General features: G+C 38.1%; 1 protein-coding gene across 10 annotated transcripts; it reads right to left on the bottom strand.

Annotated features, from left to right (window-relative positions):
* Positions 1–52,313: 52,313 nt before the first annotated feature.
* IL13RA2 (interleukin 13 receptor subunit alpha 2) lies at positions 52,314–122,261 on the bottom strand. 10 transcript variants are annotated; one of them, XM_082716403.1, is made up of 11 exons: positions 122,243–122,261; positions 76,478–76,609; positions 72,580–72,703; positions 70,115–70,266; positions 68,376–68,529; positions 67,280–67,400; positions 64,364–64,548; positions 63,046–63,221; positions 61,339–61,483; positions 53,276–53,391; positions 52,314–52,460 (listed from the first exon to the last, which is right to left on the bottom strand). In XM_082716403.1, the coding sequence occupies exons 3-11, from the start codon at positions 72,668–72,670 to the stop codon at positions 52,410–52,412; spliced, it is 1,191 nt and encodes a 396-aa protein (XP_082572529.1). In that variant the 5' UTR covers positions 72,671–72,703; positions 76,478–76,609; positions 122,243–122,261; the 3' UTR covers positions 52,314–52,409. The 10 variants fall into 10 exon arrangements, with proteins under 10 accessions (XP_082572529.1, XP_082572533.1, XP_082572527.1 ...); XM_082716407.1 differs by lacking the exon at positions 122,243–122,261 and adding an exon at positions 98,931–99,142 and having other exon boundaries at positions 63,076–63,221; XM_082716401.1 differs by lacking the exon at positions 122,243–122,261 and adding an exon at positions 98,931–99,066.
* Between the last annotated feature and the right edge of the window lie 21,918 nt (positions 122,262–144,179).

The following is a 144,179-nucleotide window of genomic DNA, read 5'->3' as shown; positions in this document are numbered from 1 at the left end:
AATAAAAATCTCAAATGAAAACAAGTCAAATACTAACATGAAATAAACTTTGATTATTATACAACTTTATATTTAGAGATTGTCAGTTGAAAGTCATACATTGCTGACACCCAGTGGTAATCAGATATAAAACAAGCTTGGTTTATGTGATTTTCATTTCCAACTACATTGAATGGTTTTACTATCTTTATATTTTATTTTTATATACATAATACTTACATAAAAATTGAAAAGTAAAGAAATTTCAAAGAATATTTTAACTAGCATATCAAAAAATTAAAATTCTATTCCTTTTTTTTTTTAAGATTTTATTTATTTATTTGACAGAGAGAGACACAGCGAGAGAGGGAACACAAGCCGGGGGTGCCACAGAGGGGAAAGGGAGCTGAGCACGGAGCCTGACAAGTGGTTTGATCCCAGAACCCTGGATCATGACCTGAGCCAAAGACAGATGTTTAACAAGTGAACCACCCAGGCCCCCCAAAAATTCTATTCTTTTTTTTTTTTAATTCTATTCTTTTAAGGAAATTTTAAACATAACTGACGTCTTAACAAGTGTTTTAGGAGTATCCAAACACATAGCCTAGGTCTTTCCTCTAGCACAGGACAAGTCATATCCATGTATTAAAACTATGAGGAAGCAAATAAAAAAGCAAAAGAAAAGTTTTCAAGAGAAAACTGATAATGTTTTGTATTTCTCTAGTGCATTAATCTTTGCAAAACATTTTAAATGCTTTATATAATATCTCAGTGCAACATAAGAAGCTTTTCTGATAAGCTAATATGAGAGCATTAAATAACAGAATTAATAGTCCCTTCGAATATTCTCACGTCTTAATTGCTTAGCTCATAAAAGCACACAGCCACCATCATCATGCTTCTTGCCTCTTTTTTTTTTTTTTTTTTAATTTATTTAGTCAGAGAGAGAGAGCGAGAGCGAGCACAGGCAGACAGAGTGGCAGGCAGAGTCAGAGGGAGAAGCAGGCTCCCCGTGGAGCAAGGAGCCCGATGTGGGACTCGATCCCAGGACGCCGGGATCATGACCTGAGCTGAAGGCAGCTGCTTAACCAACTGAGCCACCCAGGCGTCCCGCTTCTTGCCTCTTATCCAAGGTTTGAACAAAGTCTATTGCTGTGTTTAATGTCAAGGTGGCAGCCACTCTTGGAATTTGTCAATTGAAAAACAAAACCACTTTCAAAGATGTCTGGAAGAAATGGGTATTTGAATTTTACATAGCCAAAGGAAGGGAGAACTTGCCCTTTGATGTTGTAGCTTTAAGTGGATCTCATAGTGATCATGGGCCATCATATCATGGTCTGACATAAATTTGTTATTAAAAGAAAAATTTTAAGTATGGGAAGTTTAAAAAATACTATAAGCCATGGTATGTCATTCCCTTAAATTGATATTTTGGTCCAAAAAATATAGGAATGAAATAAATCATTGTCTAAAGGAAAATCCTTCTTAAGAAATGACATTTGGCAATTATACTATTTTATTTTTCCTACCTTTCACAGACAGGTGAAAACATGATCAAGTATCAGTAATCAGGAAACTGACCTCTAGAACACATTGTTAAATCTTGCCCTTTGTCACTATTTGGAAAATGCAGCTTCCACGTGAGAGGTTGTTTAATTCACAAAAGTATGTACTTTAGGGAAAGGGATTAGAATTCTATGGAAATTCTGATATATGTATATACAAAATTCTTCATTAGTTACAAAGAAATACACAAATAAGGAAATACTTAGCACACCTATATGTCAAGAATTATTTGAGTTATATTATCTCACTAAATCCTCACAATCATATGAAATAAGTACTAATTACCCCCATATCATCGTTGAGAGAACTGAGGCACAAGACGTTTAAGTGACACTCCTGAGGTAATACAGCTGGCAAAAAGAGAAGAAAGTATTTGACTACAAGAAGTATAAATCCAGAACCTAAGCTGTTAATCAAAATGTTATGTAACTTTGGATTTGAATAGTTGTTTACCTTGTTTTCATAGAGAAGAGACAACAAATAGAAAAAAATTAAATCAATTCTGATTGGATACTGCTAGTCTGAGTAGGCTACATTTGGACTTTCCATCAAAGAGCAAAAGGCCTAATCTCTAGTGACCTTAAAAGTGGTATCAAAGGAGTTACAATAGAATTGTTGTTTCTCCTTCTTCATTCCAGAGGAGACTAGGTCTGATATAAATTAAGTCATTTTCGTGGCACAGCAAAAACTTATCTCCCATTCTCACCCAACCAATCCTTCTCCCTTGCTTGGATCTATAAAAGAGCACCTACGTGGTGTAAGCATTGGGCTATTGATTTTTGGACAAAACAAAAAAGTTAAGACATATCTGGTCTCTCAACAAATATAGACCAAGAGAAAAAATGCACTATGGTTTTGAAGACTGGCTCCTCACTGAAATCACTTAAAAGTCTTTTTAAAAAATGTATATATCTGCAAGTCCCATCACAGATTTGCTCCACCAGAAACTCTCAGAGTGTAGCCCAGGGATATGTATATTTTAAAAAGCCCCCACGTGATTCTACCTACATCCAGATTTGAAACCTCTGCTTTAGAGCATAGGATACCTTTGTAGTGACTGGAGGATTTTTGCCTGTCAGTTACAACTTTTCTTTTCTAAATACTGTGTGGGGTTCCAAAACTTTTTTTTCAAAAGCATTACCTATTACTATACCAAGAAGCTGAGAATGTAAAAGGCAGGATAGAGCTAGGTCATGCAAAGCCCTGGATGTTGTGCTAGGAAAGATGAATATTATTTTCTTTTTCTTTTTTTAAGATTTTATTTATTTATTTCATGAGAGAGAGAGATCACAAGGAGGCAGAGAGGTAGGCAGAGGGGGAGCAGAAAGCAGACTCCCCACTGAGCAGAGAGCCCTGCATGGGGCTCGATCACAGGATCCTGAGATCATGACCTGAGCTGAAGGCAGAGGCCTAACCCACTGAGCTACCCAGGCGCCCCAATGAATATTATTTTCTAAATTAGTGGTTCCCAAATCTTACTGCAAGTTGGTTCTATTGAAAATGGAATTTTATAAAAAATAATTTACAAAATGTACTAATTCATTATTTCCAGGAACAGAACATGGGCATTTGTAATTTTTTTCTATTTTATTTTATTTTATTTTATTTTATTTTATTTTATTTTATTTTATTTTTTTCAGTATTCCAAGATTCATTGTTTATGCACCACACCCAGTGTTCCATGCAATACGTGCCCTCCATATTACCCACCACCAGGCTCACCCAACCCTCCACCTCCCTCCCCTCCAAAACCCTCAGTTTGTATCATTAAAAAGTATTTGCAGAGATTATGAATCAATGATCCACAGAGCGGAATTTTGGATCCACTGCGTGTAAACCTGAGCTACAACACTCTACCAGGAGAATGCAGACTTGGACACAATTCAAACTTAAGTGGTTCTGTCCTGGCTTATAATAATAATAGTCGTAATTTAATAATAACGGCTAACATATGTTGAATACAAAGTATGAGTAAAACATAAGACAACGCAATTTACATGCATTAACTCATATAATATTTGCAACAAATCAGTGAGGCAGATAATACATTTAGTTTCATTTTCTTGAAGGACAAAAAATGAGAGGCAGATAGATGAAATCATTCTAGCACATTCACAAAATTAGTAAGGGGCAGATTCAAGATGTCAAGCCAATATCTCCCAAACTTCCTTTCCCAAAAAAATCCTTTTATTTCATATAATTATGTTTCATATAATATCCACTAATTATCATAACACCTATTAACTAGGATACTATGAAGGGAAATTGGGAAACACTGAGGTTTTGCCTTTCTGGGCAGATGATGCATAATCAAAAGGGAGGAGAAATATATGCTAAAAGTGAATAAAAGTGAGACACCAGAAGTTCATGGAGATGCCTGGGTGGCTCAGTCAGTTAAGCATCTCCCTTCAGCTCGGGCCATGATGTCAGGGTCCTGGGATGGAGCCCCACATTGATTGGGCTCCCTGCTCAGCAGGAAGCCTGCTTCTGCCCCCTTCCCCCTGTTCATGCACTCTCTCCCTCTCTCTCTGTCTTGAATAAATAAAATCTTAAAAAACAAAAACAAAAAGTTTTTGTTAGTAGTAGATAGGGGCTTTGCTTATAAGTTTGCAGAGATTAGAGACAACAGATCCAGAGATGATGTGATAAAGATGAGTATTGATCATCAGCGTGGCAGGTGATAGTTGGTCACTATTGAGAGCTAAAGGAGGGAGGAGGCCTATAGATCATGAATGGTAATAGAATAATCTCATAGTAGATGAATTCAGTAGAATTTGAGTATTTATTAAATTCTTTTTTTTTTAAAGATTTTATTTATTTATTTAGTTGACAGAGAGAGATCACAAATAGGCAGAGAGGCAGGCAGAGAGAAAGGAAGGGAAGCAGGCTCCCTGTTGAGCAGAGAGCCTGATGTGGGGCTCGATCCCAGGACCCTGAGATCATGACCTGAGCCGAAGGCAGAGGCTTTAACCCACTGAGCCACCCAGGCGCCCTGAGTATTTATTAAATTCTTAAGGGAAAACTTACCTTCCTTACCATAGAATGTTACTCTTTCCACAGACTGAATATATTAGAAAAATGAAGTTACACAGTGTGGTATAATAGACAAGAGCATGAATTCTGGAGCCAGATTTCTTGCGTTCACATTACATAATAGCTATATGCATGACTCTGAGCAAATTACTTAATCTCCGTATGCCTCCATATGCTCTTTGGTAAAATAAAAATGACCATTATTACTTGCTTCTTAGGGTACTTGTGTCACTTAAATGAGGTAATACAAGTATGCTTTTTAGACTAGTCCTGTGGTTGCAAATGGCAAGATATATCTATCTATCTATCTATATATATATATATATATACCAACATGTGATGAATCCTTAAGAAAATAACCTGGAAACTTTTTTTTCTCAAAGATTTTTATTTATTTATTTGACAGACAGACAGAGATCACAAGTAGGCAGAGAGGCAGGCAGACGGAGAGAGGGGGAAGCAGGCTCCCCGATGAGCAGAGAGCCCCATGCGGGGCTCAGTCCCAGGACCCTGAGATCATGACCTGAGCCGAAGGCAGAGGCCTAACCCACTGAGCAACCCAGGCTTCCCCCTGGAAACTTTTTATTAGGTGGATAGAATGGAAGAAGACCATACAGAGAGACCAGTTAAAAAGTTTATAATAGCCCAGGAGATGAGAGCTAATATTGCATTTTGGCAATAGAAAGAAGGATGGGGAAGATAAAGTGGATAAAAATGCTAGAAGTTTTGTCACCTGTGAAATGTTGGGATCAAGAGAGGAAGGAGCCAGAGATGAGAGATATGAGCCCAGTGGCTGATGTATGATCATACCAGTAAGAGAAACTGTAAGTCAAAAGACAGAACTCAAATGAGGCAGAAGAAAATTTGTTTTTAAGGACCCCTGTTTGCAGTGTGAGTAGATACAGAGTGGGCAGTTTCAGATGCAGCATGGGTTCTTAGAAGAGGGAATGAGACTGGAAATTTTTATTTCTTAGACAACAATGCAGAAGTGACTGTAAGTGTACACAAAGAAAAGAAGATAAGAAAGACAAAAATAAAACTTTGAGGAATACCCAAATTCAGAAAATGGGAGAAGAAAGGAGGGCCAGTGAAAGAAACGCATTACAAATGGTCAAAATAGATTATAGTTATACTTTTCTAACTCAACTCCCAGCCTCCAGTCTGTGCTTCATATGCGTCTTCTACACGAACTACTAGAGTGATGTTTTCAGTATTGGAATCCAACCACGTCATCCTTCAATTTAACATAGTTCAGAGAACTTTATCATCAGGCAATTTTGCATCCTAAGCTACCGTTGAGAGTGTAGTAAAAACACCACAGAGATATGTGATTGCAGTCTCCAAAGGGGAGAAGAGAGAGACTGACATAAACAAAATATTGGTAGAGATAATTGAAGACAATTTCCCCAAACTCAACAAACACAAAAAGCTAGAGATTCAAGAAAACCTACAAACTTCAGGCAGGATAGATAATACCCATACTATTCCTATGCATATTAGAGTAAAACTTCTAAAAAGCAAAAATGAAGAAAAAACTAAAAGCAACCAGATTTTTTAATTTTTTTAAATATTATTTTCTTCTTCTACAAAGCAACAAATATGAGTGATGCCTGGTTTCTTTTAAATCTTTTATTTAAATTTCAGTTAGTTAATTTGTAATGTAGTATTAGTTTGAGGCGTACAATATAGTGATTCAGCACTCGCATACAATCAACACCGTGTGCTCATCACAAGTGCCTCCTTAATCCCCATCACCTATTTTCCCCCATCCCCTCACCCACCTTCCCTCTGGTAAGCGTCACATTGTGCTCTACAGTTAAGAGCATACTTCTCAGGGGCACCTGGGTGGCTCAGTGGGTTAAGACTCTGCCTTTGGCTCAGGTCATGATCCCAGGGTTCTGGGATCAAGCCCCACATTGAGCTCTCCACCCCATAGGGAGCCAGCACCCTCCCATCTCTACCTGCCTTTCTGGCTACTTACCTATCTCTGTCTGTCAAGTAAATAAATTTTTTGAAAAAAGGGGAGGGGTCTGTTTTTCATTTGTCTTTCTCTTTTTTCCTTTGCTCATTTGTTTTAATTTCTTAAATTCCACATATGAATGAAACCATAAAATATTTCTCTTTATCTAACTGACTTATTCTGCTTAGCATAATACTTCTAGCTCCATCCATGTCATTGCAAATGGAAAGATTTCATTCTTTTTAAGGGCAGAGTAATATTCCTTGTTGGCCTGGTTCCATAATTTAGCTATTGTAGATAAAGCTGCTATAAACATTAGGGTGCATGCATCCCTTTGAATTAGTATTTTTGTATTCTTCAGATGTATACCTAGTAGTGCAAATGTTGGATTGTAGGGTAGTTCTATTCTTAACTTTTCGAGGAACCTCCATACTGTTTTCCTGAGTGGCTGCCCCTGTTTGTATTCCCACCGACAGTGCAAGAGAGTTCCCCTTTTGCCACAGCTTCACCAGCACCTGTTGTTTCTTGTGTTGTTGATTCTGGCCATTCTGACAGGTGTGAGGTGATATGCCATTATAGTTTTGATTTACATTTCTCTGACGATCAGTGGTGTTGAGCATCTTTTCGTGTGCCTGCTGGCCATCTGGATGTCTTCTTTGGAAAAATGTCTATTCATGGCTTCTGCCCATTTTAACTGGATTATTTAATTGGTTTTGGGGGTGTTGAGTTGCATAAGTTCTTTCTAGATTGTCGATACTAGCCCTTTATCAGATATGTGATTGGCCAATATCGTCTCCCATTGTGAAGGTTGCCTTTTAGTTTTATTGATTGTTTCCTTTGCTGTGCAGAAGTTTTTCATTTTCATGAGTTCCCAACAGTTTATCTGCTTTTGTTTCCCCTGCCTCAGGCTTCATATCTAGAAAGACATCACCATGGCCCATGTCAAAGAGGTTACTGCCTGTGTTCTTCCTCTAGGATTCTGGTCATTTCAGATCTCCCATTGAGGTCTTTCAGCCATTTTGAATTTATTTTTGTGTATGGTGTAAGAAAGTGGTCCAGTTTTTCCTTTTGCATGTTGCATGTCCAGATTTCCCAACATCATATGTTGATTGAGGACACTGTCTTTTTGTCCATTGGATATTCCTTCCTGCTTTGTCAAAGATTTATTGATCATACAGTTGTGGGCTCATCTCTGGGTTTTCTATTCTGTTCCACTGGTCTCTGTGTCTATTTTTATGCCAGCAACATACTGTTTGGAGCACTATAGCTTTGTAATGTAACTTGAAGCCCAGAATTGTGATGCCTCCAGCTTTTTCTTTTTCAAGGTTGCTCTGGCTATTCAGGGTCTTTTGTGGTTCCGTGCAAATTTTAGGATTGTTTGTTCTAGTTCTGTGAAAAATGTTGTTGGTGTTTTGATAGGGATTTCATTAAATGTGTAGGTTGCTTTGAGTAGTATAGAGATGTTAACAATATTTTTTCTTTCGATCCATAGGGATGGAATAGTTTTCCATTTCTTTGTGTCGCCTTCAGTTTCTTTCATCAGTGTTTTATAGTATTTATATAGTATATATCATCAGTATTTTATAAAGACCTATTTATAGGTCTTTAACCTCTTTGGTTAGGTTTATTCTTAGTTATCTTATTTTTCAGTGCAGTTATACATGGGATTGATTCCTTAATTTGGCTTTCTGCCTGCTTCATTATTGGTGTAAAGAAATGAAACAAATTTCTGTACATTGAGTTTGTATCCTGCGACCTTACTGAATTCATGTACTAGTTTTAGTAGTTTTTTTTTTTTTTTTTGTAGAATCTTTCACTTTTTTTATATAGGCTAACAATGTCATCTGCAAATAGTGAAAATTTTACTTCTTTGCTGATTTGGGTGCAGTTTTTTTTTCTTTTTGTTTTTTGATTGTTGTGGCTAGCATATGCAGTACTATGTTAAATAAAGTGATGAGAATGGACATCCCTGTCTTGTTCCTGACTGTAGGGAAAAAATCATTTTTTTTCCCCATTGAGGATGATATTAGTTGTGAGTTTTTCATATATGGACTTTATCGTGTTGAGGTATGGTCCCTCTAAGTTTACTTTGGTGAAGGTTTTCATAATGAATAGATGTTGTACTTTGTTGAATGCTTCTTCCGCATCTATTGAAATGATCATATATTTCTTATTTTTTCTTTTATAATTGTAGTGTATCATATTAATTTTGCAAATATTGAACCACACTTGCAACCCCAGGATAAATCTCACTTGATAGGGGTGAATGATTTTTAAAAACATATTAGATTCAATTTGCTAGTTTCTTATTGAGAATTTTTGCCTTTATGTTCATTAGGGATATTGGCCTGTAATTCTCTTTCTCAGTAAAGCTTTATCTGGTTTTTGTATCAGAGTCATGCTGACCACATAGAATGAATTTATGAATTTGGAAGTTTTCCTTTTTTTTTTTTTTTAGAATAGTTTGGGAAGAACAGATGTTAAGTCTTCTGTAAATGTTTGGTAGAATTTGCTTGTGAAACCATCTGGCCCTGAACTTTTGTTTCTTGGGAGTTTTATTATTACTGATTCAATTTCTTTGCTGGTTATCAGTCTATTCCAGTTTTCTATTTCTTTTTTTTCAGTTTTGGTAGTTTATATGTTTCTAGGAATTTATCTGTTTCTCCCAGATTCTCCAATTTGTTGGCATATAATTTTTCATAATATTCTCTTATAATTGTTTGTATTTCTGTAGGGTGGGTTGTTATTTCCCCTTTCTCATTTGTGATTTTATTTATTTGAGTCTTTTCTCTTTCCTTTTTGACTAGGTTGGCTAAAGGTTTATCAATTTTATTATTTTTTTCCAAAGAATGAACCCTTCTTTTCATTAAACTATGCTATATATATATTTTTTTGGTTTCTATATCATTTATTTCTGCTCTAATCTTTATTATCTTCTTTCTTCTGCTGGCTCTAAGCTTTATTTGTTGTTCTTTTACTAGCTCCTTTAGGTGTAAGATTAGGTTGTTTGTTTGAGATTTTCTTGCTTCTTGAGGTAGGCCTGTATTGCTATATGAAAAGAGACTTTTTTAATGAAAAGGGAAAATCAGAAAATATTGGCATAATTTCAAGTTAGTAAAAAATAAAATGACCAGACTATAGATGTCTACATAATAAAAATACCCACTAAAAAGGAAAGACATCTTTAGACCAAAAAAAAGAAAAAAACCAAAAATTGAGAAAATTGCCAACAGCAGTCACATGGTTGAAGAATTAGTAAAGGATGATATTCCAACAGAAACAAAATGAGAACAAATTTGAAGATGAGGAAAAAACAAAGACCGGCAAAAGGATAAATATGTGACCACCCAAAACTTAATACTGATTATTACTAATAATAATGTATTGAGTAGTTTAAAAATGCAAAGTTAATATTCATAAAAAAGATAATATATAAGATAAAAAAAAAGGGTAAATGGAGTTCAAAAATGTTATGGTATTAAATTGTCTAAGAAAGGTAAAAGTACTAATTTATAGTACTTTAATACCAGGAATACACATTAAAGTGGCACCTGGGGGGCTCAGTTGGTTAAGTGTCTGCCTTCGGCTCGGGTCATGATCCCAGGGTCCTGGGATCGAGCCCCACATTGAGCTCCCTGCTCTGTGGGAGGCCTGCTTCTCCCTCTCACACTTCCCTGCTTGTGTTCCCTCTCTTTCTGTCTCTCTGTCAAATAAATAAATAAATTCATTTTCTAAAAAAAGAATATAAGATTTTTATGGTAGCTACTATGAATATTACAGGAATATTTTAGTATAGGTGCAGACCCACCTGTGGCACAGGAAAGGACCCTAAAAATAAACAGCCACTTCCTTGTCAGCTGCCTTCTACTGGCCTGTGCCAGAGTCTTTGCCACTTCAGGCCCACCCAAACACCAAAGATCTTACTGCACCCTTGAGAACCAATGAGTGCTTCAAGTGGGGGTGATGTAGCCATGGGAGCGCCCTGGTCACGGAAGCTGTGGCAGAGGTGATTTTATCTCGGATAGAAGTTTCCAGTTTGTTTCCTCACCCTTCCAGGCATTTGTTATTGTTGTGGTGAGTCTGGTCATCTTGGCAAGGGTTTTGATCTTCAGGATGATGCCTGCTGTAGCTGTGGTAGAGGTGGGCACAGGGCCAAGGGCTGCTAGGAGCCCAAGAGAGAGTAAGAGCAATGCCACAACAACTTGGCAAACCAGGCCCTCTGACTCGTGATTGTGCCATGTGGATGAGCAACAGTGCTCTTCTTGTGGAGAATTTGAACACATTCAGAAAGACTGCACCAGAGCAAAGTGCTATGGGTGGGGTGAAACTGGTCACATGGCCATCAACTGCCGCAAGACCAGTGAAGTCAACTGTTCCTGCTCCGGCGAGTCAGGGTATCCTGCACGGGAATGCACAATTGAAGCCATAGCTTAATTATTTTCCTTTGTTACCCTCCTTTTTTCCTGATTGACGGTTGTATTATTTTCTGTGAATCTTCCTCACTTGCCAAAGGTTGGCAGATAGAGGCTACTCCCAGGCCAGTGAGCTTCACTTGCCATGTAAAAGGAGGAAAGGGGTGGGGAAAAAAAATATCAACTTTCTGCATTTAACTAAAAAGTAGTTTATGTCAAGTTTGGTAGAGGTGTTATATATAAAGCTTTGTTAAAGAACCCCCTTTTTGGAACGCCTGGGTGGCTCAGTTTTTAAGCGTCTGCCTTTGGCTCAGGTCATGATCCTGGGGTCCTGGCATGGAGCCTTGCATTGGGCTCCCTGCTCATGGGAAACTTGCTTCTCCCTCTCCCACTCCCCCTGCTTGTGCTCCCTCTCTCCCTGTGTCTCTCTCTGTCAAATAAATAAATAAAATATTTTTTCAAAAAAACAACCCCCTTTTCATGCCACTGTCAGGGATTGTTGAATAAGAAGAGCTGGGTTAAACCGGTAAGCCTGTTCTGGGTTTCTTGGATATGTTCTCATGTAGGAGATGAAACCAATTCTAAAAGTATCTATGAGGGACGCCTGGGTGGCTCAGTTGGTGAAGCAACTGCCTTCAGCTCGGGTGATCATCCCAGTGTCATGGGATCGAGTCCCACATCAGGCTCCTTGCTCTGCAGAGAGCCTGCTTCTCCCTCTGACTCTGCCTGCCACTCTGTCTGCCTGTGCTCGCTCTCGCTCGCTCACTCTCTGTCAAATAAATAAATAAATAAAATCTTTAAAAAAAAAAATTTTTAAAAAGTATCTATGAGTTTTCATAACTAACTTTAATTTTAGCATAGTGATTGCCTTCAATTGTCTGACCTCAGAAGCTATTAATTAACATCAAATAACATCTGTATTGGGCCCTACATAAAACATACAGTTGAGCGGGAATAAACAAAATAAAAGACCAATGTGTGTTAATGACTCTGCAAGAAAAATCGGGATAAAGGCCTAAACAGGAAAAACTTCATCACAACCTTGATGTTAGATATATATAAGGTGACGGCAAAGGTTTAGAACAAATTTTTTCAAAGACTCTATCTAAAACCCAGAGTAAACATCCATGCTCAGAGATAGCATAATTTGGAGTTATTCAGGAATTGCAGAGAAATGCATTTCACAGAAATCAAGATGTTATTTTTGTGTACTTACATCACTTAGACAACTGATTCATTTGCTGTAATCAGTTTTTAAAAGTCAGATGGGAAAAGCAATTGAAGTCCTAGAAAATAGAAATGTAATTTTAAACTATCCAATAAAGCTGGAGGAAGGGGGTGAGTTGGACTAAAGTTCTTGTTGTTTGTTTCAAATTTTCATTAACGTACATAGGGCAAAATGCCATATTAAAGAGGGGAATGTGGAGGACTAAAAGAAAAGACTATTTAAGCATAAAGTTAATATAAATAACTATAATAAAAATAATACAAAAGAAGGTGGGAAAGAAAGGAGGACATGCAATTGTGGCACAAAGAGAAAACAAATAACAAGGTATCAAATTTAAGCTAAAATATATTAATAAATATATCCCACAAAAATGGATTAAATGCTACAATTAAAAGATAATTATTTCCAAAAACTACACGTTGTTTTCTGAAAAAAACATTTTAAATGGAAAGGTAAAAGTAAAAAGGTGGAATCCAATCTAGCAGGCAGACAGTAAATAAAAGAATGCTGCTATAACTAAACTACTATCACAAAAAGTAGATATTAAGGTAAAAGTCATCATTAGATATAAAAAGTTACATCTCATAATAAAAACATTTAACTCACTCATTAACATAGTAACAAAAATTCGAAATTAGAAAAACAAATAAATAATCTAAGTTTAATCCAGGAATACAAGGTTGGTTTAACATGAGAAATCAATCAATGTAATTCACTACATTAATAGAACAAAGGAGAAAAAAATTATCTCAATAGAAGCAGTAAAAGTACCTAAGATCTGATTAATATTTATGGTGAAGGGGTGCCTGGGTGGCTCAGTGGGTTAAGCCTCTGCCTTCGGCTCAGGTCATGATCTCAGGGTCCTGGGATCGAGCCCCACATCAGGCTCTCTGCTCTGCGGGGAGCCTGCTTCCTCTTCTCTGCCTGCCTCTCTGCCTACTTGTGATCTCTGTCTGTCAAATAAATAAATAAAATCTTTAAAAAAATATATTTATGGTGAAAACTGTTAGAAAACTAGAAATAGAAGGGAATACACTTAATCTGATAAATGGTCTCTACAAAAAAAATACTATCACAAACAAAAAACTTAGGGACAAATTTTTTTGAAATTTTCCTTCTGAGGTTGGGAAAGACCAAAAACCTCCACAATCTCTACTTACAGTCAACATTGTACTAGAAGTCCTAGCTAGTTCAATAAGGCAAGAAATATATATAACAGATGCAAGAATTTTAAAGGGAGAAATAAAACTGATGTTACTTTCAAAAACATGATTATGTTTTCAGAAAATTCAAACAATATTCAAATAAAGTATATGAGTTAAGTGAATTTAGCAAAAATAGAGGTGTCTTAATTGTCTCCTATTCAGTGTGTTGATAAGAACGAATTCCTGTTCTAGGATAATGGGGCTGGCAAACACATGAAAACACTGCACAGAAGAATCAAAAGAGTTTATTAGTCTATATACTCACAGCCCACGTGAGGGGGATATTACGCACCACACAGGAACAGAGTGAATAGCCAAGATCTCTAGGATGCCTTGTAGCAAGAGGATGGAGTGACCTTGGTTTCTGGGGAAGAATGTATTTGGCTTATTTGAATAATTCTGTGGGCCATCAGGTAACTGAAGCTCATGCCTTCATGATAAGCAGAAACTATGTCTGGTCCCCTTGATAAGGAGGATATTTTAGTTAGAAGACTTTATCGACAGAGGCAGAATGGGGAAGAGAACTTAGCATTAGTTAGTGCATTAGAGGTCCTTCCAGTTTTACCAGAAGTCAAGGTAGCACATAATATTTGGTCTTAATTTTAGGCCTTATACCCCAGCTGTATACAAAAATCAATATATTTAAAATGCATTTTTATATGAAGATATATATATATATCTTCATCTTTGCTCTTGGTGTGTGTGTGTGTGTATATATATATATATATATATATAGAGAGAGAGAGAGAGAGAGAGAGAGAGTCATCAAATGTTAATACATTCCTATTAATAAATCTAATGAACAAAAGAAAGAATTCTACACAGAAAACTATAAAATATTTTGAAAAGAAATAAAAAAAAATAAACCTAAATAAATGTAGTCTCATACTGTGTTAATGAATTAGAAGACTCAGTATTGTAATGATTGCACTTCTCCCCTAAAGTTAATATAGATATTCAGTACAATCTCAATAAACATCCCAGAAAGCTTTTGGTAGAAATTGGCAGATTCATAGCAAAATATATAATGGGCCAATAATACCCAGATAATTTTGTGAAAGAAATAGAACAAAGCCAGAGGACTTACACAACCAGATACCAAAACTCATAAAACTACAGTAAATAAGATCGTGTGGTATTGCACAAGGATAGCAAAATAGACCAGTAGAACAAAAGAGTCCAAAATAGATTCATAATTATTCAATCACATAAATTATAACAATGATGCTTCTGGAAAAAAAGTGAGGAAAATATTTTGTTTTTCAATAAATGGCATTAAATAAATTGAATAGCCACAGGAGGAAGAGAAAAAAAAAAGGCTTCATTAGACATACAGATTAATTGTAGGTAGACTGCAGGTCTAATATAAACATTTAAAAAAGAAAACTTATAGAGAGGATAACATTTAAAATATCTTGGTCACCTTGGAGTAAGAAAAATTCTCTTAAACAGGATATAAAGATTAACCATAAAGGGAGTGAGTGACTAACCACATCAAAATTAAGGACATCTGTTTGTTGATGTCACAACAGACTAAAAAAGCAAAGTCATGGAATGGTAAAAGATAATTTGTGAGACATAATCAGGAAAACACTCATATCCAAAAGTCATAAAGAATTAATAAAATTCAAGAAGAAATGACAGACAACCCAGTAATATTAGGCCTAAGGCTTCAACAGGCATTTAGTAAAACAGTATAGCCAAAAATTATATTGAAAAGGCCTCAGCCTCATTACTAATAATGGAAGTGGGGTGCCTGGGTGGCTCAGTGGGTTGAGCCTCTGCCTTCGGCTCATGTCATGGTCTTAGGGTCCTGGAATCGAGCCCCGCATCAGGCTCCCTGCTCGGTGGGGAGACTGCTCTCCCCCTCTCTCTGCCTACCTCTCTGCCTACTTGTGATCTCTCTCAATGTGTCAAATAAATAAATAAAATCTTTAAAAAAAAAACTAATAATGGAAGTGCAAAATTTTTAAAAAGGACATACAATTGCATAAACATCAAAATAGGAAGAATTATAAAAACTGAAAGTGTCAACTGTGGGTGTTTATGTAGAGTAACTAAAATTCATATATTGCTCACAGGATTTTTTGTAAGATTTTATTTATTTATTATTTGAGAGAGAGAGAATGAGAGTAAGAGAGCACGAGAGGAGAGAGGCCATTGGGAAAAGCAGACTCCCTGTCAAGCAGGGAGCCCGATATGAGACTCCATCATGAGACTCCAGGATCATGACCTGAACAGAAGGCAGTTGCCCAACCTAGAGCCACTTAGGCCCCCCTGTACTCAGGACTGATAATGTTACAAACACTTTGGAAGAAAAAGACTATATGTTTTCATAAAATATTTACCATGTTACACAAAGACTACTCCCAGATATTTATTTAGGAGAAAAAAATACATATCACCACACACATAATTGCATATGAATTTCTGTTTATATCCACTTTATCTATAATAGCCAAATTCGGGAAACAACTCAAATGTCTACTAATTGATGAATGGATAAACAAACTGTACATGCAAACAATGGAAGAGTACTCAAAAATAAAAAGGAATAAAATATTTATAAATAGTACTACATGGATGAATCTCAAAACCATTACACTAAGTGAAAGAGACCAAAGGTAAAAGACTACATGCTCAGTGACTTTATTAAGATGACATTATGGAAAAGATAAAACTATAGGGACAGGAAACAATGGGTGGATGCCAAAGGTTAGTGGTAGAGAAAGGAGTTTGAGTACAAATGGTCATGAGGAAAATTCTTGTGGTCATGAAAATATTTCATATCTTAACTGTGATGGAATTTACATGAGTGGAAAAATTTTCAAGTGTTAGCTAAATGTACACTGTAAATGGATGCATTTTATTCTATGTGAACTAAAATAAAGTTTATTTTTAAACAAACAAAAAGTGCTAAAGAAGATAAAACTAGTTTATTTTATACTATGCTTTATTTTTAAAATTTTTATTAATTTTTTTTTATTTCAATTCCAGTACAGGTAACATACAATGTTGTGTTAGCTTCAGATGTACACTATAGTGATTCAACAATTCTATATATTACTCAGTGCTCATCATGGTAACATTAACATTGATGGTAATCCTCTTCACCTATTTCACCCATTCCCCCACACCCCTCTTCTCTGGTAATCATCAGCTTTGTTTTGCTTTTTCTCTATAAAAAAACAGAGTCTGTTTCTTGGTTTGTCTCTCTCATTTTTCTTTGCTTATTTGTTCTGTTTCTTAAATTTCACATATGAGTGAAATCATATGGTGTTTTTCTGTCTCTGACTGACTTATTTTGCTTAGCATATGCTCTTTAGTTTTATCCATGTTGTTGCAGACAGCAAGATTTCATTCTTTTTTACGGCTGAATAATATTCCTGTGTGTGTGTGTGTGTGTGTGTGTGTCCGCGCACGCGCGTGTGTGTGTGTGCAATATATTCTCTTTATCCATTCATCTTTCAATGGAATGGGCTGCTTCCACATCTTGGCTATTGTATATAAAGCTGCAATAAATATAGGTGTACATATATTCCTCTGAATTAGTATTTTTGTATTATTTGGGTAAATACCCAGTAGTGCAATTGCTGGGTCATAGGGTAGTTCTGTTTTTAACTTTTTGAGGATCCTCCATACTGTTTTCCAGAGTGGCTGCACCAACTTACATTTATGCTAACAGTAAAAACTAGTTTATTTTTAAGCAAACAAAAACTGCTAGAGAAGATAAAACTAAAAAAAATTTATCTCAAATGCTATTTAGTTAACAATGAAGCATCCACTTTAAGTAAATAAAAATGTATCTTCAAAGAGAACAAAGATCATCATACCTGTTCATCAAAGACATAATTAAGATTTTAAAAGACATAGATACAATGTATGAGAAAATAGCTGCAAAATATAATTGTCAGGGTGACCTAACAAAAAATTCTCCAAATTTCAAAACAATTTGAAAACTTGCAAAAATTATTAGAATGAATATTTTTAGAACTCTGCAAATTAACTACAGGCTTGCAGCAATCCAAGAGAATTTATTCAAGAAATCTTGATAAAAACAATGAGTTTTGGTGTTTATTGACTTGCACTATTCTTCTCCCCCTCTCTCAACCTTGATACCCTAGAAAACTAATAGCTAGCAATCATGGTGGAAATCAGCAGCCTGTCAGCCAACACAGAGGCAGAACAAGATTAGAGGTTCTTCATAACCTCATTCTCACAGATGTGTAATTACTTTACATAACTGGTAGTTCCCCAGAACACCAAGTCTCAGACTATCTTCATTTGACTTGACTCAAAGCTCGCTTAATTAAAGAAGCCTTTATTTACCCCAGGGAATTTTGATGAAATCCCTTAGAGGTAGTTCTTTGAATTTCAGGCTTTCTGAAGAGGTGGATAAGAGTTGGGGCAAATGAGAGACTAATCAAAAACCTGAAAAGGAAAAGCAGGAGAAAGAGAGATCTATAGCGGATTTGAAAAGCTTTGACATAGCCCTATAAATCCAGAATGCCACTAGCATGTATAAAACCATGGACACACCCAGAGACCTACACTCTCTGTCTGCTTGACCTCAAAGCTCTACATAAGCAATAAGTAAAGGCTCAGGTACAGTTGTCAGTTACCTGGCTAAGTGTTGTAGGTATATCCCAACACACATACACACACAAAACCTTTCAGCAAATATTAGGAGACTGTGCTTGGTTCTAGGTGTTTGAAGAAATCTCTATTGATTTATCAGCTTATGAGGAAGCTAAGTGAACTGAGATTTCAGTGGCTATACACAACAAAGAACAAAAACTTTACAGAATTAACTGTGTTACATAACTAAGAAATGATCAGCAATGATATTGAAGTCACAACTAAAACAAACACTAGGCAGGGGCAAGAATCTGATTTCCAGAGCTAATACATTATATTAATTAAAATGTATAATTTTGAAAAAAAGTATGAGATATGTTAAGAAAAAGGAAAGTATAGCACATATACAGGAAGAGAAGAAATCATAGCAACTATCCCTGAGGAAGCTAAACATTGAACTTACTAGACAAAAACTTTAACTCAGCTATTTTAAGTATGACCAAAGAATGAAGGAAAACCGTGTTTTAAAAACTAAAGAAAAAGTATGAGAATATTGTCCCATCAGATATTATCAATAATGAGACAGAGATTATTTTTAAAAAGCATCAAAAGAAATTCAGGAGTTGAAAAACACAATAACTGGAATGAGAAATTCACTAAAAGGGCTCAACAACAGATTTGAGCTGTCAAAAGCAAGAATCAGTGAACTTCAAGAAGAAAGTAGGAGGACTCACACTTCCTGATTTTGAAACTTGCTGTAAACCTACGCAAATCAAGATAATGTGCTCCTGGCATAATGACAGACATAGAGATTCATGGAACAGAATTGGAAGTACAGGAAAAAAACTTTACATTGAAGGTCAACTGAATTTCAATAAAGGAGTCAAAATAATGCAATGGAGGGGCACCTGGGTGGCTCAGTGGGTTAAAGCCTCTCCCTTCAGCTCAGGTCATGATCTTAGGGAGCCGGCTTCCCCTTCTCTCTCTCTCTATGTCTGCCTCTCTGCATGCCTGTGATCTCTGTCTGTCAAATAAATAAATAAAAATCTTTTTAAAAGAAATAATAATGCAATGGGGAAAGAATAGTCTTGTCAACAAATGGATGACAACATGCGAAAAATGAAGCCAAACCAGAGTATATAAAAATTAATTCAGAATTAACCATAGATGTAAAAGTAAAAGTTAAAATTATAAAATGTTAGTAGAAAATACTAGACTGGAACTTTGTGACCTTAGATGTGACATGAAAATTATAAGTGATGACTTATGTTTTGACTTCATCAAGATAGTCAAGATGACAAGATAACCCATAAAAGGGGGGAGAATTTACAAATCATATACCTTGTAAGTTTTTGTTTGAACACCTATTTCCAATTCTCTTGGGAATATACAAATATATAAGAAACACTTATAACTCCATCACAAAATGATAAATAACTCAATTTTAAAATCAGCAAAAGTGTCAAATGGACATTTCTCTAAAGAAGATATAAAAATGGCCAGCAAGTGCGTGAAGAAATGTTCAAAATCATTAGCCATTAAGAAAATGCAAATCTAAAGTACAATGAAATACCACTTCACAACCACTAAGATGGTTAGACTCAAAAGGACAAATAATAACAATTATTGCTGAGAATGCGGAGAAATTAAAACTCTCAAACATTTCAGGAGGAATGTAAAGTGGTGCAGTAACTTTGGATAAGAGTTTGGCAGTTCCTCAGAAAGGTCATAACATTACCATATGACTGAGCAATTCTACTCCCAAGTATATAACTAGGAGAACTGATAACGGGCCTTCAAACAAAAACGTGCTGATGAATGTTCATAACCTCATTATTCATAATAAAGAAATAATGGAGGGGTGCTTGGGTGGCTCAGTTGGTTAAGCATTTGATCATAGTCGGCTCAGGTCATGATCCCAGGGTCCTGGGATCGAGCCCCACATCAGGCTCCCTGTTCAGCAGGGAGCCTTCTCCCTCTCCTGCTCCCCCTGCTTGTGCTCTCCTTCTCTCGCCCCCTCTCCTTCTCTCTCTCTCTCTCTCTCTCTCTATCTCTCTCCACCTCTTAAATAAATAAAATCTTTAAAAAAAAAATAGTGGAAACAACATAAACACCCATGGACTGAAGAACGGATAAACAAAATGTGGTATATTCATACAATGGAATACTACGTGGCCATAAAAAGGAATGAAATGTTGATTCATGCCACAATACAATAAACCCTGAAAACGTTATACGAAGTAATGGAAGCCAGATACAGAAAGCTACTTATTAGATGACTCCATTTATATGAAATGTCTGTAATAAGCAAATATATAGAGACAGAATATGGACTAATGTTTGCCTGGGGCTGATAGAAGGGTTGGAGAAAGAATGGGGAGTGACTGCTAATAGGTACAAGGTTATTTTTGGAGTGATGAAAATGTTCTAAAATTAGATTGCATGATGGTTACACACAGCATAACTAAACGAAGAAACATTGAATTATACACTTTAAAGGGGTGTACTTAAGTACTGAATAAATTATATCTTAAAATAACTTAAGTGTTTGACATATTTAAAACTGTTTTAAAATAATTAGAGAAGTGTATATCTATAGAAACAGCATAGACTTAAAATCTAAAGGAGTAGTGTGAATAACTTTATGCCAAAATCTTGACCTTCTTAGTTGAGTGTTTAATTAGCAAGAAAAATATAACCCACTAAAACTGACTAATGATGATATAGAAAGACTGAATAATTCACAATTTCTAAAGATTTAAAATAGTAGTTTAAGTTCTTCTCACAAATTAAATGCTAATCTTAGATGATTTATGGGTGTCATACCTTTTCAAGTGAGAATGAATTATTCAAATATTATTTGAAATCTTCCAGAGATCAGAAGATAAACAACACAGTGTTGATTTATTTTTATTTTAAATTAACAGTATGAGTAAAGGAATTTATAAAAAAAAAAAAAATCTTACCCATAAATCATAAATACAATGATTTTTTTAAAAGGTTTTATTTATTCATTTAACAGAGAGAGAGAGAGGGCAAGTAGGGGGAGTGGCAGGCAGAGGGAGAGGGAAAAGCAGGTTTTGCACTGAGCAAGAAATCCAATGTGGAGCTCAATCCCAGGACCCTGGGATTATGACTTGAGCTGAAGGCAGACACTTAACTGACTGAGCAAATCAGGGGCCCTGATACAAAGATTCTTTAAAAAGCAAACAAAAACCAGTAATATGTAAAAATAATAATACTTTATTAATGTTACATTGATCTCAGGAAAAGAATTACATAAACGTATTTCAACTTTTTAATATGTTAAAAGAGCAAATATATATAACAATCTCAAAAGATAAAATTTGGGGGGGCACCTGGGTGACTCAGCTGGTTTAGCCTCTGACTCTGGGTTTCAGCTCAGGTCATGATCTCAGGGTCCTGGGATTGAGCCCCATGTTGGGTTCCATGCTTAGCAAGTTTGCTTCAGGATTTTCTGTCCATCTCACTCTGCCCCTACCCACTTGCATTCTCTCTCTCTCAAATAAGTGAGTAAATCTTTTTTTAAAAAGATGAGTTTTTTTGAAAAATTCAAAATAAAATAATTAAATCTTATGAATGATGAATAATATGAAATTTTGCTAACCTGTTAAAGGGTATCAACTGAAAAATATAGCAAATATCATTCTTTATTTAAGATTTTATTTATTTATTTGTCAGAGAGAGAGAGAGAGAGAGAGTGTGTGTGTGTGTAGAGCAGGAGGAGCAGCAGGCAAAAGGAGAAGGAGACTCCCTGCTGAGCAAGGAGCCCAATGCAGGACTCGATTCCAGAATGCTGAGATCATGACCTGAGCTGAAGGCAGATGCTTAGCTGATTGAGCCACCCAGGCATCCTAGTAAATATTGTTCTTAATAGATGCTAGAAGCACTTCACTTAAAATCAAGAAAAAATTTATTACACTTCCATTTAATAATGTACTATAGTTAACTAGATGGAACAGAAAGGCAAGAGCAAGAAACAAAAGGTATGAGTTTAAGAAAGAGAAAGTAATACTGCTGGCACCTACTATGCAAATCCTCATGAGGAAAGATGTCTGTGTCCATGAGTCACCAATGGAAGACTAACACCAAAAACTGTACTCTATGTGAATGACAAACTACTATTGATTTAAGACACTGATATTTAAAAAAAAAAAGACACTGATATTTATGGGTGTATTTGTCAAAGAGAAGTTTTACCTTAATAGATATATCCATAGAAGATATTATTTATAGAGAAAAATACAAAGAATCTACAACTTACTAGAAATAATAATCATTTAGCAAAGTTGGTGAATGTAAAAATCAATGTACAAAAATCAATTTTATATACCAGCAACAAACAGAAAATATAAATTTTAAAACTCCTTTCAATAGCAAAATATTAAGGTACATAGGAATAAAGCTAATAAAGTTATGAAAGGTATCTACATATAGAAAATTATTAATGTGATTGAAAAATAATCAAGAAGATCCAAGCAAATAAAACATATCTGCTTGTGGATGGAAGTCTTGACATTATAAATATGTCAAGTCTACCGAAATTCATATATAGATTCAACAATATTCTAATAAAAACCCCAACAGAGTTTTTCCGGGAACTTGACAAGCTGATTCTAAAATTTATATGTAACAGAAAAAAGCCAAGAATAACTAAGACCGTCCTGAAGAGGAACAAAGAGGAAGTGAGGGAGTAGGAGGAAGAGAAAAATGGAGGAAGGAGGGGAGGACAAGGCTGGGACATAGGGATGAAAACTTGCCCTCGCAGATCTCAAGGCTGATTGCGATGCTATAGAAATACAGTGTGGTGTTGCCACAGACAACAACCAATGCAACAGAGTAGGGAGATCAGAAATACTCATTCACATATGGAAATAATGTCTGTTAGAGTTCAATGTAAATCATCGGGAAAGGAAAGATGGTTCAATAATATGTACTGAGAGAAACTGGTTGTCTGGTTAGAAAAAATGAGGTTGGGGGTTTATATTACGTTATAAACATTAATTTAGGAAGGATTAAAACCTTAAATGTGAAAAAGAAAACATTAAAACTTCTGAAAGAAAATATAAAAAATAATTATAAGACCTTAGAATAGGAAATCATTTCTTAAGCAAGAGAACATAAGGTCTAACTGTGGAAACATTCCCATAGCACTGATTCCTTATTTCCAAAATTCTATTGTCTAATTTTACATAGGATCATAACTGCTTATTTTATTGTCTGCTCTTTTGAACTGATAACTACTTGAGGATAGGGACTAAATCCTATTAATTTTATCTTCCCCCTCACCCAGGTATGTGTTAGTTGTACCTCTATGATGCAAGAGAGAAGAGAATTTTAGGAAAGATGTTTTACTTTTTTTTCTTCTTAAGATTTTATTTATTTATTTGTCAGAGAGAGAGAGAGAGAGAGCACAAGCAGGCAGAGAGGCAGGCAGAGGCAGAGAGAGAAGCCAGCTCCTTGCTGAGCAAGGAGTCCAATGCGGGACTTGATCCCAGGACTCTGCGATCATGACCTGAGCCGAAGGCAGTGGTTAACTGACTGAGCCACCCAGGTGTCCCAAGATGTTTTACTTTCCTCTTGATTTGGCACTCCAGTGGTTTCCCTTCCCTAACAATTGCACAAGTTTTGTTCTTTTTTTCCTCTGTCAGATACATAAGTGACACACATTTATAACTTCATCCTCCTTACCCAAGTCATATTTCCATTACCTAGTCTTAATCATCTACTTATTTGTATATTTTTGGTTCATTATCCCTTTCTTCATGTTCTGAATTTCTGGGCTTTCAAAGGGAACAATTAAGTGAAGAATAAAGCCCTATTAATAACAAGAGAAAAATCTATAGGAGAACTTTCCAGGTATTATTTGTTCGGTTCTAAATTGGATCTCTGGAGGCTAACCTTCAAAAAAGAGATTTTAAGGGTGCAACTAACAGTTCAGAATGAGAGGACTATGCCACCGCAGACCAGTCTTAGATCTGGAAGAGACCTTCCCATGGTTAGGCAGGTCTAATACCCCTTGCAACGTGAGAATTTCTTCTTTCACATTCCTGGCATGTTTCATGAATTAACTCAGCTGTAATCCTTCAATATAATTCTCATGACAAGAAGTTCACTGTTTTAGAGGAAAATCTGTTCCATTTTGTTTTGTCCTAACTAGTTACACTAAATCTAGAAAAGGGAAACAGCCCTCAGGCAATAAGAGTTTGTGCGTATTGTCAAAATTTCCATATTTCCGTAGGTGGTTTCCCAAGATATTTTCTCCAGAAAGTTTTTCAACATGACCTCCTGGATTGCATAACTAGTGACACAGAATGCCCCAAAGCCTCTTGTATATAGAAAAGCAACTAGTTGAAGCTAGTCACCATCTTCTATATTTTGCATTCCAGAAATGTTGAGTCATTTGAAAAGGCAGAAGAAATTGAACCATGAAAATTATACACCAGCAGCTTCATAGGGTGTGTCAATATTCATATTATCCATGAATCAGAGATGAATGCTTAAGTTTGCTTTGGAAAAGAAACTAAACAAGACCTAGAGGCTGATTGTCAAAGAATTTCATTAAAGCATCAAAATAAGTCCAGAATAGGAAAGACCACAAAAGATCATTTTTCCATCTGTATTACACAGAACACAAGTTCTACAAAAGATTCTGAATCAGAAGGATTTCATGGTTAAAATATGTAAAAAACAAAACAAAACAGAAACTTTAGACTGAAGTCCCCGCTAGAAGATTCTAAAAGACATTAGCATGTTATAGGATCTTGATGGGGGGGGGCTGTTTGTTTAATTTAGTGTGTCTCAAATACATCTAACAATGGGCCCCTGGGTGGCTCAGTGGGTTGAGGCCTCTGCCTTTTAGCTCCGGTTGTGATCCCAGGGTCCTGGGACCTAGCCCCGCATTGGGTTCTCTGCTCAGCAGGGAACCTGCTTCCTCCTCTCTCTCTGCCTGCTTCTCTGCCTACTTGTGATCTCTGTCTGTCAAATAAATAAATAAAACCTTAAAAAAAAAATATATATATATATATATATATAACAACAACTAAACTTTTTTTAGTAACACCCAATACAATAATAGTGCACTTCAAATGTACTCCAAGAAATACTAACCCAGTTAATTTTTCTTCTATTTTATTTTATTTTTTTAAAGATTTTATTTATTTATTTGACAGAGATCACAAGTAGGCAGAGGGGCAGGCAGAGATAGAGGGAGAAGCAGGCTCCCCGCTGAGCAGAGATCCTGATATGGGGCTCAATCCCAGGACCCTGAGATCATGACCTGAGCTGAAGGCAGAGGCTTTAACCCACTGAGCCACCCAGGCTCCCCTCCATTTTAAAGATAATAGAGGAAAGACCCAGAAAAGATTGCAATATGCTCAAGTCAACAAAACTACTTAGTTGCAGAGCCAGGACTAACAATTCACATATCATGGCAGCTTACAAGTCTGGAACATTCCTTGCTCTGCCTTCAGCGTCTCCAAATCCCTGAAGAAGGATAACATTACAAACATAACCACAGATTGGTTTCTTTGCATCCTACTTCATACCATCTGTAAGGAAAATTTTATTACTTATCACAGTGGTTTTTTAACCAGATGAGCAGGGTGCTAAGGGAGATCAGGAAGGGGTGTTGACAGAATTTGTAGAGCAAGGAGAGGTATATTTTTAAAGTTTATTAAATGATAAAGTATACTTTTTTATTTAGAAAGAAATAATTCCTAATAACATTTCATTTTTTTAAAGATTCATTTATTTATTTAAGAGAAAGAGGGAGAGAGCATTTGCAAGCAGTGGGAGGGGCAGAGGAAGAGAGAGAAATCCTCAAGGAGACCCCCAATGAGTGGGGAGGCCAAATTGGGGCTCAATTCCAGGACCATGAGACCATGACCAGAACTGAAATCAAGAGTCCAAAGCTTAACCCAGTGAGCCACCCAGGCACCCCAAAGTTTTACATTTTAAATTACAAAGAGAATATGACATCAATGTTTACCTAAAGTACATATGGATTTTAAAAGTTTGAAAAACTAAAGTGGGGTGCCTGGGTTACTCAATCGGTAAAGCATCTACCTTCAGCTCAGGTCATGATCTTGGGGTCCTGGGATCAATCCTCATGTGGGGCTCCCTGCTCAGCATGAAGTCTGTTTCTCCCTCTGCCCTTCCCCTTACTCGTGTTCACTCTCTCTCTCTCTCTCAAATAAATTTAAAAAAATAATAACAAAAAAAAAAAAGAATTAAAAAACAGAACATAACCTTTTCTTGTATTAGACTGGGGGACATTTAGTCCCACAATGAACAAATAGTAGTCATCTAGTCAAGCTAAAGCAGGAGTGGTTGAAGCGTGTTTCAGGCAAAGATGGTACTAAATTTTAAGGACTAGAGGCACAAGAAATGGTGCCATGACTAAGGGACTGCCAATGGTTTAGTATGGCTGAAATAGAGAACAGGCAGTAGAAGGAGGAGGAAGAACCAAGGGAGTAGGGTGGTGACGAAGAGCCTGCACTCAGAGAAAAGCAATGTAGTAAAGAGCTAATGAGGAGCCAGATGATAAATGTTCTTGTATCCCATGCAATGGAACTGATCTTTATCATGACAGCAATAGTAACAAGTTCAAAGGTTTAAGCAGGATAATTTGTATAATCAGATTTGTATTATAGAAAAATCATTCAAAGGACAAGTCCACACTCTATCACAGAAGGAAGTTTATACTGTTCTCAAATTGTTCTGGTGCTTAATTTCCATTTTCTTAACCAATGCAGACTTTGTTCTGAGAGCTGAATGATTAATCTACAGGGTTTAAAGAGAAATTCTGAAAATTGAAATCATCCAGAGTTTATAGGGAAACAGTCCACTCACCAAAAGGGCACAGCTGACTCATAAGTAGTAACACAAATTGTCCAAGTCAGTAAGTATGTCAGTTGAGGTCACCAAGAATATAGTTCACAAGGAAATCCACACTTGATATTTCCATAACAGATTCAATGAAAACACTATGTTTAAGTTGTGTTAAAATTTATGATATTCTCACTGAAATAAATGAAAATTTTGAACTTTATTTCATAATTTATTCTAACTCATTATTGTTTCAGAATCAATTTTCCACCAGGAAACTGTCTCAACTACCCTTATCTCAAGAACTACATTAAAGAAGCTCTTTACCACAATTTTGAAGGTCTTATAATACCTTTAATACAGTGATTCTCATGGTTAGTCTACCTGAACCAGCATTCATTTTACAAGAAATTATTTCAGTGATAGTGGCCGACTATATTAGAGCCCTTGTCCCACTTAACTGTCATTGGACCTACATAATTCCAATGTCATACAACTATTATCTGGTGCCTTAAATTCTTTGTTGTCTTCAATTCCTCCTTAGAAGCACAAATAATAATTATAATAGAAGCATAAATAGTAATAGAAACAAAAATGATACTAATAATGCAGTACTTTCTATATCCCAGGTACTGTGCTAGAAACTACATGCATTATCTCATACACATACAAAATCCCATGAGTTAGATACTGTCAGTATCCCAATTTGACAGATGAGTAAACTAATCCTTAGAAAGATTAAGTAAACTGGCCCTGGTCAGACAGCTTGTGATCAAAATCAGAATTCAAATCCAGGTCTGTATGAGTGCAAAACCTAACTCAAATCAGCATTTTCTAATATATCTAGTTCCCTGTTATATAGCACTTACTATACACTTGGAACTGTGCCAGTCAATGTATAAACATTACATCATTTAACCTTCAAACAAATCTATCAAAAAGTAACATCTATATTTTATAGATGAAGAAATCAAACCTCAAAATATTTAATTGTCAATGGTTATACAGATAGAAAGAAGCAGAGGATTCAGATCAAGACTTATCTGATTCTTCTTTTTTCAATAAAGATTTCATTTATTTGATGGGGGGGGAGACTACAAGCAGGGGTAGCAGCAGGCAGAGGGAGAGGGAGAAGCAGACTCCCCACTAACCAGGTAGCCCCATGGGGGGCTGGATCCCAGGACCCTAGGATCATGACCTGAGCCAAAGACAGGCACTTAACCAACTGAGTCACCCAGGTGCCCCTAGATTTGTCTGATTCTTAAATTTGTGTGTTTAACCACAGTCTATACCATTAGAACATGATAACATAAACCAGTAGTTCCCTATTCCCCATGGAACACCATGGCTCCGAGGTTTCAAAAGAAGACAGCCATTCATGGCTTCTAAGGTAGAGGTCTATTGCTTCAAGTTCTTTTCCACTAACACCTTTGCAGAGATTGGTTGATGGTCGTCTGAGAGCTGAGGGACTGGAACTCCAGAATGACCCTGGGATCAGCACAGCTGTGAAGACCTGGCATAGAGTCAAGCAGGGAAATCTAGGGAATAAAGATCATATTGGAAGCACAGGATCTTTTTTTCCCCTCTTTCCTCCTGCTGTGGTTCAAGTCTCTGATTCCAAGAATACAGGAAAAAGGGGGGGGGGATTATTCTAAAGAAAACAGCTGCAACATCAAGTTCATCACCTCCTAATATCTCAGTCAACTTCAGGCTCCAGGCCATGAAAGCCTGCCCGAGGCTAATCTTGTGGATTATAAAGTCACATTTCCTCTGTTTTGCCCAGAAGCAAGGGGAATGGGCCTCCATGAAATCAAATGCCCTTTACTCTGCTGCAAGATACTCACAGTCATGAAGATCAAATAAATACAAATACAATGTTTCCTGAATATATTCCATGGAGCATGTAAGACACTCTTTGAAAAAAGTTCCACGGACAATTAAGTGTTGGAAATGCTGCAATAAGCTCTGTGTCTCAAAGATAGAGTGACCTATAATTAATCACCCAAACTAGGGCACGTCTGAGTGCCAAAGAGGATGTTGCTAATAATTACACTGAGACAGCAGGCACATACTGGAAATGTACTGGGTAAATTGAGACCTATGGTTAGTCTGCTAGTTACCCCAGAACTTTCCAAATGAGTTTGGCCACAGAACCTCTTTTCCCCCTTGCAACACCTGCAAACCTCATGAGAGACCAGTTCGGGGAACACTAAACTTAGAGGTCTTAAGAAAGTCTGCTTGAAATGCAATTGACCCAATGCTTCCCAATCATTTCTTGACAATGCCCACCTTGGAAGGAAGTGTTAATATATTTGCAGTATAAAAAGGGACACGAAAGAGGCTCCTTATAGCTAGGAAAAGGACTGGCCAGGTAAGTGGGGGAATTTGAAGGGATTACTACCTCAGCACTCTTGTAATCCTCTGACACATACAGAAATCAGGCCTAGGGATTGAGTCCTGGGATTGAGTCCTGCATCAGGCTCCTTGCTCTGGGGGAGCCTCCTTCTCTCTCCGCCTCTGCCTGCCACTCTGCCCACTTGTGCACTCTCTCTCTCTCTCTATCTCTCTCTCTCTGATAAATAAATAAGATCTTTTTTAAAAAATTAAAACAAAAGTAGAAATCAGGCATATAGTTCATGAAGCTCTGAATAAACTAAAACACACTCACAAATGACCTGTGTGTTTCTCTTTCTTGAAGACCAATTGCAGATGATTATGTTAAAAGAAGGCAGTGAAGAAGTTACACACACACACACACACACACACACACACAAAAACTTGTTCTTCTAGCCTCCTGGCCTATTTTGTTGCTTAGGATTTGGGTCAGTGTCAAAAATCTTGAAAATTATGGGAAATGCAACAAATCTCTTGACTGACTCAATCTATCCATCAAGACACTGGAAAAAAAAAAACACCACTTCCATAGAAAAACAGAAACTGTATTAGGTATTTCAACATGAATTCTAACATAAGGAATTGGGAAAAGAGGCAATAAAAGATTGAGAAAGCAAAAAGGGAGCATTAAAGCAACACAATGCCTGGGTCGGGCCTCAGATTTCTGAGGAGGAGGCAACTGCCTAAATGATTCTGGCACATCAAAGATACACAGTGAGGCTGATTCTGGAGTTCTTTTTATTTTTAAGATTTTATTTAGTCATTTGACAGACAGATCACAAGAAGGCAGAGAGGCAGGCAGAGAGAGGGGGGGAAGCAGGCTCCCCGCTGAGCGGAGAGCCCGATGCGGGGCTCGATCCCAGGACCCTGGGACCATGACCTGAGTTGAAGGCAGAGGCTTTAACCCAATTAGCCACCCAGGCACCCTGATTCTGGAGTTCTAAAAGAAGGGAAGACCTTGTCTATCCACACTTTCCTGACCAATTGACCAGCTACAGATGATTCTAGTCACTCAGTTGTGGAAGCATTTGAAAGGCAGAAGATTCTGCATTTTCAGGTCCTGGATTTATAGCCAGTTCCAGCAGATAATCCCTACCTGAGACCCTTGCCCCTGAATTGAGGCTGGGCCTCTCAGGTAGATCTTGATAAATCTGGGTTTAAACTTGGCTCAGTAACCCCACAGAAAACACGTTAGAGGGGGGATTCAATTTCAGTGGGAATTTGAAACACTAAAGCCTTATAAAGTTGCTTTGAAAATTTCAGTGAAGAAGAGGGAGGCAAAGGTGGAGGGGGGAAGCTGAGGAGGAGAATTTAAAGGGAAAAAAATATAAGAAGTGTTTGCACATTTTCTATTCCGGAGGGAAAAGAAGTCATTTAAAAAGTGTTGTGAGGGATGCCTGGGTGGCTCAGTGGGTTAAAGCCTCTGCCTTCGGCTCAAGTCATGATCTCAGGGTCCTGGGATGGAGCCCCGCATCGGGCTCCCTGCTCAGCGGGGGGCCTGCTTCCCTTCCTCTCTCTCTTCCTGCATCTATGCCTATTTGGGATCTGTCTGTCAAATAAATAAAATCTTAAAAAAAAAAAAAAGTGTTGTGAGCAAAGAAATGGTGTTTAAACATTAAGCTTCTGCCATACACTTTTACACTGTGTTATTCATTTCATGGTGAACATTTCCCCCTATTCAACTCTTCAGTTGAAATTCAGAAGCCATGTATTTGACAGGTAGCCCCCTAAAATTTATTCCAGACGTCACACTTTGTTTACCTTCCTTAAAGCCACTGTGAAAGGTGGAAGAGTAAAAGAATTCCCTACATTCTGGCCAAGGAGGACACTTTGTAGTGCTCCAGTGAGTCAGAGACTACAGTGGACCCCCAGATTAAAGGTTATGGTCTGCTGCAATTGCACGACTGGGTATTTACCCCAAAGATACAGATGTCATGAAAAGAAGGGTCATCTGTACCCCAATGTTCATAGCAGCAATGGCCACAGTCACCAAACTGTGGAAAGAACCAAGATGCCCTTCAACAGACAAATGGATAAAGAAGATATGGTCCTTGGGACGCCTGGGTGGCTCAGTTGGTTAAGCAGCTGCCTTCGGCTCAGGTCATGATCCCAGCGTCCTGGGATCGAGTCCCACATCGGGCTCCTTGCTCGGCAGGGAGTCTGCTTCTCCCTCTGCCTGCCATTCTGTCTGCCTGTGTTCACGCGCTCTCTCTCTCTGACAAATAAATTAAAAAAAAAAAACAAAAATATATGGTCCAGGGGTGCCTGGGTGGCTCAGTGGGTTAAAGCCTCTGCCTTCAGCCCAGGTCACTATCCCAGCATCCTGGGATTGAGCCCCACATTGGGCTCTCTGCTCAGCGGGGAGCTTGCTTCCTCCTCTCTCTCTGCCTGCTTGCCATCTCTGTCTGCCATATAAATAAATAAATAAATCTTAAAAAAAAAAAAAGATATGGTCTATATATACAATGCAGTATTCCACCTCCATCAGAAAGGATGAATACCCAACTTTTGTATCAATCAATGTGGATGGGACTGGAGGAGATTATGCCGAGTGAAATAAGTCAAGCAGAGAAAATTAATTATCGTATGGTTTCACTTACTTGTGGAGCATAACAAAGAGCATGGAGGAGGACATGGGGAGATGGAGAGGAGAAGTGAGTTGGGGAAATCGGAGGGGGAGATGAACCACTGGAGACTGTGGACTCTGAGATACAAACTGAGGGTTTGGGAGGGGAGAGGGGTGGGGGGCTGGGTGAGCCTGGTGGTGGGTATTAAAGGAGGGCACGTATTGCATGGAGCACTGGGTGTGGTGCATAAACAATGAATTCTGGAACACTGAAAAATAAAATAAAATAAAAATAAATAAATGAAAAAAATTATAAACTGATAAAAGCATTTAAAACTAAAATATTTAGAGATGTAGTCTATTTTAACGGTTAAGATCACAGGTATTTGGACGTTATAGAGCAGGGGTTAAATCTTGGCTCCTTCACTTCCTAGCTATTGACCTTGAACGCATTTCTTAACTTCTCTGAACCTTGTTATCAGAACCTTTATTTGTGGACTAGTATAATCTGTATGTTGGCAATATCCACAGACAACATCTCCTTTTGCCCCCGTACCAACTGTGAAACAGGACTCAGAAATTCCTTTTTTTTTTTTTTTTTTTAAGATTTTATTTATTTGACAGACAGAGATCACAAGTAGGCAGAGAGGCAGGCAGGGGGGGGGGGGAAGCAGGCTCCCTGCTGAGCAGAGAGCCCTATGCGGGACTCGATCCCAGGACTCTGGGATCATGACCTGAGCCAAAGGCAGAGGCTTTAACCCATTGAGCCATCCAGGCGCCCCTAGGACTCAGAAATTCTTTGCATTCTACATAAAGAAGCCCTTTTCGTCATACTGAAGATTTCAGAGGCAAATTGGAGTAGGTTCACAAAACAATGTATTTTTCTTCAAAAATCCTCATTTGTTAAATCTTTCCAGTGGTCCTTTCCTATGCTCTCTTCTGTTATGCTTAGCCGCCCAGCTTTAGTTTCTCCATTCCAGCAACATTATTCTTTTTTTTCTTATCCTTAGGAGATTACATTATCTCTGTCTAGGGACTTCCAAACGCAAAAACCTATTTAACAAACCAAGAACCCTCTGGTTGTTAGTAGCGCCCCTCCTTAAAGAGCAGAAAAAAATGAAAAATAACACTTTTTGTTGTCCTAGATGGATAAAATTACAATATAACAGCGATAAAACAACAATGTAATATAATATGATTATTAATATTAGTGTAAAAAATTAGTGTAAAAATATTTTTTGAAAAACACTCACAAACTCAAAACTCAAATCCTGTGTCTCGAAGGAAGGTCCACTTTACGTGGGCATATCTGTTCCCTTTTTCCCTTGGATATTCATAATGCAACAGTCCTCCAGTAGTAAATTGGCTCAGATACTCTTGAAAAGCTATATTCTGGGTGGAAGGATGTCATTTTACATCTTTTGAGAGAAATGAAAACAAACAAGGTTTATTGAGCTCTTACTTTGTGATCAGTGAAGTGCTACAAACTATGGTCATTTAATCCTAAAGAAAATGCTATGAAGTTGTATTATTCCCCCAAGTGGAATCTTGGTCTTGGAGATGTTAATTAATCCTAAGTTTATCTCTTGGTTTGGATAAAGCACCACAAAACCCACCCTAGTCACAAGTATCTCACCACAACCAAATCTCTTAATCTAGAGGGAAAAAAGGGAAGAAAAACAAAAACAAAAAACACTTTCTCCACACGACAGTATGTGATCACTCTTTCAAAATACTTTGAAATCTAAAGACTTTGTAAGGTGATTTGTTTCTCTGCCAATAACTTTGCTTTGTCATAAGCACTTTATCACTATTGGACTCTCAAAAGTAAATAAAAATATTCTTCCTATTCTCTTTGCCTCCCCTAATCCTTGTTGCTTTACATCCAGGGAGAACAGAAGGGCTGCATGCCTGAGCTCCTTCTGGCCAGGAGTGCACATCTATTAACAAAAACTATGTCTTTATCTCAGCCAGATTTCTTATCCTTCACCACTTTTCTCTCCAACTACTCCCTCAAGACAAGAAATCACAGGATCTCTGGCCCTGAGCTATGGCTGCTCAGGGACTTCTAATTCTCCACTTCGCTTTTTATTTTATTTTTTTAATTTTTAAATTTCTTAAGTAGGCTCCACACTGAGCATGGAACCCAATGCAGGGCTTGAACTCACGACCTCAAGATGCTCTACAGCTGAGCCACCCAAGCCCCACACACCACGCCCCAACCCAGCCGACTTCTCTTTTTAAACTAGCATGTAGAAGGGGGCCTGGAGATGGTTGCCTTCAAACTAGCACTCAGATCATGTGCTCAGCACCAGCACATCCCCTTCTCAGCCTGGGACCATCCCTTTAACAAAGCTCCAACGAGAAGAAGAAACTATGGGTTTGAAGTGGGAAGGAGGGAGAAGTTGGATTTTGAACAGGTCGACTTTGAGGTGATTGTGAAACAGTTGAGTAGACATTAGATGCAAGATGTAAGGCTCAGGTCAGAAATCTGGGTCGAAGACCCAGAAAAGGAGGTGGTACCCAAAGCCAAGAGAATGGGTAAAGTTATGCAAGGAGAAAATGAAGGAAAAAGGAAAAGAATGGAGAGGAAAGAGAGAATGTTCAGAATAGAAATGTGGGGCCTGGGGCGCCTGGGTGGCTCAGTGGGTTAAAGCCTCTGCCTTCAGCTCGGGTCATGGTCCCAGGGTTCTGGGATCGAGCCCCACATTGGGCTCTCTGCTCGACGGGGAGCCTGCTTCCTCCTCTCTCTCTCTGCCTATCTCCTCTGCCTACTTATAATCTGTCTGTCAAATAAATAAATAAAAATCTTTAAAAAAAAAAAAGAAAGAAAGAAAAGAAATGTGGGGCCTGACTACATGGTAGTGACAGGGGCGCGAGAGGAAGACTTTCTAGAGAAGTGAGCAAAGCACAGACTGCACATCATTCTATCCCACTCAGTCCACAATCCCATCAGCAGTTGGCTGCGGAGCACTTGAAACAGGCGTAAACATTCCACTGTCAGTATTGTCTTATTTACTGGCTGTCCTCTTACTTCTTCTTCTTCTTCTTCTTTTTTTTTTTTAAAAGATTTTATTTATTTATTTGACAGACAGATCACAAGTAGGCAGAGAGGCAGGCAGAGAGAGAGGAGGAAGCAGGCTCCCGCTGAGCAGAGAGCCCGACGCCGCTCGATCCCAGGACTCTGGGATCATGACATGAGCCGAAAACAGAGGCTTTAACCCACTGAGCCACCCAGGCGCCCCTGTCATCTTACTTCTAAACGTTTTTTTCCCCACCCTTAAAGACTCTGAAGGACACCTTGTTTTTCATTCAGCATCAGATTGACTCACAGAATTTGGTTACGTAGACAGTAATCAAATCTAAACATCCATGAACCCAAGACACACAAATGCCGTCCTTTAATGCCTCTCTCCCCCGAGCGATATCCCAGTCCTTGGAGTTAGCTTCACCTCACTTTTCAGGCAGGCAGAAAATACCACTGATATTTTGAACACGGCTCAAACTGTTTTCTCTCGGAATACTCTCCTGGGAGATTAAATATCTATTTACATGTGGAATGTAAAAAAGCTGAACTTGGGGTGCCTGGGTGGCTCAGTCTGTTAACTTTCACTCAGGCTGTGATCCTGAGGTCCTGGGATCGAGCCCCACATCAGGCTCCCTGCTCAGTGAGGAGCCTGCTTCTCCCTCTCGCTCTCCCCCTTCCCCCACTCATGTTCTCTCTCTCTCTCTCTGTGTGTGTCTCTCTCCCTCCCTCATCCTGCTCCTTCTCTCTCTCAAATAAATAAATAAATAATCTTGTGCGGTTTTTTAATAAAATAAAAAAGCTGAACTCATAGATTCGCAGAGGAGAATGGTGGTTGCCAGGGGCTCAGGCAGGCTTAGCTGGGATGGGAAGGCGGGGGAAACGGAGAGATGTTGGTCAAAGGGTGCAAACTTCTAGTTATGAGGTGACTACATTCTGGGAATCTAATGTACTGTAAGGTGGTTATAGTTTTTAAAAAGAAATTATATGACATGATGGAGGTGGTGATAATCTAATGCTAATATTACAGTGTTAATCAATTTGCAATATATAAGTGCATCAAATCAACACATTGTACACCTCAAACTTAGACAAATGTACATGTCAATTATATCTTAATAAAGCTAGAAAAAAAAAGCATTGTGATTAAAAAAAAAGAGGTTTCTCAAATTTAGAAAATGCTGAATGCTATGATGTAAGAGTCACGATGCATAGTAAAATAAAGGCTCTACCTAGTCTTCCATTTAAAAAACATAGATTAACCTTTGCTTAACCCCAAATTTCCCCAACTGTTTGATTCCAGAATCCTTTTTCCATGGAACACTTACTAATATCCAGTGGACGAAAGTTCCACAGAGCACATGTAGGTGTTTTGTTAATTCAAAGAATCTTTTTTAACACAAGCCACTGTAAAGTTTTTCCGGCGAGATAAACACAACACCAGGCAAAGTGGGTGCAAGGCAAGATTTATTAAAAACACTCTCTGGCGAAGTTTTAGGGCTCCGGAGAAGGGGAGCCAGGAAAGTTGCTCCTGGAGAAGGTGGGCACCCTCGGGTAAGGTTCCACAACTCTGGAAAGCAGAGTGGCGGAAGTCGCGCCCAAGGCGGGGAGAAGGGGGCTTTTAAGGGGCCTCAAGGGGAGTTCAGGGGTCTTTTGGCAAGTTTCCCTTATTTGGATATTTCGTCTGCTCCTCGGGGTCCCATTGGTCCACGGGAGCCCGGGGCGGGAGGGTTTTCAGATTCCTGCTTGGGTCTTTGTTCTCCTGTCTGAGCTCAGGTTTTGTGGTGGGGACTTTCGCCATCTTAAGTAGCCCTTTCTGCCAGCCCAACAGCCACAAAATACATTTTAAAATGAGGGAAATTGATCTGCACTTAAAAATGTTCTAATTTTCGTGGAAATCCTATATAGTATATCCCCCTTCAGTCATGTTGTTTCACACATTTGTGATATAGTTAGGTTATTTAATTAAACTCTGCATTCCATTCCTGATGCCCTAAATGATTTTTTTAAACATTTGCATACGTTAATGTTCACTGTTTGTGCCATAAAGTTCCATAGGTCTTGACAAATGTATAGTGTCATATATTGACCATACCAACATCATACAGAACAGTTCATTGCCCTAAAAAAATTCTCTAGGCTGCACGTATTCAAATCTCAACTCTTCCCTGTGATCCCCTAACAACCACTGATATTTTTACTCCATAGTTTTACCTTTTTTAGAATGTCATATAATTAATTACACAGTGTATAGCTCTTTCAAGACTAGCTTATCTCATTTAGCAATATGCATTCAAATTTCATCCATATCTTTTCATGGTTTGATAGCTCATTTATTTTTACTACAGAATAACATTCCATTATATTGATGTATCACAGGTATTTTAGGATAAACTAACTCCAGTATGCTTTTTTTAATATTTAATTTTATTTATTTGGTTTTTAGTTAACTATTAAAGGACACCTTGTTTGTTTCCAGGTATGTGTGAATCTGTGATTATGAATAAAGTTTCTATAAAATTTATGTGCACGTTTTTGTGGGAGTGTAAGCTTTCAAATCAGTTAGTTAAATACTTAGGAGCATGATTGATAGATCATATGGTAAGAAGGGGGTAGGGGAAAAACAGCACTGACATAAGTAACTTTGGAAACAAGTGGAATCTGTAACACTAAAGGCAAAAGAAAAAAGCATTGTACTATCGATGATGCTCTTTATCATGGAGGTACAGGTTAATAATCCTTATACCACTATACATGTATACTTAAATTGAACAATTAATTAAATAGATAGCAGATGGGAGACAGGTTTCTCATTGTTGCAGTGGGAGGTTATAGATGTGTAACAGGAGAAGACTAGAACAATTTATTTGTGTTGCAGTGGAATACTGTTGGTTATATCAGTATAAATTCACATTTAACTTTTATAAATACAGATGGTCACATATGGAAATATTTATACATGTGTGTATATACACTAATATAATATGGGTATATGATATGATTATAAGATATGAGTAGCAATAAGCACATAGTTTGCCCAGATCTTGGTTTCTAATACCAATTTCCAATAAAAAGACCAGGCTTTTTGGAGAAATTACTCATTCTAGGGCTCAGAGAGGGAAAATAGAAGATGGGCCTAGAGGATCTTATAATGCTAAAGAGTAAGGAAGTGTTAAAACATAAAAGCTTCACAATGATGGAGGTATGTCAAAGGGAGACAGGAAAGAGCTCCAAATTGGCCAAAGCTATAAAAATATGAGCAATAAAATAAATACAATAGTATTGGATTAAAACCCAAAGTATAAGGATGCCTGGGTGGCTCAGATGGTTAAGTGTCTGCCTTCAGCTAAGGTCATGATCTCCAAGTCCTGTGATTGAGCTCCATATTGGGCTCTTGACTCAGTGGGGAATCTGCTTCTCCCTCTCCCTTTGCCTCTCCCTCCTGCTCATGCTCTCTTTCTCTCTCACTCTGTCTTAAATGAATAAACAAAATCTTTATAAATAAATATAAATAAACAAATAAATAAATAAAATCCAAAGTATAAAAGAAGTATCCATGGGGTGCCTAGGTGGTACTGTTGGCTGAATATCCAACTCCTGGTTTTAGCTCAGGTCATGATCTTGGGGTTGTGGGCTTGAGTCCCAAGTTGGGCTCTGTACTCAGTGCAGAAGTAGGCTTGAGATTCTCTCTCCCTCTCATTGCCCTTTCCACTTGAGTTCTCTCTCTCTCTAAAATAAATGAATAAATCTAAATTTTTAAAAATTAAAAATATAAGAGTATCCATGAGTCTATACTGATATTAATAAATGATTAAATAAATAAATAAATAAATGGGGAAAATAGATTAGTCTTCCATGCAAGAGAATTCCACATAATTTATGTAAATAATTCTGCTTTCAAGGAGGTGGGGTATAACTCTCTATTCCTTAAGTGTGAGCTATACATTGTGACTTCTTCCAAATAATAATAGAGAGAAAAAGAGTAATTTTACAGTAGAATAACTTGGCAAACACTACCTCAGCCAGGTGGTCAAGGTCAAGAACAATAGGGACAGATTATGTTGATAATATATACCTTTGATATAAATGTGATAAAAATGGCACTTAACTTCTGTTGTCTTCCTCATCAAAAACTCAGCCTCAATCTAGTCATGAGAAAAATATCCCCAGCTGAGGGAAATTTTATGAAATATCTGGCTAATATTCCTCGAAACTGTCAAGGTCATCAAAAGTTTGAGAAATTGTCACAGCCAGAGGAGTCTAAGGAGACATGAGTACTAAATGCCATGTGGTATCCTGGTTGGGTTCCTAGAACAGAAAAAGGGCCTTAGGTAAAAACCTAAGGAAATCTAAATGAAGTATGGACTTTAGTTAATAATAATATGTATGAGGGGCCCCTAGGTGGCTCAGTCAGTTGATTTTAGTTCAGATCATTTGTGATCTCAGGGTCATGAGATTGAGCCCTACATCAGGCTTCATGTTGGGCATGGAGCCTGCTTAAGAGTCTCTCTTTCTCTCCCACCCCACCCCCACTCTCTCTCTCTCTCTCTCAAAATAATAATAATAATAATAATAATAAATAATGTGTGTGATAGATTGGGACTCCCTGTAGTACCTTCACATTTTTTTTTGTAAATCACAAACTGAAATTTTTTAAGTTTATTTTTTAAAAAGTAAAATGATGGATGTAATATTAGCATTATTTGTTGATGACATTGTTGTATATATGGAGACCCCAGAAAAAATCACTATATACTTTAAAAGACTTGAGCAAGATGGCTAGATAAAAATAATATATAAAACAAACAGTGTTGTTATGTAGTAACAACCAGTTGCATTTATAATGGAAGAAAGATACCATTTACAATAGTTATAAACAGATAACTTAGTAATAAATTTAACAGGACTACTTCCTGTGTGCCACACTGTTGGTCATGGACTACACACTGGATCTGCACCTGGGATATCAGTGAGGAGCAGTAGACCCCAGGGTGCTTCCCTGGCTCTGCTACGATGCCCTGGTGTGCCTTGCACTGGAGAACTTGGAAGATGGGGGCGAAATAGAAGCTCAACTTCTCTCATGAATACAACTAGATAACTATTAAATTGCCCTAAATACCTCAGAAGTTGCCCTGAAGGCTGGCAGAACAAACTCCACAACTTAAGGTAGAGAAGAGGCCACATAGTAGAAGGTAGAAAGTGCAGAAATGCAGTTTGGGAGAGAAACATTGTGTCTACTGAAGTTGGGAAGGAACCCCAGTTGTGGAGAAGGGAGAGTGACAGACGAGCATAGAGGGGAGCACGTGGGGAAAATGAATCCTCAAACCAACTGGCATGGAAAGTGAGAAAGTCCAAATTTTGTAACCAGTGGGGCTTAGAGCCTGAAATTTTAAAGGTCAGCAGGCTTGGATGTAGTAGAGCCTGGGGGGCATTGTGCTGCTCTTGGAGAGAAGGCAGGCAAATGCCCTGGGGTCATACAGTGTGGAAACAGAAATCTGAAGAATACATTAGGCACACAGTGGGGAGGTTATTTGCTCCTGTGATAACACATTTGGGAGAGACAGCATTCATGGAGAAACCCCTCCAGGGATAAAGGAATTGGCAGCAACATTTCCTTCCCAACCCCTCAGCATAAGTACAGGGCCACCCATGGGAAGCAGCCAAGCACCAAAACTTGCTACCCAACTTGCTTACTCCAAGCACTATCCCCCATGCTCCAGTGGAACCATCCCACTCAGCTATGCTTCCCTCAGTGCAGAGGGCCTCTGCCCCCAGAAGACCAAGGCCATTACCCTCAAGAAAAGGAGACATATCTAACTTTTCTAACATAAAGACACAGGCACATTGACTTAGACCAAATGAGAAGACAGGAAAATTTATCCCAAATGAAAGTACAGGAAAAGGCCATGGCCAGAGATTTAAGTAAAACATATATAAGTAATATGCCTTATAAAGAATTTAAGGTAATGATCATAAAGATACTCACTGGACTTGAGAAAAGAGTGGAGGACATGAGGGAGACTCTTAACACAGAGATAAAGACTAACATAGCAGAGATAAAGGGCTCAATAAATGAAATAAGAAACACCCATGATGGAATGAAAAGGATGGAAGAAGCAGAGGAACAAATTAATGACCTAGGAGATAGAGTAACAGAAAGTTATCAAGCTAACAAAAAGAGAGAAAAAAATACGCAAAACTAGAATAGACTTAGAAAACTCAATGACCATCAAACATAATATTTGTATAGGAGTGCTGGAAGAGAAAGAACAGGGGACAGAAAATTTATTTGAAAAAATAATGCTGAAAAGTTCCCTAATCTGGGGCAGGAAACAAATATTCAGATCCAGGAGGCACAGAGAACTCCCATCAAAATCAATAAAAACAGATGCACACAAAGACATATTGTAACTAAATTGGCAAAATATAGGGGTAACTGGGTGGCTCTGTCAAACATTTGCTTTCAGCTCAGGTCATGATCCCAGGGTCCTGGGATAGAGTCCCACATCGGGCTCTCTGCTCCACAGGAAGCTTGTTCTCCCTCTCCCACTCCCCCTGCTTGTTTACCCTCTCTCGCTGTGTGTCTCTCTGTCAAATAAACAAATAAAATCTTTAGAAAAAATTGGCAAAAAAAAAAAAAATCCATCAGCAGTAATCTGGGAAAATTGTTTAAGCACTTTTGAAAATAATATTTAGACATTTGCTACAGTAAAAAAAAGGGGGGGGTAAAAAAAATTGGCAAAATATAGTGATAAAGAAAACATTTTAAAAGTAGTAAGACAAAAGAAGACAATAACTTACAAGGGAAAACCCATAAGATTACCAGGCAGTTTTTCAGCAAAAATTTTCTAAACCAGAAGGGAGTGGCATTATATATATATTCCAAGTGATAAATGGAGAAAAATTTGTAGCAAAAATATTCTATCCATTCATTCAGAATAGGAGAGATAAAGTGTTTCCTAGACAAACAGAAACTAAAGGCAGTTCATGACCACTAAACCAGCCCTGCAATAAATCTTAAAGAGGACTCTGTCTGGAAAGGAGAGAACAAAAGTGATGACAGTTTAAAGGTAAGAAATACAAAAGCAGTTAAAAGGAATATTTCTGTAAAAAGTTCGGGAACTCACAAAATAAAGGATAAGAAATATAAAAACACATAGCTAAAATGTTGGGAGGAAAGGAGTAAAGAATGAGTTCAAACTTCAATGACCATCAACTTAATATACATTGCTATATGCAGAACAGGTTATATACAAACCTAATGGTAACCATATATCAAAAACTACTAATAAATATGCAAAGAATAAAGAGAAAGAAATCCAACTACATTACTAAAAAAAAAAAAAAAAATCAACAAACATTGGGGGAAAGACAAGAAAGGATCAGAGAAAATCTTCAAAAACAACCACAAAATAAAGAGTAAGTTGACAATAAATATATATCAATAATTATTTTGAATGTAAATAGACTAAACTCTCCAATCAAAAGACAAACGGTGTCAGAATGGATTAAAAAACAAGACCCATCTATATACAGCCTACAAGTGATTCATTTTGGACCTAAAGACAGGAGCAGATTTAAAATGAAGGGATAGAGAAACATCTACCATGCAGATAGATGTCAAGAGAAAACCAGAATAGCAATATTTATATCAGAAAAAAATAGGACTTTAATGCAAAAACTAAGAGACAAAGAAGGACACTATAATAACAATGGACATAACACAACACGAAGATATAACAATTGTACATTTCTTTGCAACTAACATAGGGGCACTCAAATACATAAAACGGTTAATAACAAACATAAATGAACTGATAAGAAGACAATAGTAGAGGACTTTAACACCCCACTTACATCAATGGACAGATCATCTAAACAGAAAATCAACAAGGAAAAAATGGCTTTGAATGGAACACTGAAACAGATAGATTTTATATATTCAGAGCGTCCCATCCTAAAACTACAGAGTACACATTCTTTTCAAGTTCACAAAGAACATTCTCTGGAACTGATCACATATTAACCCACAAAAAAACCCTCAACAAATTCAAGAAGATGGATGCCATGTATCTCTTCTGACAACAACACTATGAAACTAGAAATCAACCAAAAGAAAAACATCTGGAAAGATCACAAAAACATGGAGGTTAAATAACATGTTACTACACCATAACTGTGTCAACCAGGAAATCAAAGGAAAAATTAAAAAGTACATAGAAACAAGCAAAAATGAATACACAACAGTCCAAAATCTTTGGAATGCAGCAAAAGCAGTTCTAAGAGGGAAGTTTATAGCAATAAAGGCCTACCTCAAGAAAGAAAAATAATCTCAAATAAACAACCTAACCTTGCATATACTGGAGCTAGAAAAAGAACAATAAACAAAATCCAAACCCAGCAAAAGGAAAGGAAACAAAAACCAATTAGAGCAGAAATAAATGATATAAAAACTAAAAGCAAAAATATAAGAAAACAACACAACTGACCACTGAGGGACACCTGGGTGGCTCAGTCAGTGAACCCTCTGACTTTTGCTCAGATCATGATCCTGGGGTCTTGGGATGGGGACCTGGGATGGAGTCCTGCATCATGCTCCCTGATCAGTGCAGAGCCCACTTCTCCCTCTGCTTGTTGCTCCCCTTCCTTGTACTCTCTTTTTCTCTCTCTGACAAATAAATAAATAAATAAATAAATAAATAAATAAATAAATAAAATCTTTAAAAAAAAAAAAAAAGAGGGGTGCCTGTGTTGCTTAGATGGTTAAGCATCTGCCTTTGGCTCAGGTCATGATCTCCAGGTTCTGCATCAGGATCACAGGTCAGCAAGGAGTCTGCTTCTCTCTCACCCTGTGCCTCTCCGCCTCTTTGTGCTCTCTCTCTCTCTCTCTCACTCTCTGTCAAATAAATAAATAAATAAATCTTTAAAAAAAAAAAAAAGAATTGCTCTCTGAAACTAGGAGCTCATTCTTTGAAAAAAAAATGGCAAAATTGACAAACCTCTAGTCAGACTTATCAAAAAGAAAAGATAAGGATCCTAATAAATCACAAATGAGAGAGGCAAAATAACAGCCCACATTACAGAAATACAAATAACTATAAGACAATATTATGGAAAAACTATATGCCAACTAATTGGACAACCTGTAAGAAATTGATGTATTCCTAGAAACATAAACTAACAAACTGAAACAGGGAGAAATAGAAAACTTGAACAGACTGATAACCAGCAAAGAAATTAAATCAGTTATCAAAAAACTCCCAACATGGGGCACCTGGGTGGCTCAGTGGGTTAAAGCCTCTGCCTTTGGCTCAGGCCATGATCCCAGGGTCCTGGGATCGAGCCCCGCATCAGGCTCTCCGCTCAGCAGGGAGCCTGCCTGCCCCCTCTCTCTCTGCCTGCCTCTCTGCCTACTTGGGATCTCTGTCAAATAAATAAATAAAATCTTAAAAACAAAAAACAAAAAAAACTCCCAACAAACAAAAGCCCAGGGCCAGATGGCTTCACAGATGAGTTCTACCAACATTTAAAGAAGATTTAATATCTATTCTTCTCAAACTATTACCAAAAATAGAAGAGGAAGGAAAACCCAAATTCATTCTATGAGGCCAGCATGACACTGATACCAAAACTAGATAAAGACTCCACTGGAAAAGAGAACTATAGACCAATATCCCTGATAAACATAGATGCAAACATCCTCAACAAAATACTAGCAAACCGAATCCAAAAGTCCATTAAAAAAATCATTCACCACAATGAAGTGTGGTTTATTCTTGGGTTGCCAGAGTGATTCAATATTCACAAATCAGTCAATGAGACACATCATATCAGTAAGAGAAGCCATATGATCATTTCAGTAGATGCACAAAAAGCACTTAACAAAGTACAACATCCGTTCATGATAAAAAAGCCTCAAATAAGTAGGTTGATAGGGAACATACCTCAACATAATAAAGGCCATATATGAAAAACCTACAGCTAACATCATCCTTAATGGGGAAAAGACCTCCATAAGGTCAGGGACAAGACAAGGATATTTACTCTCCCCACTTTTATTCAGCATAGTACTGATGGTCCTAGCCTTAGCAGTCAGACAACAAAAAGAGAAAAAAGGCATCCAAATCAGCAGGGAAGAAGTCAAAACTTCACTATTTGCAGACAACATGATACTATATATAAAAAACCCAAAGGACTCCACAAAAAATTTGCTACAACTGATACACAAATTCAGTAAATTTGCAGGATAAAAGATCAACATACAGAAATCTGTTGCATTTCTATACAGCAATAATGAGGCAGCAAAAGGAGAGAGGATGGAACCAATCCCATTTACAACTGCACCAAAGCAATAAGATATCTAGGAATAAGTCTAACCAAAGAGGTAAAAGATCTGTGCTCTGAAAACTATAAAATACTGATGAAAGAAATTGCAGATGACACAAAGAAATGGAAAGACATTCTATGCTCATGGATTGGGAGAACAAATATTGTTCTACTATATTGTCTATACTACCCAAAGCAATAATGCAATCCCTATGAAGTTACCATCAGCATTTTACACAGAAGGAGAACAATCTTAAAATTTGTATGGAACCACAAAATTCCCTGAATAGCCAGAGGATTGTTGAAAAAGAAAACCAAAGCCAGAGGCATCACAATTCTGGTCTTCAAGTTATATCACAAACCTGTAGTGAGAAGGAGAAAGAAGAGAGAGAGAGAGATAAATCAAGAAACACACTCTTAACTCTATAGAACAAACTGATGGTTACCAGAGGGAGGGTTGTGGGGGAGGAGATGGATTAAATTGATGATGGAGATTAAGGAGTGCACTTGTCATGATGAGCATAGAGTGATGCACGGAATTGTCAGAACACTATATTGTACAACTTTCTGGGAAAAGTTGAAAAATTTTTGTCTGTCAACTTTCAAACTTGAAAAATTATTTTTCTATACCCCATAATTCACATATAAGTTCCCTACTGAAATTTCTTTTATCTTTGATTGTCAATGTCCACTTTCGCTACAAAATTCAAGTCAAGCACCCCCTTCCCCTTTCCCCTCTTTCTTGCTGAGCAGCTGGGATAGATCTAGGTAGGCTTCCATGATGTAGAGGAGTGGAACCGTGGTGTTCCAGAGCTGAGATGTCTGAGGTGAAGGGGGGTGAAGAGGATATCCATGCAGTCAGATTAACCTAGTATCGGGTGTCAGAACTCAGAGAGAGAAGATGGGATCCACAAATGTGGAGGGCAGTGTAGTATGAGATGTCAGAGTCTGATTAGTATAAATAGCATGTCCATGCTAGGACCTGTCCTGACATTGGCAGTCAGTGCCTAAGTGGAATTAAAAGGCATCAGTAGGGGTGCCTGGGTGGCTCAGTGGGTTAAAGCCTCTGCCTTCAGCTAGGGTCATGATCTCAGGGTCCTGGGATGGAGCCCCACATCGGGCTCTCTGATCAGCAGGGAGCCTGCTTCCCTTCTTCTCTCTCTGCCTGCCTCTCTGCCTACTTGTGATCTCTTTGTCTGTCAAATAAATAAAATAATTTTAAAAAATAAAATAAAAAAATAAAAGGCTTCATACAGGGAAGCAGCTCAGTATCCAAACAGGAGGCAGGCCTGGTGTATAGAATCATAGTCTGAGTAGAGGAAGAAATTCACAATGTGGCAGGTTGGCATGGAAAGTCAGAAGTCAAGCAAGACAAGGAGCACATGCATGCATGGGGTGGGGCTACCCTATGTGGGCAGTCAGAGATTGATTGGAGTAAGGAAGGTATCTGCACATGGCAGAGTCCAATGAGAAGAGGTGGAAAATAATAAGTACATATATCTCTTATATATTGGGTTCTATATTCCATTTTCCACTGACTGGAACTGGGACTTCTTGGAGACACAGTTAATTTCATGGCTAGGGCAGGAATAGTACAAGATGGGCCCAGAATATTTGTATCAAAAGCATGAAATTGCTCAAAGAATGATGGGGATGTGTCAAAAGGACAGAGAAGCCAGCTTAAAAAGTTCCCATTGCCCAAGACATCTGTAACAATGTTAACACAAAAATAAATAATAGTGATGGATTATAATTCAGTGAATAAAAGAAGAAATCATTAATTTAACAGATACAGATTAGTTAACAAGTCTAAAGTTTAATGAGGAATAGAATATTTACATTCTTTAAAATACAAAATACTTAATCGGGGCGCCTGGGTGGCTCAGTGGGTTAAAGCCTCTGCCTTCAGCTCAGGTCATGATCTCAGGGTCCTGGGATCAAGCCCCGCATCGGGCTCTCTGTTCGGCAGGGAGCCTGCTTCCTCCTCTCTCTCTGCCTGCTCTCTGCCTACTGGTGATCTCTGTCTGTCAAATAAATAAATTTTTTAAAAATATAAAAAAAATACTTAATAATTACAAGGTGGAGAAAGAGTAACTTTACAGGGTAAAACTTGATAGCAACCACTTTAATGAAGTTAACGAAGTGAATATCATTAATAATGATACACATTGAAATCATGCACTACCTGATAACATGCAATGAGATGAACACAACATTGCTTCTGTGACGTTTCTGTCGAAGATGTGTGACATGAATCTAATTATGAGGAAACACTCAGTGAACCAAAATTGAAGAGATTCCTACAAAATAACTGCCTTCTGGTTTTGGCATCCAGGTAATACTGGGCTCAGAGAATGAGTTGGGCAATGTTTCTTCCCCATCTACAGTTAGAATGAGTTTGGGGAGAATGGACATGAATTCTTGTTTAAATATTTGGTAGAATTCACCGGTGAGGCCATCTGGGCCTAGGCTGTTGTATGGGGAGTTTAAAAGTCACTAATTCTATCTCTTAGGTCTTTTATTTCCTCTTGAGTCAATTTCAGTCATTTGTGTCTTTCTAGGAAATTGTCCATTTCATCTAAGTTTTTTACTTTGTGGCATGATACTCCCTTATACACATTTTTATTTCTCTAAGGATGGTAGTAATTTTTCATTTCTAATTTTAATAATATGAATCTTCGCTCTCCCTTTTATCAATATAGCTAAAGGTTTGTCAACTTATTGATTTTTTTCAAATAACCGTGTTTTGGTTTCTTGATTATCTCTGTTTTTCTATTCTCTATTTCATTTATTTTGCTCTAATTTTTATTACATACTATCTTCGGCTTACTTTGGGTTGAGTTTGCTCTTCTTTTCCAATCTCTTCAGTGAAAGATTACATTATTGATTTTTTTTCTTCCTTTTTAATATATGAATTTGTAGCTATAACTTTCCTGCTAAACACTGTTTTGGCTAGATCCCATAAGTTAGGTGTGTTGTGTTCTTTTTTTTTTTTTTTTTTTTCAGTCTTATCAATGTATTTTCTATATTCCCTTGTGATTTTTCCTTGACCCACTGCTTTTTTAGGAGTGTGTTATTTAATTTCCACATATTTGTCTTTTTCTAAATATTTATTTTTATTATTCTCTAATTTCATTACATTGTAGTCAAAGAACATACTTCAAATTATTTAGAGCCTTTAAAATTTGTTTAGTTTAGTTTTTTTTTTTTTTAAGATTTTATTTATTTGACAGATAGAGATCACAAGTAGGCAGAGAGGCAGGCAGATAGAGAGTGAGAAGGAAGCAGGCTCCCTGCTGAGCAGAGAGCCCGATGTGGGACTCGATCCCAGGACCCCGAGATCATGACCTGAGCCTAAGGCAGCGGCTTAACCCACTGAGCCACCCAGGCGCCCTGTTTAGTTTTGTTTTATGTCCTAGCATATGGTTTATCTTGGATAATGTTCCATATACTCTTAAGAAGAATGTGTATGTTGATGCCGTTGGATAAATTGTTCTATAGATGTGTTAGACCTAGCAGGTTTATATTATGTTCAAGTTCTCTGTTTCCTAGTTGATCATCTGCCTACTTGTTCCATCATTGGAAGTGAGTTGTTGGGGCACCTTAGTGGCTCAGTCTGTTAAGTGTCTGCCTTTGGCTAAGGTCATGATATCAGGGTCCTGGAATCAAGCCCCACATTGGACTCTGTGCTGAGCAGGGAGTCTGCTTCTTTCTCTCCCCCTGCTTGTGCTTTCTCTCTCAAATAAATAAAATCTTTTTAAAAAAATAGAGTCATTGAAGTAGAGCTATTATTACTGAGTTTGGGCTCCCTTCTCAGTGGGGAGCTTGCTTCTCCCTCTGCCACTCTCCCTGCTTGTGTTCCCTCTCTCGCTGTCTCTCAGTCAAATAAATAAAATATTTGAAATAAATTCATTCATTCATTCATTCATTCATTCCAGTATCAAAATGTCTGCTTTTTGTACAGATTAACTCAGGTTTATTGTTATTAATATGACTGGTTTTACAACCATCATTTTACTTTATGTTTTTCCTGTGATTCATGTTATTTTCTCATTCTTTCTCTCTGTATTATCTTCATTTGAAGTGATTATTTTTAATGTAGTATTTCAGTTATTTTAATAATTGTTTATTATTTTTAAAATTTATTTTCTTGGTTACCCTAGGGCTTTCAGTATACATCTTAATTCTCAGATCTATTTCAAATTTATACCAACTTAAGGGCAGTGAGATAGGGAAATGTTACTTCTATGTAGCTCTAGCCTCCTCTGCCTTTTTGTATGATGTTTGCTTATCAGCAAAATCTGCATTTTTTAAAGATATTGATTTTTGTTAGAGAGAGAGTATACACACATGGGGAGGGGAGTAGACTCTCTGCTGAGCAGGGATTTTCCCATGCAGGGCTCAATCCCAGAACCCTAGGATCATGATCTGAGCTGAAGGTAGATGCTTAATAGACTGAGCCATCCAGGTGCCACAGATCTGTATTTTTTGACAGCATCCATAAGCAAACTTTTCTAGTCTCTTTCAAACAAAGTCAACCCCTTTAAGAGAGAGCTACCAAGCTCTGTTCTTACCGCTTGACTCTCGCCATATGTGAAACTCTTTGCTACTGCTCCAGAGATGGGGCAGGAATATTTACCCTTACAGTATCACCCTTGAGAAGCAAGATTCTGGGCTGGGGGGCAGGAGGGGAACAGACATCTCTGATCTTCTTGGTTTGTCCCTTCCAGCATAGAACCTTAGTCCTACATGGAAGCTGGGGTGAAGATTACTGGAACCCAGTATTCTCGGCTTGCTGCGCCTGTGAATGGGAGGTAGGTGAAGGGAGGGAGCCTCAAAAGTCCTTTGCCAAGAACAGAGCTTCTGCAACACAGAACTGGGAAGGACAAGTAATGCTGGTGACCAACACCATCTGGGAAGAAATCATAGTCATAAACGGATATGGATGTTTTTATGGTATAGCTTGAGCAGTGTAATCAGAACTGATGGATTATATAATTAAGAGGGCACAGTGAAGAATAAAATATGGGGTTCCTTCTTCAAAACTCATTAGGAATTTCAAGACGGTGACAGCAGATCATTAAATCATGTCTGAAGCTCTTCCAAGGCCCCAAGCATAGGTACCTGTGTAATTACATAGGACATATAGTCATGAAGTCATCCTCACTCCTTTTTGCCCTAGAGTAGGATCCTGGAGAACTCCTGCTATTTAAAGTTTATTAAAGGTGTTTCTTGGGGCACCTGGGTGGTTCAGTGGGTTAAGCCTCTGCCTTCGGCTCAGGGTCCTGGGATTGAGCCCTGCATCGGGCTCTTTGCTCAGCGGAGAGCCTGCTTCCCCCGCTCTCTCTCTCTGCCTGCCTCTCTGCCTACTTGTGATCTCTGTCAAATAAGTAAATAAAATCTTTTTTTAAAAAAGAAAAAGGTGTTTCTGGGAGGTCCTAGGGGAGAGGCTTCTAAGTGAGGGGATAGGGCAGCCCTAGGTGACAGAAGTCAGATGGGAGAGAGGGGCGATGTGACTTAGGGGGCTATCTATATATCAAACATTTGGGAAATTTTTGGTATCTTAAAACTCTATCATAATGCAAAAAATAAATAAATAAAAAGGACTTGAAAAAATTCAATTTCAGAAAATTTGGAGTCACATTATTGAAAGGTTAGTAAACCTATAGAGTTAGTAGGCCAGGAGTTCCAGGGATCCTTCTGCAAAGACCTTTTGTCTTTTTGTCCAGATTTGTTGTCATTTTGTTGTCCTATCCAGTTTATTAGGGCAATTTTGGTAGGGACTTGTAGGTTTATGGCAGGAATGCCAGCAATCTTTTGATTAGTAGAACTAGTTATGCAGCTCTCAAGAGAGGAATTGAAATACTTGTTCCCCGAGACCCACTCATGTGGCTGACTTCCATTTCTGTCTAGGCTTGACATTTTCCCCTCCACATTCCTCTTTCTTCCCCAACACCTCTCAACTCTTCAAAAACATCTTTAGCAAGACCTGGTTTGATAGTTAATTTGCTAATCATATATATTGCTATAGGACTTTTAATGTTTAACAAGAATAGGCCTTAGGAAGGTGGTAGTGCATCTGTCATTGATTACAAGTGACAGTAGAGAGTGGTATTCTGGTTTACACCTCGGTTTACCTCTTCTTCCCCTTTTAGAGATAAATGGTCACTACCAATAATAGTCAAAGCTGTGGTTATCCTGCTGATGGGTTTATCTCTCCATTATACTGTTTTAATCAATTTCATTCTAAAATGCTCCTATATATCAGTGCTTTTCAAATTGAATGTGCAAATGAATCACCTGGGGATGTTCTTAAAATACAGATTGCTAATTAAGAAGTTTTGGGTTAAGGTCTGAGATTCTGCATTTCTAATAAGCTCCCAAGAAATCCCTACTCTATTGGTCTGTGGACCACAAGGAAAAAACACTCTGAATTATATTAAAAGAAATTTGTCCAAACTAAAACTTGGCTCTTGACTGTAATCTATAGGTCATTATTCCCTAAGTTTTAAAGCAACTCTCTACACTTAGGTTGCCATGTTCTCTCCCAGAAGTTAATTGTCAATTAGTCTGAAAGTTATATTTACTTTTAAAAGGCTTCTTAGTAATTTCAAGGCTTCTGCCTTTTGGTTCCTGAACTTAAAAATAAATAAATAAATAAATAATCACACCATCAGAAAGTAGGAGATGCGGCCTGCCAACTAGTACAGGAAACTCCCAAGCTTTTACTACATATTTGTGACATCTGGATTTTTCAAATATGATCTCTCTACTCATTTCATTATTTTCAGCCTTCCTATGCATTCATTTCTTCCACCTTTTTCCACAAAATATAAAGCACATATTTAGACTATCAATGTACTGAAAACTTCTTATTTCTTATTAATCCTCTCCACAGGTTAATTTTAAAGCCAAACGACTTTACTTATGGTGACTACATTCATCCCAAGTATTATTTTTTTTTTAATGAGAATCTCATTTTCCAAAATTCAACAATATTTCTGGCTTAGTGCAAATTATAAAATCACACTGTTTTATTAACACATCAGTGATTAGAATCTGACCCAACCCTTGACTTCTCTATGTGTAGTACTCTGACTATGCATTAATGAGGAGAAAACTTAATAGAATCCAGAAAATGTACTACTAGTTGAAGGTTTGAGTATTCTAAAGTCTACTTAAATACAACAATGCTTTTAAAACAAGATTTATTCAATATTTGGTGAAAAGCTTCAGTTTAATAAGACTCATATTTAACATTTGGTCATAAGACTGAAAGTTAATGAGTCAAAAAAATGTCTCCTGATGAGAAAAGACTTCTTTTTTTGCCTGAAAGATCTGAAATTAAAAAAAGAGCTCCATTATTAACAAATAATCAGTAATAACACAAACTATTTCAACTCAGATTAGTAACTCAGAGAAATAGATTTTAAAAAAGCGTTCAGCAGAGAAATACAGTGAAACATTTCATGCACATTCAAATTTCCCTTTATCTTTAAAAGACTTGGCATTAAGATATTTTTCTACAAATCACAGTTTCTCCTTAAAGCCCACCAATCTTTATTGACCTTCATTTTCTGAAATTGTGTAACATTTGTACAGCTTAAATAGGAACTATCTAAAAACAGCTCACAGTACAGATTATTACTTTTTATGGATTCTATCTCCCCAACTAGAGTATATAAACTCTTGGAGGGCAGACACTATCTTTTTCAATTTGGGGGATATTTGCCTGTGACATACTAGTAATATATTTCTAATATAATTAGTAATTACTAGTATAATTAGTAAGTTATATTACTAATATATATATATATTCAGTTTAAGTCACTCTTTCTTTCCTCCCAATCCTGCTTTTCTCCTGTAACTCTTTCCTTATATTGTTCCCTAAACTAGAGGTGAATAGTGTTTCATATTCCAAAACATTATTCCTATATTTCAACAAAAGTAAATCCACCTCCAAATTTAGCTTTATAGGATTAATTTTTTAAATTATTGTATTTTCTGAAGACATCATCATAATCCATACAACATCAGTTGTATATCCACAGTTTATAGGAAAAATTATAAAAACATAGGTCTATCAATTCTAAACACAGAACATTTATTTGTTAGCTACTATCTCAGACTAAACATTATGTTATACAACTTACCGTTTTCAGTAAAGCCCTTTGATTATACAAAAGCAGACAAGTTATTAACAAAACGAACAGTGAGATAAAAGCAAATGGTATCAAGAAAAATACTACGGTTTCCTTCCATTTGTCACCTAGGATTAAACAGTTAAAAAAAAAAAAGGAAAGGTTAGATGTTTACAATTTTTTTATAACTTTCATCTTTTTTTTTTTTGAAGATTTTATTTAATTATTTGACAGACAGAGATCACAAGTAGGCAGAGAGGCAGGCAGAGAGAGAGAGGAGGAAGCAGGCTCCCCGCGGAGCAGAGAGCCCGATGCGGGGCTCGATCCCAGGACCCTGGGATCATGACCTGAGCCGAAGGCAGAGGCTTTAACCCACTGAGCCACCCAGGCACCCTACAATTATTTTTGAAGCTAAATTAGTTTGTAAGTAAGCCAGTAACTGGTGAAGAACTGAGTTAAACTTGGAAGCCTCTGCCATATTTGCTAGTGCATAGGTACCACGGTTTTGTTTGAGTATAGCATACCTTCCATTTGTGCAATTTGTATATAGAACAATTACTTGACTAAACGTCCCATCTCTTCATTGCACTTGGAAAAACAACTCCCTAAAGCTCAATTCTTGTTTTCCGATATGATTTCATTTAAAATTTTACCTTGTGAAATTTCATACCAAAATGATGAAATATTAGCTAAGTGATTAGAAAAACAGGTCTTGTGTATCTCTTAACTCTTACTAAGTCAAAGTTTTATATCACCTAATGCTATAGTGAGCAAAATCTGGTAACAGGGAGCAGAATACATAACCAGAAAATACACCACCTTGGCAAGGGGATTATTTTGAGCTGAAGGCAATCAAGACTCAGCAGACGCAGGGTGCCTGGGTGGCTCAATTCTTAAGCTTCTGCCTTTGGCTCAGGTCGTGATCCCAACATCCTAGGACTGAGCCCTGAATCAGGCTCCCTGCTCAGAGGGAAGCCTGCTTCTCCCTGTCTCACTCCCTCCCCATGCTTGTGTTCCCTCTCTCTATATATACATAAATAAAATCTTTAAAAAAAAAAAAAAAGACTCAGCAGACTCAAGAAAAATGTTTACCTCTCCCTTAACCACATAAAAGAATTTTTATTTATTTATTTATTTATTTATTTATTTAATGATTTTATTTATTCTCAGCCTGGTCTGAGAGCAAGCTATTACCAGAAACAACTTTCATTTGAATGACCTATCTGTATGGCAGGGGAATCATGTAATTACAGTAGCATCCCACCACCATCAACATCCTTATCCATGGGGGCGTCTGGGTGGCTAAATGGGTTAAAGCCTCTGCCTTCGGCTCAGGTCATGATCTCAAGGTCCTGGGATGGAGCCCCACATCAGGGTCTCTGCTCAGTGGGGAGCCTGCTTGCCTCCTCTCTCTGCCTGCCTCTCTGCCTACTTGTGATTTCTCTCTGTCAAATAAATAAATTCTTCTAATAAATAAATAAATAAACAAACAAAACCAAAAAAAACCCATCTTTTTCCATGGTTTTGCTTTCTATGGTTTCAGTTACGAGTGGTCAACTGCAGTCCAGAAGCAGATGATCCTCCTTCTGATGTATAATCAGATCAACAGTAGCCTAATGCTATGTCATAATGCCTACAGTATTGCCTCACTTCATCTCATCACTTAGACGTTTTATCATCTCACATCATCACAAGAAGGGAAGATTGAGTATAAGGTATTTTTAAAGACCACATTCAGGGGCGCCTGGGTGTCTCAGTGGGTTAAAGCCTCTGCCTTCGGCTCAGGTCATGGTCCCAGGGTCCTGGGATCCAGCCTAAAATCGGGCTCTCTGCTCAGCAGGGAGCCTGCTTCCCCCCAACCCCCTCTGCCTGCCTCTCTGCCTACTTGTGATCTCTGTCTGTCAAATAAATAAATAAAATCTTAAAAAAAAAAAAAAGAAAGACCACATTCACATAGCTTTTATCACAGTATATTGTTATAACTGTTCTATTTTATTAGCTATTGCTGTTAAATCTCTTTCTGTGCCTACTCCTAAATTAAACTTTACCATAGATTATATAGGAAAAAACAGTTTATAGAGGGTTCAGTACTCTCCATGGTGTTAGGCATCCATTAGGGGTCTTGGAACATATCCCCTGTGGGGCTATCCCCCTCTTCCTATTGTCCTGTGAATTACCCTTCTCCTACTTTGAAAAGCCAGGTCCCAGTCCCATTCCTTAGCTCATGATGGCATATAAGCCTCAACTGCCCTAATTGTCCTTGGGTCTCACATTTCCATGGGGCCCCTGTACTTATGAAATTAACTTTTTTTATTGTTAATCTATCTTATATCAGTTTAATTATTAGAGAAGCCAAAGAACCTAGAAGACTAGAAGGAACATTTTTCCTCCAGAACAGTTAGTGTATTCGGCAGGATAAATTTTAACTGGCTGGCAAGAATTCTTACTATGTGAGTCTCCTAGATCTCTGCCTATAGAGTCTCATGAAAGCAAGAGTGGTGAGAGTCCTTTTCTTTTCTAAATGTAGATTAACAGGAGAAAATATTTATGGAACAAGTTCCTTGGGTGCAGTACGTCTGGTAAAGATTTGGTATTAGTACTTTTGTTTTCTATTAATCCTTTGCCTTGGTTTCTTTTTGTCACTTTCTACAACTTGAGAGCTTGGCTTTATGACCAGTGAGAATATTCTGCCAACCAAAGGGTACATGTACCAGTGTGCATTTGGCAGAGAGCTGAACAGGCTGTGGATCTGAGCAGACGGAGTTAGGCCTGGGTCCAATGTAAAAACAGAACTTGGGCTAAACTAGTCTAGACCTAGGTTTCTTGGTCTGACTCTGCCAGCTGTCAGGGGAATTTTGTCTTAAGGGGTCTCAGTTCATAAGGGGCCTTTGTTATCTCAATTTTTGTTGTCTCGTTGTGATAATAAAGGTCTTTGTTCTCTTAGACTGAATCCTGTGAGGGCTGTATCTGGTGTACTCTCCTTTGCGATATCTTTTGTGTCCATAGAGAGGCTTACTGATTTGAGTCACTATTGAGATTAATAGATCTTACTTATCAATGGCCAGAAAATGGATCTTTTGAATTAGATTTCTAGATTGAAGCTTTTAGGGAGCACTCATCCTATTGACAGCTGTGGAAAAACTAAATTTTTTTCCACAGGTGCCTGGGTGGCTCAGTTGTTGAGTATCTGCCTTCGCCTCGGGTTGTGGTCCCAGAGTCCTGGGATCAAGCCCTGCATCGGGCGCCTTGCTTGCTTCTCCCTCTCCCCCTGCTTGTGTTCTCTCCCACTCTCTCTGTCAAATAAATAAATAAAATCTTTTAAAAATAAAAATGGAACACAAAGGAATATAATATGGCAAGCCTTAGGGGCTCCCTTAACAAAATGGAAGAACAAAGATTAGAAAAAAATTAAAGTCTACATCCAATGTAAATTCTCCTTTTCAAAATCTGGCTCCATCTGCCTAGTTCAGCTTCCCCTTTCCTCTAACATTTACAGAGAATACTCTTGCCTGATCTCCAGGTCCAGGGTATATGGGTTACTTGTGTAAATACTGAAAGCTAGGAAGTGATTTTAGCAGAAGCACCCAATAAGGGTGGTGGAACTCATTTTGCTATCCTTTATAATTCCTACTTTCCAGGGCTCTTTAATCAGGCTCTACCAGCTTCAGGTCTTCCCATATGAAGTCCTTTTCAGGTATATCTTGGACCCTCACTGTGAAGAATTCATGTCCCAGGGACAGCAGCTATTCTTTTAAATTATAAAGCCCCTTTACTTTCGCTTTCAGATCATACAAATTTAGAGAGGAGTTGGAAAGATTAGTGGCCATTCAACACCCCTACTCACAAGGACCTTATTAGATGCTAACGGGTGTTCTTCCTACCGGTATATTGCAGTTAAGAGACAAATCATATGGGTCCCTGAGAAAACTTTCCTCCGCCACCCTCCCCCCCCCAAAATATGACCAGAATTGCTCTTAGGCCCTCCTACAAATGATCAGCTGACAGCCAATGTTCAGGGGCAGATAGAAGCAACAGGAGATGCTTCCCTCCAACTCTGGAACAAGGGTGAATTGGTCCAAGTTTAAATTGTACACTCAGAAAGAAGGCCTTTGCTTAAAAGGTTTGCTTAAAAGTTTTGCTTAGAAGTTTTATACAGACTTTACAAAGGCCCTATGCAAATTCTTCAACATCAACTCAAATGTCCTCATATTCATCCTTCCCTGAAGGAAGGTTCCCGTATGGGCCCCTCCCAGAGTTGATGAGACCCTAGGGGATTTTCTCATAAACTGCTATGTTATTCCCTTAAACAGCCAAGGGAAGCTAACACTAAAATTAATTAAAAACTTTGCCAAATTCTGGAGTCTACAAAGGGCATCTTGGGAAAACTGGTAGAAGCCAGCAAAGGGTGAGAATTCTTATCAGAGTCAGCTCTCACAAATCTCTGCATAGTGCTCAAGAGAAGAAAATAAAATTTAATATTGTCCCTTCCTTTTCAAATCCAGACCCACTGGTTATTGATCCTGTCTCTCCCAGAGATAGCTAGCTATATGCCTTCTTGCTTGTCTCGTTTGTGTGTCCTACAAATCAGGCTTGGATTCCTGCTGCCTGGGACATGCAGGTGCTTGATTCCTTCCTAGGGCTATCTTTAGGAGTGACTCTGGATCTTCGGAAGGTAATATCCTTTACATCCTCCTTGGGGCCCCTCTTACACCAAGTGGGGATTGTTAAGTACTGCCAGAAAAACTGTTTGTCCCAGCTGAAAATTCACAAGATAGTCTAAAGGATTCTTTAGCAGTTCTATGGTCACAAGTTGGTCAGACACTGAAAGCTGATACACAGAGCCTGAAAGAATTTTTTTTTTTTTAGGCTTCCTTCCCTAAACCGAAAGGAAATTATGCACCCAGAAAGAAAAACCTTCTGAAGCCTTTGTAAAAGGATTTACTAAAACATTCCAAAGATCCGTGGTATAAAAAAGCAAATTGAAGATAAGGTACTTTAATAGGAGGATCAACCTCTTATGTCATTTAGGGTGCAATCCAGTTGTTGGAGAAAATAAGAATAATTGTCCTTATCTTACAAATCTTTACAGAATGAGAAATGCAGCTGTAGAAGTAGTTTAAAGTTCACTTCTTCCTTTTTATCCCTCCCTAAACCTCCCCTGTTTATTTCTAAAGGCTTGTTAAGTATTGTAACAATTCTGGCCTTAGGAAACTAAAGTCCTTGTTGGAGGAACAAGCATTCTTTCCCTCTGTCTTTGGTAAGTGCTTTTATCTAGGTTATCTCTTTAAAGTACAAACTTCAGGGAGGTAATTCTTACCAGAAGAACTCAAAAATAAAAAGGTCATTTGAAACTTAGATGAATGCTTCTCACAAATACTAATTTGTATTATTGTACCTGATTCAATGGCAGTATTTTTTAAATGGAAGCTATAAGTTTTCTGTCTGTATATTTCTAGTTATTTATTTTTTAACATTTTATTTGAAACAGAGAGAGTGAGCATGCATACACAAACGTGCGTGCACACACACACACACGTGCACACATGCAGGGGGGAAGGGCAGAGGGAAAGGGATAAGTAGACTCCCTGCTGAGCTTGGAGCCCTGCTGGGGCTTGAGCCTTGCTGGGGCTTGAGGTTATGACCTGAGCAGAAGTCAGAAGCTTAACCAACTGAGACACCCAGGCGCCCATTTGTGTGTGTTTATATATACATGTATTGTAAGATATTTTTCTGCCTATGGATAGTACTGTCAAAATTAATTTGTAAAAAAATTCTATTTAACCAACTTAAAGAAAATTAAACATTTATATAAACAATTCTCAGAAATATAATAAGAAACTAACCCAAATGAGTTTCAGGTTTACATGATCTGGGAAAATACTGGGTATTAAAACTACTTTAAGTTTGTTGGTTTAATTAAAACAGGTATGTCTTTCAAGTTACCAGGATTAAACATAATTCTTTTTTTCTACCAAGGCTTATTAAAGGTCAAAAGAGTTCATGTTATCTCTTACAAAACTTGTCAGCATGAAAAAATAGTTTGAGATGACGGTTGACTTTGTTTCATGTCTTATCAAGTTTTTGTGAGTAATATAAACATAATTGAGAACAATTAGATAGATGTTTATGAAATAAGAGTTTTTAGGTGAATTTTTTTGTTTCCCCAACTCTTTTTGGTAACATAAAACCTTAAAAGTTTTGGTAAGTTAGGGGCACCTGGGTAGCTCAGTGGGTTAAAGCCTCTGCCTTTGGCTCAGGTCATGATCTTAGGGTCCTGGGATGGAGCCCTGGCATCGCATCGGGCTCTCTGCTCAGCAGGGAGCCTGCTTCATCCTTCCTCTCTCTCTGCCTACCTGTGATCTCTGTCTGTCAAATAAATAAACAAAGCCTTTAAAAAAAAAAAAAAGTTTTAGTAAGTTAAATGAAGGATAGCTCTAAATATCCATAATATAGTAATAAACAAAGATCATTTTGGGGGCACCTGGGTGCCTCAGTCCTTAAGTGTCTGCTTTCAGCACAGGTCATGATCCAGAATCCTGGGATCGAGCCCCTCATCCGGCCCTGCATCAGCCCCACATATGGCTCCCCACTCAGTGGGGAGTCTACTTCTCCCTCTGCCCCTTCCCCAATTCACTCTCTCTCTCTCTCTCTCTGTCTCTCTCGCAAATAAATAAAATCTTTTTTTTTTTAAAGAAAAAAGACATTTTTATTTTATTTATTTATTTATTTAAAATTTTATTTATTCATTTGACAGACAGAGATCACAAGTAGGCAGAGAGGCAGGCAGAGAGAGAGGAAGGGATCTCTTTGATCCCTGCCAAGCAGAGAGCCTGTTGTGGGGCTGGATCCCAGGAACCCAAGTTCATGACCTGAACAGAAGGCAGAGGCTTTAACCCACTGAGCCATCAGGTGCCCCGAAAAAAAGACATTTTTAAATAAGATAAAATACTAAAACATTAATTGCTGAACATAGGTTTATCTATTTTTTCTTCCTATTGCTAAAGGAAAAAGATAACAGGCTCAAAATGGAGTCCCTTGTGCTAAGCTCCACACCAGAAAACTAAGACTTAAAATCTAACTTAATTACAGTTTCAGCATTGTGCCAGGGACATGACCTTTATCAAGTGTCTGGAATTACCTGATCAGTACTAGTGAGATAATCTGCCTGGTGGACCTCTGACCCCTTTCATCCCATAAAGGAAAGTGACCTTTCCTAAAATAATCCATAATTTTCCCCCTTCTGCCTATAAAACCTTCCATTTCATACAGCTCCTCAGAGCTCCTTCCTATTTGCAAAATGGGATGTTGCACAATTTATAAATCTTACATAAAGCAAATCAGATCTTCAAATTTACACAGTTGAATTTTGTTTTTTAAACACTATTACAAAGAAACTACGATATTGGGGTCTGTCGGTAAGCATGTCTTGTGTTATAGTGAAAGACTATATTGTGAAGAAACATATGTTTCTAGAAATTATGAAATGTATTCATAAATTTTCCAATCTAAAGCATGTTGGCAAAATATACAATTCACAATTGCTTTAGTTTCACTATAAATTAAATTTCTAAGGATTAAGAATTCTAATTAATACATATAATTAAAGCTGCTAGAAATAATAAGGAAAACACATCTGTATGCAAGGATAGTACGATATGCATGTTTGGTAAGAGAGGTTATGAGGAATGGAGATGCATTTTTTGTTGAGGAAAAAGAAAGTAGTTTTATCCTAAAATCAAACTGGTTGTTTCAGAAGGAGAATGAAGATAATAAAAGACAAATTATATAGAAAATTAGGAAGAAAGAAAGAGAGTCATACCTTGTGTTCTTAAGTTGGACTAAAATAGAATTCATTTATTACAGGGGATATAAAATTAAACTTTAAAATCAGTAATGCACTTTCATAAAACTGTAGCTTAATTTTCTTTTCTATAAATCTATGTTTGAGGTGCTTGCTAATTTATCTATTTATAGACTATATGCAAGAGCATTTTTATTTCCATTATTACAAAACACATTGAAAGAAAATATATTTGTTACCAAATAGCTATTCAGTTACTGCTCTTATCTCTTACCTTTCCAGCATTGTTCATCACTCCACTCACTCCAGAGTCCATCATCTGAGCAATACATATTTATTTTACTTCTTACCAAAAAGCACAATTTTTTACTTTCATTTGATGTTCTGGTGATTTGAATCTCATTTTCAACTGTGGTAGTCTGAAAGCCAAGTAAAAAATAAGATGCTATTATTTGATCTAATTGCAGCTAGATAGATCTCATTTATTTGACTTGTCATTTTGGTAGCAGATTTTATTACATGAAATATACATATCAAATGACAAGAAAGCTATATACCAAATCTTTTTTTTTTTTAATTTTATTTATTTGACAGAGATCACAAGTAGACAGAGAGAGAGGAAGGGAAACAGGCTCCCTGCTGAGCAGAGAGCCCAACGTGGGGCTTGATCCTGGGATCAACCCTGGGATTATGACCTGAGCCGAAGGCAGAGGCTTTGATCCACTGAACCACCCAGGCACCCCCATATATCAAATCTTCACAGCGATTATCTCTCTGCATGGTGGGGTTTTTTTTATTATTTTTCTTCCCTTCCTTATCTGTATTATAAAATTTTTCTATACTAATAATGGATCACCTGTAGTAAAGGCATGTGGGACAGAGCAAAATGTCTACATAGCTTTATTGTTTATGATAACCAGTATTTGGAGTAGTGTCAAATTTCGCAGATTACATAAACTGGAATATGCTACAGATACTGAGTTAGCAAAAGGAGCCATCATGTGAATGTTATTTCTATGGAAACTACAGAGTTCATACACATAAAGTCTTTTTTTTTTTCCTCTCTCTCTCTCTCTCTCTCCTTATTTTGGCTAACTGCCATAAAAGCTACATAACAGTGCTCAGGGCTTAGCATGAAACTTCTTCAGATATGAGAATACACAAGGCTAGATGTTCTCAAAGGGAAAAAAAAAAATCAATGAAGAAATTGCTTGAGTTTTGCATTTCAAAGAACTGAACAGTATCTCTCATCCAAAATAACAGCTTCTATTTTATTGTATCTTTTCTTGGGAACCGGCATAACATAGTGGACTGGGACTAGCTGAATAATTTGTAAGTCAATTCATTTTCTTGGGACTTGTAAATCAATTCAACTCCCAGTTTTCTTCTTATCCGTAGGTGAAATTAATTGATTAGAACTAATGGCTCACCTATGCGTCTCCACCACTTTCTAAGTTGGAAATCAATGAATAAAATTAACTTATAACAATGTAGGGCTAAAGGCATCATCACACTGTTGTTACTGGGGGGTAATGAGTTTTGCAATCATTGTCTCCTTCCTCTGTCAGCCCCTCTCCTGCATTACCAGCAATTCAAGTAGCCCTGTCAGAGTCTAATTCTGACATGATGCTTGTTCCTCAAGAAGTGGTTTTATTGTGCTGTTTTCCTTTTCACCAAAGCCCTCATCATAACCCATCTCATACCTGCACTTGGCAACTTTAATTTATTGGCACAATATTAGAAACAACTGATTACATTATCTCTAAAGTCCTAACGTAGCTTTAAAATTTCTATGACTGATTATCCTTTCAGACTACAAGCAAGCATCTTTCTTTTGTCCCCTACATTATATTGTTTTCTGGAAATTATACTAAGATACATGTCATATTCTATTCCTTATATGGATAGCAACTGATTTTGGTTCTCGTATTTGCTTATTTTATTAAGTCTATATTTAAAAAAAATTAAAAACTATGTTTACGTTTTTTCCAAACAAATGCAATGTTCGTACCACCCAGGTAGTGTCATCTTCGGTGAATTCAATTTCATAAATAAAACATTTGGCTGGGATGGGTCCTTTAGGCATGCTCCATCTCAGGTTAACTTCCTCTGAATTCTCCACAGTAAGACTAAGGTACTCTGGTGGCAAAGGTTTAACTGAAAAGCGAAAGGAAGTCATTTCAACATGGAAGTCATTAAGTTTAGCAGTAGCTCTTATCAAAAGCTAGGGACACCTAGTAAGAGAAATCTCTAACATAAATCGGATGGGTCAAGACTAATCTCTACAATGTGAATTAAAATCAAAGTTGCTTGGCAACCAAGATTAGTTTATTGAGAAACTTGGTTATTTTGGAAACTAAATTTTGGTAAATCACATATTGACAAATATTTAAACCCAAAAGAAAACTTAGAAGATCCAAATCATTACAGTCATTTTTCCATTTGGTAGCATTAGGAACAGCTGCCACAACAATTACCACTACTATTTTTATCAATAGCTAACTCTCATTTAGACCTTATGATGTGTCAGGCACTGAACCAGGGATATCACATCATAAACTCACTCATGGCGGTGTCTACATGGCTTAGTCGCTTAAGCGTCTGTCTTCAGCTCAGGTCATGATCCCAGGGTCCTGAAATCGAGCCCCTCTTTGGGCTCCCTGCTCAACAAGGGAGTCTGTTTCTCCTTCTTCCCTCCCCCCATCAATCTGCAATGCTCTCTCTTGGTCGCTCTCCTCTCAAATAAAATCTTAAAAAAAAAAAAAAACCTCACTCATGTCTCACAATAAGCCTATGAAGTGTCCTCTATCATCCTCATTTTACTGATAAGGAAATTGAAACAGACTTTAAAATTTGCCCAAAGTTATACAGCTATAAACTGGTAAATCTAAGATTCAGATCCAGGTATGGCTGACTCTAAAACCTGACATTATTGTAACACTAGAACTAAGAACTCCAACTCAGAATATCTAACCATTTGTGCATTGAGATGTGGGAATAAGGGATTCTATAATTACTCCATTATTAACTCTAGACCAAAATACTTTACAGCAGACCAATGCTTTGAAGCTAGGGAATAAATTGTAAATTCTAAATAAAAATTAAAAAAAAAATTCTTGCTGAGATTCCTTATTCCTATACTTTTATATTTAATAAGAGCTTCTTCATATACTCTCTTGGCCCTCATTTCTTAGGCTTTGCATTTCCATAACTTTTTCTATATCTTTGTCTCCATCTCTTCTCTTCCATGTGATTGTAAATGGCTTAAACTAGAAACATTTTGAAGTTGTTTAACTCACCTATATTTTGAAGCTGAAAAATAAAATAGCTGGGTTGGATAGGATGGGATTCTGATGATCCATTAACACAGATATAGAAATCTTTATAGTCTGATGACTCCAAATGGGGAAACCTGCAACCTGTATTTTTTCCATTAGCCTTGATGTAATCGGGGCACTGTATTGCGTGCTTCAAGCCCTCAAACCTGTAAAAAGAGGTATTGTAAGAATTGTGCTTCCCAATATCTTAAAGTATCATGGTATTCATTTTTCAATTATTTTAAGATACCAAGTGAATAAAAAAATCATTTAATAACATCCAATATTTATTGGGCACCAACTCTGTGCCAAATCCTATGCTATGTGCTAGAGATATAATAATAAAGAAAGCATATTTGATAATTTCATGGAGATTACAATCTGATGGGAGTCTTTACAAAATATCAAGGATAAGGCAAGGATTCTTACTCATGTATTGAAGTGATATTAACTTGCCCACAGGATTTGTGAATCAAAGAGTAAGATTTCTATTTTAAAAAAACCTAGGGTTTAAATATATAATGCTGGGTGATGTTGTCCTTTTAATATTGTACTGGAGAACTTATATTAGAAGAAAGCACATCTAAAAAGCAGACTTACAAAATACTGCTATGTTTAATAAAATGAATGATAGTCCTCTGAAGATACCATACACATCAAGAGCTAAGCCTCAGAAAAGCCAACAGAGGGGTCAAAAAGAAAAAGAGCTGTCTGGCAAATATGTAATTTCCCATTCTCTTTGACAAGAAATGTTGCCATATCACTCACTGAAAGTTAACCTCTTTCCAGTATTAAAGCTAATGGGAATTAGGGTGGATTTCCCTACTGATTTTCAAAACACAAATGTCTGGTTTATTTTCCTAAATTATATTTTGCAATGCAAAAGCAGCCAAAATCCCTCTTGAAATTAGGCCAAGCTAGTAGCTGACCAGGTGCTGATACAAATGGCCAGACTTTACTGAATTCACTTTTTGCCAAGTAGTCAGGTTGTTTCCATTGTTTGTTTTGTTTTTTATCCCAAGTTGTTATGTATTTGCATGAGGGGGGTGATAACAGAATTTTATGATAGTGAAAATCACTTTATTTTTTAACACAATAGCTGCCAGCAGCTAGAGAGAGGGAAGAAAATACAAGCATTCTATAATATATTAGCTTTAATTTCCCTTTTCAAGTAGTCAAGTATTTACTTTGGGCAGATTTTGCAAAGTTACAGTCTCTTGGTTAGTTCACCTAATTTTGTTTGGGAGACTTGAGTTTTAGGCTTGACTTTACCCAGATTTACTATGTGCCAGCGTGAAGCCTCATGGCAACCTTATTTTCCAGTTTCTAAGATGTCAATATTTACCCCTCACTACTAAGATGAGGATAAAGCTATGTCATATATGAACTACAATGTATAAAAGGGTATACTTTCAGCCTTTTTATCTAGAACAGTGCCTGGCATTTTATAATTGCTTAAAATTTGTTGAATTAATGAACAAATAAATTAGACTGTAGAGATTGACCCAGCCAATTCCAGATGAAGAAACCCCAGAAAGGAAAATGGCTTGCCCAAGACCACCAAACTCAATGATGCCAGAGCAGGCGTTAGAACCTAGTTCTCAGTATTCTCAATAGCTTATGGCTTATCAGTTATGTCTTATGATTTGTCTAAAAAAAAAAGCCATGGGTCTGAAACACAAAGAGTAACACTTTGTCCTCTCTTGCTTTTTAACGTTATTTAATAAATGCATAAATTCTGATACATATTTATCAATGTACCAATACTCTCATTTAATGAATATTTTGTGATGATCTATGATAGGCATAGCACAGCACAGATAGTGAAAAGAAATGTAAGAAACAGTTCGTGCCCACTAATCACTTAAAAATTTAAGGGACCAGACAAAGCACACATATATGACAAAAATTTAAATGTCATTCGGACAAGGAATTAAGAGCTAAAATAAGTAATAGTTCGGAGAAAAACTGAACAGAAGTTGATGTGATCAGTAAAGAGTTAATGAAACTGAATACCAGATGGGCCTAAAAGATGGGTGATGGGTAAGGGTTAGGGAGAAAGCCAGAGGGCATTCCAGATAGTAATGCACACAAAGGCATAAAGAATCATAACAGAGGTGAGAAAGAAAATGTAGAGATGGGTCTAAATGGAGTGGAACACTCACACCAGAGATAGTAGAAGGTAATGTTGGAAGAGCAGTGATAAAGTGAGGCAGACATTTGAATGCCAGACAAGATTTTTATCCTGGAGCAATGAAGAGCCACTGGAAGGTTTTGATATATGAAAATAGCAATATAGAAAGATAAATCTGGCTACACTGTGCAGAATGAATAGGAAGGGAAGAGCCTGGAAGCAGAGACCATCATTTGGGAAACTATGGGAGTCATCCAGTTGCGGAACAGAGGTGAGCCTACAGTAGAGTTCTTACAGTAGAGATGGGAAGTGAAGAACAGATGTGCAACCTTGAAAAGCAGTGTCAGAATGCAGTGAACAATGTTATCATGAAACAATGAAGGAATGAAGGAGATAGAAGATTCAGATGGCTCTAAGTGTAAAGCCTCAGTGATAGTTAAAAAAGGGAAATCAGGAAAAGGATTCAGCATTAATAGGTACCTGCCAAAACTTTTTAGGTTATAATCCTATATATCTAAAGGATACAAAATTTAATCCAGTACAGGAACAGTGTTGCATTCCTGTATCACCCCATAGAGTGACTTCCAGTAGATACAGCCTAAACCTACTTATCCCCCCTTGAAAACCCCAAATAATTGTAAGCAACCTTCATCATAAATGCAACTCCGAAAAATAATAAATTCAATTTAGTAAAAATAGTTATTCATACTATAATATTTACAGATACTTTCTTAATATGGAATTCTTATTATAAAAATACTTACCAGTAAAACAATTGGTAATTGGTAACCAAATGGGCACTCACACCAGGTTTCCAAGAACAGAGTAAATGTTGCCAGTTGTAATATACACAGTCCATTTCCCGAACTTTGGTATCCTCGTTTCCTAAAGAATGAATGAACTATCAATGCCTGAGAGGCATGGTTATGAGTAATTTGGGAAATCACTATGCAATTTAATTCATTTCTTTTGATCTCTCTATTTCATTTAGCAATCAATATATAATCAGGAATATTCTAAAAGGAAATTATTAGAAGTCACTTCACTGTAATGGGGCATGTAAAAATCAAAAAACTTTTGAGGGCTCATTTAATGGTACTAGTATAAGCATATGAAAAGGTACTAAATGAATAATTCTAGGATGCAGGGTGCCTGGGTGGCTCAGTTAGTTGGGCAACTGTCTTCAGCTCAGGTCATGAGCCCAGGGTCCTGGAATTGAACCCTGCATCAGGCTCCCTACTCAGCGAGGGCCTGCTTCTCCCTCTCTCTCTGTCTGCTGCTCCCCTTGCCTGTGCTCTCCCACTCTCTATTTCTGTCAAACAAATAAAAAATCTTTAAAAATAAAAAAAAATTAAAAATAAAAATTATTCTAGGATGCTCTGAGCAGTTGAGCAAATACTCACATACGTATTTACTAATATGACCTCAAAACTGGGAACTATAGGAGCACCTGGGTGGCTCAGTGGGTTAAAGCCTCTGCCTTCATCTCAGGTCACGATCCCAGGGTCCTGGGATCAAACCCCACATCGGGCTCTCTGCTCAGCGGGGAGCCTGCTTCCCTTCCTCTTTTTCTGCCTGCCTCTCTGCCTGGTTGTGATCTCTGTCTGTCAAATAAATAAAATCTTTAAACAAACAAAAAAAAACCTGGGAACTATATTAACTATATTAAGATGCAGGTTTTGCCAAATTTGTTTGCTGATTTAAAGGATTCAAAATGGCCAGTCATCCACTCCTAAGAAGAATTCTATCTGCTGCCACACTTTCATTTATACATACAATCTAGTAAATAAGGGTTAAGGGCCTTATGCCCTGTATGGGTTGTTCTGACAGTATTAAATATGAAAAGAGCTTTATTTTAACCTCTTGGTGATGTCCAATAAGTAGCTTCTGACCATGAACTTCGAACTTCCAATCCATTTGTGCATTGTGCTGGCACAAGTGTGTGTATCTTTGCTTCAACACCTTTGTTAAGATCAAACCCATCTTTGTAATATAGATTCTTGGTAATGACGGTCTGTTTGATAAGAAGATGAGACAAAGTCAAACTTACAGTGACAGCATCATGAGCCACATTATTGGGGCTAAGAAGTCACCCTGGAGTGATACCAATATCTAAGAAATTCCTAATGATTATCAGATACAATGTCCTAGATATTTCTAGGCAGGCTCATTTCTGCATATTGTATCGTTTGAGAATCTTAACATCTTATACAGAATAAACCCAGGGGTGCCTGCCTGGTCTAATGGGTAGAGCATGGGACTCTTGATCTTAGGGTTGTGAGTTCAAGCCCCATGCTGGGTGTAGAACTTATTTAAAAACAAACAATGACAACAAACGAAACAAAACCAAAATAACCCCCAAAAAATCTGGAAAAGAAAAGAGTCTCTATGCAAGATCTTGAGCTATAACAAACTTGAAATCAAGAGATAATTTTCAGATACCATATGCCTATTACATGACAAATGTTTCTAATCACATTTCAAGTATCATTTGAACTCTTCAGGAACCATATACAGTAAAACCTGGGAGGCAACTGGAGAAAGGCAGACAAACTATGAGCTCCCAGAGGACTACAATCATGTCATTTATCCTTGTATTCTTGATACCTAGCCAAGTGCCTGGCACAAAATGTTGCTCAATAAATGTACTTGAATTGTCTCTTGAAACTACCTATGAATTGAGGAAGCTAACAGTATGCCTCATACAACAGAAATCTTTGAACATGCTTGACTATGTCCTTAATAAGTCAATAAAGTTTCACTGAACACTTACTATAATATATGCAAAGAACTATGCTTTGTTCTGGGGTCAAGTGCAAAGATAAATAAGGCTTAATTCCTACAAAGAAAAAGCTTACGGTCCAATAGCCTATATAAGACTCTTATACAGGTATTTACGTAACCATAAAATACAGTAAAATGTGTAAGTATTCTTCAAGGCTATATTCCATGTAATCAATTTTTTTTTTCCTACACTTCAAATGGTAGTCTTAATACTGGGTGTGGTAAAAATAGATGTGGCAGGATACTCAGGCGATAGCAGCAGGCATGGCAGCTTATTATTTCTTTTTTTTTTTTTCTTTTAAAGATTTTATTTGTTTATTTGACAGACAGAGACCACAAGTAGACAGAGAGGCAGGCAGAGAGAGAGAGAGGGAAGCAGGCTCCCCGCTGAGCAGAGAGCCCGATGCAGGACTCGATCCCAGGACCCTGGGATCATGACCTGAGCCGAAGGCAGCGGCTTAACCCACTGAGCCACCCAGGTGCCCCAGCTTATTATTTCTTAACAATAACTATTGAGAGGGTGCCTGGGTGGCTCAGTCGGTTAAGTGTTTGCCTTTGGCTCAGGTCATGATCCCAGGGTCTTGGGGTGGAGCCCCACACCGGGGTCCCTCTTCAAAGGGGAGCCTGCTTCTACCTCTGCCTCTGCTGCCATTCTGCCTACTTGTGTTCTTTCTCTCAGTCAAATAAACAAATCTTTAAAAAATAATAATAATAATAGCTATTGAGATACAGGATTCAGAGTGGACACTGACATCAAAAATTAAAAGAAAGTTCCTAATAATCACAACAAGTTTGCATGTGCTTGCTTTACTTACCTTCCAATATTTGCTACCAATGTTTCGGTATTTTAATTCATACTCTATTGGGCAGTCTTTCAAATTATCCAGAAACAGTGGAGGTTGCCATTGCAAAGACAGATAACCTAAATATCCAGGGTCCACTATCTCAAAATCCTCAGGAGGATTAACTGAAATAAAATCAATAAAATATTTTTACTTTTTTTCCTGTATCTTATGACAAAATTTGCTAAATCTAGATCACTTCCATATGTCCACCAGGTGGTGAATAGATAAATAAACTGTAGTACATCTATACAATGGAATATTATTCAGCCATAAGAATGAAGTACTGATCGACGCTACAACATCCAAAGGCCCTGAAAACTTTAAGCTAATTTGAAATAAATCAATCACAAAAGATCACATAAGACCAATTTATATGAAATATTCATAATAGGCAAATCCGTAGAGACAAAAGTCAATTAGTGGTAGCCAGGAGCTGGAGGAAAGGAAAAATAACACATGACTACTGTATAAATATTTGATTTCCTTGGGGAAGGGGATATAAATATTCTGGAATTGAGTAGCTGGGGTTGTTAAACAAGTATATTGTGAAGATACTACAGACCACTCAACAGTACACTTTTTTTTTTTTTAAAGATTTTATTTATTTATTTGACAGACAGAGATCCCAAGTAGGCAGAGAGGCAGGCAGAGAGAGAGGAAGGGAAGCAGGCTCCCTGGGGCTCGATCCCAGGACCCTGGGATCGTGGCCTGAGCCAAAGGCAGAGGCTTTAACCCACTGAGCCACCCAGGCGCCCAACAGTACACTTTAAAAGTCTGTGTTTTATGTTATGGAAATCATATCAATAAAGCTGTTAAAAAGTCTAGATTAGGGGCACCTGGGTGGCTCAGTGGGTTAAACCTCTGCCTTCGGCTCGGGTCATGATCTCAGGGTCCTGGGATGGAGCCCCGCATCAGGCTGTCTGCTCAGAGGGGAGCCTGCTTCCCCCTCTCTCTCTGACTGCCTCTCTGCCTGCTTGTGATCTCTGTCTGTCAAATAGATAAATAAAATCTTTAAAAAAAAAAAAGTCTAGATTACTGCTATATGCAAATATGACTTTGCCTTACCTAGCTACTAAGTTTTCACAGAAGCAGGCAGTTGAACATGGAGTTATCTCTGTGGTTATATAGACCAGAATTTGGCCTAAGATGGGAACACTTTATTACATAAATCTCTCTAATACCAAGAACCAATCAGTATTAATTCAGTGTTTACTATATGCATATAACACAAAAGGGATAGGAAATGTAAAATATGACTACTATGGCTTAATGCCTTAAGGATTAGAACAAGCAGATCTTGTCATTCCATTCTGGTCAACTGAATTCTCCAACTAAAGTTCATTACTATCCCAGGGAAAGCCAGGGCCACTCTTCCGAAGGACTTAAGAAAAAGTGTGAGGCAGCTGAGGAGAGTAAAAAGCCCATTTTATTTGTCGGGAGGAGCAGTGGACGGCAATGGCTGCCCCAACTGGTGGTTTAAAAAGCAAATGAACAAGTAATTCTATAGATTTTCTCACTAGCAAATCTAATAGTACTATAGTACTGCCCTCATGTTGCCTTTCTGCTCATAATTTCCTTTCATTTTTGCCCATTTGTTCATTTTAATGCCTCTCATGATACATATTGAGGTGAAGAAAAGAATCTACAAAAAGATTGTAATTTGCGGTACAAATTATGATTTGACATGGGACCCCCACCAGGTACCAATAAAGAATGTCTCTATTGAGGATAAAATGACAACCCTATTGTTTCAATTCTTATACTTACAAATCTTTGTGAAATGAATTGTTCTGATTACCTTCTGCAATAAGGAAAATTCAGTAGACATGATTTAATAATTCTGTAATTATGTTTAAATTTTACTTTTTAAAAAATTTTTATTTTTTTTAATTTCTTTTCAGCGTTCCAGAATTCATTGTTTAGGCACCACACCCGGTGCTCCATGCAATATGTGCCCTCCACAATACCCACCACCAGGCTCACCCAACCTCCCACCCTTTGCCCCTCCAAAACCCTCAGTTAGTTCCTTAGAGTCCACAGTCTCTCATGATTCATCTCCCCCTCCAATTTCCCCCAACTCCCTTTAAATCTCTGCATATTTTTCCGTATTTATCTAATTATCTCAAAGATTAAGGACCACAAATAAGTTTCCAGTTAGTTGAGTATTAGGCAATGAGATTTCAGATAATTAACCTATTAGAAGACTATATGAAAAGGTCTGGAAAGTGTCTTTTAGCTTGACTTTTATCCTGCAAAATGTTTGTTACCATTAGTTACCTTAAACATGAGGCTGGCTAGTAAGAACATATCATTTGTGTATGGACTTCCTAAAATATTTCCAGTAATAATCTATCTACTTGTTATGCACTTCTACAGGGTAGGTTGAAAAGACAGTTAATATCCTAAAGTTTAAAAGTACTCCATTATTGGTTTACCTTTTATCTCAGCATTTGAAGGCACAGAGACAAACGTTGTGCAAATAAGCAGGGTACAGAAGTGTCTCACATCCAAATGAGCGAAAGGCATTTCTCCAAGATTAAATACCTTGAGATTTCCACTCTAAGAAGGAAAAATACATTTTAACTTTGTTACTTCAAATAACTAAGACTAAATGTGATTAAAAACACATTTGATAACTCTGTGTGCCTTCAACTAGGAATTAGGAAAACTGTGCCCCTTTGAACCATGGAAACAGAAAAAATCAGGTTTGGAACCAATAACCTAGAAAGGGAGGATTCTAGGCTCTTTTTTCCCTAACAGTTAAAAAAAAAAAAAGCAAAACAAACATATAAACATATAACTGCTTGTATCCCTTCATATCGGCCCCCCAACATAGACTTTTCCATACATCACATGCTCTGGCCAGGATAGGATAACTTCAAATAACCTTCAGCCTGAAGACTGAGTCAGACCCACCAGAGGGTCCTTATTGGATCACAGTGGGCGTTATGACATCATTAATCTCCATAGCAACCCTCTCCCCTAGCAACAAGATACATACACTGATACATATACTCTTTTCTGAGATTAAAAAGCATTTGAAAGTTATCTGATTACCAAGAAAGCACAGAACCTACACCAAAGCCTCAGACTTTTTTTGCTCCATAAGTATTAAACCACCATCCTCTACTCTCTATCTGTTTCTGTTTGCTGTATCAGCAAATAGCATTCTCATCTTCCCAGTTGCCCAAACCAGAAACCTGGGAGTTCAACTTCTCCCTCTCCCATACAACCTCTCCCATTATCACTACCCCTTCCAAGATGAGGAACTTATCATTAGGATTTCATTATCCAGTCTTTCTTGTCTCCAAACCATCCTCCATACCACATACAGCCAGAATGACCTCTCTAAAAAGCAAATCTCACTTTTCACCTGTTTCTTAAAACAACACTTCACTGTCATAGAATACAACTTAATAGTCTTTACATTCTTGAAGAATATTGGTTGTATGACCGAAATTTAAAGGATTCATGTCTCCACATAACGACTTAATCAAAACCTACTCTTCTTTCAAAGAAAAATCACTACTCCCAATTTTATACTTTTCCTTGAGTCTATACTCCTGGAACCAACAATTTCACAGGAAGTTAAGGAGTAAAGGTCACTATACCAATATTTAGTGATTACCTTTCTTTTCTCTTACATAAATTCATTAAGCAGGGGAGACCCTCTCTCCCTGTACCACCCTCTTCAACCTACCTGGACCGTCTGTAACATTCTAATGTTGCTAGGTTTCAATTATTATCACACAGGACCTTGAGATCAAACTATTAAAGCCAGCCATGTATTTTGGAGGCTATGTTAGCCCAGCCTCATTTATATGTTGGGAAGTAAAACTCAGACTTGCCCAAGATTACACAGCAAGTTAGTAACAGAGCTGGAAGTAAGACAGAAACATGATCTCCCTAACTCAGTGTACTTCCACCCTATGCTGGATCCCACGCGTTTGAGGGTTATGAAACCTTCCTCTGGGACTCCAGCATTTAAGTCTTCCTTCAATTAGCTAGCCAGGCTGAGACCACACCATGCTCTTGTTTTTCTATGTCTCATAAAATCATAAAAGAATAATATTTCTCTTACTAATGTTGGGTTCGTGGTCAAAGGAGCGAGACTGATACAAAGCGAAGGTCAAGCCAAGCTTTATTTTGCGCCAAGAATCGAGAAACTGACTGGCCAGGGCCATCTCTTGCAAAGAGGAGACCTCTCTCTGCCTTATAGGCTAGCTTTTAAGGGCAAAGGCCATGTGGTTGGGCTTGGCCACGCACAGGTGGCCAATGAGATTGTAACACACAGAGAAAGCTGCACAGTCATGCTAGGTCACACATGGGTGGCCAATTGAATTACAATTTACCCTAGTACATATTTGACCTAGCCTATCACTTTGGTCAGAATTAGCGCCCAAAAGGTGTCCAGAGGGCAGGGCCCATACTCCTTGGTAGCTAAGGAGACAGTATGCTCCCCACTGATCAGATACCTCCACCTGGCCTGACCCGCCCTTGTATTTGGGCTTTGTTACCTAGGACTGGTTTCTGGGACTTGTTTTTAAGTAAGTTCCCGGGGGGCGGGCACGGGGTCAGTTTAAGTTTTACTGCATAAACAACAAAATCATTGTTTAACCAGATGGAGCTGCTCTGACTAAGTAGGCTTACACTAAGATCGAATAAATCTCCCTCGATTCCTCCCTGCCAACATGCAAACCCATTGCTGTCCTCTAAAGCATCTGTAAGTAGTAGGTAGGCCTGTCAACAGATCTTCCACAGAGCTGCTCTCATGGATTGAGATGAACACTCTGGTTACATTCTCATCTAAGGCAGCACATAGGTCTGACAAAGAGAAATCCCTTCCTATTCCTAATAAGAACAAATCCAATCAGAGCTCCCTTAAACTGCTCCCAGAAAGATCTTGAAGTTCTCTCTTCTTTATCAATCTGTCCTTATATATTTTCATAGACCTGTTTCATGTGCAGCACAAATGGTGAGAGTTAAAAATCCTTTGTTTCTGCTCCTTTTATAAGTTACTGAAATTTGATTTCGGCTACCAAATCGCATATTTCCTACATCAGCCCAACACATTTAAGCAAAGATAGGAAATGGAATAGTCACTTCCTGAGTCAACTTTTCTATAAACCTATGAAAGGAGTCCCCTGAATTTCAATGCACTTAGGGCCCCACCTAGACTTTCACACACAAATGAATGTGAAGACAACTCTTTCCTTGGTTTCCGGGTTACAAGATTGCCACTTGAGCAATGAGGTGCTTTACGTACTATGTGGTTACCAGGAAAGACAGGATTTTTCACAAGAGGGGAAAGAACCTGAAGGCAAAGGGAAAATAGGGGATGGAAACACAGACATACAAAATTTAAAACAGTTTCTGGTAAATTCTCCACCCCAGCCCACAGTTAACAACCACTGTTAACAACAAACCCCATCTGGTCTTAACTCCTTATTTTTAAAAATGAGGACATACCAAGAGAGGTAGATGAACTGTAGACTCGCACAACTTACTGTTGTGTACCGGAGGTAGGACTGAAAACCAGATCTCATGATCCCTTTCCACCGACTAAACAATAAATTTTCTTGTTATAAGGAGTCTGTGCTGAGCCCATTTTACCAGAAGCCTCCCCTAACCTTGTTCAGCCTACCGTCACCACCCAAACCCCCAAACCATCAACCCAGCACACAGTTTTACCAGCATGACCTTTCTGGCAGAATAATAATTGAGAAAGCATTTACTGAGCCCCCCCCCTTTTTTTTTTTTTTTTGCCAGATGCATTTCCAGGTAAATCTTGTCCAGGATACAATGTATAAGTGACAGATCATAATATCCATAATAAAAGCAATCCTCCTACTATTTATTCAGCATTCACTGCATTCCAGGCACTACTCTGTGCTAAGCACCACACATACATTATATCATATGATACATAGTCAGCCTTGGATGCACATAGTATTTTCACGCCCATTTTAAAGACCAGAAGCTGAGTCACAGAGAAATTAAACAACTTCCTGTAAGTCACACGGACCATAAATAATGAAGCTTGGTTTGAATCCAGACAGTTTAGTACCAGAGTCCTTGATGACAACCACTAGGCTAGACATTTTCCACTGTTAAGATTAATGTGGAGGGCAGCTTCCAGTTTCTACCCATTCAGTTTCACACAACACTATTGCTTAAACAGTTTCCCGCTGAGAATCTCCTTTGGAATGGCAAGCCAAAACTATTTCCTGTTTTCAGCTTCACTTCCCCACCTCTTCAAAGCCATGCTACATAATGCTCTAGGAGTTGGGCGAAGATAATCCTTGCATGACTGGAGAAACTCCAGGTACTTACCAATAATACGGTTTCTCAAGAAATGAATTATCATAGGCAATTATCACAGGTCCTTCTTTTTTTCTCTTCTTCACTTCAGAGACATTAATTAAAATCTCTAACACTTCCCTTCCTGTCTGATGAACAAGCACACTGGAAAAAAAAAAAAAGATAGTGTTCCTGAAATAGCCAGCATGTCTATGGCCATACCACCCTGAACGCGCCCGATCTCGTCTGAAATAGCCAGCAGGCCAGGATATGGATTCTGCAATACACAAGACAGGGAGGTTATGGGTGGGGCTAAAAGCATCTAAAACAAATTTAGAATTACAGCAGGGAATGTAAAAGCTGACAGGACTAATTAATCTTTGGATAAACAAACAGATATATAGCTGAGGAACTTGTTAAAACAAAAGGCACAATGGTCTAAGTATCAACTGGGATTTCAGCACTGCCTCAACCACTAATGTTCCTGGAAGCAAATTATAATTCAATTCCCATTTATACAATAGAGGTAATGACACCGGCCTGGCAGATTCGTGCTGAAGACTAAAGGAAACAATGTATGTGAAAGGACTATAATTAAATTATTATATTAATTAATTATTATATTAATTAATTAATAATTATTATATTAACTTAAATTGCTCTGTATGCTTAGGAGGAGTTTGCTTCTGAGCACCTTACTACTAATCACAATTTTGAAAATAACTTGCTGAAATAATTTTGAAAATACACATTTGCTCCTACTAATTCAGGAAAATTGATCCATCCACAGTTGATAAGTAGACAGTTATCAACCTCCAACTTCCACTACCCTTATTGATCATCAGTTGCCTCTACTGATACTTGTCTTAATAACAAAAGCTTCACACATTCTCTTATCTTTTACAATTTACAAAGAACTGCTTAAATTATTCTAACAAATCCACAGGTGTATAAGGTTGGTATTACATATTTACAGTCAGTAACATTGCAGCTTAGAGAAGAGATATGACTGGCACAAGATCCCACAGCTGATACAATCTTTATGGAAAGGCAAGGTAAAAGAAGTAAGGGACAGAAATGTTGCAAGCCTAAGAATGCAGTCACTTACAGAATATGGCTTTATGGAAAAGTTCCATTTCTGCCTTGACAAAGAAATACAAAAAGACTATTCCATACTATCTGAAATGACCACAGCTTCTTGTTTCATTTATAAAGGCAGTGAGCAAGTTCCAGAGACAAATAATAATGGAGTTTTGTAATGCCACTAAAGTGATCTCTAAAAAAAACACATAAAGTATGGCCATGTCATTTATGTTGCCATTAGACTGAGAAACCAGTGTTACAAAATTTGAGAATTTCCATTCACATTATTTAAGGTATCTAAAAAAATCAGCCAAAGCAGTAAGTAAGAATAGGGCTTGGAGAAAAAGAAAATGGGAAAATGGGAAGTACAGCTTAAGGAGAGAAAAATAGAAAAGTGGGGTGATGGTAAAGGCTTAAATCTCATCTGCGGACAAAACAATTTATGTGGTCTTAAGTGAGAAGGCACACCGACTAGGAGATCTGGGCTCTAGTACCAACTTTATCAGGGGATTTAGAAAATAATAATAACAGGAACTAGAGTTCTTTGAACTCTCACCAGGTGTCAAGCTCTGTGCCAGATGCTTGATCTGTGATGAGGCAACAGAAGGCTCCGGAAGAGAAAAGCGTAAACTGACACCCTGCAGTCACTCCAGGGTGGGACAGGTGTGACATTCTTCCAGGAATCTCCCAACTATCTTAAGGTTAATACCTTGCCAGAGGTAAAAACAACCTTAGCTTGATAATAGCCAGGCCTCCAGTATCCTGAGGTTCTTCTTTAACATATAAATATCCTTTTGTAACCTCTTTTTCCTTACTTCTCCCAACTCCAGAGTATCAAATCAGCCACCCCTCAAGATCCTGCAGCAGCTCTTTCTGCCCAGGGATCCTGTCCCCATGCTTTAATAAAACACCTTTTTGCACCAAAGACCTCCCAAGAATTCTTCCTTGGTCATTGCCTCCAGACTTAACTCCACTGAACCTCACCTATATTTCTAAAACCACATCAATATGGATTAGCTCACTTAGGTCTCACAAACATTGATAGTTACTGTATTATTATCCCAATATTACAAATGAGTCATTTGAGGCTCAGAAAAGTTAAAGTATTCAAGGTCATATAATTTAAGCAAGAGAAGATGTGTATGCCTGATTCTTAAAGACTGTGTTCCTTTTAACATATAATGCCTTTCAACTAATCTCACTTTAGTGAAGCTAAATTTCCTTTCAAACAAGTTCTCCCTGGGATATCATTCTGTTTCATTAGTTAATCTGCTGTGTATCCATGCATGGTTTCAGGATGTCACTCAAAAGTACTAGCTTCCCAAATAACTGACCTCCTTTCCAGGAGACCACCCGACATGCACAAAAGTCTAGTTACAGCTTCTGGCCTATGGCCATGACTCAGCATTATAATCAGCACCTCTGGAACCTGCCAGATCCTGAGGCCTGACTATGTGGATCAATCAGCATATGAACTAGTGGTGAGTCAAATTCAATTTAATTTCAGTGGAGTAATTCGTAAAGAATGCTAAAGATGACTGTGTACTTTCAAACACACACACACACACACACACACACAACTTTGAATCAGGCAGATTCCTCATACTTGCCACTAGTCAAGTGTAAGTCACCTCCCACAAAAATACACAAAAACTTTAGGCACATGCTGAATGATAAAAATCATTGTAGAGCATTGAAATACAGGTAGGATCTCTTTTCAACACATACCACTTTAACAACCGGTTATCTATAATATGATTATATCTGTGCCCTTGACAACATTACATTCTAACACTGTATACAAAAAAAATCCTTTCTGTAGATGACACCCTGAGTTCATCCAGCAAACAAGTTTCCAAAAGCATGCACAAAGCCAGTGAATTCAGTTTTGAGCTACAATAGCCACTGCCAGTTTTACAGTGTTAATTCATGAAGCAGTTTGCACATTTCAGAATCAGTCCCTAATCTGAGACGATCAGAACATTATTAGTTTATAACCCCACCCCACTTTTATAACCCTTTAAGAAAAGCCCCCACTTCATCCACTTCCTAGAGCAGGTCAAATTGTTATTATGAAATATACCTTACACTCTATTCAAAGTGAAGTCGCAGCTGTAAAGCAATGCAGCATCTTGAAAGGCACCACTTCTCTGGAGCTGGCAAAACAATCTCTTTTGTTCAACACCCTTCTCCCCACTACCAGATGCTCCCAAATACTTGTCAGCAAGCAAACACTGTGTACTCAAAACATTAATTTCGCGTTACTTCGCGTAACAACTTCAAAAGTAAATAATACAGTGTGCCCCACCCCCTCCAATTAAGTAAAAACAGAATACAAAATGTACCACACCAGGGTTTGTTTTGTTTTGTTTTTTAAGACTTTACTTATTTATTTGACAGAGAGCACAATCAGGGGGAGAGGCAGGCAGAGGAAGAGGGAGAAGCAGAGTCCCTACTGAGCAAGGAGCCAGGTGCACCAGATCCCAGGACCCTGGGATCATGACCTGAGCCAAAGACTGACAAGACTGACAAAGCTTAACAGACTGAGCCACCCAGGAGTCCCACCACAGCAGGGTTTATATGACTTCAAGGTTATTCTACCAGTATATTTCTTCATGTCCATGAGGTATAAACTGCAAATACACGAAAATATGGTATTATATCATATATAATACCATCAATTACAGTAAAGAACGCTAAGAAAAACATATGAATATTTCTATCATGTATTCATTATTTAATAATTAGTTTTGAAAGCCTACTACATGCCAGGCCTTCTTCCAGGCATGAGGGATATAACAGTGTATAAGACCAAAAAAACCTGCATCTCATAAAGATAGGCAGGCTGTAGACCATAGTAATGAGTTTCTCATTTATTTTAGTAAAATGGGAGACAACTGGGCAGTTGTGAGTATAGTGACACCATGTGTGGAAGGAAAGGGTAGAAGCAATAATACAGGCTAAAGCTGATGGTGATGGGGATCAAGTTGATGGCAGTGGAGATGCTGATAGGATCTACTGATGGATTAAGTACAGACCATCAGAGGATGATGTCTCTATTTTTGTTGTGGGCAACTGGGTAATTATTTATGTAGCTTGGGGATGATGGACAAGGGATCAGCTTTGTATGTTTCAATTTAAGCTGCCTAACTAAACATCCAAGGGAGGAAGATGAATAGTTGGATAGTTGCCTCTGTTAGGGGAAAGAGCAGAGATACAGATAAATATTTGACAGTCACCCATATATAGACAGTATTTAAAGACACAGGAACAACTGAAGTCCCCAAGGGTATAAAAGAAATGAAATAAAGAGGACCAAGAACTGAGATCTGAGACCCTCCAATATATTGAGGTCAAAGAAATGAGGATGTACCAACAAGGGAGACTAAGGAGAGGCCAGGGAGATAAGAGGAAAATCTAGAGCTTGTAATGCCCTAGAAACCAAGTAAAGAAAATATTTCTAAGAGTGATAGTGAAAGACCCTTCCCCCCAGTTGTTAACTAATTAACTGCTCTTTTGCCTTTCTGTAACCGCTTGGCTTTTAGGGTGTGACACTTGTCTCCTGTTTGAACAAGATACCTTCTCCTAATAGTCGAGGCATGGTCACGTAGGTCACGTAGACAGGGGGCTGCATAGTCAGGTAAGCAGGATGTCTTTCTGCTGAGTAATAAGGTCAAACTTCCCCTCTTTGTTTCCCCTTCCCGCCTTTCTCTTCGCGCGAGGGGGTCTTCCAAAGCCACTCCGCTAACACCAAGTATGCCTTTTTTCAAATGTTCAAATTGTCAGCCAATCGGCCCCATCCCATCCGGGACTTGTTTGTACCTGTCTGTAAAAATCCCGCACCACCCCAGCCAGGTGTGCTCAGCTAGCAGGAGCTGCTGACCACCCGCAGGCGCCTGCGTAACAATAAAGAACCTCTTGCTGATTGCATCCAGTGGCAGTGTTGGATTCTTGGGTAAGGGGATCCGCGGGTCTTTCAATAGATAATGTCAAAAGTTGCTGATTGGACAAGATGAGACCTGAAAAAAATCTAATGGATTTGGCAAATAGGAAATAGTTGGTGACACTGATAAGGGAACAGGTGGAATATCCAGAGCAAAACTCAGTTGTAAGTGGGTTCAGGAAAGAATGGATGAGCCAATGGAGACAATGAGTACAGTTAACTCTGCTAAAAGTTTGCTATAAAGGAACATGGGTCCCTTTAGGGAGATCATAGGTGCTCCCGCTAGGAGGCAATCACACATTTCTTTCCTCTTAAAAACATAAATGGAGAACATCTCACATGAAGGTTTGATCCTACTTTTTCCTGGATTTTTTTTTTTTTTTAAGATTTACTTATTTATATGAGAGAGAGAGCACTTCCAGAGGATAGGGCAGAGGGAGAGAGAATCCTTTTTTCTTTTTTTTTTTTTCCTTTTTTTTTTTTTCCTTTTTTTTTTTTAAGATTTATTTATTTTCGGGGCACCTGGGTGGCTCAGTGGGTTAAAACCTCTGCCTTCGGCTCAGGTCATGATCCCAGGGTCCTGGGATTGAGTCCCGCATCGGGCTCTCTGCTCAGCAGGGAACCTGCTTCCTCCTCTCTTTGCCTGCCTCTCTGCCTACTTGCGATCTCCGTCTGCCAAATAAATAAATAAAATCTTAAAAAAAAAAAAAAGATGTATTTATTTTATTTCAGAGAGAGAGCATGTGTGCACGAGCCGGGGGAATGAGCAGAGGGAGAAGGGAAGCAGACTTCCCGCTGAGTGGGGACCCTAAGGCTGGGCTCAAACTCTGGACCCTGAGATCACAACCTAAGAAGGATCCAAGAGTAGGACACTCAACCAACTGAGCCATCCAGGTGCCCTGAGGAAGAAAGAACCCTTAAGCAGACTACATGCTAAGTGTGGAGCCCAACTTGGGGCTCAACCTCACAACCCCGAGATTACAACCCGAGCCAAAACCAAGAGTCAGACACACAACTTGCTGCACCACCCAAGTGTGCTTCCTTGGATTTTTGTCATACCTGTTCAGGAATGGCAGGTGTTCTTATTTGAGGGATGCAGGCCAGAGTAGTTTAGAATCGTAATATGAGAGGGTATCATACCAAGGCAGAACATTTTTTCTAGGGCGACTAGAACCTAACAAAATTTAGTTTCATCAGTGATTACTTTAACAAATAGTTTCCATCTGCTCAAATTATTTTGCAAAGCTATCTCCAACTTCTTGCATTTCTAATGAAATAATATTTTTTTAAAAGTACCATTTCTCCAGACTATAGAACATCTTTACTTTCTATGAGAAATAAGAGATTTCATTTTTTTTCCTTCTAAATTTGTCTTTTGCAGCAAAAGTCATCAGAAACAATTTTATTTTTATAAGGCACATACAAAATTCAGCTGTTAGTCTAGAAAGATAATTGAAGATCTGAACTGAGAAATATCAGAGATTCTGGTTCCTGTCCCGATTTCAAAGTGCAAAATAGGAACATATAGTCTTTATCATATGTTGAAAACTTTGAAACTGAGGGATCAAACAATACAACTGGACATACTCCCAGAGTTCCAGTAAGTGCATCTCTCTAGGCTAGAGGATTTGTATTCTGGTTTACAGAATATCTGAGACTCAGACCATGGATGGTAGCTAATCCATCATTTCAGGCTCTTGCTCTTTGCTTCTTCTCCCTCATGCCCCTCTGCCACCTGCTCCCACTTTCTTTTCTCTTCTGATTCTATTTTTTTCCCTCTTTTCCTTTTTTTTTTTTTAAGGATTTTATTTATTTGTTTGACAGACAGAGATCACAAGTAGGCAGAGAGGCAGGCAGAGAGAGGGGGAAGCAGGCTCCCCACTGAGCAGAGAGCCAGATGCAAGGCTCGATCCCAGGAACCCAGGATCATGACCTGAGCCAAAGGCAGAGCCTTTAACTCACTGAGCCACCCAGGAGCCCCCCTCTTTTCCTTTGTCTGACTGATGTTTCTCTTTTCCATTAAGTAGAAATTAATATATTTTTGGATCACTAGCTGTCCTCATTTTTAAAACACTGGAGCATTCTCTCTTCTCAATGCATTTTCTTTGGCTTCAGAATAATCACTTGATCACTTGAAGATTAAACCAGTTATTTATTTATTGATTGATTGATTGATCGATATTTTTTTTTTAAGATTTTATTTTTTTACTTGACAGAGAGATCATTAGTAGGCAGAGAAGCAGGAAGAGAGAGGGGGAAGCAGGCTCCCCACCGAGCAGAGATCCCGATGTGGGGCTCGATCCCAAGACCCGGAGATCATGACCAGAGCCAAAGGCAGAGGCCTAACCCACTGAGCCACTCAGGCGTCCCAGTTTTGTTTTGTTTTTTAATTACCATATAATGTACTATTTATTTCAGGGGCACAGGTCTGTGATTAATCAGTCTTACACATTTCACAGCACTTACCATAGCACATACCCTCCACAATGTCCATCGTCCAGCCACGCTATCCCTCCCACCACCCCATCCCCTCCAGCAACCTTCAAAAGATTAAACCAATTTTGTAACCTTGTAAGCTTACTTTTTAAAAGTGCTTGTGATAGAGGAGCCTGGGTGTCTTTGTCAGTTGAGCATCTGATTCTTAGTTTCATGATCAGGTTTCATGACCTGACATGATCAGGTCATGATCTCGGTTGTGAAATTGAGCCCAGCGTCAATCTCTGTGCTCAGCAGAGAGTCTGCTTCAGATTCTCTCTCCCTCTCTCTTTGCCACCCCCCCAAAATAAATAAATCTTTTTTAGAAAAGTACTTTTCTAAAGTGACCCAAAAAAGAGTTATTTTTTTACTTGTATGTTGACAGAGATTTCTTGCTCTTCAGTTGACTTACTGCCCTTCATAAAAATGCATTCCCATCTTTAAGAGAACTGGTTTTTATAATCATATCTGCTTAAAGGTTCAAAATCCACTTCATAATCCTAAGTGATAGGTCTGCCTACCTACCCAGTTTCTCACTGTTTTTGATAGCTGCTTTTGAGCTTCAGTGAGACAATATTTCCTAAGTGACTTTAGAGCCCTCTCATCAAAATGCAACCTCAAAATTTCTATTTTTTCAGCCTGACCTTTGACTGTTGTATTGGTGCTGACATAGTCATAGGCATCCATCCATATCTTCATTTCACAGACATTTCCTGAGTATCCATTTTGCACTCAAGGCTACAGATATGAAAACAAGCAAGATATAGTGTTCCCTACCCTAAAGTCTACTCAAGGAGCATTTAAAATTAAAAAAAAAAAAAATTACTACACATCTATTAGAATGGCCCAAATCTGGAACACTGACAACAGACGAGAAAGAGGATGTGGAGCAACAGGAATGACCATTCATTGCTGGTGGTAATGCCAAGTAGTACACCCACTTTGGAAGATAGTTGGGTGATTTCTTAAAAGCTAAACACATTCTTACTATACCATCCAGCAAACAAACTGATTGGTATTTACCCAAAGAAGTCAAAAACTTAGGTCTACACAAAAATCAGAGCATAGATCTTTCTAGCTGTTTTATTTTAATTACTAAAATTTAGAAGCAACCCAAGATGTCTTTCCAGTAGGTGAACAGATAAAGAAACTATGGTATATCCAGACAATAGAATATTATTTAGTGCTAAGAAGAAATGAGTTATCAAGCCATGAAAAGACATGGAAGAACCTTAAGTGCCTATTACTTAGTGAAAGAAACCAATCTGAAAAGGCTGCATACTATGTGATTCCACTTATATGACATCCTGGAAAAGCCAAAAGTATGAAGACCATAAGAAGATCAATGGTTTCTAGGGATTGAGGTGATGAAGAGGGATGAATAGGTAGAGCAAAGGATATTTAGGGCAGCAAAAACACTCTATGTGATACTATAATAGTGTATACATGCCATTATACATTTGTTCAAATACATAGAATGTACAATCATCAAGAGTAAACCTTTAATGTAAGCTATGGACTTTGAGTGATAAGGACAGGTCAACATAGGCTCATCAATTGTAACAAATGAACCACTGTCATGTGGGATATTGAAAATGGGAAGGCTATGCATGTGTGGGAGCAGCGGGCATATGAGAAATTTCTATACCTTCCTTTTTATTTTCCTATGAACCTAAAATTGCTCTAAAATTAATCTTTTAAAAATAAATTCTATAAACTTAGAGTTAAATAAATTATAATTCAAGCAAAATTAATAAAGTGTGAGCCTTCTCTCAGGCTACTGGTAGAAATACAAATTGGTATAATCATTTTTGGAGGGGGTGCAGCTAACATTACTGTTTCATAATATTCATCTTCTTCAGTAGTAACGGAGTCCCCAAGGTTTAGCAGGAAACATGGCCACACAAAATGAAGACTACATTTCTGAACATCTTCTCAGTTACATGTGACATGTACTGAAGTTCTGGCCCAAGACATATAAATGGAAGTGTCATCTCCAATCTCTGGGTCACATCTTTTTTTTTTTTTTTTTAATTTAAATTCAATTTAGTAGGGTGCCTTGGTGGCTCAGTCGGTTAAGTGGCTGCTTTTGGCTCAGGTCATGATCCCAGAGTCCTGGGATCAAGCTCCATATTGGGCTCCCTGGGAGCCCATTTCTCCCTCTCCTATTCACTTGTGTTCTCTCATGCTATCTCTGTTGCTATCTCTGTCTCTTTCTTTTTCAAATAAATAAATAAATTCTTTAATAATTAATTAAATAATTAATTAGTTCAATTTAGTTAACATATACTGTATTATTAGTTTCAGGGGTAGAATTTAGTGAGTCATCAGTTACATACAATACCCAGTGCTCATTCCATCAAGTGCCCTCTTTAATGCCCATCATTCAGTTACCCCATCCCCCCTGCCACCACCTCTCTAGGTCTTACCTTTAAAAAGAATGAATGTTTTCTCCTCTTCCCCTTTCTTCCTTTCTCTATCCTGCTGCTTTGAATATGGTTTTGGTAGGGACGCCTGAGTGGCTCAGTTGGTAAAGTGTCTGACTTTGGCTCAGGTCATGATCTCAGGATCCGGGGACCGAGCCCCAATGTCAGTGTCAGGCTCTGCACTCAGTGGGGAGTCTGCTTCGACCTCTGCCCCTCCCCCTGTTCATTCCCTCTCTCTCTCAAATAAATACATAAAATCTTTAAAAAATATATTTTTAAAAAAGAATATGATCTTGGTAGTGAGCCACCTCAGATCAAGTAGATGAGGGAATCACCCTAGGTGTGGTAGAACAACGAGTTTGGGGTAGCCCCCCGCTCTTAATCTGATGCAATAAAGCTGCATATTCTTCCTGCAGCCTTAGATTAGCCAACTCAAGACATTCAGGTGAGAGCAAAATAAACTACTTTCTTATTTAAGCAGAACCTATAACCTAATTAGAGGAGTATTTAGCATTGTGTATTAAAATACTTTAAAAGTTCATAACCTTTCAAGCACAGATTTCCATGAAATGAAAGATGTTTGCACTTACATAGTCCAACCCCTCGTTTTCTACATAGCCTGAGTCAAAAGCTCATTCTTGTAAAGGGCCACATTTAAACTCTGTAGCACTTTCTTTGGCAAAAACCTGCAACCAGATACCTAGGGCTGGGGAGGGTGGGGACATACTTGAACCACCCCACTTGTGAATATAATCACAAAATGCTGAAGTAGAAGCTTTTTACAATGACCAAAAAAACATTTCTTGCCTCCCCCCTCTGAGGCCTTTTAAGTCCTTATAGCAACAGACAAGAGGATACAGGTGCTGGAGGACTCTATGGCCCTCTGGAGGTTCTGCTAGTAATAACTGCTCTTGTGAACCACAGCACTTCCTCCCAACACCAGCTGCTGCCGTGGTGTTCTGAGATGTTGTGGTGATGCACTTACATATCTTTAATCAGACCTAATTTCTCCTTTTCCAGATATTGACAGTTCACCCCACATGCTTTGGCTATTATCAGGATACCCTGGAGTTCAAGTTTCCTCTCAATAAATCAGTACTGATTCCATCAAAAATGTACATTGTTCTTCCTGCAAAAGTGCTAGACAAAGCAAATGGCTGATTCCATTATTAGTGATTAGTCACTGCTGGATGAGCAAAGTCAAACACGCCTAGGGGAAAGAACACTACTTGTAATAGAATTACAACTTTAGAACGCGGTTTTGTCTTCCTTTACTTTAACATCCATGGGAAAGTTAGAATGACGAATACCTCCTACCCCCTAACTCCACTTCATTCCTTAGAAGTGGGTGGGGTGCTCCTCAGGAGTTCCTAGGCCCATCCCAGTCTATTGATACTTACTACCAAAACACAACAAGATATGTGTAGAAATTAGTTTCCACCATCTATCACCCTGGCTTAAAAATAAACGAGAAAACAGAGGCCAGAGAAATCAAACGATTTTCCCATAATCTCATTTCATTCTAGCTTAGGTCTTTAAGTACTGCCACTCTGTTTATTTTTGTTTTGCAAAGACTTGACTATTTTTTCCCAAATTCATCCATCAGATTTGGTCTTGTTTCCCTTCTTTATGTCATCTAGATTGGCTTCCCTACCCCAAAATAAATTTGCCTCTCTGCTTTTGTATCATAACTTCCTAACAAAATCCCAAACCTAAATGAATTTAACTCTCAAGTCCCCCCTGTGCCTCTCACTGAGCAGGTAAGTGCTGATGGAACAAGTCCCACGCTCGGTTATTCCATGATAAAATCCTAACATTCCATTTTATATAAATCCACCCTACTACTCAAAAACATTATTATATGTCTCTGTTCAACTTCTTTTTTTTAATTAACATATTATGTAGGGGCACCTGGGTGGCTCAGTCCTTAGGTGTCTGGCTTCGGCTCAGGTCATGATCTCAGGGTCCTAATATCAAGCGCTACCTGCATCAGGCTCCCTGCTCAGTGGGGAGTCTGCTTCTCCCTCTCCCTCCTCCCCTGCTTGTGTTTCTTCTCTCACTGTCTCTTTCAAATAAATAAACAAAATCATATATATATATATATATATATATATATATATATATATGGTATATTATTTACCCCAGGGATACAGGTCTGTGAACCATCAGGCTTACACATTTCATAGCACCCATCATAGCACATATTTCCCCCAATGTCCATAACCCAGCTACCCTATCCGTACCCCCCACCCCCCAGCAACTCTCAGTTTGTTTCCTGAGATTAAGAGTCTTTTATGGTTTGTCTCCCTCCCAATCCCGTCTTGTTCTATTTTTTCCTTCCCTACCCCCCACAACACGCCACTTTGGCTCTCAAATTCCTCATATCAAGGAGATCATATGATAATTGTATTTCTCTGATTGGCTTATTTTGCTCAGCATAATACCCTCTAGTTCCATCCACATTGTTGCAAATAGCAAGGTTTTGTTTCTTTTGATGGCTGCATAGTATTCCATTATATATATATGTATACCACTTCTTCTTTATCCATTCATTTGATGACGGACATCTAGGTTCTGTCCATAGTTTGGCTATTGTGGACATTGCTGCTATAAACATTCAGGTGCATGTGCCCCTTTGGATCACTACATTTGTAACTTTATGGTAAATACCCAGTAGTGCGATTGCTGGGTCATAGGTAGCTCTATTTTTTTTTTTTTAAGATTTTATTTATTTATTTGACAGAGATCACAAGTAGGCAGAGAGATAGGCAGAGACAGAGGCGGAAGCAGGCTCCCTGCTGAGCAGAGAGCCCGACATGGGGCTCGATCCCAGGACCCTGAGACCATGACCCGAGCCAAAGGCAGTGACTTAACCCACTGAGTCACCTAGGCGTCCCAGAGTAGCTCTATTTTTAATTTTTTAAAGAATCTCCATACTGTTTTCCAGAGTGGCTGTACCAGCTTGCATTTCCACCAATAGTGGAAGAGGGTTCCCCTTTCTCCACATCCTCACCAATATCTGTTGTTTCCTGACTTGTTAATTTTAGCCATTTTGACTGGTGTGAAAAGCCTTTTTCTAATATCTTCAATCCTTTCCTACCCTCTCTTCCTTAGCATATGACCTTACCTCTTTAAAAACAAAATTAAGTCATCAGATGGAAATTCCTTCAATTTCCTGAATCCATATCTTCCCCACATCCTCCCTTCCTTCCCTCCTACTATAATAAAGGAAGTATATTTTCTACTATTGAAGATAAAATACCTCCTGTGTGTTTTGAATTCCTACCCTGCTCAGATTATCAGAAACCTTCAATTTAATTTTTTCCTTCTCTTTAATATCTTCAACATACATAAGATATACATATATATCGATATAGCCAGATACATCCCATTAGCATTCAAACATGCTCATCTCTCCCAAGGCTTAAAAAACATAAACTACCTTGCCCACATATTTGCTTTCAGCTACTGCTCCAGTACTTCTTTATAACCAAGCTTCAAGAAAGAGTTGTCTATATTTACTATATTCTCCACATGCCCCCACTCACTCTTTATCACATCATTTTCTTCTAGTTTTTTCCTTCATCCCACAAGTCCATGACTCTCTTAAAACAGGTCTCACCAGAATAACCTTAACCTTGACCAGAATAACCAATGACCTTCATATTGCTGAATCAATATTTTTCATTCCAATCTTGTTTCTCTCTTAACAACATTCACCTGTTTACCACCAACCTTAAAACACTATTCCTTTGGCTTTTCTGACAACAGCTTCCCAGTTTTCCTTCTATCTCTCTGGCTATTCATTTTACTTCATTTTTAGGCTTACCCCTTATACATCAGAATTCTTTGGTCCTCATTTCTTCTGACCCTATGTTCTCCCTAGATAATTTTATCTGTTCCTACACCTTCCATTACCATCACTATGACAATGACTTTCAAACGTATATTTCTCATCCAAACTAGTGCTCTAAGCCCCAGACTTATATATCTAATTGTTTTCTTAAGATCTTCACTTGGAAGTCTCAAACACACCTCAAATGCAAAATGCCAAAAACCAAAATCATGATCTTCCATCTGAAAATGGGTCTTATTGCCAGAGATGTAGTTTCAAGGTATAGTAGTTCCATCTTACTAGTTATCAGTGGTGTCCATTCCACAGTACAAGCCAGAAACCAGGCACCCTAGACACCTGACATTACATCTCCCATGTCCAATCCATAATCAAATTCATTTCAGTTTTCAAATATCCCTTGAAACTACTTATATCCATCTATACCCCTCCAATACTAGTCCAAATCAAATCACCATCATAATTTGCCTGGACTTAAAATAATAATTTCTTAAAAAAAAAAAAAACAAAAACAATCTGGGGGCAACTGTGTGGCTCAGGCTAAAAGAGTCTGCTTTCAGCTCAGGTCATGATCCCAGGGTCCTGGATTGGGCCCCACACTAGGCTCCCTGCTCAGTGGGAAGAGGCCTGCTTCTCCCTCTCCTACTCCTCCTGCTTGTGTTCCTTCTCTCGCTGTGTCTCTCTCTGTCAAATAAATAAATAAAATCTAAAAAAAAAAAAAATCTGTATTCAATTTTTAATCATCACCAATGGGCACTAGCAATCATTTTTTTTTTTTTTTAAATAATGTCTGCACCTAATACGGGGCTTGAACTCATGATCAAGAGTCACATGCTCTTCCGGCCAGCGGCCCCTATAATAGCTTCTTAATACATTTCCTTGAATTTACTCTGGTCCCTGTAATTTCTACCGTCAGGGTACCTGTCTTTTGTTCTCCAAGAGCAAATCTGATTATACAACTGCCCTGTTAAAAATTCTCCATGGCTTCCTCTTTATCTTGGGACACTTGATTTTCAAGGTCCTAAACATTGTGGCATCTGACTAATTCTACAGACATTTCTTATACACTCTCCTATTTTGTGCTCTGCGTTCTCACCACAGGGCTTATGCACATGTTGCTCCATCTGGCTGAAAAAAATCATCTCGTATGGTTAATCATAAGGCCCATGAGAGTAAGAACTGCTTTTGCTTTTACATCACCATAATGCCTATTACCTAGTAGACAATAAGTTTTTGGTTAATAAATGAATGCACTGATACGGTTTTAAGGCTTTAAACTAGTTATCTCCAAAGGTCCTCTTATTTTGGAAAGCTGACAGACTCCTGATCCAAAATAAATTTACCAGAGCTCTGTTATGGTACCTTGATACTTCTACAACATGAGTCACCAAAGGATTCTTCTCAATAATATTTTTGAGCTATGCAAATAACAAACCAGTACTTGTAGAAGAACAGCATGTATATCTTCCCTAGAACAGTGATAAATTCCACTTACGCAGATGACCTTAAAATATCCAGATAATCCTTCCATACATGATTTCAAAACTGATAGATAATGTAACAGTTTTGAAATAGTTTTTTTCTGTTTCACAGAACATGAATACACATGGGAACTATGAATACTCAAAATATTAATGGAACTTATCATCACTTTCTTTTCCTCTATTTCCAGTACCAAACAGTAGTGTGACTTCTCAAGCAGTGCCCTAAAATAGAAACATAGGAGTCATCCTAGATTCCTTTTTCTCATTTATCTTCAATCACCATTTCATACACACATATACGCACAATATAAAGATTCCATTCTCTAACCCTTAGAGACCTCTAAAGACCTTAGAGGGCCATCCATAATCACTTCATCTTCACTGACACGACCCTAATCTTAGCTCTTAACATCTCTTGACTGATCAATTGCAATAACCTTTTGATGCATTTCCGTCTTCTAACAGGACAGATTCATGTCATTTTCCATGCTGTAGTCAGTGTGACCTTTTCAAAACACAAATATGTCCATTCAAACTCCTTCACTAACTTCACATTGCCCTACAGAATAATTTATAATAATAGCTCAAAATTCAATTGTGCTCATATTGTGCCAGCGCTTCTGAAAATGTTTTCCTATATTAATTCACTTAATCCTCATCACAGCGTTATGAGACAGGTACTGATGTCATCACATTTTACCAATAAGGGAACTGAGGCACAGAAACACTAAAAGATTATTGCAGGGTCTCAGGGCTGGTAAGAGATGGGGCCAGATTCAGAGCCAGGCAAGTGTCATTCCCAAATTGGTGCCCTAACCTCTATGCTGTATTGCCCCTCATAAAATGAAGAATAAACTCTTTAGCATGGCAGCCAATACTTTTCATTACCTGGCCCTTACCAGCACTTTCAGTCTCATTTCCTACATGTAGATCTTCAAAAGTAGGGTCTTATTTTATCTCTAAACTTTTGTCTATACATGTCTCCCGAGACTAATTTTGTTTTATCTAGCCTAGTCATGGATTACTCCTAGTCACTGAGATTTAGCTCAGGTAGCAACACTTCCCTCTCTATGCTTTCTGAGTACACCTTCTCCCAGACTAAACTGTGAATTATGTCTGCACTGTCTATTGAAATATTAGGTAATGAAATTCCACAACACATTGAAAGGCACTTGCAATTTAACGAAGAGACGAGACTCATAAACAGACAAGTATACGGCAACATTTTGAGATAATTATTTGTATTTTACTCAAAGCTTTTTTTCTTCTCCCTCTGTTTTCAAGAAGATAACCAGTCTTTTTTTAATTTTCCTTACCTCACCCAAGGGGTTTCCTCTTCCCCTGTTGCCAAGACTAAAAGCAAAAATTGTGCACACAGACTTACCCTCCTAGCTTTTGTATTGCCAAAAATCAAGCTCATAGGAGAAATTATGCTTAGGAATGCCAATGCAAGTCTTAAGAAGACAAATGAAATTCCTTTTAGGGTACTCAGGAGGGAAAGGAACAAATACTTTTTCTTTTTAAAGACTTTATTTATTTATTTGACAGAGAGCATGAGAGAGCACAAGCAGGGAGAACAGTAGGCAAGGCAGGCAGAGGGAGAAGTAGGCTTCCTGCTGAGGGAGCCTGATGTGGGGCTTGGTCCAGGACCCTGGGATCATAACCTGAGCCAAAGGCAAAAGCTTAACCATCTGAGACACCCAGGCACCCCAGAAAGAACAAATACTTTAGAAAAAAAGAAGTCAAGGACCTGGCAGAGAGAACAGCTCAGCATTCAATGGTAGCAGCCTATAAAGGGGCAAACCTGAAAGGACCATCCTTGGTTGAGACAAAATAGTATCTCAGAGACTGTATCAGAGAATTGACAGAAGGTAAAGATCAGTGACCAAAAGGGCCTCTCTAGTATTTTGGTGTTGCCTAAGGCCTCAGAATATTTGCATAACATGGTAGGAGGATCAAGTATTAACTGAAATTGCATATCTTACTTTCTTGGCGGAACGCTGAATACAGGGTAGCTTAAAGAACATATTAAAATGTGAAATTTCTTGGATACCAAAGTTGCAGACTAACTTCATACTACCTTCAGTTATAATAAGGTGTGGTAAATTCTAAGACAGAGACAAGCACTTAGAAGCACAGAGGACAGGTCCGGGGAGATGGAAATGGTCAAGTAAGAATCCTCAGAGAAGTAGTACCTAAACTATCTCATATATATGGAGTACATTTTTGCAGGGGCAGGGAATATGAGGGAAGGATTCCTCCTCAATGGAAACTGATTAGGCAAAAGCAGAGAAGTGAGAAAGCTTAATGAATTCAAACATCTACAAGTGGTTTGATTTGGTTGCAGTGTAAGATGTACTTAGGCATGCTATCTGAGCCATGTTAAAAAACTCTGACTTAGGGACGCCTGGGTGGCTCAGTTGGTTAAGCAGCTGCCTTTGGCTCAGGTCATGATCCCAGTGTCCTGGGACCGAGTCCCACATCGGGCTCCTTGCTCTGCAGGGAGTCTGCTTCTCCCTCTGCCTCTGCCTGCCTCTCTGTCTGCCTATGCTCGCTCTCGCTCGCTCTCTCTCTGACAAATAAATAAATAAAATCTTTTTTAAAAAATAAAGACTCTGACTTAGTACTGATGCTAATAACTGGTATTGACAGGAAACAGTACTGAGGAAAACTACTGAAGTAGAAGATTTCAAGGAAAAGGTATTAAAACCTCAGATGCCAACAGGGATGGCATGGGGGAAAGTAAGACAAAACTGCAATGGTTCTGTTGTACTTGGAAATAAGTAAGGAATGCCTGGGTAGCTGAATGGGTTAAGCATCTGCCTTTGTCTTAGGTCATGATCCCAAGGGTCTCGTGGTCTTGATCCCTACTCAGCAGGGAGTCTGCTTCTCCCACTCACTCTCCCCCCTCCCTGCTCATGCTCTCTTGCTTCTCTCTTTCAAATGAATAAAATCTTTTAGAAAAAAAAAAGAAAAGGAAATAAGTAGTGACTTTGATAAAGGTAGTTACATGTATAGACCACTTTTTATCGAAGTTTAGTTGTATAGATTGTGCTGGTCTTGGTTGTACAGAGAAAGGTTAAGAAAAGGTATCTTGGGGTGCCTGGGTAGCTCACTCATTGGGCCTTTTGCTCAGGTCATGATCCCAGTGTTCCTGGGATTGAGCCCCGCATCAGGCTCCCTGCTCAGTGGAAGGCCTGCTTCTCCCTCTCCCACTCCCCCTGCTTGTGTTCCCTTCTTTCGCTGTCTCTCTCTTTCTCTGTCAAATAAATAAATAAAATCTTAAAGAATGAAAGAAAGAAAAAAGAAAGAAAGAAAGAAAAGGTATCTTGGGGTGCCTGGGTGGCTCAGTCGTTAAGCGTCTGCCTTCAGCTCAGGTCACAATCCCAGGCTCCTGGGACAGAGCCCTGCATAGGGCTCTCTGCTTAGCAGGAAACCTGTTTCTTCCTCTCCTATGCCCTCTTCTTGTGTTTTCTCTCTCTCTCCAATAAATAAAAATCTTAAAAAAAAAAAAAAAGTATCTTTTTTTTTTCTTTGCTGAGAAAGAGGAAGAGAGTAAAGGAAGAGAAAGAAAATAATTATGTAAAGAAATCCCTGAAAAAGCTAGAGGCCAGCATGTAATCTAAAACAAAAGTGGAAAAATTGAATTTGGACTGACAGAGGGCTCTGAGACAAGACAAAAGCATGGATGAAGACGAAAATTGATGTGTTTATAAAAGACAGTGAGGTTGGTGGATAAGAGGTTCAGGCACATCTGATGGCATTTATTTTCTGTGTGAAATAGGAGAAAAGCTTACCTCCTGAGAATAAATATGTAGTAGCTGAGTAGAATGCTCAAAAGCAGAGGAGAAGGTTTGCAATAGCCACCAAGGAGGATGTAAAAGAACTTAGGAGAATCCAGAAGACTCTGAGTAAAGACCTGTAGAAGGATAACCTGGCTAATACCTGTTCATGCTTCAGATTTCAGCTCAAATGTCACTTGCTGAGAGAAGTTGAAATGAGGCCCCTGTTGAGGCCCCTGTTGAACTTGAAATGAGGCCCCCTGCTTTATGAGCACTATGTTTCCTTTAAAGACTTGTAATGGTTTTAATCTTATACTAATTTGTGGGATTACCAGATTAACTTCTACTCCATTAGACTATAAACTCAGTGAGGTCAGGGATCATATTCATTTTGCTCACCACTATATGTATTTTGCTCAAAATGTAACCCTTAGATTCCAATCACTAAAATGTGAAGAATATTAATACTGTTCTGCATGACCAGAATATGGATATAGTTAGGTTAGCAAGAAGCTAGAATTTAAGATATAAGGAAGCAAGAACTTCAAATGGTTTATGTTGTACCCTCAGTGCCTATGCCTAGCACAGTGCAAGACACATAGTAGATACTCAATACTTACCTGAATAAATGAAACAAATATGGCAGAACACCAAGTCTCCTGAATTCCATTCCAGTGCTCTTCCGACTCTATCACAGCAACCCATACCAGATGTTCAACATATTGATTACTATAATAAGGGCCTATGCATATGCATTATTATCTCTATTTTTTTTAAAGATGTATTTATTTATGTTAGAGAGAGAGAGAACGTAGGTAGGGTTGGTGGAGCAGAGAGAGAGGGAGAGAGAGTCCATGGAGCCTAACACGGGGCTCAATCTCACAACCTATGAGATCACAACCTGAGGCGCAACTAAGAGCTGGATGCTTAACCGACTGTGCACAGGAACTCCTATCTCTGTTTTACTCAAGAAGAAAATGAGAGCTCTGAAAGAAGCAGTATCATAGGCAAGTTAAACAGCTAGGATGTGGTGGAATCAGAATTCAATTGCCAGTTTCTCTGGCTCCAAAATATGAGTTATTTCTTCTATTCCATGCTCCCTGTTAAAGTATTATGTGATAAAAGACTTAATCTATGAACCTTCCTAGCGATATGTGCATTCAAAAGTCCCCCCAATATCCCCACTGGCAAAGAAAAACAGAACAAACAGAACACTTCCATATCCAAAGTAGTGACTTCCGTGGTAAAATCTTAGGCAAAGGGACTGAGACAGGTCAATTGGTCTGAGACAGGTCAATGAAGAGAACATCTGTGGGCAGGCACCTGTCAGCCATCTCCTAAATCATCCCAGGTAGGCACCTGTAGTGTGATTGGTCATACTCTATGATCCTGGACATTATCCATCTACCCAGCATAAGTCTTGATTATACAGCGAGAATGAAAGAAAGAAATTCCAAACAGCTTTTCCTCTCAGCTTTGCTTCAGTGTGACCCTAGACTAGAAGCATGGAATGATGGAAACAGCATGGCTATTGCAGCCACAGAGATCTGGGCAAGACACTTCAGCTCTCTATGCCTCAATTTTCTTATCTATAAAATGAAGGCAACGATATTTGTCATCATAGGGTTTAGGAAGTGATTAAATGAGATAGTGCATGTAAATGCCTGCAACATAGTGGCATTACTCAATTGTTATTACTTGCCTCCCACTTCTTCCACATGCAACAGTCACCCCCCGTTAATTCCTCAAAGACACCCAGAAAAATACATCAAAACGAATAAGCAACTCTCTCCACCCCCACTTAAATCCTACCACTTAAATAATAGTTTTTAACAGTTCTTAAAAAAAAAAAAAAAGATTTATTTATTTATTTGAAAGACAGAGAGTATGTGAGTGGGAGGAGGGGCAGAGGAAGAGGGAGAGAGAGAAGATAAGCAGACTCCCTGCTGAGCACAGAGACCTATGCAGGGCTTGCAGGACCCAAGATCATGACCTGAGCTAAAAATCAAGAGCTGGCCACTTAACAGACTGAGCCACTCAGGTGCCCCTGTTTTTAACATTTCTATTGCCTTTCACAACATGAGTCCTCATCAGGACATCTGGCTCATTTTACAATTAAAGAAACTAACATGTATAGATAAAGAAACTAAGATGAAGAGCACTTAGTCCTTACTTTATTATTCTCTGCTCAAAATAATAATAATAGGAGGTGCCTGGGTGGCTCAGTCGTTAAGCACCTGCCTTCCACTCAGGTCATGATCCCAGGGTCCTGGGATTGAGCCCCACATGGGGATCCCTGCTCAGCTGGAGCCTGCTTCTCTCTCTTCTACTCCCCCTGCTTCTGTTCCCTCTCTCACTGTTTCTGTCAAATAAATAAATAAAATCTTTAAAGAATAATAATTTTATGCAATTTACTTAAGTCTTAAACTCTCTAAACATTTCATACTTTAATAAAATTTGTATCAAAAAACAGCTACTGGGGTGCCTGGGTGGCTCAGTGGGTTAAAGGCTCTGCCTTCAGCTCAGGTCATGATCCCAGGGTCCTGGGACTAAGCCCCACATCGGGCTCTCTGCTCTGTGGGGAGCCTGCTTCCTCCTCTCTCTGCCTGCCTCTCTGCCTACTTGTGATCTGTTTGTCAAATAAATAAAATCTTAGGGGAAAAAAAAAGCTGCTAAATCCCCTGTATTCATGTCATGGTTTCATATACTCTCTTACATGTTAAACAAAGAAAATGAATCTGGAAATATTCAAAGTGAGTACAATGTATAAAAGTGATGGTCAGATTTAAGTGTTAACTATGTTTTTTTTTTTTCAGAAGAAAATAAACATCAAATGTATATTAGTTCATTTCAGAACAAAAACAGTGAAAATTGGAATTTTTATTTTAATAACTCTACTATATATGTGTTTAACCATACTACACAAGTAAATGAAATCATCACATACAGAAGATACGCAATTTCCATAAATAAAATCAAACATCATATAAAATATATTGTCATTGATTTTAGAGGAGCCGTATGGTTATTTCTGAGAAAAATAGAGAAAAGTTGCAGCAAAGTAGAGAGTTCTCATTTATAGGGGGGAAAAAAATCACATAGAAAATAATTTCAGAAAACTTAATTCTAAAATGCAGTTTTCCTTACCATTTCCAAAGGACCAGTTTTGCTTATAAGAGGTATGATTTTTTATAGGAAATAAAGGCCAATAAAAGAACAACTAGAAATTAAGCAATAGTGTTATTCATATTGATTATCCAGCACCTATTAATTAGCTGCATGCAAAAAAGCAGTATTTCCTCAAATGAATATATATCATTTCAAACGATTTTTGCTATAAAAAGATTTCTGAGCCCATTTTTTATTAAAATCTGTAAAATTATTTCTAAGTTACCTTTCATCCCCACATTCCCTCTCAGAAACTTCAGTTTCAGACTTACTGTGAGTGAATAATGTGTCCAGTTATATTCAAATTCTTCTGAAATACCACTGAAATCTGTCTCAATGAACAGCTTCTTAGCTTAATGGATTTTAAATGACCTAAGAAATGAAGACTTTCTGTAGGAGGAGCTCTGGTTTATCCACTGAATGTACTGTCATGAGAAAATTTGCATTCAAAGCAGGTCAGCATTCAAGGTTACATTTGTCAAAAGTTTCAGAGGAAATCACAAAGTTCATCTGATTTTCTTTCCCCTTTAATTAGTTCCTGATATGGCATTTCAGTATGCCAATGTTATTTTACTACGTGACTCACCACATTGGGAATTAAAAGATAATCCAAAGGTAAGTATGTGATTGCCAGGTCTATGCTGTTTCCTCAGAGTATACAATCCAAAGTACTTCACTGTTTTGAGTTTCAAATACCTTAAGTATGAAATGGACAAGGAATCTGGAAACCTGGGTTCTACTCTAGGGTGTCCCTCCCACAATCAGCTAGGTATAGGTGACCTTGGACAATTTCTTTAAATTCTTTAGGACTCAGTTTCAAAAAAATAAAATATTAAAGGAACCTCAGAAATCATCTAGTTTAACCTTAAATTCCAAGTAAAGATTGCCTCTGCATTTCACCAAAAAGGTGGTCAGTTTCTCATATGTAAAATTAGCAGTTGGAACTAAATGATGTCCTAAGTTTCTGATTTCTAAAATCTTTGGTGCTGTAATTAAAATACATTGTCATGTATATGTTTTTTCCTCCACTGAAAGTTTATCAAATATATCTTCATATAACCAAACAAGATTTTATTTCAGCCCAGGTAAAAGTAAATAAAGAAACTTAAATTGTCACCAAATTGTCCCTCAACCTTTAAGTCTCCAAATTGCCCCTCAACCTTTAAGTCTCCAAAGTAATTGCCATGTCCGGGAACCATGCAAAGCCATAAGAAGATGGGAACTTTGGATGCTTTTCTAAAGTATGTCAGGTACTTATTCCAAAATACAAGTAAATTGAGATTGAACCCAATCCATATAATATCACCTAATTTCCACTGGTTAAAAAGTGCCTTCCTTGGTTCACAACACAGGTTCACACTTGATAAATTCTCTCATATACCAAAGATACATTTTACAATAAATATGTGAACAAATAAAAGGTAAGGAATCTGAATGAAGAGAAGACCGTGGGTAGAGCCTTCTATCACTAACTTTATCTTTTACTCTAAGATTTTTTTTTTCATTTTTATTCACTGCATAGTTGATGCTTCACCCTAAATTGAAACTGGGAGGTGGGAAGACATTGAGCATTGTTTAGGGAATTCGGTATGTATTTTACAGATGTCAGCTAGTTTGTCTATTTCACAATCATTTTTTCAAAAATCATTTATCAGACCTACATGAGGAATATCACAATCAGAATTTGCCACCAGGGTGGCTCAGTGGGTTAAGTCTCTGCCTTCGGCTCAAGTCATGATCTCTGAGTCCTGGGGTTGAGCCCCGCATCAGGCTCTCTGTTCAGCAGGGAGCCTGCTTCCCCCTCTCTCTCTGCCTGCCTCTCTGCTTACCTGTGATCTCTCTCTCTGTGTCAAATAAATAAATAAAATCTTAAAAAAAAAAAATTGCTGACATGATGGTAAGAAAAAGACCAAGATTCAAAATCTTCTTTCCTTTTCCTGTGATTGCAACTTCAATTAACTTTATTTATATTCTTCCATTAAAAAAACTCTCCATGAAGTTTTCTTCAAGCTTCCTGTTTTCTCCAAATCTCCTGACCCTTGCAAACATTTCATTACACTATAGTTTATAGTTTATAGTTTATAGTTTTAATGGAAAGGTACAATTCAATGCAAGTATAATCATATCTTGGAATGATACAGTGCATTTATTCATGCTAGCTTATTCATAAGCTAAATATAGTTAATAAAATACAGTTGGGAAAATTTTAAAAAAATAAAATAAAGTTGAAAGCAATAATGTACCATGCCTCAGATGTTAAATTTCATTAAATATGAACTTCTATCTTGATTTTATAGCATAATCATGAAAACATAGGCAAATCTTTGTTTCATGGTGTGAAGAGAAAGAAATTAAAAAGACAATCCAAGGCACCTGGGTGGCTCAGTCGTTTAGGCATCTGACTCTTGGTGTCAGCTCAGGTCATAATTTCAGGGTCATGAGATTGAGCTCTGTGTCAAGCTCTGTGCTCAGTGAGTAATCTACTTGTCCCTCTTCCTCACCCTCTGCCCCTACCTCTCTTTGCCATAATTTCTCTCCCTCTTTCTCTCTCAGCTCAAATAAATAATCTTTAAAAAAAAAAAAAAAGAACTTATTTTAATATACTACAAGTCCTATTTGATGGCTTTCTACTGATATCAATAAAAGTTGCCAATGATAATTGTGTGCTTGTACCTTAGCATTCATTACTCTGCCCCAGATACATGACATGTCGCAACTCCTAATAAAGAGAATTTGGAAGTAAACATGATTGGTGCAGAGAAAGGAGGCTAGATAAGACTAATTGGAACAGTCCCTCTCTAGCTGGAAGTTAGTCCAAAATCAAGAGACTATAAACCAACATTTGATGCAGGGCAGGGTCAGTGTCACCCAGAAGGGATGAAATGAAGAGGTACATCAAAGCCTCGGGGTGGGAAAGTTCTTCAAGATAGTGGGGATCAAGTCACATTTCTGGGAGAATTGAGCAAGATAATACAAGAAATTCTGCAAGCAATCAACATTCAGTTTTGGAAGGGGGCCAGCAGAAACTAGGCAAGAAGATTTAGGCCTGGGCCCTCCTTTCATCAGAGACACACAGAACTGAACTTTCATAAGGAAGCCAAAGTCCAATTAAACACCCAACAGCAGATGGTGAGGTAAGAAACAAAGTCTAAAGCCTGATGCTTACATAGTTTCCCAGAGGCCCAAATCAATTCTAGAAGCAAAACACACACTAGGCTACTTCCAGACTTCTACCTGGTAAAAGAGAATGGCTCTCACTGGGCCAGAGCTGTGTAAGAACTGAGACTTCCTAGCCTGACACCATAAAGTGAAACTAGGACAGACGAAGGGCACCCAAGTACTATCCCTGGGGGCCTTTCCAGCAGGAACATAGTACTTCAATTTATTGCTTCTCAGCCTTTTGGCTAAGATCAAGTGTAGTACTTCATTTTATCCACTATTCCCTTGGGATAGCTAAGTATATACTAGGTAGTTTTACAAATGGATATCACTCAAGTTTCAATAGGTTGTTACTTTCCAGAAGTCAAAAATTCAAGAGTAAGTCAATAAAATCTAGGTGGGCCTGACACCTACCCCAGTGCTTTCCCTGCAGTCACACTATTGCTAGAATTCTCTGATAACTCAGTTGCTGAACTCGTTGACTAGCAAGGATCTTGATATCTCTTTTGCTGTGTAAAGCTGTAGAACTCCTATTCTGTAGACCATCAAAACAGGAAATGGGTATTCCTGAACTGCTGCTCAAATGAAGTAATCAGCAAAGTCAGTATTTAGTGCCCCAAAGTGTTATTTCCTTTGTAAGTTTAAAAGACACTAATAAGCAAGAACAAAACAAAACAAAATATTAAAAAAATAAAATAATAACCACTGACTCTTTATGTGTACACACACACACACACACACACACACACACACACACCCCTCTTAACAAAATTCCTGGATTTGAGAACAGTTTTTAAACACTCAGGCAAATGTCAAACTTATAATGTCCAGAGAGCTTTTCTTTTCATATGACACCCCTGGAAAACTGACCTGAAGATTACTTGGTAGGCTTGGCATATTGCACAGAAAAGCAGTGTCTTACAAAGAACAAACTCTGTGAGACAAAAGGCATCTAGACAGCCTGCTTTCCCTGAATTCCAGTCTTTTTATTCTGAAACCAACTAATTTATGAGTCTTGAATTCCCCTCCAGACTACCATAGATTCAACAGCAGAATACCAGAGCTGAGATTCTCAGGAAACCCACACGAGCTGAAAAATACAAATAGCAACAGTATGATCCAGTCCCCAGATTGACACCAAACAGGCTTAAACACAGACCCACAGACCACAGGGGTCAGCAGTGGCAGACTCTGCTTTCTATTCACTCACATTCATTCAACCATTTACAGAGCAGCAACGTGTGAAGCACTGTGCTAGATGCTGGAGATTCAAAGACTACCTCATGTAGGTCAATTCTAGTTAGAGCTATGGAAGCTAGAGGCTACTGAATAATTATAGTACAGTGCGATAAGAACAGCATACTCTGACACAATCTACAGAATCTTCGTCAGCTAAGGAGCTCAGAGAAGAGAACAACTCATTCTATCTGCTTTGTGATGAGAAGGATATCTTCAGGCAGAAATGGTTTGGGGGGTCACTCTTGCTTCTGCTGTCAAATTGTGGTATAGTAAAAAAAATTGTATTTGGTCTTTGTCTCCAGTTTCTGGCACAGAGCTCCTAAAACCCTTAGAAATTCCTGAGTGACAGAAGTGTCTTTTGTTATTCATAATGAGTCCCTTTCTACCATACCTGAGCTTATGCTGAGATGACTATTGGTGAGCTCCTAGATAGCTTCAGGATGGGGGTCAGTTGCCAGAGGAAGCCACCATGTGATTAGAGGGTAAGAACTATCAGCCCCACCCCCAACAACCCACACCACCGACCTCCTGGGAGGGGAGAGGAACTGGAAGTTGATTTCAATCACCAGTGGTAAATGATTTAATCAGGGAATGGACCTAAGGTAGACAAGTGCTATCCCTGACCTCTCTAGCAGGAACATAGGTATTAGTTTATTTTATCCATTTATCTCCCTGAGATAGCTAAGTAGATGCCATTTCAGTTTTACAAATGGATATCATTCAAAATCCAATAGGTTAAGTCACTTTCCAGAAGTCAAAAATTCAAGAGAGGGTGCCTGGGTGGCTCAAATGGTGAGGCATCTGCCTTTGGCTCAGGTAATGATGAGATTGAGTCCCTCATCAGGCTCCCTGCTCAGTGGGGAGTCTGCTTCTTCCTCTCCCTCTGCTGCTTCCCCTGCTTGTACTCTTTTGCCCTCTCTCCCAAATAAATAAATAAAATCTTTAAAAGATTCAAGAGAAATAAAATCTAGGTGGACCTGACATCCAGGTCCATGCCTTAGTAATGAACATCCACAAAAATGGGGTCAGAGAATCTGAGCCTGGATAATTGTTTGATGCCAGAAAACATCCTTGACAAGTCAACCTTCTTTATAATTGTTTCTTTATGCATCAAATAGCCACCTATTTGGAAAGGCCTAGGTTTTTCAGGAAGCTTATCAAGATAAATTTGTCTGATACACTGTGGTAAAGACTGCTAATTTTTTCTCAGTATCCATATTCCCCTTCTTTCTTTTGGTAACTGAAACTCATGAACTTTAGCTGGGTACACAGCTTCCCAATCAAAGACTGTATTTTCCAGACTGCTTTGCAGTTTGATATGACGATATGACAGAAATTTAGAGGATGATATGCAAACACAGCGATATGTGCAACATTTGGATCATGTTTTGACAAGAAAATCTCTTGTCCTCTTCCTTCTCTCCCCTCACTCAACCAGTAGGCTATTCCACAGACATAGACAGTAAGGACCATATCTGACCACAAAGTCAACACACTAGGAAATGGCAAAGCAACAGGGTAGAAGGATTCTGGGCCACGGATGGCCTGCTGCAGTGCTGCCATTTTCCAATTTGCCTTTGGTCTGTTACTTGAGCCATAATATTCCGAGGTGTCTTGATTATGGCAACTTGCCTTGTACCCTAAACAATAAAGAAATAAATTTTCATTAAAGTGCAAGTGATATTACTTAATGTGTTATTCTTCCCAAAGTCACTTGTACCTGGAACCCCAAAAACAAAGAATGTATAAAGTCCAAAGGAAAAAAAATCTTAATGATATTTCAGACCTAGTCAAAGGCCAGAGGTTTTTGGTTTGGGTTTTGGTTCATTTTTGCTTCCCTTTGAATCGCAGCATACTGGGGCGCCTGGGTGGCTCAGTGGGTTAAGCCTCTGCCTTCACCTCAGGTCATGATCTCAGGGTCCTGGGATCGAGCCCCGCATTGGGCTCTCTGCTCGGCAGGGGGCCTGCTTCCCTCTCTTTCTCTCTGCCTGCCTCTCTGCCTACTTGTGATCTCTCTGTCAAATAAATAAATAAAATCTTAAAAAAAAAAAAAAAAAGAATCTCAGCATACTCATCATTGCCTACTCTGTCACTCCTTTAAGTTTGGCCCTGACTCTAAGCTCTCACATATCGGGTTCTCTCCTTAGTAGGTGATTTTCTTAAGAACAGGAAGTATGCTTTACTTGTCTCTATACAACTAGTTCCTAGTTGTTCAGTAAATATGTATTGAATGCTTCTAGCGAAGGTAACCAAACAGCCATATTTCCTTTAAAAAAAAAAATTCCTCCACATATAACTTTTATTTAATAGTGCAAATAAATAAATGACCAAAAAATAATGACAGAATAGGCTGACATTGTTGGTTGAAACTTGTCAGGCTGTATGTTTAATGATTACCCATGGTCTTTAGTTGTCATAATGATACATACATGATGTATATACTACCATTTACATTCCCATTTTACAGAAAAGATAACTGAGGCTCAAAGAAGTAAAAAAAAAAAAAGAAGAAGAAGAAATTAAAAAAACTCTTTCTCAAGATGTTACATTTAGGAAATAGCTGAAATAGGGATTTTTTTAAATTTTTAATTTTTAATTTTTTTTTTAAGATTTTATTTATTTATTTGACAGAGAGAGATCACAAGCAGACAGAGAAGCAGGCAAAGATAGGGATAAAGGGAAGCAGGCTCCCCGCTGAGCAGAGAGCCCCATGCGGGACTCGATCCCAGGACCCTGAGATCATGACCTGAGCCGAAGGCAGCGGCTTAACCCACTGAGCCACCCAGGCGCCCTGGGATTTCTTTTAATATAAAGTTTTTTTATTTGAGAGAGAAAGAGAACAGGCATTTGGGAGGGGCAGAGGGAGAGAGAGAGAGAGAAGCAGATTCCTTGCTGAGCAGGAAGCTCAACTCAGGGCTCTATCCCAGAACCTGGAGATCATAGCCTGGGTCCAAGGTAGACACTTAACTGACTGAGCCACCAGGCGCCCCTGAAATAGGGATTTGAACCCAGGATTGTTTAACATTAAAAGACATTTTCTTAGCTACAATGTAGTCTACCATATTATCCTCCACAAACGCTTGCTAATGTGTAGGGTGGCAAGGGAAAAAAAAATCAGCCTGGCTTAAAAAGGAGTTAAAGATAATTAAGCTAATCTAGATTAGGTGTTACGAGAGAGCCAAATTAATATAAATTATATCATACTTGTAAAAACTTTTACTAGTTTCCTGATCAATGAATATCTTGACCTTGAAAATCTGTTCATGGGGAATTTTTTTAATCTGGTCTAACCCTTAGCACAGTTATTTAAAAACTGAAGAACACTGCCTGCCCTGTAATGTTCATAAAGACTGCTATTTTGCATAAATATTTCAGAGCAAAATGGAAGAAAACAGCATAGGCAGAAAATAGACTTCATAGGACCAGTTTGAATGTAGTATCTGCTATCAAGCATTTTGTAAATCAATTATATTTCTAAATTTGCTATTTTATAAAAATATTCAAACTACATAAAAGTAAAAATAGCTAAATGAAATCAAATGTACCCATTATTCAGATTCAACAATTATCAAGCTAATATTTATTAATCATATCATGAGAACTGACATTCCTATTCCCAGACATCAGTAAGTATGTTCACAGAAACTGAAACTGGTAATACTGAAACAAATCTAAAAACTTGAGTCTAACACTCTTTTTTTATAGCCAAGAAAATCAAGGACCTGAATGAAGAGATGATCTAATCAAGGTCATTTATTAGCCTTTATAACAATCAGTTGTCTGGGATGTCTGGGTGGCTCAATCAGTCAAGTATCTATCTTCAGCTCAGGTCATGATCTCAGGGTCCTGGGATCGAGTCCTGCGCCAGGCCCCCTGCTCATCGGGGAGCCTGTTTCTCCCTCTGCCTGCTGCTCCCCCTGTTTGCATTCTCTCTCTTTTTGACAAATAAGTAAATAAAATCTTTTAAAAGATTTTTTTAAAATATCAGTTTTCTGATTCATATTGCTATTTAGTGTTAAACATATTTTAATTTACTAGAATCCTTTGAAAACAAGTAATGAAATGCAGTTAAAGCTTTTTCTCTATAAATCCGTTAATACAGACTAGGTTAGTCTCCAAATATGTCTTTTCTACCTAAATTTTTTCCATAAATATAAGTTACAAAACAACTCGGGGCGCCTGGGTGGCTCAGTGGGTTAAGCCGCTGCCTTCGGTTCAGGTCATGATCTTGGGGTCCTGGGATCGAGTCCCACATGGGGCTCTCTGCTCAGCAGGGAGCCTGCTTCCTCCTCTCTCTCTCTGCCTGCCTCTCTGCCTACTTGTAATCTCTCTCTGTCAAATAAATAAATAAAATCTTAAAAAAAAAAGTTACAAAACAACTCTCCCATTTATCCCGTTTCAAATATAAATGAATTATAAAATAAACAGTTCTTCAATCAAAAGAATTCAGAGAAACAATCATATGGAATTTTACCATAACATCATGATCTTTTCCAATTTGTCTCTTGATAATGCTGAGATAGGAACAACCACATAATGAACTATTAACAGGAAACCAGAGTGTACACATGTGTGTCCTCAGATTGAGGCTTAATAAAATTAGGAAGTTAAGCTCCAGCTGGAGACCAGACAACCAGCAGAAAATTTCTTACAGCCAGGGCACATCATACTTTCAGGAAAAATAAAGATCAACAACACATATTAATTTCCTCAAGTTGTCACTCTATTAGTGGCAGGCATATGGGTTTTCAAATGCTTAAGCAGGCTACTAAACAGGGTTTCAAAATCATCTCATCTATTATTCTTTACATTTAATTTAGAAAAAAAACACTGGTCATATGGGTCATAGTCACTGCATATTAACATGTGACTTTAAAGTGGCTATATTGCCTGAAAAGAGAATAGCTAGATCTTTTACACTAATACAGAGATGATCTTGTGAGTGGTATTTCAGATTGGCAGCACATCTTTGAAGAAATGTTTTCCTTCTTTCCTCAGACCATGACCTACTTTCTCCCTAGGTTACTGCCATTTAGTGATTCATTGATTCAGCCAGGCGCTTACTAATTCAGCAAATAGTTACTGAGTGTGTGTTAGGTCACGGGGCTATAGCAATGAGTGAACAAACTCCTGCTCTCATTGAATTGACTTTCCAGTAATGGAGATAGATCATAGATAAATAATCAGAAATACATTAGGTCATGATAAATGCCATTAAAAAGGAGCAGGGTAAGATGTTAGATAATGATGGGTGAAGTGAGAGAAAGAGGCTATTTTAGAAAGGAAGATGAGGAAGGCCTCTGCAGGAAGAACCTGAATAAAGGATGGAGAGAGTCATGAAGAAGACTAAGGCAGGAGGAATAGCAAGTGCAAAGGCCCTGAAGAGGGACCGTGTCTGGTGGGCAGATGCTAGGAAGCCTGTGTTGCTGGAGCAGAGTAAGCAGGAAAGAAAGGAGGATAGTCAAAGAGGTACAGGGGACAGTTTGTGTGGTGCCTCCTAGGCTAGTTTAGTTTGACATTTTGTTCTGAATGAGATAGGGAGCCACTGGAAGGGTCTGCTGTTTGATCAGGGAAGTATATACAATTAGTTCTGTTTTAAAGATAACTCTGGGGGCGTCTGGGTGGCTCAGTGGGTTGGACATCTGCCTTCAGTTCAGGTCATGGTCCCAGGGTCCTGGGATTGAGCCTTGCATCAGGCTCCCTGCTCAGAGGGGACCCTGCTTCTTCCTCCACACCTACTCCCACTCCAGTTCTCTCTCACTATCATTCTCAAATAAACAAATAAATAAATAATCTTTAAAAAAAAAAAAAAAGATAACTCTGGCTGCTGATCCCAGGACTCTGGGCAGATGCTTAACCTACTGAGCTACCCAGGGGCCCTTTATACCTGAAACGTATAACACTGTGTATCAACTATACTCAAATAAAAAAGAAACTTGGAGGGGCATTTGGGTGGCTCAGTCGTGAAGAATTTGTCTTCAGCTCAGGTCATGATCTCAGGGTCCTTGGATCAAGTCCTGCATTGGGCTCCCTGCTTGGCAGGAACCCTGCTTCTCCCTCTGCCTCTCCTCCTGCTGTGTACCCTCTCTCACTGCATCTCTCTCTGTCAAATGAATAAATAAAATCTTTATAAATATATATATATACACATATATATAAAATAAATGTTTAAAAAAAATTTTTGAGCACCTGGTAGAGCATGAAATGCTTGCTTTCAGAGCAGTGAGTTTGAGCCCTGTGTTGGACAGAGAGATTACAAAAGGAAAGAAGGAAGGAAGAAAGGAAGGGGCTTAAATAAATAAATAATGTGGAGGGGTTGTTTTGGCAATCGTTCTTTCTTGTGTCATCAAATTGTTGCATGATATCCAGTTACTGCTAGTTTCGGGTGCTCTTTTTGGTACATTTCCCCCTTATTTGTTGTATACTGGCTTTAAATGTTGAGAGCAAAGTTACGTACGATTTTCTTTTGTTCTGAGCTACTCTCTAGCATACATATATGACACATAGAAGAAGACACAGAATAGCTAAAAGAAAATGAACATATACATACTAAATTGATCATACTAGTTCCATATCTGAATATAGTATCTAAGGGCATTAATCTGGAGTCATATTGCCTGGGTTCAAATCTCAGAACCATCATTTACTAGCTATGCGACCCTGGAAAATGTACTGAACAGAGTGCCTGGGTGGCTCAGTGGGTTAAAGCCTCTGCTTCCAGCTCAGGTCATGATCCCGGGGTCCTGGGATCAAGCCCCACATTGGGTTCTCTGCTCAGTGGGGAGCCTGCTTTCTCCTCTCTCTCTTCCTGCCTCTCTGCCTACTTATGATCTCTGTCAAATAAATAAATAAATCTTTTTAAAAAAATGTACTGAACATCTATGCTTCAGTTTCCTCATCTTTAAAATGGGGGATAGTAATAGGGTTTACATCATAGTAAGGATTAAATGAATTTATATGTATAAAGCATCTACTATATGCCTGACACACACACACAGTTAGCCTCTGTATGAATTAGGTGATGGAAGATTTTTATCAGAAAGTAATTAAAGCTCCAGGATACTAGGACGGCTCGGTTGGTTAAGTATCTGCCTTCGGCTCAGGTCATGATCCCAGGGACGGAGCCCCACATCAGGCTCCTTGCTTGGCAAGGAACCTGCTTCTCCCTCTACCTGCCCCCCCTGCTTGTGCTCACTCTTTCTCCATCAAATAAATAAGTAAAATCTTAAAAAAAAAAAAAAAAGTGTAAAGCTCCATCTGTCATTTACTTGTCAGTATTTCCCCTTGCTACCTACTGGGTTTAAGTCTCAATATTAGCACCACTCTTTTTTTTTTTTTTTTAAGATTTTATTTATTTATTTGACAGAGAGAAATTACAAGTACACTGAGAGGCAGGCAGAGGGAGAGAGAGAAGAAAGCAGGCTCCCCGCTGAGCAGAGAGCCCCATGTGGGACTCGATCCCAGGACCCTGAGATCATGACCTGAGCCGAAGGCAGCGGCTTAACCCACTGAGCCACCCAGGCGCCCCAGCACCACTCTTTTGAGACAAGCTCCCAAAGCAGGAATTATTTTCTCTAAAAACCCCATTGATATTTACCTAAAGTACTTAACAGGTCTGTGTGGGAAAGAAGCAGTGTTAGTTTTTCACATTTGTACTGCATGACTAATTCTTATCTTGAGTATTCTGCAAAGTACAGAGACTAAGGCTGGTAAACTTTAGTGATGTATAAGGAATGAATATGTGAATATGTGGATGCATGCATAAATGAAATAAAAAATTCTAGAAGAGGGAGGATAAACATAATGAAAAAGTATCAAAAGGGAGGGAAATGAGAAAGCAAAAACTGCTAAGCCACTAAAGATCTCATTCCCCACTTGGCAACTGTTCCTAAGCCTCCTGCATTTTTTTTTTTTTTTTTAAAGAGGAACCGTTTTCTGTAAATGCCTAACAGAAATCCCTTAAGTTCCACTGTTGATACAAAAGAGGCCCCTCCTTTGGAAAAAATGAAGTTCAGAATGTCTCAGGATACAATATCCACAAATAATTGTAAATGCCCAAACATGAAATAACAATAACCAGATCCCTTCCCTGGCTTATCAATTCCATATGCCAAATTGGGTTACAGAAACTCAGGGACTCAAATGACAGAATAAAGGATTGTGAGAAAGCCAATGTAGAAAAACTGTTCACATTTTCACTTCTCGCTAAAGGTTGGAAAACTTAAATTAGGGGCAAGGGGTAATGGAAAATATCTTACAAATCTTTCAAGTAAAGTTGGTCACACATGTAAAATTGATTTGTAATAACTATTTAAAAGTGTCATTTTTTTTTCCTGAATAACCTCTGTGATGAGGTAGCCATGCAAATCTTTACAAGCCTTTATAAAGACCTCACTTATGTCCAAAAGTCAGATAAGCATTGCAAAAGATACAGATGGTACAATACCTGAGAAGTACATGAAAATGAGAGAAACTAAAGGACAGGTCCAGGATGGTATGGAATCAAGGGTTAAACTACTGAGGATGGATTCTAAGGGCATTCAGAAGAGGCAGAAAAGGGTGAGCACAGACTACTCTCCTGAGCTCCAGACCATCATATCAAATTGCTTAGTAGAAATTTTTACCTGGATATTTCACAGGTGAGTCAAGCTCAACATGTCCAAGTATGAATTGATCATCCTCCTCCCCCACGCAGAACTGGTCTTCCTCCTCTGTTTCAGATTTCATAGAATGGCACTGCTAACCAGTTGCTAATGCCAGGTAAGATAATTCTAGTTCTCTCCCCTCATTTCTCCACCACAATCAATCTAACAACAAATTCTGTCAACAGCAATTCCTAACTACTTCTCAAATCTGTGCATCTCCCTGTATTCCCACCACCATTGCTCTAGTTCCATCATCTTCTTCATGATGCCTCTCAACTGGGCTTCCTGCCACCGTGCTTACCCTCCCTCCAAAGCATTCTCTACTTAGCAGTCACAAGATCAAAATGCAGATTGGACTGGGTTATTCTTCCACTTGCAACATATTCTACTACTGCTCTTCAATTTCAACACTATAGGGTTCATGACATACAAGGTACCCCATGGTTGAGCCTCTGCTTATCTTCTTGACTTGGATTTTTCACCTCTCAGTAAAACCATACCAAATATTTGGAATTTCCCCCAATACACGATGAATTTCTTATGCTTCACTGCCTTTCAACTGGGAGCTCTGTCAAAATGTAGTAGGGCAAGCATGCCGGCAAGACTTTCAGTTAGGGAATACTTTCAATAATCCAAAGAGAAGATAATGAGATCTTCTGATTTATCATTCAAAACTCCACTCAGACATCATCCCCTCACTGAAACACGTAGCCTGAGTTTCCATAGACACATATGGAAAAGTTCTTCCTGATATCACAGCATTAAGTAGAATGCATCATAATTGTCTCTATTTCTCTACCTCCGTGAACTAGGCTGTGAGCTTCTTGAGGAAATGAAATATATTTTTATTTACCTCTATGTCCTTGGACTCTAACATATAGTGCATAGCTAGTGGGGCCAGAGAGATGGGTCAGAGAAAGGGAATCATGAGGGAGGACTTGAATTGTCTGGGAAAGCAAAACCTGATATGGTCCAGCAAATGTGGTTTTTATTTGGGACAAAGTATCTTGGTTGTGTATAAATTTGGGCTGCTTTTTCCTTCATTTAATAGATCAGTGATATTGGCCTTCCACATCACCATGACCCTTTTACACTGCCACACTGCTTGACAATTCTTATTTGTTATGTCACTCAAATACTTAATGACACAGACAGAATCCAATTCCAAGCTACATAGATACTGCTTACTATGGACACCTTGGGGAAAAAAACTGAATAGCTATGAACGTCCTATTACATAAAGTTTAGTGGGATTTTCTTGTGACCAATACATGCCACATTTAATTTCTTAACTACTACCTATGATATTTAATATGAGGAAAATTCCCATAATGCCAACTATTTGTTTGTATTTGCATAAATTTCAAATTAGTACCTCTCCCTTCTCCTCACCCTTTATTCTAGCACAGCCCAAAAAGAAAAATATCATCTCTAAAATCACAAGACATATATTCTGTATGAGTCTCCGTCTACAATGGCACCCTTCCTGTGTCTCTCCTCTTTAAAGAATATACTCTTTTGGGAGGAGGAAGATTACATTGGAATAGGAGGACCCTAGGCTTACCTTATCCTATGAATATAACTAGATAACTATCAAATCATCCTAAATACCTCAGAAATCAACCTGAAGACTACGGAACAAACTCCACAAATAAAGGGAGAGAAAAGACCACATCAAACAAGGTAAGGCAGATAGGTGGTTTAGGGGAGAAATGGATTCTGGCTGCTGTGGAAGAGAGGGAGCCATGGTTATAGAGAAGAGCAGGAGACAGAGGAATACTCTGGGAAATGCTCAAGGAGAACGTTTCCCCATAGCTATTGGCTTGGAAAATGAGAGGGTTTGAATTTCATGAGTTCTTTCAACCAGCAGGGCTTAAGGCTGGGGGTTTTAAAGTTTAGTTAAGTTGATTGGGATAGAGCCCAGAGGGAATCGTGCTTCTCTTGGAGAGAAGGCAAGAAAAACAAGCCAGGGGCACACAGAGTGGAAACAGCAATTAGAGGAGTGTCTGGGGCACACAGTGGGGAGATTATTTGTTCTTTTATGAGCATGTCCCTGACAGGCAGTGTTCAGAGAAACCTCTCCTGGAACAAAGGAGTTGGCAGGTGCCATTTCCCTCCTCCCACCCCTCAGCATAAACACAGAGCCACCTGTGGGAAGCAGCAAAGCACAGACACTGGCTGCTGAAATTGCTTACACTAAGCCCCATCTTCTTGTGCTCCAGGGGATCTGTCCTTCTCAGTTACACTTTGTCCCAGCCAAGCAGCCCCCTCACCCAGAAGATCAGCACAAACTCCCGCTCATATCACAACTCCCAACCAGAGAGTTTTGTAGGGCCTCGGTTCCAGTGGAGGTGGTGTCAGGTCTCATTTCAAAAGCAGACCAGAGAGCACCTAGTTAAAACTCACCACGTGCAGGCCCTGGGAACAAATACTGCTCAATCAGGTGAGGAGAGCCTCAGTAGACAACTGGCCTGAAGGGTAGAACAGCCAGAACACAACAGCAGAGCTGAAGCAGACACACTGAAGACAATCCATGAAGTGTCAGGCCTATGGTACTACACAATCTCTTCTTCAAAAGGCCATTACTTTGAGGAACAAGAGACATAACTAGCTTCTCTAATACAGAGAAGAATTCGGAGACTTAAACAAAAAGAGAAAAACAAAGAAATTAATCCCAAATGAAAGAACAAGATAAGGTCAAGCCAGAGATCTAACCAAAACAGATATAAGTAACATGCCTGATGGAGAATTTAAAGCAACTATCAAAAGGGTACTAAATGGACTTGAGAAGACTAGAAGACAACAGTGAAACCCTTACCCCAGAGACAAAAAAAGTTTAAAAAGAATCAGAAATTTTTTTTAAAAAGATTTTATTTATTTATTTGAGAGAGAGAGAGAGCATGAGTGGGGGTGAGGAGCAGAGGGAGAGGGAAAAGCAGACTCCCCACTGAGCAGGGAGCCCAATATGAGGCTCCATCCCAGGACCCTGAGATCGTGACCTGAGCTGAAAGCAGACACTCCACTGACCGAGGCACCTAGGCACCCCAAGCAGAACATTTTTAAACAGAATCTTTCCAAACCAGAAAGGAGTGGCATGATATATTCAATATGCTGAATGAAACAAATCTGTAGCCAAGAATTCTCTATCCAACAAGACTATCACTCAGAATAGAAGTAGAGAGAAAGAGTTTCCCAGGAAAACAAAAACTAAAGGAGTTCATGACCACTAAACCAGTCCTGCAAGAAATATTCAAAGGCACTTTGAGTGGAAAAGAGAGACCAAAAGTGACAGTATAAAAGCAGGAAACACAAAAGCAGTAAAAATTAATATTTCTGTAAAAAAAAATCATCCAAAGAACTCACAAAAAAGACATAAAATATAAAAACATATGTCTAAAATATAGGGAGGAGAAAAGTAAAGAATGAGTTTAAGCTGAAAGACCATTAACTTAATATAGACTGTTACATGCATAACAGGTTACATACAAACATAATAGTAGCCATATATTAAAAACCAGTAATAAATATGCAAAGAATAAAGAGAAAGAATTCCAGGCATATCACTAAAGAGGTGAAAAACCTACATTCTGAAAACTATAAAATATTAATGACAAAAACTGAAGATGAGGGGCGCCTGGGTGGCTCAGTGGGTTAAGCCTCTGCCTTTGGCCCAGGTCATGATCCCAGGGTCCTGGGATCGAGCCCCACATCAGGCTCTCTCCTTGGCGGGGAGCCTGCTTCTCCCTCTCTCTCTGCCTGCCTGTCTGCCTACTTGTGACCTCTCTGTCTCTCTCTGTCAAATAAACAAATAAAATCTTAAAAAAAAAAAACTGAAGATGACACAAAGAAATGGAAAGATATTCCATGCTCATGGATTAGAAGAACAAATATCATTAAAATGTCTATACTACCCAAAGCAAACTGCACATTTAATGCAATCTGCATCAAAATACCAACAATATTCTTTTGCAGAGCTGGAACAAACAATCTTAACATTTGTATGGAACCACAAAGATACCAAATAGCAGAAGCAATTTTGAAAAAAAAAAAAGCAAAGCTAGGGGCATCTGGGTGGCTCAGTGGGTTAAAGCCTCTGCTTTCAGCTCAGGTCATGATCCCAGGGTCCTAGGATGGAGCCCCGCTCTCTGTTTCAGAGAGAGAGGGGGAAGTAGGCTCTCTGTTGAGCCTACCTCTCTGCCTACTTGTGATCTCCATCCGTCAGATAAATAAATAAAATCTTAAAACAAAAAAAAAAAAAAAGAAAGAAAGAAAGAAAGAAAAAGAAAAGCTAGAGGCATCATAATTCCAGACTTCAAGTAACATTACAAAGCTACAATAAACAAAACAGTATGGTAATGGCAAATAGATCAATGGAACACAACAGAAAACTCAAAAATAACCCCCAAATTATGTGGTCAATTGATCTTCAACAAAGCAGGAAAGAATATCTATAGGAAAAAGAGAGTCTTTTCAACAAATGATGTTGGGAAAACTGGATAGCAACATTCAAAAGAATGAAACTGGACCACTCTCTTACCCCATACACAAAAATAAACTCAAAATGAATTAAAGACCTAAATGTGAGACCTGAAGCCATAAAACTCATAGAAGAGAACACAAGCAGTAACTTCTTTGACTTTGGCCATAGCAACTTCTTTCTAGATATGTCTCCTGAGGCAGGGGAAACAAAAGCAAAAATGAACTATTGGGACTACCTCAAAATAAAAATCTTCTGTACAGTGAAGGAAACAACCAACGAAACTAAAAGGCAACCTACAGAATGGGAGAAGATATTTGCAAAGGGCAATACATAAAGAACTGAGGGGCTCCTGGGTGGCTCAGTTGGTCTACCATCTGACTTTGGCTCAGGTCATGATCTTGGGGTCAAGGGACCAAGTCCCATGTTGGGCTCCATGTTCAGTGAGGAGTCTGCTTTTCCCTCCCATTCTCCCCCTGCCCTCTTTCCACTCATTCTTCCTCACTCTCCATCTCTCTCTTTCTCTCTCAAAAAAATAAATAAAATCTTTTTACAAAAAAAGAAGAAAAAATAATTGATACAACTCAATACCCAAAAAACAAATAATCCAATTAAAAAATGGGCAGGAGACATGAAGAGACATTTCTCCAAAGAGGATACACAGATGGCCAACACATGAAAAAGATGCTCAGCATCATTCATCATCAAGGAAATGCAAATCAAAACTACCATGAGATATTACCTCACACCTGTCAGAATAGCTAAAATCAACAACGCATGAAACAAGATCTATGGGCAAGAATGTAGAGAAAGGAGAACTCTCTTATACTGTTGGTGGGGATGCAATCTAGTGCAGCCAGTGTGGAAAACAATATGAAGGTTAAAAGTAGAACTACCCTATGATCTAGCAATTGCACTACAGGTTATAAGAGATACACCCCAATGTTTATGGCAGCATTATTAACACTATCCAAGTCATGGAAACAGCCAAGTGTCCATCAACTGATCAATGGATAAAGAAGATATACTGAAGTATATGTGAATATTACTCAGCCATAAAAAAAGTTAAATCTTGCCATTTGCAAGGACATGATAGTGCTAAACAATGCTAAGTGAAATAAGTCAATCAGGGAAAGGCAAATACCTTATGACCTCACTCATATGTGAGGTTGAAGAAACAAACCAATGGGAGAGCAATGGGAAAAAAAGAAAGGTAAACCAGGAAACAGACTTTTAACTATAGAGAATAAGCTGATCGTCACCAGAGGGGAGATGAGTGAGGGATGGGGAAATAGGTGATGGGGATTAAGGAGTGCACTTGTGATGAGCACTGGGTATTATATGGAAGTGTTGAATTACTATATTGTAAATGTGAACTAATATTACATTGTATGTTAATAAATTTAAATGAAAACTTTTAAAAAAAGAACAAATTCTTTTGAATTGTCTCCTACTTTTGAAGTGAAACAGAACTTATCACCCTAAAATATGCTTCTTTGGTATAAGGATTTATTTTAGGCTGATTTTTTTTTTTTTAACTTACAGATTTAGGAAAAGCCTTTTACTCTCCATCAACTGTCTAAATTCTCATTTGAAAGGGAGCCTGAACCAGGAGGGGAATTATTAGGAGAAATACCTTTTTTCCTAAGAAACTTACCTGCAATAACAGGGCAAACTTTGTTTTCCAAAAATCTCTCACCTTCCTGTGAATGGCCTTCCTCCATTTTGTATTCCCAGAACCCTATCCCTTTCCTTGGCTCCGTATGGCTTATAAGCCTCAATTATCCGGCTGCCCTTTACGTCTTATATATATATATATATTTTTTTTTAAAGATTTTATTTATTTATTTGACAGAGAGAGATCACAAGTAGGCAGAGAGAGAGGAGGAAGCAGGCTCCCCGCTGAGCAGAGAGCACAATGCGGGCCTCGATCCCAGGACCCTGGGATCATGACCCGAGCAGAAGGCAGCGGCTTAACCCACTGAGCCACCCAGGCGCCCCTACGTCTTATATTTTTATGGGACTCCCGTACATATGAAATTTGGGGGTTTTTCCTGTCAATCTTCTTCTTTTTTTAGATTTTATTTATTTATTTATTTGAGAGAGCAAGAGAGAGAGAGAGAGAGAAAGAGCACGAGTGAGGGTTGGAGCAGAGTGAGAAGCAGACTCCCCAATGAGCAGGGAACATTACAAAGGCCTCAATCAATCATGGCTTGAGTCTAAGACAGAGCTTTAACCGACTGAGCCACCCAGGCACCCCCCTTCTTTTAATCTTTGGTCAATTTGATTATTAGACCAAAGAACCTAGAAGGGATGAAAGGAAAATTATTCCACCCCTACAGTAGGCAACAACAAAGGAATCTTCAGTTGCTGGACATTGCTCTCTCTGGGGCTGTTGCAGTTGTGAGATCCTGGGACCTATGACAAAAGCCAGCAGAAGTTATGAGTTCTTACCATCTCAATCTCCCAGATCTCTGCCTACAGGGTCTGATGGAAGTGAGAGTAATGAGAGTCCTTTTCTTTTTCTAAATTTAGATTAGCAGAAGAAAATAGTTGGGTGAACTAGTTCCTTGGGTATAGACACTTTGGTAAAAGTGTGTTACAGTGACTTTGTTTTCTATTAATGCTTTTCCTTCCAAAGATGGTCACTGTTTTCTTTTCTTCTCTGTTATAAAATGTGGCCAGAAAAATGTGGGTTGTATCTCATTTGCAGCTAGATATGGCTGGACAGAAATGTGGGTTGGACCCCATTTGTGGCTAGATATGTGTCTTTGTCTTTTTTTATTATTATTATTTTTGGAACTAAAATTTTTGGATTATGAGGACTGCATCGTTTTCACTCTCCTTTGGAAGTGTTCTTAAAGACTTATTGGTTTGGTACACTATTGAGAGTAATATAAGATCACACTTGGCAATGGCCAAACGATGGATCCTTGGAATTGGACAGATTCAAAAGAAAAAAAAAAAAGTAGAGAGTGCTCATCCTAAACAAATGTCATATGGGTACCTATGGAGAGACTGGGTTGAAATGAATACAAAGGAGTAGCAAGCCTTAGGGACTCCTTTAGTAAAATGAAAGAACATAAATTGGACTTAAAACAAAAATTGAAGTCTACTCTAATGTAAATTCCTCCTCTGTGCCCTTATGTACACTTTTGAAATCTCCTATTCCCTGTTCCTGATACTTCAGGAGAACTCTTGTATCTCTGGACCCCTGGTCTAAAATCCCCACTCTCAAAATCCAGCCTTATTACCTCGACAAATTCCCTTAAATCCCCAAATTTCTACAGCTTCCCCAGAAAACCCCTTAAATTCCCAGCTGCCTGTTTGACTTCCCTCTCTTTATAAGATTTACAGAGAGCACGCCAGCCTGATCTCCAGGCCCAGAGTACAAAGATCACTCACGTAAATACCAAAAGCCAGGAAATGTATCAAGCAGAAACACCTGAGACAAGAGGTAAGACCTGCTTTGTTGCCCTTTACAATTCCTCCTACTCTCCAGGATACTATAATCAGGTGCTGCCAGCTTCAGGCCTTCATATGCAAAGTCGTTTATGAATGCATCCTGGATACCCACCACAAAGAATTCACATCCTCTAGACATCAGCTTAAGTGCTTCATCTTAATGGAAATTTACAGAAAGGATTCTGGCAAGCACATGTTTCTGATCATTTTTAGGTCATAACTGAAGGAAGTTTCCAAAACTAATGGAAAAAAGTGGTTTCAAGCAGAACAAGAATTAATTACATGGGCCCAAATGAACTGATGATGATTACAATTTGTATGACTTTTTTTTTTTTGAAATATTGCTGGTTCTTTAATGTTTTGTTTTTCCAGATTTAAGGAAACTTTTTCTCCTAAGGTACCAAAGACTTAGAGCAAATTGGTAGAGTGTACATTTGTAAACAAAAATAAAACAATTACTTGTTCTCCCTACGTGATCTCTCCAGAATTTGGAAACTCTTAGTGAGTCTTATTTTCATGTTAATATATTTATCTGCAAAAGTTCAATGAGAATCTGTTCTCTTTGTCACAGGACACAACTGGAAACATTGGTTATATTACCAAGGCTTTGACTACAATGTCAGATTTGAGAATATACATAGAACAAGATATTCTAAACAGCTTTAAGGAACTAAGGTCGACTTTATAGCCAAAAAGGCCCTGTGAAAAACAGCCTGATACTTCCTTACAGGGCTCCCAACAGCCTAACTAGGGAAGTAAGGAAAATCACTTTCTGGCAGCTGCAGAAGACCTAAAAAAGAGGGGACCTAAAAAAGAGAGAAGTTTACCCAAATCTATAGGCATTGCAGGTGAATTCTGATGTCAAGTCTTTGGCTTGGCTTACTAGCCTCAAGAGGCTTTTAGAAGTTCAATCGGAGAGTCCTTATGAAAAGTTCCAGCAAAGCTGATTTAAAAGAACCTATAATGATCAATCATTATTCTTGATGTACTTATATAATCAGGCCAAATTTAATAAAACTAGACTTATCTTAGCAAATTAATTATGCCATTATTTTCTTGGGTAGAAATGGGAGTATTTGTAGAGAGAAAAAATTTGTTTCAATAGAAACTATAGTACATACATATAGATTCTAGTTCTATTGTCTTTGAAATCTTATTATTTATCTTTAAACTGGACTAGATCCTGAATTCTAGTTTCTTTAAATATCTAATATCTAATTTCTTTAAATATCATACAAGCTAACTAATATTTGCAATTTTTTTTCTCATCCTTTTGACCTGGAACGATTGTGAACTAAAACTGCTACTTTTCCTAAAGCCCTCACACTGAAACTAGATGACTTGATATAAACTTCAGAGAAATCACCACAGTAACTCATGTTTAGACAATCTTCCTTATGCCTGTTGCTGTGTGCAGGACTTAAAAAGATTCTCAGACAACGTCATTAAAGACATTCAAACTGCAAACCGGGAACATCCATCAGATTGCTTTGAGCCAGACATCTAGAAATCTTGCCTGGCAGCTTTCCGGACTGACGCTGACACTGGGTTTATAATTGGCTTTAACCATTAATCTTTTTATTTTCTTTCTATATAAATTCCTCTGATTAATTGTCTCACTGCTCACACAATTTAAACCTAACCTTGAGAGCCCACCTGCAAGACCACCTCCTGAATTAAAACAAAACCATTTAACTGACCTATTCTCAAGACTGAGACTGGTATAACGAGTCTCAACTGAACTTCTAGATGGCAAAATTCCTTATTTGAAGTTTCAAAGACTGGACTAAAGGGGAGCAGAATTTACCACCCCAAAATTTGTCACTTTGGCATGAGGATTATTTTGAGCTGAATCAATCAAAACCCAGCAGATTCAGATTCTCCCCAACAACTGCGTTAATTTACACTGTAAAGGGGGCCTATGCCAGGAAAGAGTGATATTAACAGAGATACCCAAGAAAATTTGCGTAACAAGGCAACCTTTGTTTTACAAACATTTCATCAGCCTTCCTGTGAATGGCCTTCCTTACCTGCTTGTCCCCAAACCTCTGCTTCATTCCTTAGCTCAGCATGTTATATAGAAGCCTTAATAACCTCACTACCTTCTGGGCTTCAGATTTTAATGGAGCTCCAGTACAAATGAAATTTCTTTTTCTCCTGTTAACCTGTCTTGTGTCGATTTATTAGACCAGCCAAAGGAAGAAGGGAAATTTTTCCACTCCTACACTTCCACATGGCTGTCACACTTCTGTGGACCACAGATTCTTAACCTTAACAGACATGCACATACTCATTCCACCAAATAACCACTAAATAAGCACCAAAACAGAGAAAGATTTAGTGATGTGTGTTGCAAAAAGCACTGGACTGTGAGTTACAGGACCCGAGATTTGGCCTTTATGTTATCACTGTTACACTGGATACAAACTTCCTTTTCTCAGAATTTGTTTCCTCAACAGTAAAATAAGCTTGATGACCTTCAAAGTTATATCCAGATCTAACTCGTCTGAAAAATAGTTTAAAATAAAATTTGTTTCATTACAAATAAATTTATTTTATGCAACTTTTTAAAACAAGTTTTAAGAAAATTAAAACTTACCTTTCCAAATGTGTGTGAGATCCAGCCACTTCTTGTGAATTGTCTTACAAGCCCTATGTAAGAAGAGTAATATGGGTTAAAAGAAAATGACCTTACAGGAAAAGAACATTAAATGTGGTAACCTCCTGATGATATCTGTGGAAAGGAAATATTTCAAATAAATATTCTACTCTTACAAAATGTTTCAGGTAACAACTTGAGTAGACTGACATAGTTCACATTATTTTCCCTCTTTTCAGGAAGAATGGGTAATAGTAATACAAGTCGTCACTGAAATAATTATTACTGACAGGATAAAGAAACATACTGATATTACTCAGACTGTCATGATACAATGTTTAGAAATGAGAGGAAACCACTAAAGGTTTGTTTATAGAAGATATATATTTCTAATATTATTTAACCTATAATTTAAATGCAAATCATGCCAGTACACTCCAACATTATATACAGACAACATGATTCCAATAAATATGATGTACCAAATGTAAAATACCACAGAAGAAACCTTAGGATTGCTAGGTCTTGCTGCTACACTCAACCATCAGACAAATGAGACTTTATCCTATTTATAAACCTCTCTAGAGAAGATTCCACAGCTTTCCTTAGGAACCATTTCCAGTGTTTCACAATCTTGATTCCTCCTTAAGTCTAACCAAAATCTCCCATGGCCTCTTTTAAGTCTACTTAGTCATCTAAGAATAAAGAGAATATTTATTGACTATCCTCTGCATCTGAGTCATTGACATTTTAAGACAATTATTAAATTATCCACAAGGATTCTCTTCTTCTAGGTTAATGGATACTATCTCTTCAACATTCCCCAAAGAGCACATTTCTTATATCCTGTGATGTATTTGCTCTTTAGGATTCTGGTAAGTTCTGCCTGGATTTGAGGTTTTGTTTTTGTTTGGTTGTTGTTGTTTTTTAAAATTTTATTTCTTGGGGCCCCTGGGTGGCTCAGTGGGTTAAAGCCTCTGCCTTCAGCTCAGGTCATGATCCCAGGGTCCTGGGATCAATCCCCCCCCCCCGTAGGGCTCCTCAGAAGCCTGCTTCCCCCTTTATCCCTCTGCCTGCCTCTCTGCCTACTTGTGTTCTCTGCCTGTCTAATAAACAAAGAAAATCTTTAAAAAAATTATTTCTTTATTTGAGAGACTGAGAGATAGTGAGAGAGAGCAAGAGCAGGGGAGAGGGAGAAGCAGGCTCCCTGCTCAACAGGAGCTTGATCCCAGGACCCTGGGACCAGACCCAAGCTGAAGGCAGGCACCCAACCAACTGAGCCATCCAGGCACCCATGAGTTTCTCTTTTTGTTTTGTACTCTGAAACTCTTTAGAATGTATTCAGAATTCCAATGGGGCCTATAGAATCTGCTTCTTCCCTAAAATTTTTATCTCCCAAAATAATAATAAGCAATTTTACTCAGATGATCCAAAATATAGCTTTATTATCACGGTGCAAATACAAATTAAAAAAAAAAAAAATTAAAGTCCTGACTCTAGCTCACAAACTAAAATAAGGGCAATGCAATTTTATCTTTGTAGTATTCCTGTCCGGAAGCCAAGAAATTATTCAAGTGGTATTTCTCAGGAAACAAATGTTTAGACTCCTGGGAGGAAGCCAGAAATCTGGAGTGGGTGATGCGGTTCTTGGCTCCCCAATTCTTATGTCACCAGAGAAATATTTTGGCTGAGCACTAGAGACTCATCCTCATTTCCAGATCACTTCATTTAGTGCAGCTTTACATAGTGCATCCCAAGGTGCGTTTTTATGTTCTAATTGCCATATGCTATGTATCTGAAACGTGAACTCTTGGAATGTATGAAGGTATTGCCAATATAAAAAGCTGTCTTACTATATATTACACAATAGCATGAGACTAATGTCTCTCTAACATTTCTGTCTTGTATTACTGAATCAGACTCCCAACGAGAGAAGGGAATGGCGCCCTCTGAATTTAACCTTGGTGTGGCTTACAATTGGGACCAACCCCATACACAGACAGAATACGTATCATTTTTGTAATAAGATTTGAAGAGCCCTAAAAAAAAATCAATGTGGTTGAGTATGTGACTGGCTCCTTCAGGTTCTCAAACGTCTCCTTGGTAAGACCTACACCCTGGCCACTTTATTTGGAATTTCAATCTGTACCAATCCATACCTTCCAGTATAACTATTTCTGTATTTTACAAAGCATGTGTTTCCTTCTAATATACAGTATCATGTACTTACTTAGTTATATAGTTGGTTATTTTGTCATTTATTGCTTGTCTCCTTCTTCTAGACTGTAAGCCCTATGCAGAATATATTTTTGTCTATTTCATTCACTGGTGACACCCAAGTACCTGAAACAGTACCTGACACACATTAAGTGCTTAATAAATATATTTTAAGTGAATAAATGTGTTGAATAATCCATATGAAGGATAACCAGTATACACAATGGCACTCTGACATGCTATTTTAACATAGTAATGAAGGCATCAATTGTCAGTTAAATGACTAAGTTGACAATAGCCAGTATCATTCATCCAACCGTGATTATTAGATGTTGCTTTTGTTTATTTATGTCAAGACATTCAGTGCTCAGAAGTTGTACTTTATCATCATTTATATAAAGATAGATAATCATATACGAATTACATGTAGTGTTTATAAACACTTAGACAAGAGCACACATGCAAGAAGCAAAAAGAGTAAAGGAGAAGAGCAGAATTAATGCAAAAATAAAATGGAGACAACCATGGACTGATTTGTGAGGTGGTAGGACAGCAAGTGGTTTATGCAGAACTGAAGAGAATACAAAAATGTTCAGGAAAAAATCCAAAGGTAATGTCAGAGCACCATCTTTTTTTTTTTAAAGATTTTATTTATTCATTTGACAGACAAAGATCACAAGTAGGCAGAGAGGCAGGCAGAGAGAGAGGAGGAAGCAGGCTCCCTGCCGAGAAGAGAGCCCGATGCAGGGTTCGATTCCAAGACTCTAGGATCATGACCTGAGTTGAAGGCAGACGCCTTAACCCACTGAGCCACACAGGCGCCCCAGAGCACCATCACTAGGAAATATCTCAATTGGATCGTTCATGAACCTTAACTTTTTTTTTTTTTAAGAGATTTTATTTATTTATTTGAGAGGCAAAGTGAGCAAGATAGAGAAGGAGCAGGAAGAGGGCAGGAGAGGAGGGGAAAAAACAGACTCCCTGCTGAGCAGGGATTGTGGGATCATGACCAGAGCTGAAGGCAGATGCTTAACCAACTGAGCCACCCAGGCACCCCTCATGAACCTTAACTTTGATCAGACAGGATAACTCAGCCTTACTCCATATAAACCTCCCTCCTTTTATTCTTGTTTCTGGGATCCCCACCTATTAAAAACCCGAGATTTTATTTATTTTTTAAAGATTTTTATTTATTTATTTGACAGAGAGCGACTCAACAAGAGAGGAAACACAAGCAAGAGAAGTGGGAGAGGGAGAAGCAGGCTTCCCACCGAGCAGGGAGCCCTATGCGGGGCTCAATCCCAGGACCACGGGATCATGACCCGGGCTGAAGGCAGACACTTAACAACTGAGCCACTCAGGGATCCCAAATTGTGAGATTTTAATAGGAAACTCCTTTCTCCCAAGGTGTCACATCTCCCTGGTTTTATTAAAGAGCTATAGTGCATTTTCTCACACAAGCACAAAATGTATTTGGTTACCTTAGTTGACAAAATAGAAGTCAAGTATTAGACTTGCTTCTCCTGTGGTTGACAGAACAGGGAAGCTGCCCCAGGATTTCTCTTTCGTACTTTCCACTTGCATTTCTTATCTCTACAAGAGTTATTGTTAAGTGGAATTGACTGAAAACAAGAACAAAGGTAATGTTGACACTACTTCAACTATAGGAAGCATTTGGAAATGGTAGGCAAGGTAATGCTTATATCTCCTTTTCTCCTTACCGAAACTTCTGTAACTTTAACAGCATGTTCATTGAAACAATTCATTTGAACAATTGGAGGAAAGTGCCAGCATTCCAAGTGCCAACATTCCACACTAAAAGGTATTTGTTTTAATTTTCAAGACCTAGTTAACATTTTTCTTCTGTCATTTCCTTTTCTTAGTTTTTTTTCATAATACTAAGCTTCCAAAGTAATTTATATTTGAAAAATAATATGAGCACATCAGAGGTACACATGGCTTTAAAATTTATCGTTATTTTTTATTTTTAAAAAATATTTAATTTATTTATTTGTCAGAGAGAGAAAGAGACAGAGCACAAGCAGGGGGAGCAGGTTCCCTGTGAGCAAGGAGCCTGATGCAGAACTCTATCCCAGGAACCTGGGATCATGACCTGAGCCAAAGGCAGATGCTTAACTTACTAAGCCACCCAGGCTTCCCTCTCTTTATTTTTGCATGTGAGTCCCATAAGAAACCATAGAAATAGGTAGAACTGGAAGTATTCACCCCATTTTCTAGGGGAAAAAAATAAAAATAGCATATTCCAAGATCATATGGTCAAAAACTATGTATTTAGTAAAAGAACTCAGGCTGTTTTAGTTCTTGCTGTCATTTCATGTTGGTTGCAAATTTCTATTTCCATTTAACAGATATTGAGCACCTACCACTGCAAAACCAAGAGCTACATACTGCAGATAACAAACATAATACACAACCCCTCTTCCCTCAAAGAAATTAGTATTTAATTTAGAAAACAGATTTGCCAATACAGTAAGATAGGGGATTATGTTAAGACACTGGTCTCCCAATTTTGTAGACAATAAACTCTATGGTATTTTCTTATTTTGAATGTACCCTCTCAGTAGAAGTGTTTATTTGCAAATTAAACCTGTAAGGTGTTATAAATAGCTAATATCTTAAGGCATGGAACATATTTATGGTAAAGCTTACTGATACTATACAGGATATAAATTGATATGTCAAAGTCTTCTTGTTAATTTTGAACTTTGTAGAACAACATTTTAGCAGGTCTAATTAGATCATCATGGTTTTTTAATTTGTTTTGTTTTTATTTATTTATTTTTCTTTTATTTTGTATTTAAAATAATAATGTGGTTGAAAAAGAATACTGTCAATTTCTTTTTCACTTGCAGTAATCTCACAAAATGATGGTTAGTTTATTGGAAAAAAAAACTTGATAATCTGAGAAATTTAACTGGGAATGTATAAATTGTAACATCTTGTAAGACAATGAAAATAAAGTAATAGGGGCGCCTGGGTGGCTCAGTGGGTTAAGGCCTCTGCCTTTGGCTCAGGTCATTATCTCAGGGTCCTGGGATCGAGCCCCATGTTGCGTTCTCTGCTCAGCAGGGAGCCTGCCTCCCCTCTCTCTCTGCCTGCCTCTCTTTGTACTTGTAATCTCTCTCTCTGTCAAATAAATAAATGAAATCTTAAAAAAAAAAAAAAGTAATAAATGAGTGTTTCTGTCCAATGTTTCACACTTTTTTTTTTAAGATTTTATTTATTTATCTGACAGACAGAGATCACAAGTAGGCAGAGAGGCAGGCAGAGAGAGAGGAAAGGAAGCAGGTTCCCCACTGAGCAGAGAGCCCGATGTGGGGCTCGATTCCAGGACCCTCGGATCATGACCTGAGCCGAAGGCAGAGGCTTAACCCACTGAGCCACCCAGGGGCCTCCAATGTTTCACAGTTTTGCTCCAGACGACTCATAAATATATGACATTACATATGACCTTCTGTTATCAAACACATTAAGTGTTACATTGTTTTTATATGTATGTATGAGTGTTTATGTGCAATTATATTTATTTTTAAATATTTTATATACTTATTTTATACAATAAAAAATTTTTTGTTTTTTTTAAATTCATTGTTCATGTACCACGCCCAGCACTCCACACAATACGTGCCCTTCATAATATCCACCACTAGGCTCACCCAATCCCCTAACCCCATCCCCTCCAAAACCCTCAGTTTGTTTTTTTTAAAGAAATAGCTTTTTAAAAAAATATTTTTAATTTATTTTTGTGAGAGAGAGAGAGAACAAGTGGAGGGAGGGGCATAGAGAAGCAGACTATCTTGCCAAGCAGGGAGCCCAATGTGGGACTTGATCCCAGGACCCTGGGATTGTGACCTGATCAAAGGCAGACACTTAACCAACTGAGCCACTCAGGCACCTTCTTTCTTTTCTCTTTTTTAATAATTTTATTCATTTAGTTTAGAAAGAGAGAGAGAGAAGGGAGAAGGGCAGTGGGAGAAGGAGAGAATCCCAGACTCCCCACCAAGGCAAAGCCTGAAGTGGGGCTCTATGGCACCACCCCTGGATCACAACCTGAGCAGAAATCAAGAGTCAGACATTCAAATGACTGAGTCACCCAAAGGCCCCTATTATTTTTGATTAATAAAACACAGATATTCTTTTTTTTTCCAAGATTTTATTTATTTGACAGACAGAGATCACAAGTAGGCAGAAAGGCAGGCAGAGAGAAAGGAAGGGAAGCAGGCTCCCTGCTGAGCAGAGAGCCAGACTAGGACTCAGGGCTTGATCCCAGGGCCCTGGGATCATGACCTAAGCCAAAAGCAGAGGCTTTAACCCACTGAGCCACCTAGGCACCCGACACAGATATTCTTATATGTATACTCAACCCCAATAACCATCTTAAAAAATCCCTAGAATATAGCTCTCTAGTTTGGGATACCACGGCACCAGTCTATTCAACAGACTGAATTTCCAAATTTTGAAAGATTTTCCGGAAAGGATTAAAATGAAAAATGTTTTCTATTGCTTTCTGATCCTTAACCAGAAAGTCATTTAACCATGGTGTCTCAAATTCAATCTCCATTTCTTGTAGCTGAGCTTTTACTATATTTACACTGTAATTTTAAAGATCACTTAGGGAGAAAGAGTATAAATGGTGATCATAAAATGATTAAAACGGTTTTATTAAGTGGCTAAGATTACATAGCCCACGTTATTATTTTATTCAGAGATTTATTAAATTCCGAATGATTACACTTGGCTCTGAATCATATTAATATTCTCAAGATTACAAATCTAAACAACAAATATGGTGTATTAAACGAAACATATTGAAGAAGCATAATGTAATGGAAAGAGTTTTGAAGTCAGATAGGCTTAAATTTGAATCCCAGCTCAGCCATTTGGGAGCTGGGAAATGCTTCACCAACTGAGCCACCCAAGTGCCTCAGACTTTTCATTTTCAACATGTAGATTCCAGTGTTGTTTTGCTTACCATCATTTCTTCTTATGGGGAAGCAAATGAAGCTTGGAAGTACATGTGTGGAGATTCTATGGAAAAGTCCTGGAATTGACACCTGTAACTTCTCCTCCCATTCCACTGGAGAGAACTTAGACGGCCTAACCAAACTGTAAGAAAAGCTCAGAAATGTAATATAGCTGTGTACACAGAAAGAATGGGGAGAACAGAGATTGGTAAACAGCTATCAGACTGCAACTGATTTTTAAAGAGACATAAGAAAGACAAAAATATCACAATGCATAGGGAATCAAGTTTAAGAAAGGCTGGGGGAACATACTCATACTCCTGCTATTAAAGAAAAGATTCAAAACCAGATCACTGTGTTTACTCTTTTCCAAAGGGATCTTAGAGTATCATACTGAAACAGACGATTTACTCACGAATTAGCAAGGTTTATATATATATATATATATATTTCCCCTAGTCCATATTTAAGATCAGGGTGGTATTAAAAGAATTAAGACTCTATGTGTCCTCTTTTCCCTCCCATATCCCCCAAGATCATCTTGGCTCCCTCCTACAGTTCCCTAGAACAATTAAGCATAAATATCTGTCCCTACACATAAGGCTCCCAAGAAAGAGAAAAGCCAATTCAAAGGGAATACACACACATAGAGATACAAAGAGAGAGAGAGAGAGAGAAATGGAGACTTACCAGTTTCTGAATAACTAAGGAAAAAAAATAAAAAGCTTCTTTTCAAACCTGTACTGCAGATCTTACAATTGTATTTCACTGGAAGACAATCCAATAAGCTAACAACTAAATGGTCATAGGTAAAAGAAGAGTTTCCTGAGATAGGTAAAATCCTCTTTTTCTGAAGGCAGTGGTCAAGCAGATGTCCCCTGTGAGAGAACTTCCTTTGTTGTCATTTGCATTGACAGTCTTCATTCCTCATACACTGGAATTAGAGCTGTCAATCCAGTTTCCAAACCTATCCATACATATATTTGTATGTATGTGTACATTTAGGGATTGTCCACTCTCTTCCTCATACACATATCCGACAGCATCCTGGCAAAAGTACTAATATTTCCTGAGAACGGAACATATAGAAAGCCTGGGCAGACTGGGGTAGCTGGGGGAAAGAGATTTGGGAGGGAAGCAGATATATAAGTGAGAAGTATGGAAGTAGTGCCACAAAGAACACATTTACACAAATGGTAAAGCCAATTGCATTAAACCATTAGGAATTCATTCTTGGGCCTAGAATTAATTCTAGTTTGTAACAGCCTTTTAGTAAAATGCAAATGCCTGTGAGAATAATACTTTTAGATGTGTTCATTAATCTTTGAGGAAATAACTGAAAAGAAGGGCAAGGCCTTATGGAAAGGAAAATCAGACTAGGCAGGAAGAAGATGAAAGAACAAAAAGTAGGATGGTGGTGGTGGGGAGAAAGTCTGAACGAGAATAATAGAAGGTAAATATTTGTTTGCTTCATAAATTTTATTAAGTCCCTTTCCAGATGTTCTAGGTTCCCTTTGTTATTCTTTTCCCGCAAATTCCTCATTCCATTTTATACTTCATTCCTAATCTCTGCTCTTTAATTCTTAATCCAGACACAGTTGAATCAGTGTGCAATTTCTCAATTTCACACGAAAAAGAGGAGGTCAGTCAAGAGTAGAAAGCCAAGTAAAAAGAAAATATGAAGTACAGGCAAACAGGTATATGGTTTTCCCTTTTACCCATCAGAGTGCTTTGATTTCAGTTTGTTTTCTCGCCTCAAGTAACATTCAGCATCAAAATTATGTTAAACAATCTGACACCGGACAAAAAAGAGGAGACAGTTGAGAGAGAGAACACTGAAACAAAATACATCTGGGAAGACTGAGTTATAAACCCTGACCGTTACACAATATAACCTAAATTAAACAAAGAGGAAATTGGCAGTGTTATTTCCAAAAGAAAGAACTTGCTTTGGATTAGAGGGGAAAGCAACACCCACGCCTTGAAACTGCTGAGCATCCTAGAAATCTTGACTTTTATTTAAAATGTCATAAATTTATCATTTTTGTTTAAAAATATTTTCAAAATTATCACACTTTTGATAAAGAGTTTAAAGATTTCTTATCATATTCTCCTGGGAATATATAAAACAAACATCTTTGTTTACATGTCATGACTGAAAAACTAATGAAAATAGAGACCATGTTACCACTGTGTTCCCTACTCTTGTTAAAATACCGCACATATTATTCTTGGAGGGCACAGATTATGACCATAATGAGGGAAATATTCTTAAGAACCCAGTCTTTTGGATGTTGTTTATTAGTACACAGCCAGCTGTGCATGCGGCTCCATGTCATGTTGTTGGCCTCTTTTCTCTCTTTGTTCAGTATTTCTCCTCCTCTAGGGGATTTATTTTTAGCATCTACTGAAATTAGAGAGTTCAGTGGAATTGGGTATAATAAATAAAAACAGCTTTGTCAGAAAAACAAAGAAATTCAAGAAAAAGAAAATACTTGATTTCTTTTGATTGAGACTAGTATAACAAATCCTGGCTTCTAACGGAAGAGAGAAATGTTTTAGCCAATTAAACCTTACAGATCTTTGAAGAGTCAGGCTATGGGTTGATTTTTCTCATTTGACTAAACAAGTAAATGGCTCAAATTATTTCATAAGGCATACCAATGAGCAGGTACACAATCCTCTGAGAATGGTTCCTTCCCTTGGGTTTCAATCCAAATTTTTTCAGATTTCAGAAAGTCAGACTGCCAGTGCATAGCCCAGAGAAGAACTGATGGATTCCTTCCTGGTTATCTTTAGGTCAAAGGACATATTTTGCTCTATGTCATGCTTACCTGGAATGTGCGTTGTTCATATTAGTCCAGTTTACTCTCTGTGATCCAAGCAGGAATATGGGATTAAAATGGAAAAACAAAAACAAAAACAAAAACAAACACAACAACAACAACAACAAAAAACTTCACAACAAAGGAAGAAAAAGTCAAATGAAATTACAATAAGAAATAATACACTTTGGGGCGCCTGGGTTGCTCAGTGGGTTGAGCCTCTGCCTTCAGCCCAGGTCATGATCTCAGGGTCCTGGGATCAAGTCCCATAGCACTGGGCTCTCTGCTTGGCAGGAAGCCTGCTTCCCCCCCTCTCTCTGCCTGCTGCTCTGCCTATTTGTGACCTCTCTCTTTCTCTTTCTCTCTCTGTTAAATATAAATAAATAAATAAAATCTTAAAAAAAAATAGTATACTTTAAGAAATAAAAAGTCAATATATGCAGAATTTATTTTTTCTATTCTACATCTGCTTCTCCTGCTATTTTCTTTATACTGGTAATGGCATCACCATCAATACGATTCAAGTCAGAAAGCCCACAATGCCCATATGCAGCCACTCATCAACTTCTGTTGCTTTCACCCTAAAAAACTCTCTAATCAGTCCTTTTTTCTACTACTCCACTGCCACTGACCTAGTCTTTGTCCTCATCATTTCTCATAAAATCCTATCTCCAGACTTCTTGCCAGTGTTCCCTCTTATCTGCCATGGTCATCTATACATAACTCTAAAAGGCCAATCTGAATATTCCTTTGCTTAGAAACCTTAATTAACATTCAACACTAAAAGACTTATGGCTAAATTCCTTAGCACGGAGTCCACAGTCTTTCACAGCCTATCCTCATCAACCTTTCTAACCTCATCTCCAGCCACTCATTTCCATACATCCTATATGCTAACAGTAGAGATGGATGGATAGATTTATTTTATTGATTGATTGATATTTTTATTTTGTTTACTTTTCACTCTGCTGAGCCATGTAATTTCAGGCCCCCGTTTTCAGTTTTTGTTCCCTTATATATATTCTCTCTTTCTGGGATGCCCACACCACCTTCAAACACCAACTGACTCATCTTTAAAGATTGAACTCTCAAATATCACCTTTGTTCCACAGCTTTCCCTTTATTTCCTCCACAACCATCACCCCCACTCTAGAAATACAGAAATAAGTGCACCTTCATTTATGTTCCTATAAGCACTTCTCTTACAGCTCTTAACAATTTATATCATAAGTGGATTATATGTGTATGCTAATCCTTGTTTATAATCCATTTCTCACATCTCTGCTGAGTATGTAAAAGCAAGGTCTATACCATATGAACCTCTCTACCCTCAAGCTATGGTTGATTGGATCAAAGGGGAAACAGTACTTTGCAATGGAGATATGGTGTCTACCACATTAATCAAGAGGTCAAGCATAAGCACGACAAGAGTAGAATGGCTTGGTATGATGTGCTTCCCGATGTGCTGCTATGGGAATTATACACACCACTCAGATGATCTTCTTGCTAGATATTTTACCTGAAACTTATCATAAGGAAACATTCAAATAAATCCAGAATGGGGGCCATTCTGTAGAACATCTAGCTTGGACTCTTCAAAAGACTCAATGAGAGGGGGAGGGGTCAACATGGTGGAGAAGTAGCAGGCTGAGGCTACATCAGGTAGCAGGAGATCGGCTAGATAGCTTATCTAAAGATTGCAAACACTTACAAATCCACCGAGATTCCAGAGGAGGAGAAAGCAAAACACTGAACTCATGTCTTTCTCCCCATGATTCATTAGACTTGCAGTTAATTTAATTTGTTGTTGTTTTTTTCAATTTATTTTTCTTCTGCTGCTAAATTTTTTAACTTTTACCCTTTTCTTTTTTAACGTTTTTTAACTAGTTTGTGTAATATACATATTTTTCCTTTTTTATATTTTTTCTTTATTCGTTTTCTTTTTTTAATTTTTTTTTTTTCTGAACCTCTTTTTATCCCCTCCCCTGCACGATTTGGGCTCTCTTCTGATTTGGTTAAAGCATACATTCCTGGGGTCTTTGCCACCCTTTTAGTATTTTACTTGCTCCTTCATAGACTCATATCTGGAGAAAATGACAAGATGGAAAAATTCACCACAAAAAAAAGAACAAGAGGCAGTACCAAAGGCCAGGGACCTAATCAATACAGACATTGGTAATATGTCAGATCTAGAGTTCAGAATGAAGACTCTCAAGGTTCTAGCCGGGCTCGAAAAAGGCATGGAAGATATTAGAGAAACCTTCTCGGGAGATATAAAAGCCCTTTCTGGAGAAATAAAAGAACTAAAATCTTTGAAATCAAAAAAGCTATTAATAAGGTGCAATAAAAAATGGAGGCTCTCACTGCTAGGATAAATGAAGCAGAAGAAAGAATTAGTGACATAGAAGACCAAAGGACAGAGAATAAAGAAGCTGAGCAAAAGAGGGACAAACAGCTACTGGACCACGAGGGGAGAATTCGAGAGATAAGTGACACCATAAGACGAAACAACTTTAGAATAATTGGGATTCCAGAAAAAGAAGAAAGAGAGAGGGGAGCAGAAGGTTTATTGGAGAGAATTTCCCTAATATGGCAAAGGGAACAAGCATCAAAATCCAGGAGGCACAGAGAACCCCCCTCAAAATCAACAAGAATAGGTCCACACCCCATCACCTAATAGTAAAATTTACAAGTCTTAGTGACAAAGAAAAAATCCTGAAAGCAGCCCGGGAAAAGAAGTCTGTAACATACAATGGTAAAAATATTAGACTGGCAGCAGACTCATCCACAGAGACCTGGCAGGCCAGAAAGAACTGGCATGATACATTCAGAGCACTAAATGAGAAAAACATGCACCCAAGAATACTATATCCAGCTAGGCTATCATTGAAAATAGAAGGAGAGATTAAAAGCTTCCAGGACAAACAAAAACGGAAAGAATTTGCAAACATCAAACCAGCTCTACAGGAAATATTGAAAGGTATCCTCTAAGCAAAGAGAGAGCCTAAAAGTAGAAAATCAGAAAGGAACAGAGACAATATACAGTAACAGTCACCTTACAGACAATTCAATGTCACTAAATTCATATCTCTCAATAGTTACCCTGAATGTTAATAGGCTAAATGCCCCAATCAAAAGACACAGGGTATCAGAATGGATAAATAAACAAAACCCATCTATATGTTCCTTACAAGAAACTCATTTCAATCCCAAAGACCCCTCCAGATTTAAAGTGAGGGGGTGGAAAACAATTTACCATGCTAATGGACATCAGAAGAAAGCAGGGGTGGCAATCCTTATATCAGATCAATTAGATTTTAAGCCAAAGACTATAATAAGAGATGAGGAAGGACACTATATCATACTCAAAGGATCTGTCCAACAAGCAGATTTAACAATTTTAAATATCTATGCCCCTAAAGTGGGAGCATCCAACTATATAAGCCAGTTAATAACAAAATCAAAGAAATACAATATTGTATTATTGACAATAATACAATAACAGTAGGTGACTTTAACACTCCCCTCACTGAAACAGACAGATCATCCAAGCAAAAGATCAACAAGGAAATAAAGGCCTTAAAGGACACACTGGACCAAATGGACATCACAGATATATTCAGAACATTTCATCCCAAAGCAACAGAATACACATTCTTCTCTGGTGCACATGGAACACTCTCCAGAATAGATCACATCCTGGGTCCTAAATCAGGTCTCAAGCGGTATCAAAAGATTGGGATCATTCCCTGCATATTTTCAGACCACAATGCTCTGAAGTTAGAACTCAATCACAAGAGGAAATTTGGAAAGAACCCAAATACATGGAGACTAAACAGCATCCTTCTGAAGAATGAATGGGTCAACCAGGAAATTAAAGAAGAATTGAAAAAATTCATGGAAACAAATGATAATGAAAACACAATGGTTCAAAATCTGTGGAACACAGCAAAGGCAGTCCTGAGAGGAAAATATATAGCGGTACAAGCCTTTCTCAAGAAACAAGAAAGGTCTTAAGTACACAACCTAACCCTACACCTAAAGGAGCTGGAGAAAGAACAAGAAAGAAACCCTAAACCCAGCAGGAGAAGATAAATCATAAAGATCGGAGCAGAAATCAATGCAATAGAAACTGAAAAAATAATAGAACAAATCAATGAAACTAGGAGCTGGTTCTTTGAAAGAATTAATAAGATTGATAAACCCCTGGTCAGACTCATCAAAAAGAAAAGAGAAAGGACCCAAATAAATAAAACCATGAGTGAAAGAGGAGAGAGCACAACTAACACCAAAGAAGTACAAACAATTATAAGAACATACTATGAGCAACTCTACGCCAATAAATTTGACAATCTGGAAGAAATGGATGCATTTCTTGAGACATATAAACTACCACAACTGAACCAGGAAGAAATAGAAAACCTGAACAGACCCATAACCAGTACGGAAATTGAAACAGTCATCAAAAATTTCCAAACAAACAAAAGCCCAGGGCCAGATGGCTTCCCGGGGGAATTCTACCAAACGTTTAACAAAGAACTAATTCCTATTCTCCTGAAACTGTTCCAAAAAATAGAAATGGAAGGAATACTTCTAAACTTATTTTATGAGGCCAGCATCACCTTGATCCCAAAACCAGACAAGGATCCCATCAAAAAAGAGAGCTATAGACCAATATCCATGATGAACACAGATGCGAAAATTCGCACCAACAGTACATTAAAAGGATTATTCACCATGACCAAATGGGATTTAATCCTGGGCTGCAAGGTTGGTTCAACATCCACAAATCAATCAATGTGGTACAATAGGTTAATAAAAGAAAGAACAAGAACCATATGATACTCTCAATAGATGCTGAAAAAGCATTTGACAAAGTACAGCATCCCTTCCTGATCAAAACTCTTCAAAGTGTAGGGATAGAGGGCACATACCTCAATATTATCAAAGCCATCTATGAAAAACCCACAGCGAATATCATTCTCAATGGAGAAAAACTGAAAGCTTTTCCGCTAAGGTCAGGAACACGGCAGGGATGTCCATTATCACCACTGCTATTCAACATAGTACTAGAAGTCCTAGCCTCAGCAATCAGACAACAAAAGGAAATTAAAGGCATCCAAATCGGCAAAGAAGAAGTCAAACTATCACTCTTCACACATGATATGATACTATATGTGGAAAACCCAAAAGACTCCACTCCAAAACTGCTAGAACTTGTACAGGAATTAGTAAATTGTCAGGATATAAAATCAATGCACAGAAATCAGTTGCATTTCTCTACACCAACAGCAAGACAGAAGAAAGAGAAATTAAGGAGTCAATCCCATTTACAATTGCACCCCAAACCATAAGATACCTAGGAATAAACCTAACCAAAGAGGCTAAGAATCTATACTCAGAAAACCATAAAGTACTCATGAAAGAAACTGAGGAAGATACAAAGAAATGGAAAAATGTTCCATGCTCCTGGATTGGAAGAATAAATATTGTGAAAATGTTTATGCTACTTAAATCAATCTACACATTTAATGCAATTCCTATCAAAATACCATCCATTTTTTTCAAAGAAATGGAACAAATAATCCTAAAATTTATATGGAACCAGAAAAGACCTCGAATAGCCAAAGGAATATTGAAAAAGAAAGCCAAAGTTGGTGGCATCACAATTCCGGACTTCAAGCTCTATTACAAAGGTGTTATAATCAAGACAGCATGGTAATGGCACAAAAACAGACACATAGATCAATGGAACAGAATAGAAAGTCCAGAAATAGACCCTCAACTCTATGGTCAACTAATCTTCGACAAAGCAGGAAAGAATATCCAATGGAAAAAAGACAGCCTCTTCAATAAATGGTGTTGGGAAAATTGGACAGCCATATGCAGAAAAATGAAAATGGAACATTTCCTTACACCACACAAGAAAATAGACTCAAAATGGATAAAGGACCTCAGTGTGAGAAAGGAATCCATCAAAATCCTTGAGGAGAACACAGGCAGCAACCTCTTCGACCTCAGCCGCAGCAACATCTTCCTAGGTACATCGCCAAAGGCAAGGGAAGCAAGGGCAAAAATGAACTATTGGGATTTCATCAAAATCAAAAGCTTTTGCACAGCAAAGGAAACAGTTAACAAAACCAAAAGACAACTGACAGAATGGGAGAAGATATTTGCAAATGACATATCAGATAAAGGGCTAGTGTCCAGAATCTATAAAGAACTTATGAAACTCAACACCCAAAGAACAAATAATCCAATCAAGAAATGGGCAGAAGACATGAACAGACATTTCTGCAAAGAAGACATCCAGATGGCCAACAGACACATGAAAAAGTGCTCCACATCACTTGGCATCAGGGAAATGCAAATCAAAACCACAATGAGATATCACTTCACACCAGTCAGAATGGCTAAAATTAACAAGTCAGAAAATGACAGATGCTGGCGAGGATGTGGAGAAAGGGGAACCCTCCTACACTGTTGGTGGGAATGCAAGCTGGTGCAACCACTCTGGAAAACAGCTTGGAGGTTTCTCAAAATGCTGAAAATAGAACTACCCTACGACCCAGCAATTACACTACTGGGTATTTACCCTAAACATACAAACGTAGTGATCCGAAGGAGCATGTGCACCTGAATGTTTATAGCAGCAATGTCTACAATAGCCAAACTATGGAAAGAACCTCGATGTCCATCAACAGATGAATGGATCAAGAAGATGTGGTATATTGGGGCGCCTTGGTGGCTTAGTGGGTTAATCCTCTGCCTTCGGCTCAGGTCATGATCTCAGGGTCCTGGGATCGAGCCTCGCATCGGGCTCTCTGCTTGGCAGGGGGCCTGCTTCCTCCTCTCTGCCTGTGTCTCTGCCTACTTGTGATCTCTGTCTGTCAAATAAATAAATAAAATCTTTAAAAAAAAAAAAGAAGAAGAAGATGTGGTATATATACACAATGGAATACTATGCAGCCATCAAAAGAAATGAAATCTTGCCAATTTGCGACGGCGCGGATGGAACTAGAGCATATCATGCTTAGCGAAATAAGTCAATCGGAGAAAGACAACTATCATATGATCTCCCTGATATGAGGAAGTGGAGATGCAACATTGGGGGTTAAGGGGGTAGGAGAAGAATCAATGAAACAAGATGGGATTGGGAGGGAGACAAACCATATGTGATTCTTAATCTCACAAAACAAACTGAGTGTTGCTGGGGGGTCGGGGTTTGGGAGAGGGGGGTGGGGTTATGGACATTGGGGAGGGTATGTGCTGTGAAGTATGTAAACCTGGCGATTCACAGACCTGTACCTTGGGAATCAAAATACATTATAGGTTTATAAAAAATTTAAAAATATTTTTAAAAAAAGACTCAATGAAATGACAAAAAGGTTGTCATTATCTACTCTGTGAATCTTTGGAGCTATGACCTAGATCCCCAAGAATTCAAGCCAGATAATAACTTCCTCCCTTGAATCCAGTGAATACGCAACTCCTCTCAAGAAGTTTAATGGACCTACACCTATTCACTGCCATCCACTAGAGAAAAACCAGGATTTCTTGTAACTGTCAAGCAGCTTAATCTACACATCCTTGATCCACTCCCAGAATGTAAATTCATTCAGCTGTCTGTTTTCCTTCTGTTTCTTTCTCCCTGGCTAAATCTACCACTGATCTCATCTCTTACCTCTCCATTATATTTTTTAAACCTTCATTACATTTTAACAAACTGTGCTACAATTTCAGTTCCTTTCACTGACTGTAACTTTCTCTAACCTTAATTTAAACAGGTTTATCTCTGGAATTGCTTCCCTTGCCATTCATTCAAGTAGAAGCTATTTCTCCCACATTAAATATATCTCTGGATCAAGTAATGGAATCAGTGTCCTCTTCATTTCATACTACTTTTGGAGCCACACACATCTGTAAAAACTTTATTTTATTGTCTATGAAAACATCAGCTTATGCTATCCAGATCTAACCATACCTTCCTTGATAGCAGAACTACCAGTTCTTGCTAATATTCCTCCATTCAATACATCTAACTCACAGATAGTTCAGCATTCTTTTCCACTCATGTCCTGACATCCTAAGGTATTTCAAATCTATGTTAGTAATATATCATCATTCTAGACTTTTAGTACCTTAGTCTCCATCTCCTATGACTTCTACCTCATTTCAGCCAGACACTTCCATGGCAACACTCTGAACCTTATAGTCACACAGGAATAATTACCTCCTAATTAATTTGGTCATGATGCCATTTGATGATGTTTTCAGAATTCTTACTCTACCAATATCAAGATCTCAGTTCTTTAACCACTGTCTCACAAGCCCATCTGCTTCATCCATATAAACCTTCCATTATCTTTGCTTTTATTCCCTATTAAATTTAGATTTAGATTCCCTATTAAATTTTATTCCCTATTAAATCTATAACCTCAACCCTCTGTTGTCAATATCAGCTCGCATATTTTCTGGATTAAGCTGTGCTTAGGGCAATATATTTAGTTTTTACGTAAAAGTATATTTAATCAAATACATTAATTGTGCTGTTATAATCTTTATCCTTACTGGCTTTTTGTTTTCTTAATGAATTATACACTGAAAAAGACATACTAAAGTATAACAATGATTTGGGGAACCTGGGTGGCTCAATTGCTAGGCATCCGTCTTCATTTTGGGTCATGATACCAGTGTCCTGGGACTGAGCCCTGCACGGGGCTTTCTACTCATCAGGGATCCTGTTTCTCCCTCTCTTTTTGCCACTCCCCCTCTTTATGCTCTCTTGTTCTCTTTCTGTCAAATATATAAATAAAATCTTTTTAAAATAATAAATAATCATTGATGATATATTTGTTAATTTTTTATTTTCTTTCTATGGATTTTGCTTTATGTATATTAAGGCTAAGATATTGGGTGCATGCAAGTCTGGAATTATTATATCTTCATAATGAGTTGAAACTTTCATTATAGAACTGGTTCTAGGAATGTGTCATGTTTATTTTCCATTTTGCCTCTGTATAATACATAGCTCTTTTTAAAATTTTTATTTATTTATTTGACAGAAAGAGAGAGAATACAAGCAGGGGGAGGGCCAGAGGAAAGGGAGAAGCAGATACCCCACCTAGCAGAAAGCCCGACATGGGGCACGATCCAGGACCCTAAGATCACAACCTGAGAAAGGGAAGATTATTAACTAATTGAGCCAGTCAGGTACCCCAATACATAAGCTCTTTGTTGTTATACTTTGCTACCTTCACCATGAATTTACATTCTACCATTCAACATATGTTGTAAACAGCAGATATTTATATATTTTTATTTTTTACATGTTGATTCAGTATAACAATCTGTGTTTGTAACTAAAAATTTAGCTTTGTTTACATTTATTTTCTGAAATTATTTTATATTTTTTGTTGTGCTTTTCTCTATATTTTATTACTTTTATAAATAATAGCTTTGAGATGTAATCCACATATAATAAAATCTACCCTTTTGAAGTGTACAAATAGATTTTAGTATAAATCCAGAATTGTACAAACAGTAATACTATTGATTCTAGAATATTTTCATCACCACAGAAAAAAATCTCATTTGTATGCACACCCACACATACACCTGTCCCCACCCTATCAAACATAGGAACTACTAATCTGGGATGCATGGACAGCTCAGTCTGTTAAGTGTCTGCCTTCAGCTCAGGTCAGGATCACAGGGTCCTGGGATCGAGTTCCACTTCGGGGTCCTTGCTTAGCGGGCAGCCTGCTTCTCCCTCTCCTTCTGCCTACCGCTCCCATTGCTTGTGTTCTCTCTCTGGCAAATAAATAAATAAAATCTTTTTTAAAAAGTCAATGTATCTTTAAATAAAGGAACTACTAATCTATGTTCTCTCTATATAGATTTACATATTCTTCTACAGAAAAGCACTTGACAAAACACAATATCCATACACAATAAAAACCCTCAACAAAGTAGGGATAGAGGGAATATACCTAAACATCATAAAGGCCATCTATGAAAAAAGCACAGTTAATATCATCCTCACTGGGGAAAAACTAAGAGCTTTTTCTCTATGATCAGGAACAAGACAAGGATGTCCACTCTCACTGGTTATTTAGCATAGCACTGGAAGTCCTACCCCCGAAAAATCAGACAACAAAAAAAAATAAGAGGCATCCAAATCAGCAAATTCAAACTTTCACTATTTGCAGGTAACATGATACTCTGTATAAAAAACCCAAAGGACTCTACCAAAAAAGTTGCTACAACTGATACACAAATTCACTAAAGTTGCTGGATATAAAGTCAATGTACAAAAATCTCTTGCATTTCTATACACGAATAATGAAGAAGCAGAAAGAGAAATTAGGAAAATAATCCCATTTAGAATTGCATCCAAAACCATAAGATACCTACGAATAAACCTAACCAAAGAGGTAAACCTATACTCCTACTAACAACTATGAAACACTAATGAAAGAAATTGAAGATAACACAAAGAAATCGAAAAATATACTGTACTCATGGATTGGAAGAACAAATCTTGTTAAAATGTCTATACTACCCAAAGGAATCTACACATTTAATGTAATCCCTATCAAAATACAACCAGCATTTTTTCACAGAGCAAAAACAATTCTAAAATCTGTATGGAACCACAAAACACCCTGAATAACCAAGGCAATCTTGAAAAAGAAAACCAGGGGTGCCTGTGTGGCTCAGTGGGTTAAAGCCTCTGCCTTTGGCTCAGGTCATGATCCCAGGGTCCTGGGATCGAGCCCCACATTGGGCTCTCTGCTCAGCAGGGAGACTGTTTCCCCCTCTCTCTCTGTCTGCCTCTATGCCTACCTGTGATCTCTGTCAAATAAATAAATAAAATCTTAAAAAAAAAAAAAAAGAAAGAAAGAAAGAAAAAGAAAATTGGCGGCACCTTGGTGGCTCAATTGGTTAAGTATCTGCCTTCGGGTCAGGTCATGATCCCATGATCCTAGAATTGAGTCCCGCTTCAGGCTCCCTGCTCAGTGGGGAGCCTGATTCTCTCTCTCCCTTTCCCCCTGCTTGTGTGCTCGCTCTCTCTCACTCTCTGTGAAATAAAGAAATAAAATCTTAGAAAGGAAGGAAGGAAGTTAGGAAGTAAGGAAGGGAAGGAGGGAGGGGGGAAAGAAGGGAGAAAGAGAAAGGCAAAGCTGGAGGCATCACAATTCCAGAATTCAAGTTATATTACAAACCTGCAATGATCAAGACATGATGGTACTGGCACAAAAATAGACAAGTAGATCAATGGAACAGAACAGAAAATCTAGAAAAGAACCCACAACTATATGATTGACTAATCTTAAACAAAGCAAGACAATGGGGGAAAAAGTCCCTTCAACAAAAGATCTAAATGTGGGACAAGAAACCATCAAAATCTAGAGAACATGGGCAGTAATTGCTCTGACATTAGCCATAGAAACTTTTTTCTAGATATGCCTCCTGAGGCAAGGGAAACAAAAGCAAAAATGAACTCTTGGGACTTCATCAAGATAAAAAGTTCTGCACGTTGAAGTAAACAATCAACAAAACTAAAAGACAACCTACGGAATGGGAGAAAATATTTGCAAATGACCTATGATAAAGGGTTAGTATCCAAAATCTATAAAGGACTTACCAAACTCAACAGCCAAAAAACAAATAATCCAGTTAAAAATGGGCAGAAGACATGAATAGATATTTTTCCAAAGGCTACATCTAGATAGCCAGCAGGCACATGAAAAGATCTTCAACATCACTCATCATTGGGGAAATGCAAATCAATACGACAATGAGATACCACCTCACACCTCTCAGAATCTAAAATCAGCAATGTAAGAAACAGTAGCTGCTACTGAGGATGTGGAAAAGGGGAACCCTTTTACACTGTTGGTAAGC

Source organism: Mustela nivalis, assembly GCF_964662115.1.
Source record: "Mustela nivalis genome assembly, chromosome: X".
Taxonomy (NCBI): Eukaryota; Metazoa; Chordata; class Mammalia; order Carnivora; family Mustelidae; genus Mustela; species Mustela nivalis.
This window is presented reverse-complemented; position numbering and strand designations above follow the sequence as displayed.

Coding starts and splice junctions, on each gene's coding strand:
- IL13RA2 (XM_082716403.1), bottom strand. CDS start 72,670: ATGCCTTTCGCTCATTTGGATGTGAGACACTTCTGTACCCTGCTTATT. Junction 63,222..64,363: donor TTTTCAGCTTCAAAATATAG/GTGAGTTAAACA, acceptor TTCGCTTTTCAG/TTAAACCTTTGCCACCAGAG. Junction 53,392..61,338: donor TGATGAACAATGCTGGAAAG/GTAAGAGATAAG, acceptor GTTTAATCCTAG/GTGACAAATGGAAGGAAACC.